The sequence below is a fragment of the Eulemur rufifrons genome, unplaced genomic scaffold, assembly GCF_041146395.1.
Source record: "Eulemur rufifrons isolate Redbay unplaced genomic scaffold, OSU_ERuf_1 scaffold_81, whole genome shotgun sequence".
Classification (NCBI taxonomy): Eukaryota; Metazoa; Chordata; class Mammalia; order Primates; family Lemuridae; genus Eulemur; species Eulemur rufifrons.
In genome coordinates this window covers 823,729-967,907 of record NW_027182863.1, presented here as the reverse complement: position 1 = coordinate 967,907, position 144,179 = coordinate 823,729, and the positions used below count along the sequence as shown (strand labels likewise).

Here is a 144,179-nt window from a genome sequence, read left to right as displayed (position 1 = left end):
CCCGCCCCGGCCCCGCCTCGGGATGGGCGGGCGGTGCCACCCCTACCTTGAAGCCGCGCAGGTTGGGCGGCTGCTGCTGTGGGGAACAGACCGCCCACAGCAGGGGGTGGAGCCTGCGCGGGAGCGCGCGCGCGGAAGATGGCGACCGAGCCTGCGCGGGAGCGCGCGGGAGCCTCTTCCCAGCCCGGCCCGCAGGCGGCTGCGGCTCGCGCCCGCCCGGCCGAGGAGGGGCGGCGTCTGCGCGCGGTGTGGGCCGCGGCCGCGCCCTGAGGAGGAAGCGGGGTGCCGCGCTGGCGGGGGGCGAGGTGTCTGTCGATAGCAGTTGCGACCTCGAGGTCCTGAAACCCTCCGACCACTGTTTTTTTCAATGTAATAGTCAGAATCGTTTGTCATTCACTGGCTTCAGGCCCGGCACATCCAGCTGGCATTTGCAATGCGAAAACTGTTCATGCCCCAGACCTCTGTGACTCCTGCCCCGGATCGCATACGTCCCAGAAGTCGGGACACGTGACAGTGTCCCAGTCTAGCGGCCAGTACTCCACCAAAGGACCCGCCAAACTCTGCCTGTGGTCAAAGGGACAGAGAGAGCCAGGTGCCGGTGTCAGGGCATCCTTCCAGCTGCTCAGGCCACAGACCTTGGCGTCATCCTTGGTCCCTCTCACACTCTCATTTTCACTTCCAATCTGCCAAGAAAGCTCGTTGGTTCCACTTCCAAAATAAATCAGACTAGTTCTCACCTGCGTTACTTCCAGCATCTCAATTATAACTCAGTGGCCTACTAAACTGCAGGGCCTCCCTGCCCATCATCTACTCTGTTTATTGTCAAAACAGCCGGAATATCCTCTCACAAGGAAATGTCACTTAGCGTTGATACTTAGCCTGAGCCGGGTATTTAAAATTGCAACCGCCAGACACCAATTCTCGATCCTTCCTACCTCATTCTTTTTCTTTTCTTCCCATGACACTTCACACCTGGTAGCAATCTCTATGGTCAGCTTTCTGGATCTATGGTTAGGCATTCACAGATTGAACTAACCGCAGATCAAAAATATTCAGGAAAAAAATTTAAATAACACAAAAAATACAGTATAACAACTATTTATATAGCATTTACATTGCATTTGGTATTGTAAGTAATCTAGAGATCATTTAAAGTATACAGGAGGATATATATAAGTTATGCTCAAATATTATGCCATTTTATATAAGGGACTTGAGCATCCACAGATTTTGGTATTGGTGGGGATCCTGGAACCAATCCCCTAAAGATACTGAGGTATGACTGTATTTATTTTACATGTTTATCTTTTAGTGTGTCTCTTGTCTTCACCAGTAGAAGCCGGGATTTTTGTCTGTCTTGTTCAACTGATGTATCCCAAGTGCTAGAATAAATGAAAAATTTTTAAATTCCCTGAGATAATAAAAAGTGCAAAGCAACAAAAAATGACCCATTTTGTATTTTAAATTTCCTCTTGGTTTCAATTTCTATCAGTTAATTTGGTCAATATTATATTCATAACACTCTCTTTACATATTTAATTTAACCTTTAAGATTTGAAACAAAACAATTTAAAGCCACAGATTATACAGTACAGTTTGGATTTTTTTTGTTTGTTTGTTTCTTTCTTTGAGACAGGGTCTTGCTCTGTCACCTGGGCTAGAGTGCAGTGGCGTCATAATAGCTCTCTGCAACCTCCAACTCCTGACCTCAAGCGATCCTCCTGCCTCAGCCTCCTAGAGTGCTAAGATTACAGGCATGAGCCACCATACCATGCCCCGTCCCTGCCCCCACTCCCCTCCCGTGTCCGCCCCGCCCCCAGCTCCAGCCCCGCCCCCACTCCCCTCCCGTGTCCTCCCCAGCCCCGTCCCCTCCCCCTCCCCGTCCGTCCCCCCCAGCCCTGTGCCGCAGCTCCGCTCGTCCCCCCGCGGCCACACAGGGGCGCAGCCGGATAGGGGGTGAGGGCGGGGCGAAGTCGGGCGGGAGGACCGAGATGGGGAGGAGACGAGGAGGGGTGGGGAAGGGGGCGCCGGGGAGGCGGGGGTCTGGCGAGTGAAGGGGCAGATGGGGGATGGGAGGGGTGGGGGTGGGCCGTCAGGTGGAGGATGGGGCGGGAGGCGGGCCCAGGAGATCGGGCCTCGGGCGAAACTTGGGGGGAAGCCCTGAGGAGTCCCGGGGAGCAGAGCCTTCAGCCCGCAGCCTTACTTACTTACCCGCGGCTCGTTACTGCTAATCCTTCCGGGTGGATCTTTCGCCATCACGCCAGATGGTCAGCTCCATAAATACCAAAGAATAAAGATTAGACACCATTTTTCTGATGATCTTAAAGTCAAATTTATTTTTTAAAATGACATTCTATCTAGAGCTTCCTCCTCCATCTGCCCTCTTGAATTTCAGGTATTTTGTCAAAATTCCTGGTCACTAAACAAAGCTGAACATGAGCTATTTAATGACACACGAATCGCCGTGAGGTGGCCTCAGACGGCAGCGTAATGAAATGCCATCAGCGACCAGATGTGGCTCTTGCATCACCTGCATTTTGGGGACACGGAGGCATTTGTGGGACCTGTTACCTCTGCTCCCCAGCACGGGCGAGTGTGTGTGACCCCACACGCAGCGGGAGCAGGAGAGAGACCTGCCCGTGGCGGCAGCCCGGCCACGAGGCGGCCGTGCGCTGGGGGTTCTTTTTCTGACTTTTGATTCTTTGTTTCTTCTTAGCTCCGTGCCTGACCAGGAGGCCAGTCAGCCCGGATGCCCCTCTTAAAAGAAGAAATCACGAGAAAAATTAGCAAATAGCTCAAATATTAGTCAAAATACATAAAATTTGTGGCATCATGTTCAAGGAAGATTTGTCACTTGAAATACAAAGGACACTGCAAAAAGAAAGTATACAAATGGCCGACCAGCTCAGGAACAGCTGTTCAACTCAGTGGTCACTGAGGGAACGCAGACTGAAGCTGACAGGTTCCGGCACCGGCACCGGGTCAGTCGCAGGCGGGCGGGGGCCTCTGTGGGGAGCCAGGGTCTGGATCAGAGGGGCTTCTGCGTATTTCCTGAGCAGCTGCTTCCAGCGCAGCTCCCTGGCGGAAAATAAACACGACTTCTCCAGGGCAGGCTATGATTGTGTCTTGTGTGGGCCACGCTCCCCTGCAAACGCTAAGTAGACCTTAGCAGGAATAAGGAGGCTCTGGCGGCCCTGCGGGATCCCGTGGCCCTGGGCGATCCCGGTGGGTGGAGGAGGAGGGGTCAGATCCGGGGCGGTGTGCGGAGAGGGCCAGCCGAGCTGACGGGGCCACTGGCCCCCGGCCGGGGAGAGCCCAGCGGCGGCTTGCAGCCTCCAGCAGCGGCGTTCCGGGTCCTGGAAGCAGCCCTCCTCCCACCTGCCGTCCGAGGCTGAGACCCGCAGGCCGGCAGAGCAGGGGAGCCGGGAAGCGGCACCTGCTTCCTGCCACGGCAAGGCCTGGAGACACCCGAGCGCCTCAGCTGAGGAACAGCCCACTCAGGATGGTTCTGGGACCGTGTGGGACTGGGCTGCCGGCACCACCCAGCACCCGGGACTCTGTCCCGCAGCTGGTCCCACCTCAGCCCCCAGCCAGAAGGATCCACCTGTGCCTGCTGTGTCCAGCCTGGTCCCCTGCGGCCCGGGCGGGGGCGGGCCCAGGTGCTCTGTCCAGCCCTGTCTCCCGCCTGCCGGGACCCCCATCATAGCGTGGAGGGCGCCCCCCTGTGCTTCGGGAGTGGAAGGGACCCGCAGTGCAGCCGGCCAGGGTGGCCTCTGCGCACCGGGCTGAGGCATCAGCACCCAGGTGGGCTCTGGGGAGGCTGAGGGAGGGTCCTGCCATACCCTGACCTTTGCCCCTATGTCACCCACCGAGGCTGCAAAGGAAAGGAGCAGACACATGACGCCAGAGGTGAACAGGCGAGTCATCCTTCCAATGGCACAGAGCACGTGATGGGGACTCCTGGGACTGCAGGACACGGTCTGCCATAAGTGTCCAGGATGACAGGGTCAGACAATCGGGGGAAGGCATCTTATTTCCAAATGCCTTTTACTTCAGGGACCAGAGACCAGGCTGTCAACAGCCTGACACATTATTAAGAATGTCACCCCCACCGGGAGGCTGCCAGGGCCTTGAGAAGGGGTGGCAGGTCCTCCAGGCATGGGTGCCCATGTTCATGGCCCATTTGCTATTTTAAAAACTACCCGTGAGAGGAGCCCCCACAGCAGAGCAGCACCCCTCCCGCCGCTCTCCTGCAGAGAGACTCGCCCAGGGCCCACGGAGGTCCGCAGGTGAGCCAGGGGCGGGGTCTACCAGTCACCTCGCGCTGTCCTTGCAGGACCTGCTGCAGGACCCTGGTCCCCCTTCCCTGGGTGGGCTCTGGGTCTGGAAATCAGCTTGGGTTACAACTGGGTGTGAAAAAGTCATTTTCCACTTGCCCCCACCAAGGCCACCTCGGGCAGAAGAGCGGTGATGTCCTTTTGCTCTCAGATGTGGGCCCCAGGGTGCCCTCACTCTCCCCAGCACTGCACCACCTTTTCTTCCTTGTCCACGGCCGTACCACCCTGAACGCGCCCGGCCTTGGCTGATCTCGGCCGCTAAGCAGGGTCAGGCCTGGTTAGCGTTGGTGACCCCAGCAACCCCAGCCTGCTGTAAAGGCTGCAGTTGCCCCACCTTGTGGGCGGAAGTCCTGTGCCAACCCCACATCCACAACCCTCGCTGGGCTCCCTGACTGCACCTGGACAGACACAGGGCTGGTCCTGGGGCAGGACCCCAGGCACAGGCTCTCTGAATCACCTCTCGGTGTCTGGAATAGGTTCTCTGCTCTGACCTGCAGGGCATTCACACTCTGCTTCCCGAGGTCCTGGGTGCTCATTGCCCACAGGACTGGCAAATAGTGGCAAAATACTACAATTGTCACCTACAGTTATATCTGTAGTCAAGTGTAGGTGGTCAGTAGCTGCTTCTAAGCGTGTTGCAGAACTTGGGGGATCAGGGGAAAGCCCCCAGTTTAGCACCAAAGGTCCCAGGCAAACTGGGACAGTTGCCATAACAGATGGAGACACTCCTCCAAGACCAAGGAAGCAGGCTGGGGGCGCCCGAGTCCCAGCCCCTCTTGGTCTCCTGCACAGAGGTGCAGAGTCTCCAGGCCCCAAGCAGCCCGGGGAAGGAAATCCCTGCACCTCCGCTGCAGCCAGGCCTCTGGCCCAGGGGGTGTGACCCTCAGTTCTCTTAGGCAAGGGACCTCCAGCCAGCCTGTGGCAGGGATCAGGCCAAAGCTCTGCCCACCCCGCTCCCTGCAAGGACTTCTTTGGCCTCTGCCCCCCTCAGCGAACGCTGCAGATGGAGCAGCCCCTACCAACCAGGGTGGGCTGCACGCTCCCGGGAGGTGGGGGGCACTGTCCCAGGCCAGTGCCTGCCTCCCCACCTGAATGACCGCAGGGCCAGCACGGATTCCATCCCCAGGGTACGGGGGTACCAACCTGGCCCTGACTCCAGCCCTGCAATGGGCACACATGTGGTCATTTAGGGCTGCACTGGCTCTTGTCCCCAGCAGTGACAGAAGCTATGATCGAAGTTCTCGCTAGACCCGTCCAAGGCACCCAAAGCCCGGGCTCTGTCTCAAGCTCTGGGTGGACTTGGCTGACCCTGAGCAGGCTGATCCCCCGTCACTAGGAAATTTACCTAAAATCAGGCACTTGCTCACCACTTTGAGTCCCCTCAACGTTGGCTAAACTAATAGTAATTGCATTTAAAAACATGTCTGCCTTTGCTCTTACCTGAGACTTCAACATTCAAATTGTCCGTTCAGTCCTCAATAGTAGTTATTGCTGCGTCACATTTAGGTGGGTCTAAACTCACGTTCAGGCCAGACAAGGGTCAGGCGAGGGCTGGGTGAGGGCTCAGGCCCAGCTCTGGTTTGTGCTGTCCAGGGTTTGAGTCCCAGGCCTGCTTTGGCCTTTTCACTGGGTCCTGTGCCTCAGTTTCCCCACGAGGACGACCAGAATATCCAGTGCGTGTTAGCGCTGTCCCCTCGGACCACGAGCACGCGCTGCATGATCTGTTTCCGCCAGCGACATTCAGCGACTCATTACAACGACCGTCACGATGCTGCTCGCGGGGAGTGTCAGCCTTCAGCCCAGTCGCCCATTGGGCGGAGAAGCCGCCAGCCCGCCCGAAACCACGGGGTGCCCCGTCCCCGCCCCCACTCCCCTCCCGCGTCTGCCCCGGCCCTGCCCCCACTGCCCTCCCGTGTCCGCCCCCGGCCCCGCCCCCACTCCCCTCCCGTGTCTTCCCCGGCCCCGCCCCTGCCCCGCCCCCCACTCCCCTCCCGTGTCCGCCCCGGCCCCGCCCCCACTCCCCTCCCGTGTCTTTCCCCGGCCCCGCCCCTGCCCCGCCCCCCACTCCCCTCCCGTGTCCGCCCCGGCCCCGCCCCCACTCCCCTCCCGTGTCTTCCCCGGCCCCGCCCCTGCCCCGCCCCCCACTCCCCTCCCGTGTCCGCCCCGGCCCCGCCCCCACTCCCCTCCTGTCTCCGCCCCAGCCCTGCCCCCACTCGCCTCCCGTGTTCCCCCCGCCCCGCCCCCTCCCCAGCCCCGCGCCGCGGCTCCGCTCGTCCCCCCGCTGCCACACGGGGGCGCAGCGGGACAGCGGGCGAGGGCGGGGCGGGGTGGGGCGGGAGGACTGGGATGGGGAGAGGACGGAGAGGGGGCGGGGGCGGGGGTCTGGCGTGTCAAGGGGCAGGTGGGGGATGGGAGGGGTGAGGGGTGGGCGGGTAGGTGGAGGATGGGGCGGGAGGCGGGCCCAGGAGGTCGGGCCTCGCGCGAAACTTGGGGGGAAGCCCTGAGGGGTCCACGGGAGCGGAGGGCCTTACCCTCCCAGGGCTGGGGGTGCGCTGGGCCCCACGGCCCCCTCGAAGGGGTGCGGGGTCTCGGGAGCTCCTGCCAAGGGTGCTCCGCCCTGGGCCGCAGGCAGAGGGTCCCAGAGCCGGACGTGCAACTGGGGGCGCCGGGCCCACCTGGGAAAGCCCAGGCAGCGCTGGGAAGTGGGAGGCGGGGCCTTTCCCTCCTCCGTGTTTAAGGCTTCAGGTGGCGCTGTGGCCTGGCGGGCCATGGAAGGCGGAGGAGGTGGGTGTTGCGGCCCCTGCGGGGCACCAGGTGCTCCTCCCAGGCCCAGCGCACGCCAGGCCCCGCCCCCTGGCGCCTAGCCAGGTGCAGATGGTGCGCTGCTGTCTGCCCAGCCGCATCCCGCTGGGTCCGTGGCTCAGGGCAGATTCCCGAACCTACCCCAGGATGAGGGCAGCTGCTGACACACTGCACTGGCTGGTGAGAGGGCGGGGACATAGGCTCCTTCCTGGGGACCGTCTCCAGCCCGTCTGCCCAGTGCACGCCCGGTGAGGGATGCAAACCGGTGTCTCCCTCAGTGCCCCCGTAAGCAGGGCCGGCCCCGTTGAGCTGGCACGGCGTCTCCATCTGAGCCAGTCCCCTCCCCGCTATGACTCAGCACACACACCTGTGCGGTTCAGGCCAGCCCAACAGGGAGAATCTTCTCTGCTCTCGACAAAGGATGAAGGTTTCCCTCTGCAGAGCGAGGCTTCCCAAGTCCCTCAGCAGACCTCAAGGTCACCCACATCTCGGACCCAGGGTCTGAGCCTTGGAGCCGGCCCTGCCCCAGGAGAGAAGGGACAGGCTGGCAGGCCACGGCTGTGGCTCTGGTCAGGTCCCTGCCTGGCTGGGACAGTATGTTACCCCACAGCTCCCTGCTCCTTGGAGATGGAAACTGGGCTCTTAGATATGTGTCCTCTGCACTGTGTGGCATTTCTGAAACCCAGAGGTCTCTGGGCCCTCCTGTGGCTCCTTCCCCGAAAGCTGGAGGGAGCAGGAAAAGGCTTACCAACCACATCTCGGCTCGGGACGTTAATCATTCCCAGAGCGGGGCAGGTGGCCTGTCCCGGATAACCCCATGGGTCAACACAGAAAGGATGTTAACTTGCACCTGCCAGCCAGAGCGTCCTGTCCCGTCACAGGACATACATGTGACCAGGAATTCAGAACTCCCCAAGGGGAAGCACTCTTGGGGGGGGGAAGAAGTGCTGGGCATGGAGGGCTCCCTGCAAGGACTGAGGGAAGATGCGCCAGAGACGGGGAGGATGAGCCCATGACGCTCCTCCCAGCTCAGGCGGTGGCTGCGGTCCCCTTGGATGGAGAGCTACGCACTTGGTTCTGTTTTGTTTTATTGGGGTTAAACACAGACACAGAAAACCTCTCCGAACACACACGTGCAGCTCAAAGAACAATCACAACAGACACCCACAAAACCACCATAAGGCAAGAAGTGGGAGGAGGGGGCTGGGGCTGGGGCTTGCTGGTGGGGTGGGGGCGCTCAGAGGTGGCTTCACTCAGCAGCACCTGCTGGAGGGCAGAGGGCAGGCACAGCTGGAGGTGTCACATCTGCTGGGGGAAGTTGCCCAGGTTCAGTCTGCACATGCGCAGCAGCCAGAGGATGCAGAGGGTCATGGAAACCCAGATCCACACGTCTTCGTAGGGCTCAGCACGTGGCCTTCGGCAGGCGCGGCCAGAGCGGAGGTCTGCCTCTCTGCGGCTGCCACGGCTGGACTTGCCGAGCCTGGACCTCAGCCGTCCCTTCCCGTAATAGCTGTAGGTGACCAAGCCATTGTTTTGGGGGCCGTGGGCGATGTGGCTGGGACCCTTGCGAATTACATCCAGGACTGAGCAGGGGATGGTGATGGAGCCCTCGCTGACGCGGACGGGGCCGTGGGCACTGACTGGTGGGCGGGACTCGCGGCCCACAGGGCCCTGGCTGCCATCTTCCCTCTCTCTGCCTTTGGTGACGTCAGTGAAAGAGTCTCTGCCTCTGATGTCATCAGGAAAGGACGAGGTGGCCAGGGAGCCCTTATCCTTGGAAGTGAGGCCACTGACGTTAGTCTCTGAACAGGGGGCATGACCAGCAGTGACGAGGTGCCTTGACAACAGCACGGTCTCCATGGCAACCGGTTTGTCTCAGAGAACGGGAAGCAGCAAGGAAAATACAGTCCAGTGAAACCTCCCCTGATCCCACACCCATGTCTGCAGTCATGCGACATGCAGCCCGCGTGCCGACATCCGTGTGTCTCCAAGCACAGAACACGTAAAGAGTCGTGTCTGTCTTCACAAGTAGAGATCATGCTAAACACATCACGCTATAGCCTGCTTTTCTGACTGCACAGCGCATCATGACGCGTGTTCCGTGCTCAGCCCTTCCGGAACGTCTGGAGCTTGTCCGGGTCACGGCTGTGCTGTGATCCACGCGGCTCTGCCCGCGCCCGGCCACGCTCGTTCTCGCCACTGCCCACAAAGCCGTGAAGAGCTTCATGGAACATGTATCACTGCACATGTTCCCGTGGTTTTTCCTTTTAAACTTTTTATTAGTGGGAAATATATAACATTTACATAAAAATGCCTAAACCATGAATGCGCAGCTTCACAAATTATTATAAAAATTGGGTCACCTAGGGCAGTGGTCCCCAACCTTTTTGGCACCAGAGACCAGTTTCATGGAAGACAATTTTTCGACGGACGGTGGTGAGGGCGGCTGGGCGGCAGCGGAGCTCCAGGCCCAGTCCTTGACAGGCATGGCCCAGTGCCAGTCCACAGCCTGGGCACTGGGGACCGCAGACCCAGAGAAGACAGGGAACCTCACCCACCAGAGCTCCACCCGCTCCTCTGGGTTTGGGTGCCGCTGGCAGGCAGGTCAGCCCTCCCTACTGGGCCGCAGCAAGCTGTGTCCGGCCAGTCCCTGCAGGGGCCCGTCCCCCTGAGCCTGTGTGTGGCGAGGCAGCACAGCAAGGAGGGTCGAGGCCAGGGGCACGATGGCAGTTCAGCGTGCACCGAGCCCTTGCTCCGCGAACCTCAGCAGAGGGGTGCAGCTGCAGGAACACCCGGGCCACCTTGCCTGGGCCCAGGCCGGTGGCCCACCGTGGGCAGGTGCATGTTCTTGGTCCAGCGTGCTGTGTGGCTGCTGCCACCGGCTGCCCCAGGCAGGGGGGGTCCCAGAGCCCACAGCTGGGGAGCAGCTTCTGTCCAGCCAGCTCTGCACCCAAGGGCCCTTGCCCTGCATCCAGCCGAGCCGGTGGCCCTGGCAGCTGGGGAGGCCTCCCCAGAAGCAACAGGACAGGGGCCCTTCTGCATGTCCGAGTGGGGACGGTGGCCTTTTGGGGGGCATTCTGCATTCGCAGGGCACGGCTGCATGTCAGAGCTCAGGCGGGGATGCACCTCGGCCACCTGGGTCACCAGCAGGAGCCTGAGTGACGCTCATGCGGTGGGGTGAGAGGGCAGGAAAGTGCCACACACACCACACACACTGTACACGTGACCACAGGTACACACAACATACAAGCACACACACACTACACACAACACACACTGTACACAACACACACTGTACACATGACCACAGATACACAGCTACACGTAACATACAAACACACTGTACACACTATGCACACATACCACACGAAAACACACTACAGACAACACACGCAATACACATGAACACATACACCTGCACACACCTACACACACAAACACGCACACACATTGGGAGATTTAAAATACTCACAGTTAAACTAGTAACCACATTCTAGAAAGTTTACAAAATACCGGGGAGGGTAGCAATCACCTGTGACACCCCACCTTAACACAGCCCATCTAGCTTTATTCTTGTGTATGATAAATTGTGGAACTATCTCATTCGGTTCTTAAACATTTCGTTCTTAAACTGGGCAGATAAATCAAGCGTTCTATTTTGACTTCTGGGAAATGTTTCAAAAACAGGACAGAACAGAAAGTTTTCATTTGCAAACACAATTAACCATTTCCCGCTCAACGTCAGAAGCAGCTGAGAACCGGGCTGCTGCCTGCTGGCCACCAAGCCCTCGCCCAGGGCGGCCGCGGCGGACGTCGCTGGGGCACCGGCGCTGGTGCCCTCCGCCTGTGCTGCGGCAGCGGTTTCCGGATGATCCTTCTGCACAACACACACGCACAGCCCACGACACACACACATACACAACCCCCAACACACACAACCCCCAACACACACAATCCCCAACACACACACACAACCCCCAACACACACGCACAGCCCACAGCACACACACATACACAACCCCCAACACACATAACCCCCAACACACACTGTCCCCAACACACACGCACAGCCCACAACACACACACAAATCCCCAACACACACAACCCCCAACACACACGCACAGCCCACAACACACACACACAATCCCCAACACACACAACCCCCAACACACACACAATCCCCACTACACACACACCTGCAACACACACTCTCTATCCTTCAACAAGCCGGGCCTCAGGTGTCTCCCTCCCATCTTCCCCCCCCAGGAGGAAATGAAGGGGCTGCACAGGGTGGGGGCACCTCGGCCGCGGGGCCTCCCGCCCTGCCCGGCTCCTTCATCACGGGCCATGAGGGGGTGACAGCCGTTTCAGCGGGGCTGCGGGACCCTGCTCTCCCCCTGCCCCTCCTTCCTCCCAGCAGCCGGGCTGGGGCAGGGTCTGCACCGCAGGGAAGGGCTGCTTATGCTGTGATCCAGTGTTGTGCTGTTTGCAGTGAGGTGGCTGTAGATGTACTTGCTGGATATTGCACAGCTCTCTCCTCTTACACACCATCAGTGTCTCCCAGTGACAGCAGTTTGCAACACTGCAGGACAACGTCACAACCAGGCTGAGGACTGTGGTAAGTCCGCCCTGTGCTGCTGACGTGTGTAGAGGTGCGATTTCGGCCCCTCCTGCACAGGCAGTGGCATTGCTGGACCTGGTCCTCAGAGGGCCACAGATGCCACAGCGCCGGCTGCAGGAGGCCTGGGCGGCTGTCAGGAACCTGCGGGTCTGGGGCGTCCCCAGCCCAGCCAGCCGGTGACCCACCTCCAGAGAGCCCAACAAGGAGACGCCTGCCTCTGCCGCCTGACCCGTCTGGCCAGCAGGGGGCACTGCCGCGTTCCCCCCACCCCCCGCTAAGCCCACCTGGCAGGTGGGTCCCCCCAGAGGCCAACCTGCGGGCCCACGCCCCTGTCTCCCTCCCTGTCCACTGGTCTCCCTCCCCTCCCCCAGCCCGCCCCCAACCCTGTGCCCTCCGCCCACCCACGGGGAGCCGGAGGAAGAGGGGGTGGGATGAGGGGCGGGTGCCCTCCCTCCATCACGACCTGGGGACCTGGGACAGTTTCCTTTCCGCGGCCACATCTGCCTGAGCAGCCCAGGAGGTGGGGGCAGCGGCGTGGCGGGCGCAGGCTGGCGCTCTGGGCGTGTGGAACCCACAGGCTCCCTGGCCCGTCATGTGGGCCTTGCTGCAGCTGGGCTGGTGACCAGGATGGCTCCTAGGTACGTGGAGTCGGGAGTCAGGGGTTGGGGTCAGAGCGGGGCTCTGGAGGGACCTCCCGCCTTGGTCCCTGACAGGTGAGGAGGGCTCTGTGGGGCCAGCACCCGGGACAGCCCAGCATAGCCACTTGCCCGGGAGCGCTGTGTGGCTTTGTGAAGGTGAAGTGCCCTCTCTGGGCTCCAAATCCTCACCTGACAAGGGTCTTCTCTTTGCTCTGGGGCAGGCAGGACCTCTGTCCTGTCTCAGCTGGTCCTCAGCGTCCCGTGGGACGGGGCGAGCTGGTGTCCTCCTCTGTGGGACAGGGAGTCGGGCTGGCCAGAGCCCCACACCTTGGGCCCTGGGGCTCCGTGTCACAGTTCTGCCCACTGTCCTCACTTGTGTTTTCCTGTACATGGGACCTGCCCCACATGGGGACTGAGCTTGGCTTTGTGACACCAAAGGTTAGATGAGCTGGGGACATTTTCCTAATGTAGTAAAAGTGTAACCGGGAGTAAAGACTGCTCACCTGCCCCCCAGCCTGCCCTCGTGGGTGGGGAACGTGCCCCTGGGGCTGCTGGCCGGGACGGCGGGGGCCCGGCGCTGCAGCCAGACTCTCCCGCTGCCGCTTGTCCCTGCGGGATGCTCCAACGCAGTATGCCTCGGTTTCCCCACGGGCACCAGTCGGCACACGGTAGTTCAGCAGGGTGCGGCGTGTGTTGCTGGGGCCCTGTCCGTCCGGTCCCAGACTCGGCCCGCCCTGGCCATGGGGATCTTTGTTCTGTGACACGGCCTTTTTCCTTCCGAATTTATTCACTGTGTTTATTCCTTTGTCCTTCCCACGGGCAACCGCCCCTTCGAGTGCGCTTGTCACTGGTGTTTGCGGGGACGTCCCAAACCCCATAGTTTGCCGGGGCCTGTCCTCGTGCGTGAGGGTGAACGAGAGTACGGCCGCCCTGAGCTCAGGCTGCGGCTGCTCCCTCAGCTTGGTGACCTGTGGCCACCTCTGTGCTGTCTCCTCGCCGGCTTTGGGGACAATGACGCCGGCCTGGCAGGGCCTCCAGAGTCAAACCAGATCATTTGTGGACACCGCCCAGCACAGCCCAGCACACGAGTGTTAAAGTCAGACTTTTTTATTGTTTTCAACCTACTGTTTTGAAAACGATCACAGGGAAAAGTTGACACGACCTTGGGCATCCTTCACCTGGAACCTGCTTGGTAACACCGGCATGTGACTCTCAGTGTCAGTGGGCAGAAGCGTGTCCGCGGCCACGGTGTCGGCAGGTCTGTCCTCCCGGGGCTCTGGGGGCCGGGCTGCCCCAGGCCTCTCCCGGTGCTGGGTTTGCCGTCAGCCTTTGGTGTTCATGGTCTTGTGGAAGCGTCACCCCAGTCTCTGCCTTCGTCTTCACACGTGTGACTCTGCACAAACGTCCCCTTTCTACAGGACACCAGTCACACTGGATTAGGGCCCACCTACTCCGTGTGACTGCTCTGAGCCAGCGCCGTCCGCAAGGCCCTGTTCCCAGCGGGGTCGATTCTGAGCCCGGGGCTGGGGGCCTCCCCGGGTGCCCACGGCACGTCCCGTCCGCCGCACGCAGCTGACGCTGGGACCCACGTGCGGGTCCGTCACAGATGCTGGGACACTCCGCTCCTCACACTCAGCCAGGTCTGCTGGGGACAGAGAGCTGCTCACGGCGCTCGCTCCCTCCGACGGCGGGGGGACCAAGGACTGTTGCCAGACCGGCTCCCAACACCCCCCCCAACACCCGTCTACCAGGCCAGGACCGGCCTCTGTCGGGGCCGTGAGTCCGCAGGTTCTTCCAGTCTAGACCGGGCCCTGCCTTCTCTGTCTCGGCCACCCCTGTGTCCGGAACAATCCAGGGATGTGTCCGGCATTTGCCCGAGGGGCGTCAGGCTTGCATCTTGGCCAGGAACACCACAGACGGGTGTCAGTCCCTCTTGGGGTGCCTGTCGGGGAACCCCATGGTGGCGCCCTTCCGTCTGTGGTAGGTAATAGCCTGACAGTCTGCCGGGCGGTGCCTTTGGCTCCTCAAGATGGCTCTGGCCTAAACGAGGTGCTAGGCAGTGCCTGGGGAATGTGCTGTCCGCGAGGCCCACGGCAACCCCTCTGTGGAGCCGGCAACCCCACTTCTAAGCTCGCCTCAAAGGCCGGCCACGCTCACGCCCCGCCTGTGCGGGGTATGGCCCTCTCCCACCGCTACACGATCCCAGTGAGAAGCTTGAGGGAGACTGTGAAACCCCACAAATATGACCGCACCCAGCCTCAGCCAGCGCTCATTTCAAAATATTCACCTTCTTGGCGGGACTCTAACAGCTAAGGAGGCCAGGAAGGCTCCCTGGAGGACGTGGGAGGTGCCTTGGGTGGACACTCCTGGGTGGGCTGGGCAGGGGCCAGATGGTCCCCCTCAGCCTTCCCACGCTGGGCCCCCGGGGGCAGGGGGTGCAGAGCCAGGCTGGGGTGGGGAGGGGGGCGCGTGAGCTCCCGCAAAGTCCTGGCCCTCGCCCTACCTCCCAGTCGGCGGGGGCCCAGCTAGACTCGCTGCCCTGGGTGGGTCCAAAACCGATGCCGGCGGCGGGGAGCCAGGGCCGGGCCAGCGGGATCCCAGCAGAAGGGCCCCCTGGGACTCACACAGCGAGGAAGAGGTGGTCCCTGGACCCGCCGCTGCAGGGAAGCAGACACTGCGAGGGTCCGTTCCACAGACAAGCACCTGACACTCCGTGTGCGGGGAGAGAGAGCAGCCTCCCGCCAAGCTGGGCGCCCAGCAGCGCCGTGGCTTTGACCCCACCGGGCCCTCTGAGCGCGCGGGTGGCGCTTACCCCGCCCCCATCCTGGTGCGCTGGTCCGGACACGCGGCGGAGGGGGGGGTGGGAAGTGCTGGCTGAGTCCACCCCTGCATCCCTGCGGCTGCCCCGGCGTGAGCGATGGGGACCCACAAGTGCTGCCCGAGGTGTCCGCTGCCGCGAGGACCCCGCCCTGCCCCGCATCCCCAGAAACTAATACTGACAATTTAATTCAAAAAATGTGGGTTGAGTTGCACATAACCCATGCACAGAAAACAATAAAAAATAACAAATTAGAATGGATCGTTTAGTTTTAATAAAACACCATGGCCCCAGGGAATTTTTTTTTTTAGTGTGGCAGTCAGGTGTTAAATGTTTCACATGGAACTTACCAGGCAGAGCACAGCATCCAGGAGGTTCCAGGGCGTCCTTACCATCTGGGTTTGATGGTACAAGTGCAAGTTTACGTGCTCAAGCCATGACACAGGTTCTGAGGGGCTGTGGAAGAAATGAGAGCCCGGGAGTTAATCAAGACAGACAAGTGAGGCCCAAGAACCTTTGCAGAAATCCTCCAGGCCCAGGCTGAGCTGCTGGCTGGGCCGGGGCAGCCCAGGGCCACCTCCATCTGCTCCCTGAGCTGCAAATAGGCTTCCGTGGCTGGCCCTCTTCACTATCTAGAGAAAATTATAAACCATCTGTTCTCACGTTCATTGGTTTTTAAGGGAAGAAAAAGGAAAAGTTTGGCTTGTCCAAGGAAGCACATGGCTGCAATAGGCACAGGCCCATTTTTACCAACATTGCTCCTTTATTGATAAACACGTCTCACGCCCTGGGGTTCTTCTGCCCCCGCGGGACGCAGAGACCCAGCTGACGGCACTTTCCAGGGTCCAGACTCACCTCACGGGCCTGCATCTGCTCTGCCACCAAACCCATGGGATCGGCCTGGCCTGTGCTGTCCACACAGAGAGCCGAAGAGTGGGGCCAGGAGCACTGCTGCGGGGGGGGAGGAAGGAAGATTTGATGCGAGTGATATCAGCCGGAGCCGGGAGAGGAGGGGAGGGCGAGGGCATCTGCAGCGGGCCACGTTTCGTGGGGCTGGAAGGCGTGGGGTCTGCGGGCATCCTGTTGGAGAGTGGGCTGCTGGTGACGGTGGCGAGTTGCCGGGGTCCTGTGCAGAAGTTGGTCAAGTCTGCTTTTTAGGCTGCCCCGTCTGAAAGGCTCAGGTACTGGGGAGAGAACAAAAAGTGCCTTAGGGAGGGGTCACTTTGCAAGGCCGAGTACACGAGCACCCGCAGGGGTGTGTGACCCGAGGACCCAGCGGTGTGGCCTCAGGCTGGTGGCAGCACCTGTGCAGCCAGCCCCACCCCACACTCCTCTGTCCGCGCGTCCCCGGTGCACAGCACGTAGTGTCCAGACGTGAGGACCCCCCACCGGCTGCCCGGACCCTCGGACAGAGTGGGCCTTCCGAAGCTGCCCTCCAGTGCTGCCCCCCACACTGGCAATGCCCGTCAGGTGTGGCCCTGCATGGGGTGGCAGGCACAGAAGAGCCCCTGCCCCAGGCCGCCCGTGTGCCCACTTGCCTACTCAGATGGCAGCCAGGCAGGGACCACAAGGCACTTACACCCTGTCCTGGCCTCGAGGGGCCTCACGGGGCCGCATGGCGGGCAGAGCTGAGCTGTCGTGTGGGGGCTGTACACACGGTAGATGACCCTGCCCCGTCCTCCTTCCCCTGTCTCGTGTCCAGGAAGTTGAGCACATTCGACTGTATCACCCAGAACAGCAGAAAAAGCAATTGGAGAGCAGCAGTGCACGTGGAGGAAGGACTTCACCAGGTACTGCTGTCCCTCTGCCTCAAGTCTGTCAAGGGCTGGGGACCCCACAGCCACTGTCCTTTGCTTCCCTCCTGGTATGGCCCTAGGACTCTGTGATGTGTGTGCACCTGTCTCTGTGTGAGGCTGTGTGTGTGTCTGTGTTGTGTGTGTGGTGTGTGAGGTTACATGTGTGGCTACAGCAGTTTGGTGTGTGCTCACAGGGAAGACTGAACGCTTCTCCTGGGACTGGGGACAGCGAGAGTGTGCCCTCCCACCACTTTTGATGTTGCACTAACGTTCCAGCCAGCACAACAGAGCAGGAAAAATGAAGGCATACAGAACACAAAGTAAAACTATGTTTATTTTCAGGCAATAAAATCCTGAAAAATAAATTTGAAAACTACTTGAAATAACAAATTAGCTTAACAAGGTGCAGGGCATAATATCATGATACAACACTTAGTCATTTCTGTACACTGGCAATGAAAAATCTAAGTTCTATTGGAAAGCTATTCTATTCATAATATTACCAAAAGAATAACTTTAACAGAATTGGTGGAAATATATTCCCTGAAAGCTGTAAACTATGGCTAAGAGAAGTTGAAGACAGTCTATTAAATGGAAAGATCTACAGTATTCACAGATTGCAAAAAAATATTATTAAGGAGCAGTTTTCCCCTAAACTGATCTACAGACTAACCAGGATCCTTACTGAACCCTGGCAGTGCCTTTTTTTAGTGGAAATGACAAGCTGATCCTAACATGTGTACGGAAATTCAGAGCATCTAGACAATATACCAGCCGAAACAATTTTGAAAAAAGAACAAAATTGAAGAACTTACACAACCGGACATCCAATTTTACTACAAAGCTATGGCAATAAAGACAGTGTGATACTGACATAAAAATGGACCTACAGCCAAGTGGAACAGAATAGAGGTCCAGACTTAAACCTTTCATTTATGGTCAATCAATTTTAAACAAGGATATCAAGATAATTGGATGGGGAGAAATGACAGCTTCAACACATGGGACTGTCTACAAAGTTCTGTTTGTATATCGTCTATAGTACCAAATTGGCTTATAAATAAATGAGTATTCGTAAATTATGCAAATAAGCCCAGATGCTTTTCAAATGCACAGGACTTAGTAATCTTTTGGCAGATGAGACTGGTCTAATATTGGTTTGATGGGAATAGCTAGGTCTTCAGCTTGATATGCATATATTTAACTTTAAAGTTCTTACTTTTATGATGCTTTCTTGGCATGAAAATTTAGCCTGGGATGATGGCTATATTTGTCTGATGTCTCATGAAATTTTCCAGGCATAATTGTTAAGAATGAATAAATTGGGTAGATGTGGCTAGGAAAAAAGTTTGTAAATAAATTTTTGATAATGGTTATATTTTGTAATATGTTTCCTTGGGGAGGTTTCTGAAATATTGTAAGTAAATATACCCTTAGAGTTTTACTAAGTGAAGTTAAATGATGAATATTCATTGAATATATAGATATTATCTAAATAAGATAATTCTAAAACAGTAATTGAACATTAATTGAATAAGAGTTTAGACTCATATACTTTTGACTTCTTATTTCAAAGAAACAAAAGTTATCTGAGTCTGTTAGTGACCCATGACTGTCTGTTTAGTGAAGTACCTCAAACCTTTTAACATCTTTGGCAGGTTTTCCTGGGATCAAAATCCTAAATTAAATCTTTTTGACCTAAAATTAACTTTGGGATTTTCCAGTTGGACCCCAGGAGAGAATCAAAGAATGTATATCTCTTCTTCTGGAGATATTAAACTATTAGGCTAATTTGGTAAATCGTATAGGAAGCATTGCCAAATAAGAAATGATATTTAACTTGGTCATATTTGTGTAAATGTGTTATTAAAATGTATTCCAAAAATATGTGATTCTGAAAATTCTAATGTGTTGTGTTATGTGCTATCAGTCATCGTGATTACTATGTTAAACTGTTATATGCCACAGAAATACCTAAATTTTCTTGCCAATTGTAAACTGTCATCAGACTTTTGACCATGGCTGTTCTGGGTTTCCACAGTTATTATTTTAAATTCTTTGATGGAAGCATTTTCAATCAGCTATAGTCCAAAATTGTTAATCAAGATTGAGAAAAACAATCTTGATTACATGAAACTAAGTAATTGATAAGAATACTGCTTTTATGCCTTTATTTAAAATGTTGGTTCTTTACCTAAATGTTTTCCAGAGTCAAGGAAATTTTCTTTCATAAGCTCTGTAGAGTTTGCAACAATTTCATAAAGTATCCTTTTGTGAACAAAGATGAAAGCATTTGCTTTTTCTCCCTACTCGATTCCTTCAAAATTCCGGAAGTATTTGTGAATATCCTTATCTTTATTTATATAAGTTCAATAAAAATATGCTGTCTCTTTACAAGCAGGATACAATTGGAAATACTGGCCATATTGCCAAGGATTTGACTGAAGTGTCATATTTAAGAATATGCATAAAATGCCAGTGTCCCCAGCCTTACAGTGAATGAGTAAAAATTTGTCACTTCCTGGCAGTGACAGACCTTAAGACTATATGTAAAGAGAACTATAAGTAAAGAGACTATAAGTCCAGAACCTTAAGACTATAAGTAACACCTAAAGCCTGCCTTGGTTTGGCTTCCTCCTCTCAAGAAGTTCTAAAATCTGAGATTCCTATATGATCAACGTGGACAGAGAAAATCATGCTTCTAAGGAAAACTGAAGCACACCTGCTAGTGGATTGAAGCCCTGTGCACTGTGTTCAAGTCCTTGTTATCTACCTGTAGCCTGGAATGGATCCTAAATCCCCTGATTTCCTCCAATATTTGGCTACAACTAAATCCTGCTAAAGTCCCCGGGACCTCTCCCAGCAGCAAAGCAGGGATACTCCAGGGCCATTCATGGAACACGACCCCTATCCAGATTAACCAACTAAGAGATTTAAATATTAAGATTGGAGAGGAGTTAGATATGAAGATTGGAGGTGTGGGTGACACTGGGGCTACGCTGTCTATCCTTAGCCCCGGCACACTGTCTCTGTGCCCTCCCTGGGGTTCTGAGTTCATCTAGATGGTTGGAGTGGCCAACGAATCTATGACAGTTCCTAAATCTCTACCTATCCTCCAACTAGGACCCCTCATGACAGCCGTGGCCTTTTGCTTGTCCCGTCAGCCCCCATACATCTCCTGGACAGGGACTTCTTAAAAACCTACCAGGCCCATACGTCCTTCTCCCAACTAGGGGAAATAATGCTTGAGTTATTTTCACCAGGAGACTTTGCCACACAACGGCTTTTACCCAAATTCCCATCCATTCAGTTAGCCTCGCCACCACTACCCACCCTGCTCCGTAAGAGCTAAGTGGGAGTCTGGGCACAATCCAACATCAAGGAAAACCCTCAGGTTGTGAAGACGACAGTTGTGTACACTCCCGAGGACGCGATTCACCCCAGGAGTCGACCCCAGTGAAGGAGCGAGATGGGGAAGGTTTCTGTGGTCCTGCGTTGGACGAGGTTCTGCTTGGGATGACCATGTGGTCAGAAACCTTTCCCATGCCGTGAATAGAGCTGCCGCAGCCACCAGGGTGCAGCGGCAGTTCCCAGACGCCCTCCCCGGTCATCGCAGCCCGGCCGCTGCGTGCGTTAGACCAGCCCCGCCGCCAGGTGGCGTCGCTGCCGCTGCCCACACTCCCGCCGCACCTGGGTCGCGTGACAAACCTAAGATCTTGCGGCAGCAATGCTCTGACAGACGCGTCTTCAGAAAGCCTCCCGTCTCCGCCCGACGGACTGGACTCAATTTCCCGTTCTCAGCTGTTTCCAGGTCCCGTCCGCACCCCACCCCTCAGGCCCTAATGAGCCTCCTCGCATCCGGGCTGGGCTGGGCGTCCTCCCCACCCTGCCTCAGCCATTCTCACAGGCCTCTGCGGGAGGCCCCGGACCGCGCCAGCTGACTCTCCGCAGCCGGACCCGCAGCCGACGCGACCCAGAACCCATCCGTATTTCACAGGCGCTTGGGCGCTTCCCAGGCACAGGGCTGGTGGCGCTGCCCGGCCCCTCCGCTGCCCCTGGGGTCCCGCGTGGAATAGGGGGACCGGGCCGGCTGCAGCCGCTGCACCGGACGGGTCCGGCTCAGAGGCAGAATGCGGACAAATGTGTACCTGAAAGCCCATCCTTCAAGACGGACTCGAGCAGCTGCAGGGTCTGATTTTAACATGGAGCCCAGAGGTCATTTGCTGACTGGAGGACACGCCCGCGCCGCGCCCACACCGCACTGGAGTACCTCAGAAACCTGAGCCTCGGATCAGCTTTAGCACGTCTGGAGCTCAGCTGCATTAAGCAATTAGATCTCAGCTGCACTGACCAATCAGACTCAGCCACACTGACCAATCAGACTCAGCTGCATTGACCAATCAGACTCAGCCACGTTGACCAATCAGGACTCAGTTGCAAGACTAATCAGATTCAGCCACACTAACTAATGAGGATTCAGCAACATTGACCAATCAGGATTCAGCCACAATGACGACTCAGACGCAGCCACACTGACAAATCAGACTCAGCCAAAATGTCCAATCAGACTCAGCCACACTGACCAATCAGGACTCAGCCGCACTGACCAATGACATTCAGTCACACTGACCAATCAGGACTCAGCCTCAGCAACCAATCAGACTCAACCGCATTTAGCAATCAGACTCAGCCACGTTTACCAATCAGGACTCAGCCGCACTGACCAATCAGATTCAGCCACACTGACTCGTGAGGACTCAGCCACACTGACCAATCAGATTCAGCCACACTGACTAATCAGGACTCAGCCACATTGACCAATCAGATTGAACCACATTGACCAATCAGGACTCAGTCGCACTGACCAATCAGATTCAGTCAAATTGACCATTCAGGATTCAGCCTCAGTGACCAAACAGACGAAGCCACACTGATGAATCAGACTCAGCCAAATTGACCAATCAGGAATCAGCCAAGGTGTCCAATCAGACGCAGCCACACTGACCAAGGATATTAAGCCACACTGACCAATCAGGACTCAGTCGCATTAAGCAATCAGACTCAGTGACGTTGACCTATCAGAACTCAGCAGAATTGGCCGGGTGTGGTGGCTCACGCCTGTAATCCTAGCACTCTGGGAGGCCGAGGCGGGTGGATCGCTCGAGGTCAGGAGTTCGAGACCAGCCTGAGCAAGAGTGAGACCCCGTCTCTACTAAAAATAGAAAGAAATTATATGGACAACTAAAATATATATATACAAAAAATTAGCCGGGCATGGTGGCGCATGCCTGTAGTCCCAGCTATTCGGGAGGCTGAGGCAGTAGGATCGCTTAAGCCCAGGAGTTTGAGGTTGCTGTGAGCTAGACTGACGCCACGGCACTCACTCTAGCCCGGGCAACAGAGTGAGACTCTGTCTCAAAAAAAAAAAAAAAAAAAAAAAAAAAAGAACTCAGCAGATCTGACCAATCAGATTCAGCCACACTGACTAGTGAGGACTCAGCCACACTGACCAATCAGATTCTGCCAAACTGACTAATCAGGACTCAGCCACACTGACCAATGAGATTGAGCCACATTGACCAATCAAGATTCAGCCGCACTGACCAATAAGACGCAGCCACACTTAGGAAGCAGACTCAGCCAGATTGACCAATCACGACTCAGCCAAATTGTCCAATCAGATCCAGCTACACAGACCAATGTGGAATCAGCCGCACTGACCAATCACATTCAGCCACACTGACCAATCAGGACTCAGCCTCACTGACCAATCAGATTCAACCACATTGAGCAATCAGATTCATCCACGTTGACCAATCAGGACTCAGCAGCACGGACCAATCAGATTCAGCTGCATTGGTGAAGCACGTTCAGCCGCACTGACTAATCAGAATTCAGCCGAACTGACCAATCAGATTCAGCCACATTGACGGTGTAGACTCAGCCAGATTGTCCAATCAAACTCAGCCACGTTGATGAATCATGACTGAGAAACACTGACCAATCAGATTCAGCCGCATTGACCAATCAGATTCAACCACACTGACTAATCACAGGCAGCTGCATTGACCATTCAGACACAGCCACGTTGACCAATCAGGACTCAGCAGCACTGACCAATCCGATTCAGCAACACAGAATAATTGGCGCTGCCTCATTGAGCATGCAGATTTAGCCACGTTGACCAATGACGACTCAGCAGCACTGACCAATCAGATTCAGCCATACTTACTAGTCAGGATTCAGCCATACTGACAAATCAGATTCAGCCACACTGACTAATCACAGGCAGCCATATTGAACATTCAGACACAGCCACGTTGACCAATCAGGACTCAGCAGCACTGACCAATCAGATTCAGCCACACTGACTAGTCAGGACACAGCCACACTGACCAATCAGATTCAGCGACAGTGACTAATCAGTTGCAGCTGCATTCAGCATTCAGACTCAGGCACGTTGACCAATGAGGACTCAGCAGCACTGACCAATCAGATTCAGCCACACTGAGTAGTCAGGACTCAGCCACACTGACCAATCAGATTCAGCCACACTGACTAATCAGACGCAGCAGCATTTAGCATTCAGACTCAGCCACGTTGACCAATGAGGAGTCAGCAGCACTCACCAATCAGATTCAGCCATACTGAGTAGTCAGGACTCAGCCACACTGACCAATCAGATTCAGCCACATTGACTAATCGGACGCAGCCGCATTGATCATTCAGACTCAGCCACTTTGACCAATGAGGAGTCAGCGGCACTGACCAATCAGATTCAGCCACACTAAATAATCAGACGCAGCCGCATTGAGCAATCAGACTCAGCCACGCTGACCAATCAGGACTCACCTGCACTGACCAATCAGATTCAGCCACACTGACTATTCAGGACTCAGCCACACTGACCAATCAGATTCAGCCACACTGGCCAATCAGACGCAGCCGCATTGAGCATTCAAACTCAGCAACATTGACCAATCAGGACTCACCTGCACTGACCAATCAGATTCAGCCACACTGACTATTCAGGACTCAGCCACACTGACCAATCAGATTCAGCCACTCTGACTCATCAGGTTCAGCCGCACTCACCAATCAGATTCAGCCACACTGACTAGTCAGGACTCAGCCACACTGACCAATCAGGTTCAGCCACACTTGCTAATCAGAGGCAGCCGCATTGAGCATTCAGAGTCAGCCACGTTGACCAATCATTACTCAGCAGCACTGACCAATCAGATTCAGCCACACTGATTCTTCAGGACTCAGCCAAACTGACCAATCAGATTCAGCCACACAGACTAATCAGACGCAGCCGCATTAAGCATTCAGACTCAGCCAGGTTGACCTATGAGGACTCAAGCACACTGACCAATCAGATTCAGCCACACTGACTCATCCGGTTGAGCCGCACTCACCAATCAGATTCAGCCACACTCACTAGTCAGGACTCATCTACACTGACCAATAATATTCAGCCACACTGACTAGTCAGACGCAGCCACATTGAGCATTCAGACTCAGCCACGTTGAACAATGACGTCTCAGCAGCACTGACCAATCAGATTCAGCCACACTGACTTGTCCGGATTCAGCCACACTGACCAATCAGATTCAGCCACACTGGCTAATTGGACACAGCCGCATTCAGCAATGAGACTCAGCCACGTTGACCAATCAGGACTCAACAGCCCTGACCAATCAGATTCAGTCACACTGACTACTCGGACTCAGCCGCATTCAGCAATCAGACTCAGCCACGTTGACCAATCAGGACTCAGCAGCACTGACCAATCAGATTCAGCCACACTCACTAGTCAGGACTCAAGCACACTGACCAATCAGATTCAGCCACACTGAATCATCAGGTTGAGCCACACTCACCAATCAGATTCAGCCACACTCACTCGTCAGGACTCATCTACACAGACCAATCAGATTCAGCCACACAGACTAATCAGACGCAGCCGCATTGAGCATTCAGACTCAGCCAGGTTGACCTATGAGGATTCAGCCACACTAACCAATCAGATTCAGCCAAACTGACTAATCAGGATTCAGCTGCATTGAGCAATGAAACACGGCCATGTTGACCAATCAGGACTCAGCTGCACTCACCAATCAGATTCATCCACACTGACTAGTGGGGACTCAGCGACACTGACCTATCAGATTCAGCCACTCTAAATAATCAGGACTCAGCCACACTGAACAATCAGATTCTGCCGCACTGAACAATCAGAATTTAGCCGCACTGACCAATCAGGACTCAGCCAAATTGTCCAATCAGATTCAGCCACACTGACCAATCAGGACTCAGCCAAATTGTCCAATCAGATTCAGCCACACTGACCAATCAGGACTCAGCTCGACCGACCAATCAGCTTCAGCCACATTGATCAATCAGGATTCAGCCACACTGACCAATCAGACTCAAGTGAACTGACCAATCAGAACTCAGCCTCACTGACCAATCAAACTCAGCTGCACTGGCCAATCAGGATTCAGCCTCACTGTCCAATCTGACACAGCTCATTGACTAATCAGGACTCAGCCACACTAACCAATCAGACTCAGCTGCATTGAGCAATTACAAGTAAGCCACCATGACCAATCAGACTCAGCTGCATTGACCAATCAGACTCATCTGTACTGACCAATCAGGACTCAGCTGCACTAGTCTATCAGACCAAGCCAGTGAATCCCTCATTTGTATAATGAACCTGACTGGAGCCTGGGCATTAACTTCCTCTGTGTAACCTGAGCCTTCCCTGTGCTCTCTGGAATGGCGACCCTATGACACGGAAGGCAGGGTCTCTGGAACGAGTCTCTTTCCTCCAGACTCCTTTTTAGAGAATTTATATTCCCAGCACGCAGGGGTCCCACAGACTTTCCCCCAGCTGTCCATACCCTCGGGCCGCCCAGCCCCGCCCTGCACCCTCCCCAGACCTCCCGCTCAGGCTGCAGCTCATCCTTGGCCGGGCCCAACAGGAGCTACTGGAGCCCCGAGGGCACGGACCTCTCTCGCTCTGCAGTGGGCTGCATGGTCGCGGTGCCCGGCAGAGGCTGCCCAGCTCCTGCTCATCAAAGGGCCCATCCTCTGGCCACCTGGGACACTGGGGAGCCACCGCACCCCAGCTGAGAATCCTTGCTCAAGGCCAGAGACCCTGAGTCCCCACTGGGACCCCTGCTGGTGGCCTTTGCGATGCAGCTTGAAAGCTTCCAGCTATGCCAGCTTCCTCTGCCATGTGGCGCCCTGCTTGCAACCCGCACAGCTCCCCACTGCCTCCTGCGGGTGTCCTTGGCTGGACTTTGGAACGGCCCAGGGGCCACTTCTCCTTGTTCCCCAACACCTCTGCTGCTTCCCGCCAGGACCCTGCTTGGCCAGGCCGGCGCTCTAGCATAGGTAGCTTCCTCTCCAGGGGCCTGGGCATATTGAGGCTGGCAGGCATCAGGCCAGCTCACAGCCCCGGCACGTGGGGGACTGTTGGCCTGCTGTGCCTACTGCATGTACTCGGCGCCTTCTGATGTCGAGGGTCAGCCGTCTGCCCTGTGGCCAGCCAATTCCCACTAAGTCCCCACCTGCCAGGGTCAGGGGCCCCCACATGTGTCTCGAGTGTCTCCTGAGTTTGGGTTTTGTGTCCCTGGTGGATTTTGAGGTGCTTCGCAAGGTGCTCACAAGCAGGAGCTTTGATCGCTGCCATATTCCCTCAGCCTCCTGACCCCCAGCAGCTGTCCACTCCAAACAAATTGATGGGGCACGTTGGGGAGGCCCAGGAACAGGCAGGGCTGGGACCAGGCAGGCGAGGCGCTGAGCTGGATGGTTCTGTGCCCCAAACAGGAACCAGGTTGAGAGGCCGCTGTTCTGGCATCCGGCTGCTCGAGACCCACGTGGCTCCAGTGAGAGGGCCCTGGCACTGCCGCTTGAGGACAGAGCCTGCTCTGGGCCAGGTCCTCAGGAGGGGCTCAGCAGGCCCGAGGCTGCGGGCAACCAAACCCCAGGGTCAGGGGCCAGGTGTGCTGTGGGCCGGGTGGTGTCCGATGGGCTGGTCCTGCCTTGGCTCTGCGGAGGGGGAGGGTGTGAATGGTGCTGCCTCTCCAGGGAGAGGCTGAACAGACGTCCAGGCGTTGCTGTGGCTGAGCATGACCGACCGCCCACTGCCAGCAGCCCCAGGCCACCAGGAATGAAACTCCAAACTCCGGAGCCCCCCCCCTCCCGGGCAGGGGATGGGGGGTGAATGCTGAGGGAGGAGTCAGACCATGCAGGAGGGACAGAGAGGGGCCTGCAGGGCCCGGGGGGTGGGCAGAAGCCCCTTAGCCCCTGCTCAGTCCCATACCTGTGGATTGGGCACAGGGAGCTGCCCAGGAGCCATGTGTCCCCGAGACTCCTGCACCCCACAGCCACACCCCACCCCGCTGCCAAGTCAGCGTCCTGACACCCTCCTGGCCCAAAGCAGTAGCCCAGGGCCTGGTCAGCTAGAGAGGCTTCCAGGAGGGAGAGCTGCCCCCCTTCCCCATCCCACTGCTGCAGAGGGCGGAGGGGTAGGACAGGTGTGGACACAGGTCTCCCAGCTCCCCTCTCTGGGCTTCCCTGGGAGGCTTGGTCCCACGAGGGCCTGCCCCACACCTGGCTGTGTAGATCCCGCTGGTTCAGGAAGGCCCTGGGACTTTCTACCAGGTTCACATGGTTGGGGAGGACAGTGGGCCTCTGTGACCATCCTTTAGTAAAACTGAGTCCGTTCTATCCACGGAGCTCCAGGGCAGGTGGCACTCCCAAGATGTCATGTGGTGTCGCTGTGCCACTCAGGTGGCCACACCTCCTACTTGCCCCCTCCCTCCTCTGCGTGTGTGTCCATCTCCGCCTCTTTGTCTCCCCTGCTCTCTGTCTCTCTCCATCTCTGTCTCTCTCAGGAGGGGCAAGGCCAGCCACAGAGTTCAGAACCTGACAGACAGGGAGTGGGCCCGGCCCAGCCAGCTCCGGTGTGAGCAGAGGGCAGGGGAATGGGCACCCTTGAGAGCCGGCCTCCTGCGGGGACCTCTGAGCTCCCAGCTGTGCACAGGGACCCTGGGCAGGGAGCTGAGCAGGGCAATTAGGGACCTGGCCCTCCAGTGAACACCCCTGGCAACTGCTCGTGCCACTGGTAGAGCTGGTGTGATAGCGCCCCCCAAATTCGCGTCCACAGGAACCTCAGGATAGGAACTTATTTTAAAATAGGGTCTTTGTAGAAGTAATTAAGTTAATCATCTTGAGATGGGGGCCCCTAAATCCAGTGACAAATGTCCTTTTAACAGACACCCCAGGAGGAGGCCCCATGAGGACAGAGCAGAGGAGGAGTTGGCGGCCACAAGCCCAGGATGCAGGGAGCCACCAGACGCTGGAGACAAGGAAGGGTCCTTCCCTGGAGCCTCCAGGGGGTACATGGCCCTGGATGTCTGGCCTGCTGTCCTGAAGACAGGAAGCTCCTGTTGTTTAAGCCACCCGGTTTTCCAAACACAACTTCTGTGAAGAAGTTCGTTCACTGATGGCGAATCGGTCCTTAAAAACTGGAAGGTAAATCCGTGGAAGTTGTCCAGGTCTTGTCAATGGACCAAGAGCCCAGAGCAGGGTCAAAGGGCGCACTGGTCAGGTGGCCATGGCTGGTGAAGGGCCACTAATTCCCAAACCAGGGTCTAATTTTCCTAGCTGAGCAAGGCCCTATGCCTCTATTTTAGGTGATTTTCTAAGTGCAGACAGAGCTGACTGCCTGCTAGGAAATGACACACCTGCCATCTAAAATCAATTCCATTCGCAGAGAGTCAGGAATGGTCTTCATGAGCTGGCTGGCTCCTGGTGTGACACCGGGGCCCTGTCTGGGAGCGGTGCCAGGCTTTCTGGTGGCGCTGCATGGCCAGCCTGGTTCTCCTCTGGGCAGGGGACTGCCTTAGCTGCCTGGACGGTGACTGCCTGCCTGCTTGTCCTGGAATAATTCTGCTCCCGAAGCCAAGGCCACCTCTAGCTGTGATTCTATTGATAAAATCACTGAATTTATGTCAAGAGCACTTGTACTCATTTTGAAAAATGGACCACTGAGTCACCTTTTGAATAAAATGGTAAAAGGAACACAACCGGGTTGATCTTTTCACTACCTGGTTTATATTGTCAATACTAACTTCCAGAAGGCAAGTGCCCAGGGCTCCGTGGGCCACAAAGAAAGCCCAGCCAGCCACAATGGATGTAAAAAGAAACTGAGTCACAGGACTGGCCCGGTGTGACCCCACCTGCTCGCGCTCTGCTGCTCTGTGCCTTGCCTGCGCTCTGGAGGGGACTTCTCAGAACAGCAAGAGTTAGGGTCAGTCTGGGCGGCGGCTGCAGAAGCAGACTCCAGAGGGGCTGAGAGGAAGCTGAGGCCCGGCCACTGTGGTGGCCACACTGCCCCCAGGTTCCTGAGGTGTCAGTGCTGGTCCTCGCAGGCGGCATGGCCTGTTGGACACCAGCACCCCTCACCCCTTCTCCGGTTCAGCATCCAATCGTCCTCTGCTGCCTTTGTGGGTCTCGAGCGAGGGCCCGGGGCCACGGTGCCACCTGCAGACAGGTCTTAGCGCTTCTTGCTGCTCCGTCCCATCTCTGTGGCTGCCAATGATGTAACTGGTGCTCCTGGGCGTTCCCGGTGTCCGGGCATCCGTGGGCTGGATAACAGGCCAGTGAGGACAACCTTGGTGGGTGACTCGAGTGCTGGAACGTTCCACCTTCCCATCCTGATGCTCCCACGCAGGGACAAGGCATTGCCATGTGACCTGGCAGGGTCTCCTCTCGGCCCCCACAACCTGAGAAGGAGCAGCTGTCCTCGTTTTCTCACCTTAGGTCTGGGCGCAGGTGGCTCCAGCAGTCACCCCTGGCATGAGCCTGTTCTCAGCCCCAAGTGCGGTTCCTGGGGACTGAGGGCACTAAGCGGCTGGGTGCTGGGAGGCCTCTGTGGGCCAGGGAAGCCCTGCGCATCCATATCTCCTTCCGAGGGGCTGGGGGTGGAAGATGGCCACCAGCCGCCCCTGCCGCAGGCCCTGCCTGCCTGCCTTCCTCAGTTTCCCTTCCTGGAAGGCTCCTTGCCCGGACTCCCCTCTCCCGCCTGTCCTGTCCCGTCCACTGCCCACCCCTGGTCTCCAAGCGGGTCCAAGGCCACACCTGGTTCTGGCGAGCAGTGGGGTCCCGGGGTGTGCTCCCTGGCAAGGGCTGTCCTTGGGCGTGTGCAGATGTCCTGGGGACACCTGCTCGGGACACCAGCTCCGCCCTTCTCCTCTCACTTCCTCGGGAACAGTGAAGGAGACCTGCGGGGCTTCGTCCCTTTCAGCCTCCAGGTTGCCCAAACGAAGGGCCGGCACACCCGGCACCCTCGCGGGGCTGGGGCCTCACTGGGGTCCGAGACCCCGTCCCAGCGACCTTCTGGGCCAGCGAGCAGCCTGAGGCTGGGCCCCTGGGCTGGGCCCCTGAGGCTGGGCCCCTGAGGCTGGGCCCCTGGGCTGGGCTAGAGCTCAGCAGCCCTGCCGTGCCTGGCCCGTGGGTGGCCTGTGCCCGCAGGGGACAGCGCTGTGGCTCCTGCTGGGTGTGCGGGGGAGGCACAGACAGCCAGTGCCACTTTGTGCCACCCTGGAAATCTCTCCCTGTCTGGGGCAGCGGCCGTAGCCACGACAAGTGGCCACTCACATGGAGTGTCCCGAGGAGAGGCGGAGGAGTGCCCTGCTGTGACAGAAACACGAACAATGGCTCCAGGGCCACTGCGCTCAGCTGGACTCGGACAGAAGAGCTGAGAACGCCCGGTGTGGGGAGCTTGGTGCCGCCTGGGGCGCCCACAGCCTCTGAACGGCCTTTGTCCACTGCGCCTGTTCACTGGGGCCCTGGGGACCCGGGAAGCGCTGGGCTCGGGGACGCAGCACGGGGATGCGAGTTCTTCAGGGATGCCGGCCACTTCCTCCCACCAAGGGCAGTAGGGAGCCTCCCTTCCCCGACTCCAGACTGCTGTGGTCTTTCCATTCCACTGTCCCCAGGCCTCACTGTGACCACCAGGGGTCTCAAGAGCCCCGAGCAGCCAGGGCCCAAGCGCAGGTGCCTCTGTGAGCAGAAGGCCCTCCCCTTGCCCCCTGGCCAGGCCTCCCTCTCGGGCGCTGCAGCTGGCTTTGGACTTAGCTGGGGGCTGTTCCCCTCCTGTCCCCGTCTCCTCTCCTCTGCCCCCTGTCAGCTTCCAGGCCCTGTCTTAAGCCGCCATCGCCCCGCAGGGGAAGTCATGCCAGATCATCACCCTCCAGCAGTTCCAGGAGGCGCTGGAGAAGCTCCGCAAGAAGCGGTTCAAAGACAGGAGCCCCCGGGAGGCGGTCTGCGAGGTGCACCGGCTGGTTGAGGGCAAGGCGCAGGTCATCACAGGCGGGAGTGCAGTGGCACGAACACAGATCACTGCCACCTTGAACTTCCAGGCTGGAGTGATCCTCAGCCTCCCAAGTAGCTGGGACTACAGGCATGAGCCACCACTGCCAAATATTTTCATATGTGTGTGTACAGATGGGTCCTTGTTATATTGCCCCAGCTAGCCTTGAAACTCTTGGGCTCCAGGGAGCCTCCTGCCTCGGCCTCCCAAAATGTTGGGATCATAGGCATGAGCCAACATGCCCAGCCCAGCATAAGGATTATTTTGAGCTGATTATTTTGAGACACTGCAGACACAGGAGAAGCTCTGAAAACAGACCAGAAGTTACCTTTTTGTCAGGGAAATTTACGTCTGTGAAGGAGACCTACTTCCATTTGTAAACGTGTCTCCCTCTCATAGCAACAAGAGAAGGATGACTAAATCATGAGGGATTCTTAGCAATGCGGAAGGCACCACTTAAGTCTGAACAACAATGCTTGCTCTTCCTTACCTTGCTTTTCCTGGTTACCTCCCCACTACTGACCCCCATGACACCCATTCTTTCTTTGTTTCACTTGAAGATAGTATGTAAGCCTGAACTCAGAGCCACCTCTTGGAGATTTACTCATTTTTCCTGGCTGTTTCCTCCCATGCATACATAAAGAAAGCATTACTAAATTTTACTAGTGAAAGCATGGTAATGTAAAGTAAAATAAAACCCTAAGCCCCAAGCCAACAGAATGGACCCCTCTTGGCCAAGCAAACCTCAGAGAAACCTTACAACTGAGTTCCAGGAGTTTAGATACAATTCACAAGTATCTCTGTTTAAAAAAACAAACAAACAAAAAAACCCCCAGAGATCATAAGACTAATAAAACAGAATCCTTGTGACAATAAGATACTAAATTATTAACAGGACCCAATTCCAACTGTAACAGCAACCCTAACTCTGAAAACCCTAACCCCTAACCACAGGTTTTGCCACTAAGATCAGGGACAAAGCAAATATGCTCACTTTCACCTCTGCATTCAACATTATACTGAACAACAAATCTGGAGGTATGACATTACCTGACGTCAAATTATACTTCAAGGCTGTAGTAACCAAAACACCAGGGTCCTGGTGTAAAAAACTGTGACTAATCCAAGGGAACAAAATAGAGAACCCAGACATAAAACCATCTACCTAGCACCAACTGATTTTTGACAAAGCAGAAAACATACACTGAGGAAAGGAAGCCCTATTCAATAAATAGTGCTGGAAAAATTGGATATTCATATGAAGAAGAGAGAAACAGGATTGATCTCTCACTAAATACAAAAATCAATTCAAGATGGATTGAAGACTTAAATGAAAAGCATGAAACCATAAAAATTCTAGAAAAAAAGTAGGAAAAACATTTTAGGCATCAGCCAAGTCAAAGAATTTATGACTAACACCCCAAAGACAAACATAGCAACAACAAAAATAAATCAATGGGACTTAATTAAATTAGAAAACTTCTGCACAGCAAGGGAAATAATCAACACAGTGAATCCATAACCTACAGAATATGACAAAATATTTGCAACTATGCACCTGACAAAAGATGATATCCAGAATATGCAAAGACCCAAACAAATCAGCAAGAAAAAAATAACACCCTCATCAAAAAGTGGGCAAAAGACCAGAACAGAAGTTTCTGAGAAGAAGATAGACAAATTGCCAAAAAACATGAAAAACTGCTAAACATCGTTAATCACAGAGAAATGAAAATTAAAACTACAATAAGATACCATCTCACCCTAATCAGAATAGCCATTAATAAAAAGACAAAAAACAACAGATGCTGCCACAGAAGCATAGAGAAAGGAGTGCTGATACTCTGCTGGGTCTGCAAACTAGTAGAACCTCTATGGAAAACATTATGGGCAATCCTCAAAGAAAGAAATGTAGACCTACCATTCAATCCAGCAATCCCACTCCTGGGTAACTACCCAAAGGAAATGAAGTTATTTTATCCAAAAGACACCTGCACTCGAATGTTTAGCACAGCACACTTCACAATTGCAAAGATGTGGAATCAACCTAAGTGCCATTCAATTCATAAGGGGACAAAAATCTGTGTGTGTGTGTGTGTGTGTGTGTAGACACATATATGTATAAATATCATGGTGTACTACTCAGCCATAAAAAGGAATGAAATACCAGCCTGAGCAAGAGCGAGACCCAGTCTCTAAAAAAATAAAAATATTAGCCAGGCATGGTGGCACATACCTGTAGTCCCAGCTACTCAGGAGGCTGAGACAGGAGGATCACTTGAGCCTAGAGTGTGAGGTTGGAGTGAGCTATGATCATGCCACTGAACTCTATCCCGGCCACCAGAGGGAGAGCCTGTCTCTAAAAACAAAAGGGAATGAAATAATGTCATTTGCAGCAATGTGGGGGGAACTGGAGACCATTTCCCTAAGTGAACTATCTCGGGAATGGAAAACCAAACACCATGTGTTCTCACAAATAAGTGGGAGCTACTACATGGATACATAGAGGCACATGGCAATATAAAGGACATGAAAACCTAGAAGGGGGAGGAATGGACAGTGGGTGTAGGATAAAAACTTGCCCACATGAACACTATATTCTGATGACGGACACACCAACACCTCTGACTTCAGCACGACACAAGATAGCCATGTAACAAAAATACTTGTACCACCTTAATTAGTATTTTGAAAGAAAAAAATAAGATTGCACTGAAAGTTCTATACAGAACAATTAGAGAATGACGGGAAATAAAAGGCATCCATATGTGAAAGGAAAGTAAATCTATTCACAGATTCCAAATCACATCACCTTAAATATAGAAAATCCCAAAGAATTCAAAAAAATTATTTGAACCAGCAATCAAAAATGGATAAGTAACAGAACAACATTTCAGTACACAGAAATCCATTTTATTCCTGTACTCTGGTAATCAAGAACGTGCAAATAAAATTAAGACAAAAATTCCATTTGAATTATATCTACAAAAATAACCCACTCAGGAAAAAAATTAACAAAGGTGCAAGACCTGTACGTGAAAAATTCCAAAACATTATTGAAAAAAACTAAAGAAAATCTAAACAAATATCAAGACACTTCACGTTCATCGACTGGAGACTTAATATGTTTCAAGATGGCCATACTACACAGGTGATCCCAGCTGAGGGCCCTTTTACACGAGGCTCCTTTCTGATGAGACCCTTAAAGGTGACCCCCCCAGGTGAGACCCCTCTTAGGTGGGGCCATTTCAGCACAGGCCCCTCCCAGGGACCTCCCCGTTTTTCTGAAGGACACAGGACAGTGAGCCCATCTGACTTTCAATTTCCAGATCCTGGCTGGGAAGACGCTGAACTCGGAGTCTCACTGGCTCTCCTGCAAGGCCAGGAGGGCGAGTTCGCCGCCGTCCCCGCCCCGGTGAGCAGCGAGGGCTGCAGTGCCGGCGCGGGCCACCAGAGGGCGCAGCGCCCTTCATGTCCCGCGGCGGCTGTGCCCGCGGCGTGAGAGGACGCGGTGCCGCCACGTTAGCGTCGCCCCGCAGGCGCCGCCTCCATGGCGCCCGCCGGCCTGGCCTCCGACCCGAAGCGACCTCCTCATCCGCCCTGAGACGCGAGGCCCCGAGGGTGAGTGCGACCTTCCCGTCCGAGCCCCGCGGGCACCGCCTTCCCGTGCGCAGCCGCCTGCTGAGGGGCGGCCGGTCCTCAGAGACCCGGGAGGGGCTCCGTGGGGACATGTGGAAACGGGGCACCCGCACTCCCCACCCCACCGAGGTCCCCCACGCCCAGGACGTGGTGGCCACGGGTGTGACGTCCACGCGGTGGCCTCTCCGCCCCAATGGGGTAGCAGCCTCTGAGCTGGACGTGGGTCTGGCTCAGCCTCTGTGAGGGAGTTCGCTGTCCTCTCTGCGTCACTGGCAGGGCGTTCAGGTGGTTGTTCGTGAACGCAGTTTCCTGACAGTAATTCCATCCTTCCAGGGAACGTGGCGTCGCCGCGCAACGTCCTCTGTCTCCCGCCTTCAGAGTCTCCGGCGTCCTTGCCGTGTGAGGTCTGCTGCTTCACGGTAAGTCCTCCCGTGTGTTTCACCGTGTGTTTTGCAGCAGCCACACGCTCACAGCTCATCACCGTTAACCCCAAATCAGGGGTTCCATTCTTTTTAACAGTAGCCTTTCTGGTGAGTGTGAGTGGGTGTGTCATTGTCGTTGGAATTTGAATTTCGGACGACCTGTGACCTGGGCGTGGACTCTGAGCAGGTGCAGTTGCTGGTGTCAGGACGACCTGCGACCCTGGCCAGGACTCTGAGCAGTCACAGTTGGTGGAGTCTGTGAGGACAACCTGTGACCTGCGACCTTGGTGCAGAGTCCACACAGGCACAGTTGCTGGTGTCTGTCAGGGAGTGACCAGGAGGAGGGGGTCCCCCTCTCAACCATGGGGTGCGTCCCCTTGCACCTCCTGGGCCGCTCCCCTGTCCAGGCCGCCTGTAGCGACACAGGACTGTGTGAGGTTGGCACGGGCCTGGGGCTGGGTGCAGGTTGCTCTTGTGAATTCAAGTGCAGTTTGCGGAAGACCCTTCCATACAAAACAGGAAAGGAGCCCTTCTACCTCCAGTTTTGGAGGTTTTGAACGCAACTCACCTCCCTCAGTACAGAACATAGGGTAGATGTAGCCACATTCCCGACGCACGAGCTCAGGGGAGCTCAGAGGAGTGAGACTTTAGGGTGGAAGACAGGAGCCTCTATGTGTCCAGAAATGACTGAGGTACCCTGTGTGGGCAGGGAGAGCCAACCCCGGTGTCCTGCCGCCTTCCTCCTGCCTCCCACAGCTCCCGCTGGAAAAGCCTCCTGGCCCACAGCAGCAGCAGGGGCTCCGGCCATCACACACAGGCTCCACACCTGATAAGAAGGAAGAGACGGGTAACGGCTGCTCCACCCTTCCAGGTCAGCCCAGGAATTCCAGTGGCCCTCTGCTCATCACTTAGTCCTGTCCCCACCCTGGGATGTGCAGGAGCCAGGGAGAAAAAGCCTTCTTAGATGCCCTGCCCAGTGAGATCCTGATCTCTGACAGAAAAGGAAGAAAGACATGCATTAAGGGAACCTAAGTGGCTGTCACAGTCTCCCACAAATTGGGACTCCTGGGAGAGTCCCCAGAAGATCTGTGGTCTGTAGCCCAGGCCCCCCAGGTATTTAGGCAACCTGGGACATCCCACACATGAGCCCCGGTCCGTGGGCCAGTTCTGCCAAGGTGATTTAGGAAACCTGATACATCCCACAGATGAGCTCTGGTCTGTAGTCCAGTCCCCCCAGGGATTTAGGGAACCTGGGACAGCCCACAGATGAACCCTGTTCTTTAATCTGGCCCCCCCCACGGATTTAGGGAACCTCGGACAGACTAGAGATGAGCCCTGGTCTGTACACAGGTACCCCCAGGGATTTAGGGAAACTGGGACAGCCTACAGATGAACCCTGGGGTGTAGACCAGTCCCCTAAGGGATTTAGGGAGCCTGGGACATCCCACAGATGAGCTCTGGTGTGTAGGCTAGTACCCCCAGGGATTTAGGGAACCTGGGACAGCCCACAGAGGAGCCCAGGTCTGTAGACAGTCCCACAGTGATTTCAGCAACCTGGGCCACCCGACAGAGAAGCTTTGGTGTGTAGACAAGTCACCCCCAGGGATTTAGGGAACCTGGGACATCCCAGAGAGGTGCCCTGGTTGTAGGCCAGACCCCCAGGGATTTTGGGGACCTGGAATAGCTGTAGTCTGTAGGGTAGTCCCCCAAGAGATTTAGGGAACCTGGGACGTCCCTCAGGTGAGTCCTGGTATGTAGGCTAGTCTTCCCCAGGGAGTTTGGGGACTGGGCCAGCCCACAGGTGAGCCCTGGTCTGTAAATTAGTCCCCAAGGTATTTGGGCAACTTGGGACATCCCACAGTTGAGCCTTTGTCTGTATGTCAGTTGCCCCCTCCCCCTCCCCACCCCCCGCCGTGATTTAGGGAACCTGGGACGTCCCACACATACAGGCCGGACCTCCCCAGATGTTTAGGGAATCTGGGACGTCCCACAGATGAGCCCTGGGCTGTAGGCCAGTCCTCTCAGCGATTTGTGGGACTTGGGACAGCCCACAGAGGAGCCCTGGTTTTTAGGCCACTCCCCAACAGGGATTTAGGGACCCTGGGACAGGCCACAGATGATCCCTGGTCTTTAGATCAGTCCTCCCAGGTATTTAATGACCTGGGACATCCCAAGGATGAGCCCTGGTCTGTACACGAGTCCCCCCAGGGATTTAGGGAACCTGGGACATCCCAGAGGTAAGCCCTGGTGTGTATGCCAGTACCCAAGGGATTCAGGGAACCTGGGACATCCCACAGATGAGTCCTGGTCTGTTGGCCTGTGCCCTCAGTGATTTAGGGAACCTGGGACAGCTCTGGTCTGTGGGCCAGTCGCCCCAGGGATTTAGGGAACCTTGGACATCCCACAGATGAGCCCTGGTCTTTAGGCCAGTCTGCCCCAGGGATTTAGGGAGCTGGGCCAGCCCACAGGTGAACCCTGGTGTGTAAATCAGTCCTCAAGGGGTTTGTGCAAGCTGGGGCAGGCCACACCTGAGCCCTGGCCTGTAGGCCTGTCCCCCCCTTGAATTTAGACAACCTGGGACAGCGCAGAAATAACCCTGGTCTGTAGGCCTGTCCTCCCCAGTCATTTAGGGAACCTGGGACAGCCCACAGAGGATCCCTGCTTGTAGGCCAGGCCCCCAGGGATTTTAGGAACCTGAGGCTGCCCAGAGATGAGCTCTGGTCTGTAGACCAGTCCCTTCCAGGGACTTAGGGAACCTGGGGCAGCGCTCAGATGAGCCCTGCTTTGTTGCCCAGTCCCCCCTGCCGGAATTTAGGAAACGTGGGACAGCCATCAGATGAGACCTGGTCTGTAGGCCAGTCCCCCAAAGGATTTAGGGAACCTGGGACAGCATACAGATGAGCCCTACTCCGTTGGCCAGGCCCTCTGGCATTTAGGGAACCTGGGACATCCCACAGATGAACCCTGTTCTGGAGGCCTGTGCCCCGCCTCTAGGGATTTAGGGAATCTGGGACATCCCAACAGTTGAGCCCTGGTCTGTAGGCCAGACCCCAAGGGATTTAGGGAACCTGATGTTGCCCAGAGATGAGCCCTGCCCTGTAGGCCAGTCCCTTCCAGGGACTTAGGGAACTTACACAGCCCACAGATGAGCCCTGCTCTGTAGACCAGTCCCCAACCCTGGGATTTAGAGAATGTTGGACAACGAACAGATGAGCCTTGGTGGGGCTGCCATGTCCTGCGTGAGAAGTGGGGACCCGTTCTCTGCAAGAGGGGAGATGGGGCCAATGCATCCCACCCACTGTTAGAAGAGGCGGGGCCACAACGCGCTGCTTGAGAGGAGACAGGGACTCTTGCCCTGAGTGAGAGGAGGTTTAGCCAATGCACTCTCAACACCGTTAGAGCAGGCGGGGCTGCCGCGTCCTGCCTGGGGGTGGTGTGATGTCCTCGCCCTATGGGGCAGGAGGCGGGGCTCCTGAGCCATGCCTGGGAGGAACTGGGGCCCCCATGCCCTACGGGAGAGGAGGTGGTTCTCCGTACCCTGCCTGAGGATGTGGGGACCCGAATCATGTGTGAGAGGAGGGGGAGCCATGTGCCTGCATCAGAGGAGGCACGGCACCTGCGAACTGGTTAATATGAGGCGACCCTCCCTGCCCTGCGTGAGAGAAGGAGGGGTTGCTGTGTCCTGCGTGAGGACAGGAGGGGCCAATGCACCTCCCCCCACAGAAGAGGGGGGCCCTGTGCCCTGAATCGGAGGAGGCGGTGCCGCCATGCCCTGCGTGACAAGAGGCTGGACACCTGCTCCGTGCTTGACAGGAGGCGGCCCTCCATGCCCTGTGTGAGAGGAGGTTGGGTGGTTGTGTCCTGCGTGAGGGGAGGAGGGGCCAATGCGCCCCCGCCCCACAGAAGAGGAGGGGCCCCATGCCCCGCATCGGAGAAGGCGGTGCTGCCATGCCTTGCCTGAGAGGACGCGACCCACCTGCGCCCTGCTTAACAGGAGGCGGCCGTCTGTGCCCTGGGTGAGAGGAGCAGGGGCCAACGCGTCCCACCCACTGTTAGAAGGGGCAGGGTCACAACGCCTTGCTTGAGAGGACGCGGGGCCCCTTGCCCAGAGTGAGAGGAGGTTAAACCAAGGCACCCCCCGCCCCCGCCATTAGAGCAGGCAGGGCTGCCTTGACCTGCATGAGGGGAGGTGGGATGGCCACGCCCAATGGGGGAGGAGCCAGGACTCCTCAGCCAATCGTGGGAGGAAGTGGGCCCCATGCCCCACAGAAGAGGAGGTGGAGTCCCCTACCATACATGAGAGGAAGTGGGGTCCCGAATCCCAAGTGACAGGAGGTGGGGCTGCCGTGCCCTGCGTGAGAGGAGGGGCCAAGCCGTCCCACCCACTGTTAGAGGAGGTGGAGCCACAACGCCCTGTTACAGAGGAGGCCGGGCCCCTTGTCCAGAGTGACAGGAGGTTTAGCCACTGCAGCCCCCCACCGTTAGAGCAGGCGGGGCTTTTGCACCCTTCATGAATGGAGGTGGGATGGCCACGCCCTATGGGGGAGGAGTCAGGATTCCTGAGACAATCCTGCGAGGAAGTGGGGCCCCCTTGCGCCACGGAAGAGGAGGTGGGGCTACGTACCCCAGATAAGAGGAGGTGGGGGCCCGAATCCAGCGTGAGAGGGGTGTGCCTGCCATGCCCTGCATGAGAGAAGGACGGGCCAATGCGTCGCCCACGCTGGTAGAGCAAGTGGGGTCACAGCGCCCTGTTTGAGAGGAGGCAGGGCCGCTTGGCCAGAGTGACAGGAGGTTTAGCAATGCAATCCCACACCGTTAGACCAGGCGGGGCTGCCGTGCCCTGCGCGGGGGGAGGTGGGATGGCCACGCCCTATGGGGGAGGCGCAGGGACTCCTGAGCCAATCCTGGGAGAAAGTGGGGTACCCATGCCCCGTGGAAGAAGAGGTGGGGGCCAGAATCCAGCGTGAGAGGAGCAGTGGCTCCCGTGCCCTCCGTGAGAGGAGGAGGGGCCGTTGCGTCCCATACACTGTGAGAGGAGTTGGGGCCACAACGCTGTGTTTGAGAGGAGGCGGGGCCGCTTGCCCAGAGGGAGGGCGGTTTAGCCAATGCACCACCTCCACCGTTAGAGCAGGCGGGGCTGCCAGGCCCTGCATGAAGGGAGCTGGGATGGCCACGTCCTATGGGGGAGAAGCCGGGAATCCTGAGCCAATCCTGGGAGGAGGTGGAGCCTCCATGCCCAGCGAAAGAGGAGGTGGGGTCCCGTAGTGTCTTTCCCATGATTCTCAGGTAGGCCCCCTGTGGACGCCTGAAACCAGGATACTATCAAACCTTACTTATACTATGATTTTTTTCCCTACACATACATGTTTATGATGAAGTTTAATTCATAGATTAGGCATAATAAGAGATTTACAACAGTAATAAAATGGAAGAATTATAACAAAATACTATAACAAAAGTTATGTGAATGTGGTCTCTCTCTCTCAAAACAACTTACTGTACTGTACTTGCGTATTTTCAGACCTCACTTGACTGCTGGTAACTGAAACTAAGTATAAGTACATATGCCCACTGATAACGAGAGCAAGACATTTTAGCTGAAAGGTCTTCCTTCCAAACTCCTAGGAGAAAGGACAAGAGGGAAAATATGTGAGCATTATAAAAGTATGCTTATCGCTGATACTTCCTTAAACCACAGGTGTACGGGATCTCCTCCCGTTAGATGTCAGATACAGACTGGCTGACTTTGATAGACAACCTACTTGGAACGCAGATTTGGGGTGACCTTGCCAAATTGGTAACGGCTGATCCTGTTCTTGTTGCAGTGCTGTTTGCATATGCACGGATGGGAATGTAGCACCTGTCTGCAATTCCTCTTGACCACGGATTAAAAAGATATTAAAACCAGGTGGCCGGTTTTGTTGCCTGCAGAACCAGCGGCGCTAGGACCGCGGAGGCCGGCTGCCGCCTTGGCGCGTGTGGGGACAGAGGGCGCCTGCGGCTGCGCAGGAACGTGCTGAAGCGGCTGCGGCAGCGTCGCGGGAGCCGGGAGGGAGCGGAGGTAGGAGCCGCGTGCAGGGCTCCGGGGGTCACAGCCTATCCGGGCGGCCGGGCGGCAGGGAGGAGCGGCCCGCGGGGACGCCAACTGTCCCGGCGACGGCGCTTAACTTCCCGCCTGGCCGCGGCCGCCGCTGGCGAGGACACACAGTAAGTGCGGGCGGCGGGTCCCCGCGGCGTCCTCTGAGGCGGCGCCGCCAACATGGCGCCCCCCGGCCCCCCCCCCGCCCGTCCCGGCTGAGGCCCCAGAGGCGACGGAGCCGGAGAACAATGGCGGGGAAAGCCCGGGGGCGCGGGGCGGAGGCCCGGGAGGACGGCGCGGGGCCTGCTCGGGCCGGGAAGCCGCGGAGTCGCGTGAGCACGCCCGCCCGGCCAGGCCTCGGGCCCTGCGCGGTGGGGCCGGCGGCAGTGCGGGCCCGGCGTGCGGAGCGCGGAGAGGAGCGGACGCTTGGCGGGCTCCGGGCGCCGTGGGCGGTGGGAGCCGCGGCGCAGGGTCGGGCCGAGGCCAGGCGGGGTCCGTGCGTGTCCCGGGGGCTGCGGGCAACCCCGGGAGCGAGGCCGCCGCTGCCTCAACGGGTCCTCGCGGGCCTCCGGGACTGTCCTGCGGGGTCCGCCGCCGCCTCCCGCCGGAGCTCTGGGGAGAAGCTGCCGGGCCGCGCCGGGACGAGGGGGCTCCTTGGGGGCGGCCGGCCGCGAACTTTCCTTTGCTCTGTCCTGCCTCGCGCTTTTCTCCAGAGCCAGGTTGTGGAGGCGCTTGCGGGGTGTGTGTGTGTGTGTGTGTGTGCGCTTTGCGGGGTGTGCACAGCACCTGGTGTTTCACACGGCGCCCTGTGCGGGGTCATATGTGGTATGTACTCAGAGTCATGCTGTGTGTACACGGCATCCTTGTCACTTAAGCTGTGTATGCAGGACCGAGTGTCATATGCAGTATTGCACAGTACCCTATGCTATATACAGTGTGTACATAGTACCTAGTGTCATGTACTGTGTGTACACACTGTCCTTGTCACGCTGTGTATGCAAGCGCTACCTGTTGTCTTATACAGTGTATACGAAATACTTGGTGTCATAGACAACGGTGTATACGTAGTACCGCATGTCATACATGGTGTGTAGGGAGTATTCTTGTCCTTAATCCCTTACCAACATTTTTACTAGGAATTTTCACAAGAAGTAAAAAGTAACTGATTTGAGTTCAATGTCTACTTGTATCTCTCATATATTAACTTTGAGTTACTTACTTGCAGTGCCACTGTCACATTTCAAAACAAGTATGAATCTGCTTTGGCGCGGAGACTCTGTGCAGAGGTTGCACTGCAGGTTGTCAGTGTTTTGCCCCCCAGTAGTCTTGGTTTTTGAAATGTTTTGGTGTCTACGATTTTATAACACAGATGAGTTACAATAATATGTATTAATATCATGTATTGTCCGTCTACTGTGTATCAGCCACTGTGCAATTATTTACAAACATTATCTCACTTAAAACCCTTACGTATTATCTTAAAAGCTTAGCAGTCCTCCTTTAAGTTATAGAAGGTTCCCCTCCTTGTAGCACACCCCTCATCCCATCTCGTTGCATGACAAACAGAAAAACACACACACAAGAGAAGGGGGTGAATCAGATGTTTTCAGAGAGAATGTGATCCGTGTCACATGAAAGTTTGAGAATCCCTGGAATAAGAGGTAAATGATAGAAATGAAAATAATGGGAGAGAGATAAGACTCTAAATCTAAATACTCAATAAAATAGTCTTTTTGAGTAATCATGGCTTAACTTTAATTTTTAAAACATATACAGAAATGAAGTATTGCTTTAAAGAAAGAGCTTATGTGTGTGTAGGTACCTGCTGTTATGTTTTTTTCTGTAGGAAATTCATAAAAAGTTACTTAGTTTGTATTGTGAAAATGCTATACGAGCTTTAATATCAAAATTAGTTACAAATGGAAAGAAATAGTCTATAACATAAAAATTATTTGGAGTTTTCTTAGTATTTGTATAATCCATTACATACTTTAGGAGGGAAACTTAGGAAATTAGATATTTAACTCAATTCAACAAATAATCTAATTAGATATTTAATCTTTCTTTTTTGTATACTTTCTATTTCAGAGTAGTATTCTGATTTTTAACTCAGGTTTCTTTTAAGGGAAATTTAGCATCTTGGAATATATTTTCACAATTAAGGTGCAAGGTAAGATCTTTTAAATGTGTTTGATCAGATAGCAATAGAAATACCCTTATGTGAAAACACTGAAGCAATTTATTCACACTATTAAATCATTGTAAAGTTGCATTTGCACTGGGTATGTGGCAGATTTCACTTAAAGTTGGTAACATCAGCAATTGTCCAGACTGTTTGCTCCATAAATGGCTAAAAGTTTGTCTACTTTTATGTAAAGTTAAAAAGAGAAATGATGAAGGTAATAGAATACTGTTGCATCAGAGTTTTGAAGGAGTCATATAGACTGTTATCTATATGTTCTTCAGAAATGAGAGTGATACATTTCCAGATCACATTATCTTATATGTTAGTTGGAAAATGTGTGTTGCTGAAAACTTGTACACAAAGTTTTATTTTTTAAACTGAATAATAAGTATAGTAGGTAAGCTAGTTTTATTTTAAATAAATGCTTTTATAGTTCAAGTTACTTCATAATTAAATCTGTTTCATAAAATCACATTAAAATTGCATTTTTTGTACAAGTAGAATATATGCAATTTTAATGTCTTAACTTCATTTATTAATACATTGTTATTTATTGAAACTCTGCTATGTGCCATACACTTGCTAGGTGCTGAGGTGAACAAGATAAGAGAGTTCTTGGCATTGCAGAGTTTATAGTTCAGAGTAACACAATTACTGAAGGAAGCACAATAAAGTGTAACAGAAGAGAGTAAGTCCAGGGTACTGTGGAACAGAAGCTGAATTAAGATACATTGTATTTGAGTTAAAATTACTTGTGAGGTGTTAGCACTGATGATTTAAAATTTATTCTAATTTGTAACTTTTTTACTGTATTAACCACCTGAGGGTTTTTAAAATCAACTTACTTTTTTTTTTTTTTTTTGGCTACAGTGCCCTGGCATCAGCCTAGCTCACAGCAACCTCAAATTCCTGGCCTCAAGCAAACCTGCTGCTTTAGCCTCCTGAGTAGCTGGGACTACAGGTATGTGCCACCATGCCCGGCTAATTTTTTCTATATATTTTTAGTTGTCCAGCTAATTTCTTTCTATTTTTGGTAGAGCTGGGGTCTCGCTCTTGCTCAGGCTGGTCTCGAACTCCTGACCTCTAGCAATCTGCCCATCTCAGCCTCCCAGAGTGCTAGGATTAAGGCATGAGCCACCACTCCTGGTCTACAAGCAACTTTCTTATGTTAATTTTTTACAGTACTCTGTTAAAAAGTAGACCTGTATTAAATATCAAACATATATTATGTTCTCCAGATATTATCTGGGCATTTAAGTGAAAGGTAGACCCATTTAAAAGTTTTCAGTGTTGGGTTTTTTGTTTTTTGTTTTTGTTTTTTTCCTGGTTTGGTCAGCTTGTATGTTAAGTAAATTTAAAATATAATTTAAAGAATGTAGGATCTTCTTTCTTAGTTTAAGCATTTATCATATGGACATAAAAGCAAGATATACAAATATTTTTCAATGATTTCTGTTGAGAGTTTGTCACATTAATTCTCATAAGTGGGATTAAAAATACTACTTAAAAAATTTAGTTAGATACTATGGTTTATAGCAAGAGAATCTGACTTACATACATTTTAATTTGACTATGCACATTAGATCACTTTGCAAGTCCACTTTGCAAGCAGTTTCTAGCAAGCTAGGTTTTATCACAAACAGTGCCTGTGGCACTACCATTTTTTTTAAAGATGTCCATCATTGAGCATCTTCCATACTAGGCAGTGTACATTTTCCATTTAGTCTTCACAACAGCATCATGAGGGGAATGTTGTTATAATGATTTTATAATAAGGGAAGAAACACAGTTAAATGGCTGGTACCCAAGTTCACACAGACATAATCAAATTGGTTTCAATCCATAGGTAAGACTACCAAACCTGTGGTATGTTATGCTATTCTGTCTCCCTAAGACCCATCAACCTCTTGGGTCTTTGTACTGATATGCCTTCATGTTCCCAATGTACCTTTATAAGTCTCCAAAAGTATGTAATATTAACAGAATATAAAAACTATGCTCATTCTACCTACAAAAGCAGGAGGTGGAAAGGCAGGGATATTAGGAAACTCCTGGTAATCAAAACATTCCATATATAAAGTTCTGGTTAATTCCAATTTCACTGGTGATGATAGCTGGCAATCAAAGAACAAATGTGGATAATTGGCTCATTTTTGTGCTGTCACTATGGTAGCTCATGTTATAAAGATAACTTGAGGCAGGAGCAGTGGAGGTGGGGAGACCTATGATCTTTATTTTAATACTTATGTAATGGAGAAAAATGTTTGAAAACACTTGGAATTAACTCCAACATTAAAGCATTCTTGTCTTCAAAGGGGAAGTCATTGTCTTGAGGAATCTTTTAACATACTTTCTCCTGGATAAGTTCAATTTACATTGAAATAGCTAATTTCTTAAAAGCTGCAGTAAATTTTAAGGCTTCAGAATTCCATTAGGTGTGCACTGTCATCTAAAATAAAATACCATTTCATGAGAAGCATGTGGTGAAGAGAGTAACAGATCGAGTGAGTTATAGCATCCACAGATCCAGATCATCCTGATAGCCATCCACAGTAATGTTCCAGTGGGTTATTAAATATGATTTTCTCATATTTGATAGCTATGGAAAGATTTTAGAAAAAAAATTTTTTTAAGGAAGGCTAAGTATAGAGAGGCTCTCTCAACTTGAAAGCTATTATGAATTTTTTAGTTTTCTCTTTTTGTAGATTCTTGATTTATCTGCTTATTGTTTGTTTTTCTATCTCAAAAGTGCATCTGAAAAATTCTGTTTGAGAGAGCAAGTCCTTAATTTTCAATTGAATTTTGACATGGGGCCCTTCCCCAATTAATATAAAATATGCTTATTTTAACTGCCTGGTCAAAAAATAAGAATAATTTATTTGGGATTTCCATTGATGTCAAATTTAATAGGTTTTGGGATGAGGTGTATTTACCATTAGAGATGTTATCTTTTTAAATTATAGACAATATAAAGTCTGAAGTAATTTTTTTCTACTGTACTTATAATTTATCATTTCTCTTATATGTTTGGAAATATCAAGTTTAATATCATTTAATATCAACATACCTGAAACGTTTCTTTTGAAATACCTACTTATTTACCACTCTTCACATATATGTTCTACACAATCTTAAGAAGCCTCTTACTTGTGATTAATATTCATGTTGGTTTGTTTCAGGCAAGAAACTGCCATTTGAATCATTTGAAAGTTTTTACTGTTTTTAAGGACTATTCAAATAAAACTAGTTTTAGTCCCAGTTACTTTCAAGTGACTTAAAAGCCAAACGACAAGCATTCTAATATAAAGTTGGACTTTCTCTTGGTTCACCTGCATTTTTAGACAAATGCTGATGAAAAATGTACTATTGTAAGCCTTAGTTACAGCAGTATTTGTATCATATTGTTTTAAATGAATTATTTGGGATTTTAGGTGACGGTGCTACACAAGTCACATGAGGAAGAAACAATATTTAGCATGCTGGTTCTCAATCATGAGTGAGCATCTAAATTGCTTTTTAAATTTTTTTTTTTTTTTTTTTTTTTTTTTTTTTTTTTGTTGAGACAGAGTCTCACTTTGTTGCCCAGGCTAGAGTGAGTGCCGTGGCGTCAGCTTAGCTCACAGCAACCTCAGACTCCTCGGCTTAAGCGATCCTACTGCCTCAGCCTCCCGAGTAGCTGGGACTACAGGCATGCGCCACTATGCCCGGCTAATTTTTTTCTATATAGATTTTTAGTTGTCCATATAATGTCTTTCTATTTTTAGTAGAGACGGGGTCTCGCTCAGGCTGGTCTCGAACTCCTGACCTTGAGCAATCCACCCGCCTCGGCCTCCCAGAGTGCTAGGATTACAGGCGTGAGCCACCGCGCCCGGCCTGCTTTTTAAATTTTTAAAAAAACATTAAACCAGAATCTCTGGGGATGGATCTAAGCTCTAAGTTTTAAAAGTTACACTTTTTTAAATGTTTCACATTTCAAATTTTTTATTTTTCTAAGTGGTATTCATGCTTTCTTTTTAAATATTTCTTTTTGGAATAGATTATAGAAAATGGTGTACCCTGGGCCCTTTAGCTCTAAATCTCAGAAATTCTCTTTCAAGAATCAGATCAATTAAGTTTCCTGGGGAAAAAAAGACGATAATCAAAACAATCTGGGGGACAAAAACACAACCTGAAAAATAAATGCGTCCTGGAAGAAAGCCTTAAGTCTTTTCAGGTTCCTCAGAAATGCTACCGTGTTGCTAGGTAAGATGGATATCAAAGGTATCATTGGCTGATGTTCCCCGGTGGGCTCAGATATAGCTGTAATCACAGGTAAATATGTACCATATCTTGAGGTAGGTAATATTCAGGAGATAGGCTGACGTCCAGTTTGAATGTCTGGGCGTTCCAGTAACTGGACTGAAAAGCAGCAGCATGGTGTTCCTGCCCCTTCTGCCCTCAGTGCTCTGGATTTCTCATAATCCTGTAGGAAAATCAGAAAAGCTTGGAAGCCTTTCCCTAGGGCAGTCGGACCAACCGTCTTGGGGTCACATCTGCAGTCCATGGTGAGACAACCTGAGAGAGTTTTCCGGGCTGTGCCCTGCTCTCTGGCCAGCCCCCTCTTTTCCCTGGCCTCTGTCTGGGTTTCAGATGATTCTTCCTGTTCCTTCAGGTTGGGGGTGGCATTTCCACCTACAGGTTGTTCAGTGGGTATGGCCATCCAGAGGAGGAGATTCAGAGTCTTTCAGCTGAGTTCTAGAAGATTATGACTTACTTCCTTTGTCCTGGGAAGAAGTCCTTGAGCTGCAAGACCCATCCACAGCAATAGATTCAAAGCCTTTGGGCTGAGTATGAGGAGAGTAGGACTTAATTCCTTTGTTCTGGGAAGAAGTCCTTGAGCTGTAAGACTTACTGTGGCTTCAGCCACTACCGGACAATATCTGTGTTCACTCCTTGCTAACTGTATTTCTCACACAAGCATTTTGAGGCTTCATAGTGATCCTAGGACCTAGGCAGTTGTGATAATTTCCACAGGTTTCTTTAATTCCTCTGTAATATAGGTTCATAATTCTCCACCAGTTTCACAAAAGTCAAGGTGCATGGCAGATTGGTTTTAAAGGAAGAGGGACATCTAGGAAGTGACAGGAAAGCCTCCCTGGGCCTGGTACTGTTGACAGGGTGTTAAGCAGAGTCTGGTCCGTGTTCTTTTTTTTTTTTTTTTTTTTTTTTGAGACAGAGTCTCACTCTGTTGCCCGGGCTAGAGTGAGTGCCGTGGCATCAGTCTAGCTCACAGCAACCTCAAACTCCTGGGCTTAAGTGATCCTACTGCCTCAGCCTCCCGAGTAGCTGGGACTACAGGCATGCACCACCATGCCCGGCTAATTTTTTGTATATATATATTTTTTAGTTGTCCATATAATTTCTTTCTATTTTTAGTAGAGACGGGGTCTCACTCTTGCTCAGGCTGGTCTCGAACTCCTGACCTCAAGTGATCCACCCGCCTCGGCCTCCCAGAGTGCTAGGATTACAGGCATGAGCCACGGCGCCCGGCCTGGTCCGTGTTCTTTATTTGCTTCTCCCACTGTGTGACACGGTCCTTCCCCAGGTGGCTGGATTCCCAGTGGTGTCAGTGTTCTGTCTTCTCAGTTTACCTCGGGGGAGAACACACAAAGTTCTGTGTTTTTAAAGTGTGTTCAGTCAAATTTTCTAAATACGCATAATTTTCTCAGTTTCAGATTATCCGATACAGTCAAGAATTATATTCTTAATTGCTGCTGTTAGAATTGCATTTTAAAGAGAATATTTTTATAAAATTTGATCTTGAACAGAGTAGAAAATGTTAGGTGGTTATACTATTGTGAGTCAGTATTCTTAAGTAGGTACCATTTCATACAATTATCCTAAATATTGTAAATAGTAGGAAAAGAAAAGAATCTGAAGTATGAATCACAGAAAATAATTGCCTTTGAAAAATACGAATTCTCTGAAAAAAGGCTAAACCGAAAATTGGCCACTTCAGTCTCTGGTCTCTGTCTCCGCACCTCAGTCCTCAGGCTCCTTTTGGAGTCTCCGTCCCTGCACTGTGGCCTGAGAACTGCTTCCAGGCAGTGAACTGGTGATATCTTAAACATAGAGTTTACATTTGGAAGAGCAACACACCAGTAAAGTATAACTAAGTATGTTCAGTTACCTTACATTTTAAATATCTGTACTCTACATTCTGGGTATGTTTTGGTGTATATGGGGATGGATTTTATACTTTCTCAAGCCTTACACTTTAAGTAGACATTATATCACTTAGGAGAATGGCACTTTATTGTGAGAAAGGACAAAGGCTGAAACAGTCTAATGAAGTGCATTGTGTTCACTCTTGTTTCTCTTCCTTTTTTATGGAACCCTGCTCCTTAGATGATGTAATGGTCACTAGTTACCTTGCTCATCCTATCTTCAAAGATAGTGAAGGGGAAAGTTCGAGAAATGTCATTGTGAGTGAAGGAAATAGTTTGCCAGAATTCACCTAAAGTTAGCCTGAAAGCGTTACATGCCTGGCCCAGCACCATCCTGGCAGGTTTGAGTGATTAGCCCTGCCTCAGGCTGTGGCCTGGGTCTTGGCAATTTCAGGAAAATAATTTAGATTTAAAATACATGGCACATGTTAATAAACTATTGTAGCACAAAAGGCTTATATAATTCTCTCTACTTTTGTATGCTTGAAAAATGTCCATAACAGATACTTTTAAAAGTTAATAGTAACAGTAATGATGGAAATTTTCCTAGAGGGTGGGGGAAAGTCTCAAAGGAAGAGGAGACACATGGAAAAAACAGGAATCATTGAAAATTCTTTGTAAATTGATAATTTTACATAGAAGCTACAAAAATAATCATCTGCTGCCTCCCCACTTGAACAAAGTGACATGTAAATTGGCTCCAGTGACTTTTTTCCATAAATATGATTCTGTGGTTTCTAGTCTATTTACAAGGTTTTGCAGCTGTTACTGGTATCTGATTTTAGGACATTTTCACTGCCCCCGAAAGAAACCGCAGATGCAATATCAGTCGTCTCCCATTCTCTTTTCATCCGAGCCCCTGGCATTCACTATTCTACTTTCTGTCTCTGGATTTGTCTATTCTGGACAGTTCATATGTGTGAAATCATATAATATGTGGCCTTTTGTGTCTGGCTTCTTTTACTTAGAACGTTTTCCAGGTTCATCCATGTTGTAGCATGTGTCACTACTTCATTCCTTTTTATGGCTGAATAATGTTTCATTGTGTCAATAATATTCCATTGGGTGTGACACATTTTGTTTATCCATTGATCAGTTGATGGACATTTGCATTTTTCCCACTTTTTGGCTATTATGAATAATAATGCTGTGAATATACATGTACCTGTTTCTGTGTGGACATATATTTTCAGTCTTTTGGGCATATATGTAGAAGTGGAATTGCTGTGGTCATGTGGCAACTCTGTTTTCTTTTTGAGGAACTGCTGAACTGCTTTTGAAAGCAGCTGTACCATTTTACATTCCTACCAGCAATGTATGAAAATACCAGTTTCTCTGCATCTTTGTCAGCACTTGTTATTGTCCGGATTTCCTGACTATAGCTATCCTGGTGGTTGTAAAGTGGCATCTCATTGTGATTTTCATTTGCATTTCTCTAATGACTAGTGATGTTGAGCATCCTAGTGCTTATTGGCCGTTTGTTTATCTTCTTTGAATAAATGTCTGTTCACATCCTTTGTCCATGTTTTAGTTGGGTTGTCTTTATATGGAATTGTAAAAACCTTTTATGTGTTTTGAGTAGAAGTCTTTTATCAGATGTAGGATTTGCAGGTCTTTATGACCATTCTGTGGCTGTCACTTTCTTGATGGTGTCCTTTGAAGCATAAAAGTTTTTAATTTTGATGTTGTCCACTTTATCCATTAATATTTTTTCTTTGATTGCCTTTTGACATGATATGATCCCTTTTTTCCAGTTTGCATTCCACTGTGTAGATGCCCTGCACTGTATTCCACCAGTTCCTTGCGGATTTACTGTTACAAAGACTGCTATAAGACATGAATGCGTAGGTACATCATTTTTGATTTTGCCAGTGGGATTGCTGGGTCAAAGAGAAAATGCAGATGTAATTTTGGTGGTTATTGCCACATTCCCCTCCATAAAGATTGAGACATTTTCTGTTCCCACCACTGCTGTATGAGAATCCCTGTTTCTGTACAGTTGTACGACAGAGTACATTGCCAGGCTTCTATAGTTTTGCGAGTCTGATAGGTATTAAATAGAAATGCTTTATTAGATGTAGTTTAGAAATTGGTCTTCTCTAAGAGAAATTGTCTTTCCATAACTTGACCTTTTGTGTTGTGTTTTCTGTTTGTCCATATCTTTTGCTCATTTTTTCCATTGGGTTTTTGGGGCTTTTTCTGAAATTTTAGAGGTTTCTTTCTTTTTTTTTTTTTTTTTTTTTAACATATCAAGGATATTAACCCTTAATTCATAATTTAATTTGTAAAAATTTCTTTTACTTTTACCTATCCCATTTGTCATTTATATTTTTACCTTGTTTATGGTGTACTTTGGACATGTAAAAGGTTTTAATTTTGCTTGTTTGTTTTAGGTTTTGTGGGATCTTTTTGTGTTTTTGTGTGTATGTGGTGGTAGTCCCATTTTCCAGCCTTTCACTTGCTTTGCTTCTGGATTTTGAGTCATAGGAAAGGCTCAGGCAGGAGGATCTCTTGAGGTCAGGAGTTTAAGACCAGCATGAGCAACATAGCAAGACCCTGTCTCTATAAAAAGTAAAAAAATTAACTGGGTGGGGTGGCATGTGCCTGTAGTCTAAGCTACTTGAGAGGCTAAGGCAGGAGGATGGCTTGAGCCCAGGAGTTTGAGGTTGCAGTGAGCTATGATGATGTCCCTGCACTCTAGCTCAGGCAAGAGTGCAAGACCTCGTCTCCAAAAACAAAAAAACAAAAACCTGGAGTCTGTCTTCTCAAACCCTGCCACTGCTTTATCAATTAAATTTATTAAATCCTTTGTTGTCATTTAAATGATGTTCAATGTATCTTCACCAGGAGTAGATTCTATTTCAAGAAACCACTTTCTTTGGTCATTCATAAGAAGCAGCATCTCATGTGTTAAAGTTTTATCCTGTTATTGTAGCAATTGAGTCACATCTTCATCTTCCACTTCTTTTTTTTTGTTCAATGTAGAAGGCATTCACCCATGATTTTCTAGCCTCCACAGTTGCTACTGAGAAATCTGATACCAGTTTGTTTTATGACCTCTCCTGTCACCCACCCTGGGGAGCCTTTCATCTCCTCTTCTTACCACCAGTGTTTGACTTTCCAGGTGGATGTGCTTTGCGCTTCCTTCCATTCATATGCTGGGCATTTCATGGTCTTTGTCCATTTGCAGATGCCAATTTTCATTGGTAGGTACTTTTCTTGAATAATTTTTTCCCTCTGTTTTCATTCTGTAACTCTTATTATTTAGATATTGTATCACAAAGTTTTTTTCTCTTATCTCCTATTTGTGCATTTCTTGTCTTTTGTTTCTACTTTGTGCAAAATTGCCTCAACTTTATTTTCTAACCCTTTAACTGAATTTGTTTATCATATTTTAAAGTTTTTTGAATATTTCTATTTAGAGTATCCTATTTGTGGTTTATAGGTGCGATTCCATTTCTTACTCTTCTATGATATCAATTATATGTATTTTCTGTTTGCTCCATGTGACCTCTTTCTCTCTTTTGTGGAGAAGCCAGTCTCAAATGTCTGGTGATTCCTGGCTGTCTGTTTGTATTTATGAGTGAGACATTGGGAAGCTAATTGGACATTGTTTGTGTGGGTTTTACTGTTGGGATGTCAGGTGGTCAGATGGCTGTTTCTTTAGGTTCCTTCAAATGTCAGTGTCTGAAGATTCTTTCTCTGGGATCATTTAATTTCTCCAGAAAGGTACTGTTTGGTCTCTTGTCTGAGCCTGAGATCACTCATCTGGAATTTGGTGGTAGGAAGGGACTTTACCTGTTCATGATTCATTAGGTAGCTTTTCCCTTAAAAGCCCTCCCATGCCCATCCCACCCACTCCAGCTTAAAATCCCCACCTTGCTCACCTATCGAAATGGTATCGAGCCCAAGCTGCCCACAGTCTGCTTTCAATCCTGCGTGGCCTGATCTGAGTACAGCTCTCCACCTCCTTCATACGATTCTCCTTATTCACCACACTCCCGCCACTGTCCTCTCTCAGTTATGTCTTTACATGTGTTTTCCCCTTGGTGTGCCTAGCTGTTTTACTTCATTTATGATCTCCTTAACTTTCTATGATAGGCAGGATTGGTTAGGTTTTGCTGTGAAACAAGCAACCTCAAACCTCAGTGGTTCAAAACAACGGGTCTTGCTCATGCTGCCCATCCATCATGGGTTAGTGGGAGCTCTGCCTCGAATGGTCCTCCTTCTGGTAGCAGGCTGACAGCAGCCACCATCGGGGCATTGCCATTGCCTGTGGTATATAGAGAAAGCGTAGCAAATCAGAGTAAGATTCTTGAATCTTCAAATGCCAAGTGTCATAAATCACTTTTTTAGGGCTATGGGGAAGTGTAACAACCCCAATAGGTGGCCAGGCAAAGATCTCAATCAGTGGAGGGTTACGAAGCCAAAGTTCAAGGACAAACCACAGAAGCATCTGTGCCCTGTGCTATCTGAAGAGGGATTTGGAAACTCAGTATTTAAAGAGTGAGGGCATATAGAAAGAGAAAAGGGGAGAGGGTGGGCCATGATGCAAATGGTTACATTCTTGTGAGATTTTAGTTAGTGCCAGGAAATCTGCATTTTACACAAGATTAGGTAAATGTTTGAAGAGAAAAGGGAGTAAAGGAAGAATCCGTTATACAGATGTCGCTGGGGAGCTGGAAGAAAGAATGGTCTTGTCTCTGTTCTGCACTTGGGAAGATAAACTTGTAATCCACATTATCAGTGTGGAATCAAAGTGGACTGTAGTTTTAGGAGCTAGACTTAGCCTGCAGACCCGGAAGTTACAATTTGCATGTCCTCATTGATGGGAGGCCAGCAAACAGTGTTCTTATGAATGATCTGTGGGAACTGTCCGTGTAGATGCCTGAAGCCATTTACCTTTCTGTGGCAATCTGGCCGGTAGTGTTAGTAACAGCTGTTCATTTGCAAGAGGTGTTGCATGACTCAGCATCTGGGCTTGACCTTCCCTTTGGCATAGGGAGTTGGAGGGTCCTGAGATTTTTATTTTCCTTTACAAGTGCAATACTGCTGGTGCTTAGGACAACTAGAAGTATTTAGTGAACAACACTGATGACCACCATAGCAACCTTGACCACCCAATCTAAAGTGGCCCTCCCCATTGCCTGCTGTTTTTTTTTTCCTTTTCTTTTCTTTTTTTCACAGGACTTGTCACTATCTGAAATCATCTTTTTGTTTTCACATTTATTGTCTGTTTCCCCAATACCCTCAAATATTAACAGTAAGCCATATAAGTATAGGAACGTTTCTGAATCATTCACCACTATATCCTGAGTACCTAGAGCAGTGCTTAGCAAATAGTAGGTGCTCAAAAACATTGGATGAATGATTCTAGGTTAATTTTTGAAATAAGCAAAATTTTACAACACTTCTCACTAAAGGGAATATGCACTTTTAATAGAACTGGGCACTTTTCCTATTTTCTTTAATGTCCATTAAACAAAATTAGGTGTGCTTTTGATATGAATTGCTATAGACAACTGAGAGTAATTTTCTTTGATAGTAATAGAATTAATTTTTAAGCATTCAAAAATATTTTAGGAAAAGTCATTAGAAATGACCATAATTAGGCCGGGCGCGGTGGCTCACGCCTGTAATCCTAGCACTCTGGGAGGCCGAGGCGGGTGGATTGCTCAAGGTCAGGAGTTCGAGACCAGCCTGAGCGAGACCCCGTCTCTACTAAAAAAATAGAAAGACATTATATGGACACCTAAAAATCTATATAGAAAAAATTAGCCGGGCATAGTGGCGCATGCCTGTAGTCCCAGCTACTCGGGAGGCTGAGGCAGTAGGATCGCTTAAGCCCAGGACTTTGAGGTTGCTGTGAGCTAAGCTGACGCCACGGCACTCACTCTAGCCTGGGCAACAAAGTGAGACTCTGTCTCAACAAAAAAAAAAAAAAAAAAAAAGAAATGACCATAATTAATCAATACAAACTGGAAAGTTATCACAAAAATACAATGTATTATGTTTATAATTGCATAAACTTCCAATTGCAGTATTGATTTAGATCACTGGTAAAAAACTTTGTTGGCCCAACAACGTGGAGTGCAAAATTATGCAAAATTAGTAGTGTTGTCTAATAGCAAATATTTTCAACTCTTACTATATTTTTATGAGAATACTTGTTTATCTTTGCTGAATTGGGAGACACTTATGTTATATTTAATCATAATTTTACATGACAAGATGTAAAAAAAACCTTTTAACCTCTTTCTAGTTCTTTCTGTCCCTGCAGAAATGAATAATCACTAATAATTATTACTCCCTTTTGCTTGCAAATGACATTTTTCCTTATGAAAGAGTTTTTCCTTTCTGTGAATAAAGAACTTTTTACATTTTGAAATTTTAGCTTTACATATTTATAGGCTGCCTTCTATTAGAAGTGTAAAATATTAGGGTTATTAATGGAGGAAATTTGTAATTTAATATTTGTTAGGTTTGGACACATAACCCACTTTGGATAAAACCAAAATCATTTATAGCAAGTACAGAAACTAACAGCCTAGGTTTCATAATGTAGTTCTAAAATTTTTAGATTAAGGTGATATACTCATTTTTTTATGTAGTAAATTGTTGATAAGCTATTACAACTCAAATCTCTTCCATAATTTATGATTTTTTGCAGACTTCCATTTTTATGGAGAAATGAGTAGACAGCAAAACTGTGCTTTAGGTCATTTTTGTATGTAATAGTGTTTTTGATGTGTTCAGAATGCAAAAATTTGGCTCACACCTGTAATCTTTGCACTCTGGGAGGCTGAGGTGGGAGAATTGTTTGAGGCCAGGAGTTCAAGACCATCCTGAGAAAGAGCGAGATCCTGTCTCTACAAAAAATAGAAAAATTAGCCAGGTGTAGTAGCACACGCTTGTAGTCCCAGCGACTCGGGAGGCTGAGGCAGGAGAATCGCTGGAGCCCAGTAGTCTGAGGTTGCAGTGGGCTGTGATGACACCACTGTACAGTGGCCCAGGCCACAGAGTGAGACTCTATTTCAAAAAGAAAAAGAAAGAAAGCAAAAATTTGAATTATGCAATCAGCACCCAAAATTTCTGTTTATATAGATTTATTTACTTCCCCAGGATACAGTGTTGTACAGTGTTTTGGAATTATTAAATTCAGACTTTTCCACGTTAAGCTATGGATCCCATGCTGAACAGCATACAGTCTCTGTCCCACAGAATGTAAAGAAAGTGTCAAAACAAACTAACTCTTACGGGAACTGTGCTGTGCTCTGGCAGGTGCAGTGCAGGTTGTATAGGTACATAGGACATTTTTATGCGTCAAATACTTGAGGCTAACAGAGAAGCCCTTTATAGTGCCCCACTCTTTATGATTAAGCAGGAGAAAATTGAATACTTTCTTTTCACTATTCTTTTATATTGATTTCAATAATTTTATGGCATATTGCTGAATTTCTATTTAGGAGAAGATAATTATTTTCCTTAGGATTCTTTAGATTTATAAATATTAATAAATCTTTTCAAATGTGGCCAAAGTTGTTAATTTACACGTGATATACTTTTTGTGTTCTTATTAAAAAGTATGTTTTCTCTGGCTTGAATTTGATCTTCTGGCTTTAAAAAAAGTTTAGGTATGTCTTTTCTCTCTTATATAGTCAACCTCATCCTCTCAAGTGAATCTTTTTATAGGATCTCAAACATTTTGAAGTCTTTCGTATTTGAAACAAACAGTTCAAACCTGACCTTTGTTGAAACATGATTAACTGAATGTGCGTTCTTTCCTGAAACCCTATTGAAATGAACGTTGTTATGTGTGTGTGCGCGCGTGTGTGCGTGTGTGTGTGTGTGTGTGTGTGTGTGTGCATGTATTTGTATCCATATATATAGACAAAAACAATGAGATAGACTAGAGTGTAGAAAAGATGACATTTTGGAAACTGGAAAGAAAGTGGTGGAAGTGTCTTTTGATTTAGCAGGAAAGGTAAGTGCCTGAGAGGGAAGGTCAAGGAACATGCCAGTTTAACCCTCAAAACCATGGAAATCTCAAGAATTAGAGGCACCAGGTCCCTCTGGGGGTGGGGAAGTGAAGGGGGCTGAGAATAGGGTGATCGCTCCCAGCCTGTGGTAGTTACGTGCACACAGCCCTTCCCCAGCACCTGCAGCCAGCTCACTACCCTTTTCTATACTGCAAAAGCCTTGAGGTGTATTTTCTGAAAAGGGCAAATGAGAACAGTTCTCATTTAGACTGTCTTGAAAGTGGGTGATGCCCTTCTAGAAACAGGGGTACTAGGAGACAGTCTAGACTTCTTCTGGCCATGGCAGAGCAACTACTAATGGACTTACATTCCCACCATCCATGATGAAACTGGGTAAAATACAAGAGGCTATTGCTTTCCAGCACTGGGCAATAGGCAGTATAAGACTGCAGTCCCGAGAGGAAGTAAATAGAGGAGATGAGCCCACAGTTGCCCTGCTCTGTGTCTGGGGAAATGTCTGGACTGATCTTGGGGAGCTGGAGATGTGATAAGAGGTCAGAGCAGTTGTGAGTGTCAGCACGTTGTCCTGGTAATTAAGACAGTGAATGCTGGTTTAACTAGAAAGTGGGGTATGACTTTATTGAGAAGATAAGAGGAAGGATAGTGTATGTGCGTTTGTGTTGGGGGTGGGTGTATGTGGAAGAGATTAATTGACTTGAGGTAGGACGTCAGTAGGTAAGGGTGGGGCTTATAAATACAGAGGTAAGTACCAAAAAACAAAACTAAAATAGAGGGCAGGGATTGCCGTAGGGTAGCAGCAATCGGGGTACGGGGTTTGGGATTGTTTGATTTTTGAAAAATCATATGTACGTATTTTAATTAAAATGAGGATAAAATTTGCATAACCGTAGACCTTCCTGTGCCTTCTCATCTCTTTCCAGGTCCTTTCCCATCTGCCTCCTCCCTTTGTTCAGTCTGTCTTCTAGGAAGGGCTCTATTTCTGTTTCAGTTTCTCCACCTGTCACTCCTTAACCCACCCTCATCTGGTTTGGAACAATATTATTTCAATAAAATAATATTACTCTTGCTAAAGTCACCAGTGACCAACAGTTTGCTAAATCTAGTGGACTTTTCAGTTCCTTTTGCTTTTTGACTTTTCAGTGATACTCTGCACTTTCTGAAATCCTATCTTCACTGGATTTCTATAGGATAGCTCTCCTGGATTTGCTCTTAGTTCTTGGTGCCTAGGTGTCTTTCTGCCATATTCTGTCCTGGGGAAGTCAAATCTGCATTTATGGTTTTGGTTACTATTACGTGTCTCACAGATCTTTAGCATGTGCTCTCCTGAAGTCCTCAGCTGTATCTCCACATAGCTGCTTGGCATCTTCCCTTGGATTTCTAAAAGGCATCTGAACTTAGTCTGCCCCAAACCAAACTCAGCACACACATGCACACACCACTGCCTTCTGCAAACTTAGTCTTCTTCCCACAGTCCTTACTTCAGGACCCTGTGTAAGCCAGAAATGGAAGCTTTGTCCTTGAGACTTGCCTCTCCCTCATTCCCCGTACAAAATTAAATCCTGGTGATATTTTCTCTTCATTTTGCACCCTGTAGCTGGAAGCAACTTAAAGAAAACTATCACTTTCCAAAACTGCAGTTAGTCTTCCATTCCTTGTCCTGCTTTTTCTCAACAACTCTCCTCTTCTTCCTCCTCCTCTCCCCTTCTTCCTCTTCCTCCTCCTCTTCTTCTTCCTCCTCCTCAATTCAAAATTTACTACAAAGCTACAGGAATCAAAACAGTGTGGCACTAGAATAAGGATAGACATATAGACTGATGAATTAGAATTTATTGTTCAGAAATAAACCCATAGATCTATATGGCCAGTAGATTTTTGACAAGGACACTGAATCCATTCAATTGGGAAAGAATAGTCTCATCAACAGATTGTGCTGGGACAACTTGATTTCCACATTGTAGAGAATGAAGTTGGACCTCCTACCTCACATCATATATAAAAATTAATTCAAAAGGGATCAATGACCTAAATATAAAATCCAGAACCCTAAAACTTTTAGAGGAAAAAACAGAAGTTAATCTTCAGACTTTTTATTTTGCAATGGATTCATAGGTATGACACCAAAAGCATGAGCAACAAGAGAAAAAATAGATGTTATAATTTATCAAAATTTAAAACTGCTGTGCGTCAAAGAACATTATCAAGGAAGTATAAGGACAACCTAATGTTTACCAAGCTTATGTCTGACATGGGACTAATATCCAGAACCTATGAAGAACACTTACAACTCAACGACAACAAAACAGGCAACCCAATTCGAAAATGGGCAAAGGACTTGAATAGACATTTCTCTAGAGAAGATAACAGATATCCAATAAGTACATGAAAAGATGCTCAACACCATTAGTCGTTAGGAAAATTCAGATCAAAACCACCATGTGATACTGCTTTACACCTACTAAGATGGCTGTTTTATTTTTTTTTTGAGGAAAAAAAAGAAAAAATGGAAAATGGCAAGTGTTGGTAATGTGGAGAAATTGGAGCACTTGTACAGCGCTGGTAGGATTGTGAAATGGTACAGCTGCTGTAGAAAAGTGTTTGCTGATTCCTTAAAAGGTTAATCATAGAATTACTATGTGAGCTAGCAACTCCACTTCTGGGTACATACCCAGAGGAATTAAAAGCAGACTTCAGCAGATGCCTGTGTGCCAGTGTGTCCTGCAGCGCTATTCACAGTACCCGAAAGGTAGAAGCCACCCATGTGTCCAACAGGGGAATGGGTAAGCAGAGTATGATATTCCATACAGTGGAATATTATCCATCCATGAAAATAAATGAAGTTCTGACACAGGCTACAACATGGATGAACCTTAAATCATTATGCTAAGTGAAATAAGCCAGACACAAAGGACAAATAGTGTATGTTTCCACTCATGAAGTATCTAGAATAGGCGTATGCATAGAAACAGGAAGTAGCTTTGAGGATACCAGGGGCTGAGAAGAGGGGAGAATGAGAAATTATTGTTTAATGGTTATAGAATTTCTGTTTGGGGTGACAAAAAGGTTTTGGAAAATAGTGATGGTTGCAAAACACTGTGAATGCACAGTAATTAATGCCACCAAACTGTATACTCAAAAATGGTTAAGGTGGCAAATTTTATGATAACATATTTACCACAATTTAAAAAAATTAAAACTGAATCCCCGTCCCCATCAGCCTCTGCGGTGGACGCAGGCGGCCCGCTTAGCTGTCCCCGCAGCGCCACCTGGGGGCCGCCACTGGCACAGCGGGTCCCAGTGTTCCGTAAGTGCCATGACCGGGGCTTAAAAAAACGTACAAGTTGTGATTCAACAAAGCTCACAATCCCTCCGCCTTAGGGATTTCTTTTTTTCCTTTTTGGGACACAGTCTCGCTCTGTCCCTCGGGCTAGAGTAGTGTCCTGGCGTCCTCACAGCTCGCTGCAGCCTCAGACTCCCGGGCTCCAGCGAGGCCCTGGCCTCCTGCGTCGGCCTCCGTGAGTGGCCGGGGCTGCAGGCGCCGCCGCGCCCGGCCGGCCTCGCTGACTCCAGGTAGAGACGGGGCCTTGCCCGGCTCGGGGGTCTCGAACTGCTGGCCTCGGGCGATCCTCCCGCCTCCACCCAGAGCGCCAGGGTTTCTTAATTTAGGACTGTGACGTACGCGTTTCCTCAAAGTTTGTGTATGAATCAACATTTTTCTGATAAGAAAGCCAAAGTCTCGGCCCGGCGAGGTGGCCCGCTCCTGTGATCCAGCACTCTGGGAGGCCGAGGCGGTGAGATTGTTTGAGCTCAGCAGTTTGAGACCGGCCTGAGCGGGAGTGAGACCCTATCTCTACTAAAAAATAGAAGGAAACTTGGCCAGGCAACTAAAAATATTTTTTTTTTTTTTTTTTTTTTTTTTTTTTTTTTTTTTTTTTTTGAGACAGAGTCTCACTCTGTTGCCCGGGCTAGAGTGAGTGCTGTGGCGTCAGTCTAGCTCACAGCAACCTCAAACTCCTGGGCTGAAGCGATCCTACTGCCTCAGCCTTCCGAGTAGCTGGGACTACAGGCATGCGCCACCATGCCCGGCTAATTTTTTTCTCTATATATATTTTAGTTGTCCATATAATTTCTTTCTATTTTTAGTAGAGACGGGGTCTCACTCTTGCTCAGGCTGGTCTCGAACTCCTGACCTCGAGCGATCCACCCGCCTCGGCCTCCCAGAGTGCTAGGATTACAGGCGTGAGCCACCGCGCCCGGCCTAAAAATATTTTTAAAAAATCAGCAGGGCATGGTGGCGCATGCCTGTAGTCCCAGGTACTCAGGAGGCTGAGGCAGGAGGATCGCTTGAGCCCAGGAGTTTGAGGTTGCTGTGAGCGAGGCTGATGCCACGGCACTCTAGCCCGGGCAAAAAACAAACCAAGAAAAAAAGCCAAAGTCTTAAAAGTGCTCGTGACCCCCAGAGAAATAACTGTGTTTCAATATGTAGAGAATCTATTGCAAATAGTGGGCCAGCCTTTTCTTTTGAACAACTCTCTGGATGGACTTTGCAGAGGAGAAACTTGTATTTGGCCAAAGTTTCCCTTCTCCACAAATTACCTCAGGGCAAGTTTCTAGGAGTGACCGTGGGCATCTTTATGGCCTTCTCTCCCACCCTGACAACTGAACCTAAACATTTCTGAAGGAAGGATTCTCTTTGCCAGCAGGGAGCCTGGGGCCCTCTATCAAAAGAATGCCTTTGTGGTTTTCCCTTTGGGGGCTGGAAAACTGATAGTGATCGCTAGACAAAGGCCTTGGAATTGAAGTGCCTGGGGACAGAACACAGGAGAAGGAAGGGGATTTGGTTAAGTGTTGCTATACACTATGTTTTATCCCTTTTTGAAAAGAAAAGAGTAGAATTTCTTTAAATTCTGGCTGTGAAACTGTGCTGCTTATCCAGGCACATCTTTAAACAAGGCCAGGGAGGACCAGGCCTTGTAAGAGTTATTTTTGTGTTGCTAAAAATTTAGAAATGTGAGCTCCTGTGTCAGTCTTAGTTTGAATCCCAACTCTGCCACTTACTAATTGTGGGACTTCGGGTCGGTCACTTGGCCTCTCTGTACCTCAGTTTTCTTATCTGTAAAATAGGAATAGTAGTATCTATATCATAAGGTTGTTGGGAAGATTATGTGTGTTAATATGTGAAAAGTATCTTGAACAGTGAATGCTATATAGTATCACTCAATAAATGTTAACTCTTATTATTCAAAGAAATTTTAGAATGGAGATTTGGGGATGAAAATGGGACTTTGAGCAGTATAAGTTATAATTATTAATAGTTTACAGTACTCTACTTAATTTGAATACAAAGAGCCTTGGAAACATGAAAGAATGAGGCATCACAGTCTCTACGTGCTAAAGCTTTATAATCTCTTGTGGAAAATATTTAACAATTTGAGAGCAAGGCCCAGTTGGCAGTATTACACATTAAAAGCACAAATGCTAAAATTTCCCAAATAAGGTGTGATAACCAGAAAAGACTCACTGGTAGACAGAACTCAACCTGAAACTTGGATAAGGTTTTTGATATGAGAGAAAGGCATCAAGGAAAGAAAGGCGTCCTCTGTATGGAACACAGAGTGGGAGGAGGGTGTGACCATTAACAGCTAAAGATGCATATGCTCCCGTTTGAGGCAAATAAAAACAAAGGTACAGTATTCCATTGGCTGTACTGGGGTTTTAAACTCAGGATTTTCATAGTATTATGTTTATTTATGAAATTTGTATAAAAATATCCATGTCTTTTGCTTGCATCTGGTGATAATCATTGACTCAGAATGGGGTGGGCCAGGTAAGGCTCAGCAGAGTGACGTTCTTGCTTCACTTTCTCCAGCTGACTTTTTTGTAGCAATTTTTTTTGGTAACAATTTCTTTGTAGAATTGCTGTTTCCTAAATGGAATGGTAGTGGTAACAACTTACTGTTGTGGTTTTTAAAAAATATTTATTTATTTTTTACTTTGAGTTTTTGTTTTATAACCATTGTGTTTTTCCAGAGTTAGTTTCATCCTCTGGAACTCAGAGAACTAGGTAAAATTACATGGATAAATTGAGGTGAACTTTTGTCCTAAGTGGAGCTTGAATTCAGTTAACATTTCTGATTTGGTTAAAATGACAACTTTTTTCTTTTAGGCCAACATAAGTAAGTACATTTCCTACAATTGTTTTTTGTAATAGAAGGAAAAGTGCCTCTATTTTCTTTTTTCCTACTCACTTCTTAACCCATTCCAGCCTTGCTTCTGTACTTGTCACTGCTCTGAAGCAGCTTTTCCATGGATGTAGTAGTTCTCACTCATCCTCAGGGGATATGTTCTAAGACCCCCAGTGGAGGCCTGAAACTTCAGATAGTACCAAACCCTATGTTATGTTTTTCCTATACGTACATACCGATGATAAAGTTTAATTTATAAATTAAGTACAGTAAAAAGATTAATAATAAAATAGAACAATTATAGCAATAAACTGTGCACAATTTCACGGATGAAAGATTTGTTCTTACCGTAGATCTCATCAACCTCAGCCTACTTTTTTTTTTCTTTCTTTATTAAGTTGAGAACTTTCACTTTTTGACTTAAAGGAAGCACTTTGTGGCTTTGGCATAGCTGAGTTGCCAGCATCACCACTCTTGAGCTTGGGGGCCATTATTAAGTAAAATAAGATTTACTTGAACATAAGCACTGCGACACTGTGACAGTCGATCTGATAACTGACGTGGCTACTTAGTCACTAATGGGCTGGTAGCATATGCAGTGCAGAGGTGCTGGACAGGATGATTTCAATCTGCTACTCAGAATGGGAAAAGATGCATAGTTGATAACCTCAAGAGCTAGATAAGAGTAAAATGTAAAAATAATTAAGAAGTGATGAGTTTTGAGTATTTATGATCTGTTTTTAATATAATTTAATTATAAGTTTACATAATTTAATGTTTAATAATGGCTATATAAAACCTGTCTCAAAATTTCTGAAAATTAAACTATTGGCTCTCATGAGGCAGTGTCATCTGGCTCCAGCTTACATCACAGCATCCCATACTTCCTAACCAGCTCAGTAGTCACTTTCACAGGGAGACTTTCTAAAACCATCAGTGTACATCAATATCCTTATTATATGTTCTCAAGATACTATGTACCTCTTTTTTATCACAGGATAATTTTTTATTTGACTGATTGATTAATTGATTAAGCGCCATGAGGGTAGGGACAGAGATTGTTTTACTTTTTCCTCTATCTCTTCTATTATGTAGCCCAGTGCTGGAAATAGCAGATGCAATATTTGTTGAATGACTGAGTAAATGATGAAAACAGGGGATATGTATATATTTATGTATTCCAGAATATCCGTTCCTTTGAAAAAGTGTCTTTTTCCCTATTATAAACAAACTATGTACAATGGAGTCTCCTCATATACAAATTTACCTTATGCAAATTCAACTGTATGAGCTTAGCCCCACAAAAATAAGAGAGGGAGAAAGCAACAGTCTAAATGGTGCATTATACTGCCTAACATTCCACTCAATGAACCGTAGGGTGAGCATGAGATGAAATGTGTAAACCTGCTTTTTCTTCATTGATCCCAGTTTCTGGGTGTCTCTGATATTATCATCTCACTAGATTAAGTGTGATTCTAAGAAGAGATACAATGTAGATTTTTCTTATGTTACCCAGTTGCTTTTCTGTTGCTCCATCTGGTACTCAACTGAAGAAACAGCAATAATTCCAATGGTAGACAGAAAATGGGTTGTATTGCAAAATTACCCTGAACATTTCTTCAATCACTATTGGACTTTCTGAGAGACAGCCCAATTTAAGGGATGTTCAGGGTAATATTTTTTTTTTTTTTTTTTTTTTTTTGAGACAGAGTCTCACTTTGTTGCCCAGGCTAGAGCGAGTGCTGTGGCGTCAGCCTAGCTCACAGCAACCTCAAACTCCTGGGCTCAAGCGATCCTACTGCCTCAGCCTCCTGAGTAGCTGGGACTACAGGCATGCACCACTATGCCCGGCTAATTTTTTTCTATATATATATTTTTAGTTGTCCATATAATTTCTTTCTATTTTTAGTAGAGACGGAGTCTCGCTCTTGCTCAGGCTGGTCTCGAACTCCTGACCTTGAGCGATCCACCCGCCTCAGCCTCCCAGAGTGCTAGGATTACAGGCGTGAGCCACCGCGCCCGGCCCAGGGTAATATTACATACATGACTTTTGTTTTATGTGTTAGCTTGGCACTGAATCTCCATGGAATATGAAACTACATTATTTTAATTTAAAAATTTGAAAATATAGAAAATTGGAAGAAAGAGTACATACTTAAAGCCATAAAAAAAAACCTATCTGTAAACTTGAACATACAGTGATAGAATATTTCCTTTTAGTTTCTTTTCTAAGTATGGTGTTTTGGGGTGTTAGTTTATATATTGTGGTACATATGTAATTTTGTATTCTTATTTTACCTATTATAACTGAGAAAGAAAAAAAAAACAACCCTTTTTATCTGAGAAATTCCAGCACTTTTAAACTATCAGGCCAGGAGAGGCATTTAAAATATAACAGCAGTCACTCTCACTCCCCCTTGAGCAAAATAATTACCTCTTGAAGCCACTTGCTATGAGGCTCTAGACTAACCTGATGCCAAGTAGCCATAAAAATGCCATACACCCTATAGTTCGGCAGTGTATAGCCAATCACTAACCACTGTTGTATCTGTAAACCAATGAGAATTCCTGCTGAACAACTTTTGTAATTGTCCCCTCTCCTGATTTGTTCTTTTTTCTTTAAAATCTTGAACATTTCCTTGCTCCCTGGAAGACTCCTCAAGGCAACTTGAAAGTGTTTCCCAGGCTACTGTCCTCAACCTTGGCCCAAATAAACTCTCTATATTAATTTTTCATCAGCTTCTTACTTTTAGGTTGATATAACACAGAAATTTTTATATTATAATAAATTGAGTGTAAATATATATGTTGAATTTCCCAAAAATGTATTATAGGTGCATTGTCCTCACATCATGTTCTAAAGACGACAGTTTAGTAACTATTACTCTATATAAGAGTTAAACAAGGTTTATGGGAGGCCACTGTTTTGGACTAGCCGCCTGCACTAGGCCCCAGTAGACCAGGCCAAACCAGAATGGGTTTGCTTGTGCTAAGTGCCACAATTAAATAGAACTTTGAAACAGACCAGTTTCCCAAAAAGCAGGTGAATACCAGTCAACCAACCTGAGTCGCATAGTAAGGAAGTCCCCTCTTTTTTAACCCTATAAGGAAAGTAACTTTGAAATGGCCAATCCATTTTTTTGTGTTGTTTCTGCTTTCTGCAGCATTTTTTCTGCCTATAAAGCCAGACTTCTCTGGACAGTTCATTGGAACACTCATTTTATTTTCACAGAGTGAGGTGTTGCCCACTTCAAGAAGTGCAAATAAAAGCTAATTGGATCTTTAAATTTGTTGTAATTTTGTCTTTTGACATAAGTTAAACACCCTAATAACAAACAAAGGAATGAACAGATAATGCAGACAAGAGAAAACGGAGCCTGAATGGCTACAGACATATAAAAAGATGCCCAACCATATTGTTGTTGTTGTTGTTGTTTTTGGGGGGGTACAGAATCTCGCTCTGTTGCCTGGGCTAGAGTGCCATGGCATCAGCCTAGCTCACAGCAACCTCAAACTCCTGGGCTCAAGCAATCCTCCTGCCTCAGCCTCCCGAGTACTTCTATATATATTTTTGGTTGTCCCTATAATTTCTTTCCATTTTTAGTGGAGATGGGGTCTTGCTCTTGCTCAGGCTGGTCTCGAACTCCTGAGCTCAAATGATACGCCCGCCTCGGCTTCCCAGAGTGCTAGGATTACAGGCGTGAGCCACCGTGCCCGGCCATAATTCCATATTCTTTGGATTGGTAAAACCTTAAAAGTGTTGTGACATCAAGTGTGGTGTGGATTTGAGAAAGACAACTTGCCTGTTGTGGGAGAGCATATCATTAAAATTCCTTTGCAGAGCAATTTGGCACAATTTGGTAAAGCTGAAGATGCACAATTATTTGACCCAGCAATTTTACTCCAGGATGTACATCCTAGGGCAGTGGATCTGAAAGTGTGGTCTTCAGGCCAGCAGCATCAACATCACTTAAAAACCTCCTTTAGAAAATGAATCAGAACCTCTGGGGGTGGGATTCAACAATCTATGTTTTAACAAAACCCTCAGGGGATTCTGATGCATTCCAAAGTTTGAGAACCACCGGCCAAGATAAATGCTTGCAAATCAGTGTAAGGCATAGATTTGGTGTTCATTTTAGCATTGTTTGTAATAGGGTAGATGGGATAACAATTTAAATGCTCATCAATATGATACAGAATAAAAAATAATATATTTAAACCATGGAACACTACACAGCAGTTAAAACGAATGAATTAAAATTATGTGTATCAAGCTAACTAAATCTAAAAAACTTGAGTGAGAAAAATAAGCTTGGAAGGATGTATATGGTATTATACAATTTCTGTAAAGTCAAATATCATGCCAAACAAGATTATATTTTGTTAAGAAATATATACTTGTGAAGCAAAAGTATAAATACTTAAAAGGGAATGACAGATCCTATTAAGATAAATTAAGACAGATAAATTAAGAATATTGTCCTGGGAACACGTAGGGAGAAGAAGAGAGTCTGTTGTGTTTAGAAATGTTTTATTTTAGGCTGGGTAGGTGTTCATTATATTACATAATGTATTTCCTAGGCTTTACTGTTTTTTTGTAAGGCAAGCATGGAAATGACGTTTATTGAGGAGAGAAAGATGGGATTATAGGGCAAGAGCAAGATACGGGTTTACAGAGTGTGATGCATATGCCACAGATGACGACCAGACCCATTGTCACAGCAGGAAAAGAGAGCTAGGCTTTTTTTTTGCTTGACTTGTTTTATGATGAAATAAAATAAAAACCTTATATGAGTTAACTCCAGAAGAACTCTCTGATACATAATCCTCCTGGGATCATTGTAGTTTATTCTTGATCCTAATGTAAAAATATATGAAGAAAAGACCTCTTAGAACTTTTCCGGCCCCCCATGGCTCTTTAACAGTAAAATTTAGTATGTAATTAAAAAATAGAATCCAAGATTCATAGGTCTTAATATATTTAGTAACTCTTATTTATTTATCTTTATAAATTCTTACTTTGTGCATGACTTATTTCTTATTAGCTTCATGCTCTTATTTTATACTGATCTTGAATTAAATTGCTGAAGGGGATGTTACAATAGGGTTATTAAAAATATTTCAAAGCTATTAAAGTGGAAATAATTAAACTCTTCAAAACAGTTTCAAGAATAGTACAAAGATATCCTGTGTTCCCTCAGCCTGATTTCCCAGTTGTTAGAAATTTACCACATCTGCCTTATCATTCTCTCTTTCTCTCTGTGTAGATACAAGTCATTTTTTTCTGAACCATTTGGCAGTAAGTCGCAGACATGATGTCACAGGACCCCTCAATACTTCAATGTCTGTTTCCTAAAAAATAGACACTTTTCTACATGAATCACATTATGTCCATCAAAATCAGGAAATTAATACCATAGCACATTCTAATCCACAAACTTCATTCAAATTTTACTGGTTTTCTCCAATAAAGTCTTTTACAGATCCAGGATCCAATGTAGGATCACACGTTGCATTTCACTGTCATGTCTCATTAGTTTCCTTCTATCTGGAGCAGTTCCGAGTCTCTCCTTCCTTTCATGACCTTGATATTTTGGAGAGGACAGGCCAATTACTTTGCAGAATGTCCATCAGTTTGTGTTTGTCTGATGTTTCCTCATGACTGGATTTAGGACATGCATTTTGAAAGGCAGCTGTGCTCACCACTATGCCACCAATGTACTCAGGACAGGCGTTTTTGGCAGGAATACCACAGAGGTGATGCTGTGTTCTTCTCGATGCATCTATCAGAAGGCACATGATGTTGATTTGTCCCATTGCTGATGAAATTTACTTTCATCATTTGGTAAGATGATGTCTGCCAGACTTTGCAATGGAAAGTTACTGAATAAATATTGTCTGGAGATATTTTGACACTATGTAAAAATCCTGCTCCTGATCACACTTTCACCCATTTATATTAGTATCCAGTTTTGCTCCTTGACCAAAACAATTATTATAAGGGTTACCAAATGGTAACCATCCCTTCCATCATCCTTCTACATTTATTAGTTGACCTTCTATTGTAAGGGAAAGCTTTCCTGCCTCTGTATCCACCCCCCATTTGTTTATCTATTAATTGATATCAGTATGGGCTCCTAGGTTCCTGTTTTATTCAATGATTTATAAACGATTGCTCTCATATCATTTCTTTGATGTTCAAATTGTCCCAGATTTAGCCAGTGGGAGCCCCTTGGTTGGCTCCAGTGTCATTTTGATATATCTCCATGATCTTTTGGGAATTTCCATACTTTATGGTACATGATGTTCTAGGCTTATTAAATACTTTCCCTGCCTGAGCCCTGAAATTAGCCATTTCTCTGGTTCCTTTTGAGGAGAATAGTATTTAGAAACCAAAGTCTGGATGTCTGGCATGCTCATTGCTGCTGGTATACTCATCTTTGTGTTTATGTGTGTATGTATGTATGTGTGTGCATGTATGCATACATACATACATACATATACAGTTGTCCCTTGTTCCTTAGTGGGGGATTGGGTCCAGGACCTCCTACAGGTACCAAAATCCATGGATGCTCAAGTCCCTGATATAAAATGATGTAGTATTTGCATATAACGTATGCACATCGTCTTATATACTTTAAATCATATCTAGATTACTTATAAGACCTATAATACCTAATGTAATGTAAACGCTATGCAAATAGTTGTTACATGGTTTAGGGAATAATGACAAGAGAAGAAAGTCTGTACATGTCCAGTACAGATACAATTTTTTTCTCAAATATTTTTGATCTACAATTGGTTGAATCCATGGATGCAGAGCCCACAGATAGAGGCTTGAGTGTATATGTATCTATGTCTATATACAGATAGATGTTTTTCTATCTATCATCTGTCAATCAGAAACCAGGAGTTTTTACTGATAGTTCCAATTACAATCCAATCTTAGATGTTTCTAATTCTAGTCTTTCCCCCTTTTACATTTGTACCTGCCTTCCCTGAGAGTGAGGGTAGGCACTCAATGTATTGACATATTTGCTTAGTCCTTTTTTTTTCTGTCTTTTTTTTTTTTTTTTTTTTTTTGAGTCAGAGTATTGCTCTGTTGCCCAGGCTAGAGTGCCATGGTGTCAGCCTAGCTCACAGCAACCTCAAACTCCTGGGCTCAATCTATCCTCCTGTGTCAGCCTCCTGAGTAGCTGGAACTACAGGCATGCACCACCATGCCTGGCTAATTTTTCTCTATATATTTTTAACTGTCCATATAATTTCTTTCTATTTTTAGTAGAGGCGGGGTCTCGCTCTTGCTCAGCCTGGTCTCGAAATGCTGAGCTCAAACAATCCATCCGCCTTGGCCTCCCAGAGTGCTAGGATTACAGGTGTGAGCCACTGCACCGGGCCTGCTTAGTCCTTTTACATGTAACCAATTGCCTGAGCATATGGCCATCTCCTCCTCTTTGGCACTGCCAACTCAACTGTGCTGGCTGAGACTTCTTCTCCAGTCCAGCTATTGTTTTTTTTGTTTTCCAATCTAGGTTTGACTTAATTGCACATAGTGACAAATATGGCAATGAAACATTATTCTCTCAATTTAACTTGCAGGCAGCTGGAAACAGAACTAACTTTTTGGAGAGGCTACAGGAATTCTCTTACTTCATTTAATTTTTTAGAAGACCCTTTTAAATTTGGTATTACTTGAGTTTACCCCAAAACAGTTAAAGATATTGTCCAAGATAACTGGTTAGGCAAGACAATCCACTAGATGGACAAACTGCACTTCAGTGTTAGCTTTTTGGCTACTTTCTTTCTGATTGCGTGAATGACAACTCCTTCCAGTGATGTAATAGGCCAGATGGGGAGGGCCTGTTTCATAAGCCACCTCCAGGAATCTGGATCAGAGAATCTGGTGGACATTGTCATGAGTGGCAACTCAGCATCTCCTTCCTTCCTTCCAATGAATACTTTTTGGGTGCTTATTCTTAATAAATAATGGTATATTAATTCTATGGAATACTATGCAGTTAAATGAGGCAGATATATTTGTAGTCAATAAAAAATATGCTGTTTTACACTTCTAAAAAAATTAAAAATGTTATATATAACAAGTACTAAATTGTGTACTTCAAATAGTTAAATTGCATGGAGTATGCATTATGCCTCAATGTAACTGTTTAAGAAATGAAAGATCAACAATTTCCCCACCCATCATTTTGTTTTATAAACTGCTATTCTGTCAAATCCAAAAGCCTGGAAACATACTTTTGCTTTACTAGTTTAGCTAAAAAAATAATGAAAACATTTTATAAAACTGAATAAAGTATTCAAAATGACCTGTTTTGCTATCAGGAACCTTGATCAATAAGTTGCATAGTGTTATTTCCTGTTCTTAATTTAAGTACTTTGATGCCAAAATAAATAAATAAACAAAAACCTACCAGGAAGTCGAATTTAAGTACTCTGCTTTGCTAACTGTCCACATTCAGTGCTTGCCACACTGACTGCTTGGAGGTTCTTGGGGAAATGTTATTGACAGTTATTCTTCTTAAAAAATGGCTGGTTACTGGATCTTATTGTTACGGACTAACTTTATTTCTCCTCCCCTTATTTTTTCTTCCAGTTAGTTTTATTGTGGTAAAATACATGTAACAAAATTTATTATTTTAATTATTTGAAGTGTACAGTTGAGTGTATTTACATCATCTATAATGCACAGTTCTCACCACCATCCACCTCAGTGGCGCTGCCGTTTGGTAACCCTGGAGCTCTGCACCCACTAAGCAGGAGCTTGCCCTCCCCTCCCCCGGCCGCCGGCAGCCACCCACTCATTACTATCTCAGGGTTGGTTGGGGAGAGTATTCAATTGGTGAGTGTTTATTTAGTGTCTATTTAATGGTAAAAATTATTAGCGACATAAAGAATGTTGAAAGCATGGCATGCTTTAAAACACTGACAATATTGCTGGGCAGATAATACATATACGATAATTATATAGGAATGAATGAAAACATGGAATTATAATTGTAGCTTTTAAATATGTAGCTTGTATATGCAAGTTGTAATAAATTATGGGGCACTAATAAGAGACCCAACAGATCAAAGAAAGTAATGCCAGCATTGATAAGAATTTAATTACGATGCCGGGCAGTGGTGCACACCTGTAGTCCCCGTTGCTCCGAAGGATGAGGTGGGAGGACGACTTGAGCCTAGGAGTTCGAGTCCAGCTTGGGCAACATAGTGAGACCCTGTCTCTAAATAAAAAAGAGTTTAATATACGATTAGGAATGTATCACATTTTGTTGGAGAAGAAGGAAATCTTTCAGTAAATCATGCTACTTCAGTTATTGCCTCTTTGGGAAAACACTGCATATTGTCATTTAATGTCATATAAAAAAGTAATTTCGTGGTTTCCAGCCTGGCATTTCAGGAGCTCCTAAGTCTCCACTCTATCCTAACAACAACTGGAAAGCTGAACAGTCAAGAAAACCCAACTCTTAGCTCTTTTAGAGGAGTCAGACCACAGGACAAACTGCTGCACCAAAAATGAAGAGACAGACAGATACAAAGAACCCCAGCTCCTCACAGCAGAGGCCTGCAAGCAGAAACCTCTGCGAGAACCAGTGCTGGGGCCGGAAAACCTGAGCTGTAACTGGTGAGTTGCTGGACATTCTATGTGGACAACTCAGAGTTACAGACTCCAGAGGGACCGAGTCACAGGGGAGGGCCTCCGTGCATTGCTGAGTTTTACCTCCAGGAGCTCAGCCAGGACCTCACAGTGAATACTGGAGAAAAACCCCTTTGTGCTTCTCACATGAGAAAGGAGAGACGAACCGTTCTGATAGATGCTGGAGCACTCTGTTCTTCACGAGGCCTCCCCTCTGGAGAGGTGATTCTAGCAGAGCCTAACCTACCTGGGGGAAGGGAAGTACCCAACTCCAGCCCCCTCTATCATTCTACTGGGGGAAAGGGAAATAAACAACTTCAGCTTACTCCAGCCATCCTGCCCCACCCAAGGGGGGACTGTGAAGCACCGGTGAAGTTCGCAGTGCAGGGCACAGGCTCACCAAAGACTACAGTCTGATGACAGGGCTGGGAATGCCTCCCTCCCCCACCTCACACTGCATTACTGAAGGCCTGTGTACCCTGGTTCCTTGTACCCAATACATCACGTTTGCCTTTCAACAAAGAAGTGCAAGGCCTACTGAAAGGTAAAAAATAGTTTGAAGGGACTAAACAACCACAAGAATTAGAGTCAGATATGGCAGAAATGTTGGAATAATCAGATCAGGAATTATTAAAGGCCATGATTAAAATGGTAAGGACTTTAAGGCAAAAAATAAGCAACATGCAAGGTTAGATTTGTGATCTAAGCATAGAGGTAGAAATTCTAAGAAGAAACCAAAAAGAAGTGCTAGAGATAAAAAACACTATAGCAAAATGTACACTGCCTTTCATGGGCTCACAGGACAGGGCTGAGGATAGACTCTCACAGCTTGGCAGTTGGAAACTTTCAAAACTGAAAAGCAAAGAGAAAAAAGTTGGGCGTGGGGGAACCCAAACCCAGAATAGAATATTCTAGAACTGTGGGGCAGCTACAAAGGGTGTAACGTATGTGTAATGGGAATGCTGGGAGTGAAGAAAGAAAGGAACAGAAGCAATATTTGAAGCACTAGTGCCTGAGAATTTCACCAAATTAATGTCGACGCCACACCAATGATCCAGGAAGCTCAGAGAACATCAAGCAGAATAAATGCCAAAAATACCTAAGCATATGATATTCAAATGTCAGAAAATTAAAAAACCTTTCCTATAAAGGAGCAAAGTTAAGAACTATGTCTTTTTCCTCAGAAACTAAGCAAGAAGAGTGGAGTGAAAATATTGAACGTATTGAAAGAAAAAAAATCCACCCACCTAGAATTCTGTATCCAGCAAAGCTATGTTTTCCATAAAACGTAAAAATACAGACTTTATAAGACAGACAAAATTGAGGGAATTTCTTGCCAGTTACCTGCCTTATTAGAAATTTTAAAAGAAGTTCTTCAGAGGAAAATTATATAGATTAGAAACCTGGATCTTCCTGAAGAATGAAAGACCATTCAAGAAGGAATAAGTGGATGCAAAAAAAAAAAAAATGATTCTAAAGTTTATATGCAGAGGCCGAAGACCCAGACTAGTCCACATAATTTTGAAGAATAAGGAAGTTGGAGGACTGACAGTACCCGACTGCAAGACTCACAGTGATAAAGGGATACATAGCTAGATTTCAGTATAATTTTATTTAATGTTTCTTAAGAGGCAAAGAGAGAAAAGTATGAGTAATGTTACTATATGAAAAATTAACACATAAATGGGAAAGTGGTATGAATTGACGAGGAATGAAAAATAATTTAAAATTGCTAGTAGACTTTTGGGGAAAGTTCAGACTTACCGAAGTAACAATGAAATGTACATCCAAAACAAATGGGATTAATTTTTTAATTTTATGTAACATTTGATGCAAATGTTTGAAAATATTTTTATATTCATTTTATGCAACATAATAAAAAAGCAAAAACTTGAACCCATTGCAAATAAAACTCAGAACCTGTTTGATGTGAATTCGCATGTGGCTTCCCCATCTCCTCCCTGTCCCCTCCCTGCCCCTCGCTGCTCTCCTGCCTGTTGTGTTTATCATTCTTTGCATTAAAGCAATTTTCACATACACGTACATCCCCAAGCAGATTGTTCAATTTTGCCCATTTTAAAGGTTTTCCTGACTTGCTTTCTCCTTTTCTCTCCTCTTTTCCCTGCTGTTTGTGTAAAACTGGTGTGGGCGCAAAATACGACGCTGCTGTGACCGAGGGGCTGCAGTGAGCCTGAGTTTGTAGGGTGGAGAGTGTCAGTGTCGCCTGGGGCCTCATTAAAGTTACTCACAAGTTTTCTGTTTTTTATTTTTGAGGGTCACGAGCTACTTTTACTGAAAGGAGTCTGTTGTATTCCTCAAATGCATTTGAGCAGAAAAAAGATTGAGGACTATGGCAATGATCTCTGCAAGTCTTCCCATCTTGGTCTTCCTTTTTGATGTCTCAGTCTTTGATAAAACAGAAATGAAGGCTTACTCTAGGATCTTGTTGTTTACATAACAGCTGAAAAAGCTGAGCTTAAAAATTTTGTATTGCAGATTTAACATGTTGAAACCTGTGCTAGGCACCTTGAAAGACATTAGATGTAAAAATAAATGACATGTCTTGTCTTAGTTGAATTAAAGGAATTCTTTTGAGCAATATGTAGTTATGTGTACAGGCAATAAATTTGTGAGTGAGATATAAACAAATTACTGTTAGAATACAAAAGACAATTGAGTTTGATTTAGTTTGGCCAGGGAAGATTGGATTAGAGTAAGTCCTAGAAAGGACAGTTTTTACTAATTAGTAATGGGGCAGGGGAGAACATTCCAGAAGAGAGAACTGCATAAACAAAGGGCTAAAGGTGTGAGGTTTGGGGGCATATTTGGGAATGTGAATAGTACAGTTTAATAGTGATAGAATACACATCCAGGTAAGGAGGGGCTGAAAAGTTGGTTTGGCCGCATCAACAAGGACCTTAAATGATCAACTGTCTACACATAGGATCTAATTTTCTTTTTATTGGTGAACACCCAAATTACAATTCTTTTCTTGTATCTAGTCCTGTCATTAATCATATTTATTAGATTAGAGAAGGATTTTTGTCTCTTTGCTTATTGCTGTATCCTTAGAGCGTAGAAGAGCTCCTGGTGTTGTCACAGGCGAATGTGAATTATATGTTAAATCAAGGAATAAATTTAGATTTTGTAAGAAGAATGTCAGTGGTTATACTTTAAAGAGATCTTGTCTTAATAGGTCAAGCTGTTTTAGATACTTTTATAGTATGCCCCAAACTTCATTGGATTCACCTCACTTGGATTTGTCTTTCTCTTGCGTTCTTTGTAATGTTCTACTTGGGCTTTTTTTTTTTTTTTTTTTTTTTACCTCTCATGAATTTAATGTAAATCACAATTAGGAGCCTGTCACAATCTCAAGCCTTAAAATACTGAATACGTGTACAGTGTGACAACAGTAGGTAACTTGGGGCCCCCATTCGCTGGAGCCAGTCCCACGTGGAAAGCTGTGGCAGGAGTGAAGAACAGAGTGGCACCTGCTTAGTCCCGCTGGACCTTCGGCTCGTCTTCAGGAAGGACACTCCGGGTTGGGGAGGCCACATCCCGGCCCAGCCAGTGAAATCGTCAGCGTCGTTCCAGTGATTTCTGCTCCTGTCTAAACCAGAGCCCTCGAGGTCTCTGTCCATCCCCGGGTGGGTCCAGGTGGAAGGGGCGAACTGGGTCCCACTGCGGCCCCCGCGATGGCCCTGCTGACCACCTGCAGGAAGACGCGGGTGTCCCCGTGCTGTGACGCGGAGCTGTCGCGGGCCACGGCCAGCACGGTCGCTGCGGTCCTCCAGGGACACGGAGGCGACCCGGGCCGCAGAGCAGCCGGCAGCCGCGGGCCTTGGTCGGCCACAGGATGCTGGGGTCGCCCCGGCTCCACCGCGCATTGCTCGGGTGGGTCAGACGGGCTCTCGCGGGTGGCTCCTCGGCCTCGTCCCCGGGACTCGGGACTCCGGGTGGGAGAAGCCGCAGCCCCGGCTGGAGCCGCAGCCTCCCTCCTCCTCCGAGGGCCGCCGGGGCGGGAGCCGCGTCCACTGCGCGGGGGAAGCTCCGTCCGGCTCCGGTTCCGGGAAGCGAAACGCGCCTCGGGCTGCAGCTCCCGCCGCTCGGCCAGGGCCGCCCGCACCGCGCCAGGTCCCCTGTCCCCGCCAGGTCGCAGGCGGCCGGGACCAAACCGCGTCCTTGAGAAGTTTCTGCAGCCTCCGGAGCCGAGAGGCCGCCTCCCCCAGCCGGGCCGACTCCCCGCCCTCCAGAAGCTTCCACGGCCGCTCGCTCCCGCGAAGGCAGCAGTGAAAAGTCGCTCTTCTCCTCCGCCACCTCCTGGCCCTGTCGCTTTTGCTCCCTACTTGGGCTTCTAGTGCGAATGACCCTCCCCACAGGGCACCTGCATTGCGAGGTGAACCTGCTGTCTGTGTCTTGGTTCAGGCAGAGCTCACAAATCTTTGATTTTAACATTACATCTCTTTTCCTGAGGTGTGTAGCATCGCATCGTTCTTTAATCTCGATTTTAATCATTTCTAGAAATATGTGACATCACTTTTAGAGTTTTTGCCACTTGGTTCCCACTGTGTTCTTCTGCTTGTTATATTCTATAAATAGTTGTGTTTCCTATTTTAATATTATTTAGAAATGTTAGCTTTGCTGCTTCATATTTGATAGTTCTGAATAAATTATTTATAATTTTATATATGTGTATTTTGAAAAAACTTACAAGTTTCATTATATATTAGCTATACCTATTTGTATTATTCCTTAGTGTTCTAGAAATTACAATATGCATGCTTAATGTACCATAGTCTCCCATGAATTAATATAATTCATTTACAATATATAATATATAACATTGTAACTTAATACCACTTCACAAAAAATGTAAGAGATTTGCAATAGTATCATTCTGTTTATTCCCCCTTTCCCATCTGTTTGCTGTGGTTCTCATGTATTTCACTTCTACATGCATTATAAACCTAATGACACCTACCAATTATTTTCATCTTTGCTTTAAGCAGCCAATTATCTTTTAAAGAAATTAACAAAGGAAAAGATTGGCTCTTATATTTTTCCATATATTTACCATTTTGCAGAAGACATCTCTTTCTTTCTGCTTAATTTTTACTGAAGCTAGAATTAATGTCTCACCATCCGAATTTTCATATTGTGGACAATTTATATGTCATATATTACCGTACAATTCATAGTTCCATGCATATGCCAAATTTTCTCTACTGGTTTTAGGTTATTTTTTGGCAAGCATCAATATTTTTTACTTTTTTTTTTTTTTTTTTTTTTTTTAACAGGATCTCATTCAGTCACCTATTCTAAAGTGCAGTGGTGTCATTACAACTCAAAGCAACCTCAAATTTCTGGGCTCAAGTGATCTTCCTGCCTCAGCCTCCTGAGTACCTGGGACTATAAGCATGTGCCACCATGCTTGGCTATAATTTTTTTTTTTCCTAATTTTTATAGAGATGAGGTCTTGCTTTTGCTCGGGCTGGTCTTGAACTGCTGGCCTCAAGCAATCTTCCTGCCTTGGCCTCCCAAAGTGCTAGGTTTACAGGCATGCCATGCCTGGCCATTATTTATACATTTTTAAATACTTCCTTATGTTTAGCACAGTGCTTTTACACAAAGTGGGCAACTGTGTATTTTTTCAAGTATGTAAGAATGACTGAAATTTTGTTGTTTTGTCTGAGTCTTTGTATAATCTCACAGGGTTAAGTTGTATTATTACAGTTCACCATTAGATGTCACTTTCTAACATATGTTCTTACCACTGAATTCCTACTGTACAGCTTATCAGATCCTGAAAGTTGGCACTCCTCTATGAGTGCACTTAAACTGAGAAGTTTCTGTCTTCTTTCATCTTAAAGTTTCTTTCATCTTAAAGTGATTACTCTAAAACAGAAGTGTTTCTTAATTGTAATTTTCATTATCTTTTAGTTTTACATCTAAGTTTGTACAGAACCAACTGATTTTCCTTAAGTTTTCTTAAATTTGAATACATTTTTTATTTATTTTTTATTTTTTTTATTTTTTATTTATTTTTTTATTTATTTTCTTGGAGCAAAGTCTGGAACTATTATAAGTAAAAGTGTGAAGAAGTAGGATATTCAAGAATACCTTTTAAAACATGTTCAGAATGTATTCTGTCGGTAGTGTAATTCTGAAAACCATCTCATTCTAGGAGCCCCACTGACCCCAGACTGACTGGAAGTGAGTCTTCTCAGGATAAGCTTTGATAGCAGCTGTGGGGTTTACTTGGGTTTGTCAAGGAAAGGGAGAACTAAGGGGGCTGTGAAAAGAAGTGTGGAGGTGGAGAAAGAGGAGATTCACAGGGCTCAGTTGGCAATCACGCAGCACAGTGAAGTGCCGAGAATGAGCTTCCCTCGCTCATTCTCCTCCCTTACAGGACAGGAAAGGTCCGGGCAAGGAGATTTTAGGAATCCCAGAAGCTTTAACGTGTACTGTATTTTTAAGGCCTAGATTTTAAACTTAGCATTATAATCTGTAAGATTTAGAGATATGTTTCAGTTGTTGCCAAATGCTGGGATTCATGATCTGACACAAAGTTCATGGTGAAGGTTTCATAGGCTCACTCTGTTCCTAACAGATGAGTCCCTCCAAGCTGAGTCAGGAGAGGCCTCTTTTGTAAAATCCTCCGTCACCAAGCTGTGGCCCCAGGGTTTTCCCCAGTCTTGCCAGGCACAGGTGGAAAATCATCTGGAGGTCGGGTGGTTATTTTCTTCAGTTACTCCAGAATACTGAAATTTGAATAAAATAGCAATGTTGTTTCTTAATAATGTAATGAATACCCCTGAAATTAACATCTATTCAAGAATATGATTGTTCCTAATAATTTGTGGCCCTCTGGTATCCTGTTTGCCAGCTTTTCCCATCTTACCCCAGAAGTAACTATTAATACTTTTTGCATTTTCTGTTCATGGTTTTATTTTATTGAAATGCTTCCATTTATCAATATATGCATACAGAATTGGACTTTTTAAGCCATGATTATAATAAACCAAAGTACAAACAATTAGGGCATTTAAATTCCATTTTATATTGATCAAATTACAAACAATGCATTATTGATAAATGAGATTTTGTCTTGTAATATTTCTGTGTATTAGAATAAAACTTAAATTTATTTACTAAAACATGTTGGCATAAGGTAGCCACTTGTCCTCTTTGGGAAAACCTTAACCCTTTCGGTTTTAGACTCTCACTTTTTATGAAGTAATGAAGCAAATGGTAACCTGTATGAAGAAGGTGGTGAGGTGGATGGTAGGGAATGAGGCAGAAAGTTGGCAGTGCTACCTGCTACCTTGGTATGATCAGTAGTCAGGAGGCACTGATGATGGTACTCACTTGTGTTGATAATAATTCAATTTGTAATGTTTTTTTCCCTTATGTTTTTATGTCTTACTACAGCTAAAGAAGTAAACAGGTCATGGCACGTTTAACAAAAAGATGACAGGCAGATACAAAAGCTGTCCAGCATCTTTGGGCAGCCATTGAGATTATACGGAACCAGAAGCAAATTGCCAACATTGACCGTATTACAAAGTAAGTAAATTTAAACAAACAAACAAAAAAATCCCTGTAAAATTTCATGTGAGACCTTGAGGAGAAAGTCCAAAAATACTTTATTATGCTAATCAACATACATTACAAAGGACTGAAGTCACTTACCTTGCAGGAGTATATAGTTGTTAGAAAAAAAAATACAGAAACATACACAAGCAGCTTGTGTTTATAAAATAAATATTAGATAAGTAAAATATCAGTATGTACTATTTATAATAGTTTTGCAGTTATCAGAATTTTTAACTCTTTAGGTCTTTTATTAAAATGGCTTTTAGTTAATCATTTGCTTTTATGTAGTGAAGCTGTCTAAAAATAGTATACTGTTCATTACTCATTGTAATACAGGACAAGCATGGTATGTGCAGTAAGTAAATAACGTCTTGCCTGTGTGCTCACACTTGTAATCCTAGCACTTTGGGAGGCTGAGGCAGGAGGATATCACCTTAGCCCAGGAGTTGGAGGCTGCAGTGAGCTATGATGATGGCATTGTACTCTAAGTGGGGCCACAGAGCCCGTCAAAGACCCTCTTAACAAAACAAAGCAAAATTGCATTAGGTCATAGCCTACTGACAGAATTTTTAATAATTTCATTCTATATTTTAGAAATTATTAAACAAACCACTCAGTTTTTAAAAAGAAAGTTCCTCCCCACCCTGGTTTCTAATGCTATTTATATTGCTAGACAAAGATTCAGGATACAAAATAAAATCAAACTAATTTATGACTCTTTTATTTACTTGTTATATACCAATTATAAGGATGTCTTAAAATAAGAACTTGGTTTTATTTTGTTTCTCTGGATATTTTTAAAGGAATAAAGCCAAATTTATCCTAGCACTCTGGGAGGCCAAGGCGGGCAGATTGTTTGAACTTAGGAGTTTGAGATCAGCCCGAGCAAGAGTGAGACCCGTCTCTACTAAAAATAGAAAGAAATTATATCGACACCTAAAAATATATACAGAAAAAATTAGCCGGGCATGGTGGCGCATGCCTGTAGTCCCAGCTACTTTGGAGGCTGAGGCAGGAGGACTGCTTGAGCCCAGGAGTTTGTGGTTGCTGTGAGCTAGGCTGACACCATGGCACTCTAGCCCAGGCGACAGAGTGTGAGACTCTGTGTCAAAACAAAACAATACAAAGCAAAAGCCAAATTTATCCTTTTAAATGTTTGGAGGTTGGTTTTGTTGTTGTTGTTGTTAATTTAGATAAAATTTCTTTATACCTATATCTCCATATTCTTTAAATGCTATGTGTAAAAATGGAAAACAGATAATTTACAAAAGCTCACTTAAAAGCTTTTTTTTTGGCCTTTGTTAATAAGTAACAAAATTGAATTACATACATTTTTGTCCCTTCCCTGTATTCTGGTGAAGGAGATCGTAAAATTACCTGCAAGGGAAGGAACAGAAGATAGAGAAAGGGTTCAGGCTCTGTGTGGCTCTGACTCTACACTCACCCTCAGAATACTTTAAAGCTGACCATGCACAACTCTTAGCTCCTGTAGGTTAGTGGAAGGAACAAAATAATACTGTATGAAAAATAAGAATAAAAAGTATGTTGTTTTAATTATATTTTTAATTAAAGCAAATAATTTGAGGTGTGGTAGCTAAATGCAAATTACAGAGAGGTGATGTTGACAATACAAACATTTCAAAAATCTCGAAGACTTAAAACTAGTATTTTCTTATGGTTGAGACTTTTAACAAAACAGTTTTTGTATATCAAAATTGCTCACAGAAGGCTGCTGAAATGCAATACTGTTCTTTGGATTTGTTTTTAAAAATTAAAATCATGTAAGCTTGACTGAACCATTTCAGTTTTTCAGACTACTCCTTTTTCTCACGTGTGGCATCTTTCTAGATCTCACGTGTAGCATCCTTCTAGAAGCTCTAGGGATGTTCCCTAGGAAGCTGTGAGACTCTCCTAGTGAATGTTGCTGTTAGGTTGTGACCACCTGCCGTGTGGGAGTCAGAGAATTAACCCCGCAGTGCCGGGTGCAGAGGTCTGTTGGATTATCACAGCACCTGTGTGTGCACAAGTTAAACTGTGGCAAAAGATGCAAAGGTGTTAAACAGGATTGCACACACCTTCTCCTTTTGTATCACGGCTTGTGGGTAAGTGTTCCTTTCTCTCCTTGCTTCATCAGTGTAGCCTTAAATGATGCCAAGGGTTATCTTCCTTCATGTTGTGAGGTCCATAGCTCCTAAATTAAATATCAATAAATTTATTTTACCTAGTAAATAGTCTTAGTTTTATTAGTGTCATATAAAGATGGACGAAAAGAAAGGAAGAAAATCCGAGGGTAAGTGCTCAGGAGGGGTTCCCCGTGTGTCCTCTGCCTCGTGTCCTCTGAGAGCTGTGCAGCATTTCCTCTCATCACAGTGGCTCATGTCCAAGCGTTCTGTGCTTCTTTCCCAACATCAGTCACAGTCGTGACTATCTCCCTGCTGGACAGTTGGCTCCAGGCGGGACTGTGCAGAGAACTGCCTGACCCAGTGCCTTTGCTTCTTGGTTAACGTCAACTTTCTTGCCTGCTGCGCTTGCCTGAGGTCAGTTAGGAAGTGGCAAGGGATGAGGACAGGAAGTCCAATCTTTTGCTGTAAAGCCCGATATTCCTATTCTGTACTTTCAAGCCTTGGATTCATTTTAAGTCAAGTTGTTCTGCTTATTTACAGTTAAGTCTGAACATAGAGGTGACTTTTAAACTTTAGAAATGGCTGAAGTTACGGAAGGCTGCACAAGAATTATTGTTAGGATTGCATATGTAGTCATTAAGTTTCACTCTTTATTTTGACTGGTGACTCCATTATAAAAAAAATTGAAAGCTACATAGTTTGAGTCGTGCATTCAAAGTTATGGGGTTTGCTGTGACCGCCTCTTAGGCAGTCCTGCATCCTGTGTCCTAAACATTATCGTTTACTTTGGTATAATGGCTTCGTTCTGCTTGTTTCTGTTCTTTTGATCCGTGGATTTCTCATCCATCTTTTTTGTTGTGGCTTTCATTTGGGATTTATTGATTGGGGAAACTGGGTCATTTGGTTTCTCGCAGTCTGGCTTTCGAGGATCGCAGCACTGTGGTCCAGTTTGACCTGCTGCTCAGTCCTCTGTATTTCATGGAAACTGAAGGTTGGTCCAGGGGCTGTGGGTGGGTCGAGGCTGCTGCACAGGCTATGGAGAGTTGTGTGTTCAGGAGGCACATGTGTCAGTCATCTCATTTTGTGATATATGTAGCTATTGATGCTAGATCCAGTAATTCATTAAGAATTGCAAAATGGTGGTAATCTAATTTTATCTTTCCTTTGCTAACTGGAATGCTTCTGTAAGGACATAGGCTTCCCATTATCTGCTATTTGGTCACACTGTGGTATGGTTCACATGGGAAAAATAGGAGAAGTGTTTAATTCCTTCTCTTTATGCATTTATCAGTTTTCAAAATAGCCTCTTCCAGTGGTAACCAGCTAGGTTTTTTCTTTTAGTTGTCATTTGCAATCCATGGACTTAAATACCCTTGAGATACTTGAGTCCGTTTTTGACAAAACCCTTACTGAGGCTGAGGTTTTCCCAGCTTTGACCAGCGGGAGCCTCTGTGTTGGCTCCCGAAGTTCGTTGCTGCTTTCTCGGGTGACAAGGTTTAAGGCCCATTTTGTACACATCCTAAACCACTAGTTTCTTCCAGGGGCTCTGGTTTCCTTTAGTTTGAAATTGTATTTCAACAGTACTTTCTGGCCACTCCGTGTTGCTACTGTGTTGTCTCTGTAGGCCTTGGAATGGACAGAGTTAGGAAATCAATAGACTTTTAAAAGATAAAAACACCTCATTAATTCATACTGATATTTTCCATTCAAATTTATGGCTACTGGGTTTTATGTATCTCTTCTATCTAAAATCTTACCTTTCCTCTGACATGGTGAGAATCGTGGATATCATGAACAATAAAATTTTAGAATATCATATAATTAGTATTTTATTCAACATTATATACACAGCTATCTGAGAATAAGAAACTTAAAATTATATATAGTTATGATTATATTACTATTATATATATTTAGTTTTTATTATTTGAGGCCTGTCTTAGTGTGTTTAGTCTTCTTTTCCTGTCTTCTGTGTTTGTAATTTTCAATTGAATTCTTTTCATCTTTTTTCTTTTTGATTTTTAATTTTTTCATTCTTTGCAACTTCTGTTTATCTGATATTATCTGCTGTATAATCACTCTTGTGTAGCTTCTAGTTTAGACTTCACTTCTGAAGTGATTTCTTTTCCATTTACTTCAAATGTTTAACTCATTCCTGAGTTTTTCTAATTCTGATTTACAGCTTTCCTATTATATCATTTTCTTAATGTCTTTTCTCATTTCTTGAAACAGTGGACCCTGGTTTTCTTCTGTTTTGCAGGCGTATCTTTCTGACATGTTTTCATCATAAGGGTGTCACTCTGTCCTGTGAGCCACAGTCCTTCCTGTTGTCATTCTGGTGTGAAAATCTGTTTTCCGAAACTTGTAGCAGGGAGAAGTGGGTCTGAATCCTTTTACTAGATTCATGGCTCTAATGCTCTTCTTACGCCAGTTTTATGAAGTGCTAAAAATATGGCCTCATATTTCTTGAGTTTCCTAGGTTTTTCTCTATCTTTCCCCCATTTTTCCTTGAACCACCCTTTCTTATACTAAAGGTCTTTTTAACTGACTCCAGAAGTATTTGATACTTTAATTCCTCACACTTCTCTATGATATGTCGCTTTGTCGTGGAAGGAAGTTTTGCCTAATTTTGAATGTTCAGAGGGCTGTCGTGCTCCAGCTCCTCGGGACTTTGCCGTGGATCCGTGCGTTACTGTGGATCGTCTCACGTGAGGGTGTCTCACCCTGTCCATTGCAGCTATGAGTTTGGTCCTCCTGTGCTCAGCTCCCCTAGATTCCCCGCCGTGTCCCTCCTTGTCCTATATAGCTGTCAGTACCGATTGCAACTGTAGCTCTTGCAGATTTGTCCTGACTGCTCAAATTTTGGGATCCACAGGACTCCTTATCGCTTAATTTTTTTGGTACTGTATATGTTATCCCAGGACCTTTTGCTTTGTTTTGTTTGCTACTCTTCCAGTAACTCTGTCTAGGAGGTTTGGGGGTGAGTTTAAAACTGTTACCTTCACCATCTTCCCAGCTGACAAAAATCTTGCGATTTTTCTTTAAAAAAAAAAAAAAAAAAGTTGTTTAGCACTCTGGGAGGCCGAGGTGGGTGGATCCCTCGAGACCAGCCTGAGCAAGAGCAAGACCCCGTCTCTACTAAAAAATAGAAAGAAATGATCTGGGCAACTAAAAATATGTATAGAAAAAAAAATTAGCCAGGCATGGTGGTGCATGCATGTAGTCCCAGCTACTGGGGAGGCTGAGGCAGTAGGATTGCTTAAGCCCAGGAGTTTGAGGTTGCTGTGAGCTAGACTGATGCCATGGCACTCACTCTAGCCCAGGCAACAAAGCAAGACTCTGTCTCAAAAAAAAAAAAAAAAAAGTTGTTGCTAAAGGCACTGGATAATTTCTGAAGTTCAAAAGCAGAGTTAAAAGCAATAAAAAAAAAAATCCCTTTTAGCAGAAACAAACCCAAGGCATGTTCTTCATGTTTGTATATAACACTGGACACCACAGAATCCACAGCAATATCACCATCAAATACAGGATCCTTAATGTAGTAAGACTGACGTTGCAATTTTAAAAGGAAATTCCACGAGTAGAATTTGTGGCCTTTTAAAGCAGTTAAGCCTCAGATCCTCATAATTGATTGAACTCTTAGCAACTAATAATAATCTTCTTATCTCAATAACAAAATAGGAGCATGTATCTGTGTTCATTCTAGATGTTTACTCCACCTAAGTGTGATGATATCCAACATTCAGAGTTCATAGCAGTACCTGTCCATGATGCCTCCCTAGGAAAGAGTGTTCTGAGTCCTTTTTATCACTTTCTTTTAATTTTCCTTTTTCAAAAGAGCTGCTAGTGTATCCAAGAAAGTAGGAAAGGTGCTGTAAGTTACAGAATCACTGCTGAGATTTATTCAATAATTCAAATCTTTTTTTTTTTTTTTTTTGAGACAGAGTCTCACTCTGTTGCCCAGGCTAGAGTGAGTGTCGTGGCGTTAGCCTAGCTCACAGCAACCTCAAACTCCTGAGCTCAAGCGATCCTCCTGTCTCAGCCTCCCGAGTAGCTGGGACTACAGGCATGCACCACCATGCCCGGCTAATTTTTTCTGTATATATTTTTAGCTGTCCATATAATTTCTTTCTATTTTTAGTAGAGATGGGGTCTCGCTCTTGCTCAGGCTGGTCTCGAACTCCTGAGCTCAAACGATCCACCCACCTCGGCCTCCCAGAGTGCTAGGATTACAGGCGTGAGCCACCACGCCCGGCCCAATAATTCAAATCTTAAAAAAAATACCTAAGGGAAACTTCTTTCACAAGATTTATTATTTTGCTATGGAAAGTATTTTTACTGAAAAGATCAATCTGAGCTCAAAATACATATCTGGCATTAAGTCTGATGTTTTGATTAATGGTGAAGCTGTCCCTCTGATTTAAAGCTCATGTTTATAAATTAATGATAACATAAATTCTATAGATGACTTCATTTGGGAACTAAATAAGCACGAATTTTGGCCTCTCGGTAAAAACGTTTTACATTTCTAGAAATGGAAGGATGTCTTCTAATGTTTAATCATCATAAAATTGAAACAGTTGAGTCATTTTATCATTAAAAAAGGAAATACGGTAGTCAGTTGAGGGTTGTATGAAGATACGCCTAGGTAATAGTAGTCCTCTTTTCAGTTTAAATGTCTGTAACACTATAGTTGTCACATGAATTCATCATTTTTATGTAATTTGGATAGGTGTCATTAAAGCTTTGAAATACTCAGTTACTTAACATTTCTATTAAATATTTATAAAATATTTTTATGCTTAAGATGATGTTAGCCCTTGTTTTATAGATTTCTAATCAAGATATAAAGGGTGAAGAATCATATAACAAAAAATCAGTAACAAGTGAAATTTAATCCTTCAATCATGCAGATTCCTAATGATTCATAACTCATTGTCATGTTATTTCCCTAAATACCATGTATAGTTTAATGTCCAATAAAATCAAGTTACATATATCACTTTCTTTTCTTCTTTAATCCAAACAAATTATGCACATCTAATTTGGGCAATTATAACATGACATTAGAAGTTTATAATTATTTTAAGTAATAGTTATAGTTTAAAGACATGCTTTTGAAACAGATATGGATTTTTTACTAGTCTCTACTGGCACTATTACCTAGGCAGTGTGATTGGGGAGGTTAACTTATTTTTTATTGACTACTTGGAAAAAGCAATCAAAATAGTCAACCTATGTTTCCTTTCTGTCTTGAGTAACTTTGACTTTGTGTTTCTAGAGGTAAACACATTGTGACTAGCATGATTAGACTAACAGTGGATTGGTAGACTAATCCCATTCAAGTTAATGTTTCAGAATAAGGCATCAATTAATTACATGTATTGCTTACTTTAGGGTCAAACCCCAGTTAGAAAAATGTGACCTCTGACCTCTTGGGACATGTTTGGCATTGAAATTTCTGAGTTCTCCTGGAGTTCTTCCTGTCACTACAGATATACATAAGCCCAAACTGTAAGTCCTCTTCGTGTGTATGTTGACTTTGAAGTTGCAACTAGGTACATATTATTTCTTTTTTTATGTATTATAATTTAACTCGTTGAAGCCCGATTTCCAGGAACAGTTTATTTAAGTTAAAGTTTGCTATGTCTCTCTGTCTTAGAATTATTAGAGAGGAGGAGAATGGCCATTCCTAAGTTACTTCTTTGTAAATAAGTTGGTTTGAAAAACTACCAGTTATTATGCTGCTTATGTAATTCCAAGGATTCTTCTTGGAATTACTTATTGTATTCTCCTTTCGATCCGTGGGGAGTTAGCTACACTCCCTGCAAAGAGGTTTTTTTTTTTTTTCTCTTTGTTCCCATCGGGTCTCTCAGGCAGGGGTCATCGCAAAGGATGAAAAATATAGTAGGAAACAGAAATAAAAGCTAAAGTAATGGCAATAATAATACACAGAGCCAAAGATATAGTTTATAAAGTAAAAGTTTATGAAAATAAATAAATAAAGGAATGTATCCGGATGGATATATTTTTACCCGCATCAAATATATCCCTGACTGAAACTCCACACAGGTATTTTATAGGGTACATACAGGCTCCCGTTGCCAAGGGCAACGGGATTTGCATACTAACAGGCAGTTTGCTTTAGGGTCAAAGTCTCCTAAAAGGCTACTACAGATCCTTAAACTAACTCCAACTAGGGGAACAATGAGTTATAAAATCATCTTGGGGCAAACTTGTAAGTTTTATGGTAAGGCTATTACTTTAGCAAAAAACAAAGACATCTTTGCCCCAGTCATTGTGTTCTTGGGGACAGAGATGATCCCAGAAGTCAACAATGAGCTGTGTTTTGTGTTAATTACTTGAACTGCATGGTACCATCTGGGCCTGGCTTGGGCATTAGCATACCTATATGATCAGCTGTCATCTCTGGGGGTCTACCTGTCAGCTCCTGCAACCTTTGGTTCTAAGGAAAAGGCATGCCTTGTCTTTCAAAACAGGTGAGAACCAAAGGCCCAGTTTACAGCTGTCTCTTTGAAGTGCAGCTTCTACTGACCAGCGAGATGCCCTCCTGAGACGAGGCAGCTTTTCAACTAACACATTTATTTTTTCTTTAAGGCAAAGCCTTATTTGACTTCTGAAATCAAATCTTGTCTCCAGAAATACAGGCAGCATTTCTATAACTCAGTATTCTTAGGCTCAACATCAATCTATATTAATTTATTCTTCTTACATATCTTATTGTGAAAGTGGATTGGCAGGTATACTTTACCACTGTTACCATTACTATTTTATTTTACAAGATAGTCTTATACAAGAAGTAGCTAATTCTGAATAACCAAAGTCCATGGTGAGTTTTTTCCAGGATGCCAAAATCTTCTGACATTCATCTTGCCTTGGATTGTTGTCTAGGTGTTTTCATGTGCTTGACATTTCTTTGCAGTTCTGTGAAGGAAACATACAGACAAGGCACATAGAAATGTAAACAGCTGTTAAAGAATGAGACAGTAGTACCTAGTAATAGGAGAGGGTCATTACCACATGATGAGGGTTTATTAATTTACAACACTGGAGGCTTTGTTTGAGGGGAGAGACACCAGGAGAGCTCGGAAGGCTCTGTGGGTGGCATGGAATTAGTCAGGCCTCAGTCATTGTATAGGGTTTGACGCGGCAGAGAGGAGAGTCCAAGTAGAGGGACTGTGGGGTTTAAGGAAAAGTGGATAAAAAGGCAGGGAGGGTCAGACTAGGAAGGCCTTGAGAATGCTAGCATTGACATTTTAATCCATAGGTAGAGGGGAATAGTGAGTGCTTTTTGAATAGGGAAATGGTAAAAAGTAGAACATACTCATTTTTTTCCCTCCCAGGCTAGACTGAATGGTCCCCTCAAATGTCTCTTGAGTCTATCTGCTCTTCCCTCTTCTGGGCTGGGTTTTCACTCTTGTGATTTCCTGCCTGTTCCTCCAGCCCCTGTTTTTCCACAATGTCATCTCAGATCGCTCTACCATCGCAGGCCTTTCTCTCTTGCCCTCGAAGCCCCCATTCCTGTGCAAATGTGTCGCTGTCTCAGCCCGTGTCTTCCACATCACCTCTGCTACCCCCCACTATGCTACATTCCAGAATTCGGAGATACGCTTGGCAGGTCCTCAGGTCTGTGTCTCCCACATGCCACCTGGGATGACCTTCCCAGACTCCTCTTTCAAGTGTCATCTCCTGGGAAGTCTTTCCTGACACCGTTAAGTCAATTTTACCAGTTATTTTTCTAAATTTTAGGTCTGATTGTGTTCTTAAATCCTCTTTTGATTTCCCTATTGTGCATAAAGTCCAAATAATGGAGCAGGACATTTGTATAAAGCTCTTCACAATTAGATCATGATATTTCTTTCTTCTTTTTACAGCTAGCCTTTCCCCTCTCAGTGTTCCATCTGATGAGACAAGTGTCAATGGCCTGAGCACTCTATGGCTTTTTTTTTTTTTTTTTTTTTTTTTTTTTTTTTTTTAAGAGATGGCATCTCGCTAGGTTGCCCAGCCTGGACTCAAACTCTTGGATTCAAATGATCCTCCCACTTCACCCTCCTGAGTAGCTGGGATTACAAGCGTGAGCCATCATGCCTGGCTTAGATTTTTAATTTTGTATTTTTCCTTCATTAATGGACAAAATCATACCCAGGCTTTCAAGATCCAACTCAAATATGATCTCCTTTGAGATTTTGATACATTCCTCATTGTAGCCAATCCTGTTCCTCTTTCTCTTTGTTCCCCTAGTAATAGATATAAAATTTGATTTTATTAGTTATTGAGGTCTCCTGTGATCTTTGAAGTATATTTCTATTTCTTTTATTGACTGTGAGAACCTTAAGAGTAGGGAATATGTCTTTTCTCTTTTTGTATATTAATGTGAAACAGTGATTGGGACATTAATAATAATATTCAGTTTCATTAACTGCAGAAGTGGTTTTAAGGAGGATTATAATTGGTAACATTAAATGAGCCATTATTTTCTGACAAGCACTGTGCTTTATATAAGTAAGTTATTTAATTTTCACAGCAACACAGGCATGTTGTCGTTACCCCCACACTGCTGAGAAGACGCTGTAGTGAGAAAGGGAAGTAGATTGCCCAAAGTCATCCAGGTTGTTGGTGGCAAGGCTAAAATTTGAATATAGGTCTATCTGATGTTGGAGTTCAAGCTACTAAACATTTAAATATTTTCTTCTGGTATTTAATGGGTTTATATTTATATCTTTGCAAACTCTGAAGTTTTCAAAACATGATCATCTCCATGGTACTTACATATTATCTCATTTCATCCTCACAACTGTGAGTTAAAGTTAGCCCTACTTTACAGGTGAAGAATGCGCCTCTCAGAGTAAATTATTTGTCCCAGGTTAAGTGTTAGAATTAAGAAGAACCTAGTGCTTCAGAATATATTCTAGAATTTTAAAATTAACTCCACTGATGGAGGATCTATAAAGATGCTGGTTAGGATTTGAAGTTTAACACTTTTTGGTCAATGCAATTTTAAAGTAAAATATTTGTTTGCCATGAAATATTCCATTTCTAAAAGTAACGTAACCATATTATAGGATACTCGGAAAATAGAAAAACAGAAAAATAACCACCTTTAATTTCTCTACCAAAATTCATGTAAGGTACTCACTTTGATTTTCTTCTTTCTAGTCATTTTCTGTATAGGTGTGTGTTGTCTCAGCATGGCTGAGTCTTCTTCCATGTTGTTGCGTGGCCACCGCAACATGTGACGGTGGCACGGGGCTCCCCCTGGTGAGACGACACCTTCACATACCTGGGAGGGAGGAGAAGCGAGGGGAACGAACGCTCGTTACGAGGTTTACATTGTCTCATTTACCCTCAAATCAGCCACATGGCATTGGCTTTAACAATTCCACTCTATAGATGCGCACATGGAGATGCGGGTGGAGTGAGGGCTTGTCCCGCCTGCAGCAGCCGGGGAGCAGCCGCTGTGCACACGGGACCCGCGAGACTCCGGAGGCCTCGCCTCCCCCAGGCTCTCACGGTGCCGCCGCGTCTTCTATTGAGTTCTCGTAACAAAGCTCCGTGCTCCAGCTGCACAAATAAATAAACAGTGGGGTGGAAGCTTAGGGGGTGACCTATGCCAAGTAGCAGGAATTACTTTCGTAGGACTAAGGGCAAGGGACTGGGCACTTCCCGTGCATGACCTCGTCTGGCTCTGTCTACAACCCTAAGGGGAGTGTCCTCTGCCTTTTTCATCACCATGCCGTCACCGTCGCATGCTAGGATAACCTGGGTGTTTTCGCCATGCTCCGTGTCTCCTCGCATCATACCCTTTCCCCGTGCTTTGGATTATTTCCCTACCGCGGACACGCAGGTGAGTGTCTCCAGCTTCCCTCCGGCACGGATGACTGTGCATTGCCCCAGCTCTTCACGGCCACTCACTGGGATGTAAGTCCAGAAAGAATTCCTCCTTGGTGATGCCGTATGCATGTGGGTAATTAATTTGACTACGCTCTTATGAAAGATGCCTCAGTCTACAAGTTCGGTAGCGCTGTGCACATTGGGTTTTGTTTTCCTGTACATCTGCATGTACTTGATGTTCACTTGCCCAAATTTTGTCATTCAGAGGGATGTTTTAATTAGCATTTCTGTATTTGGTTTAGGCAGCTCATGGTGTTCTTATATGGTTCTGGGGTTCCTTTGCTGCGGGTGCCTGTTACTGCCTTCTGCCCATTTCCCACGGGGATTGTGTCTTTTCCTGTTGACTTGCAGAAGCGCTTGTGACACTGGACGTTAGTTCCTTTACAGGTTTTATGCTTTGTAAATATCTTTTCTCTTTCTGTCATCTGTTTATTAATTTTTTCTGTAGTTTTCTTTATGAACAGAAAATTCTAATTTGGATGTGATCAAATTCAGTCTAGTTTGCCTACTGTTTTATGCTTTTGAAATTTTATTTAAGAAGTCCTTAAGGCAACAATATTCCCTACATTTTCATTTATTAACTTTATGGTTTTACCTTTTATAGTTAGGTCTTTAAACCATCTGTAGTTATCTTTTTATGTGTTAGGTAAGGATCTACCTTACCTTATTGTTTGTTGGACTCTATCTTCTTCTTTAGACTTTAAACTTAAAGGTCTTAAAAACTCTTGTGGGAGGTACTTTAGGGGCCCCTGTAGCAGACCGTGTGGTTGAATTGCTTGTTGGCGGTGCCATAGCGTTCTTTGCCCTCTGCCGTGAAACCTGTTCCCACCACTGTGATCTCTGTGAGGTCGGGGTCTCTATTGCATGTGGCTGGCATGTGGCCCTCACCCAGCAGTATTTGTTAAATGCTGGGTGAACGTGAGCTCTTTTCCTGCAGCCAGTTTGTCCTTCTGAGAGAAAGTTTGAAAATGCTAATAGACTGAGACTAATGCTAATATTGCTCTACTATTAACTGGCTGTGTTTTCTCGAGGAAGTCGTTTTTCTTACTTCATCTGTAAATGGGTACCTCTGTGTCACCATCGTTTCAGTCAAGATACAGGAAGTTCCCTGTGCTCCTGTGTGATCAGCCCACCCTGCCCTCCCGCCCCACTCCATAACCGATTTGCTTTCTGTCATAGTGATGAGCTTTGCCTGCTTTGGAATTTTATATAAGTGGAATCATACAGTGTATTATTTTCCACAATTGGCTTTTTTGGTCAGCATGTTTTGAGATTCATCTGCTTACAGATGTTGGTGGTTCATTCTTTTTCATTGCTGAGTAGTAGGCCATTGTGTGCATATATACCATGATTTTTTAAATCCATTTATGTGCTGGAGGGACTTTTGGGTGTTATCATGACATAAGATAGAGTGTGGTTATCATGACATAAGATAGAGTGTGCTTTTATGTACAGGTGTAAGTGTGTATTTGGATAAATACCTAAGAGTGGAATTGCTAGGCCATATGATAAATGTATGTTTAACTTTATTAGAAACAACACAACTGTTATCCAAAGTGAAGAGTTTACATTTCCACCAGCAGTATATGAGAATTCCAAGTTCTCTGAACCTGGTATTGTCGGTCTTGTAAAATTTGTGTCATTCCAGTGGGTTTGTTAGTGGCATCTCACGAAATTTAAGTTTGCATTTTCCTGAAGTTAGCATCTTTAATGTGCCTATCGATCAATGATATCTTCCTTCACAAAGTGTCCGTTCAGTTCCTTTGCCCATTTCTTACTGAATTGGTTTATTTCAGTATTCTTACTGAAGTGTCACAGAGTTCTTTATATATGCTGGATTCGAGTTCACTGACAGATCTATATAGCTATGGTTCTAGAAGGAGATAATAGAGGAAATGAGGAAGAATCACTATTTATAGAGATACTGGGTAAAAGATACTAGATACTCAATCCAGCAAGCCCAGTGAAGAACAAATCAAAAAAGGTATCCACATTTAGCCATATTATAGTGAGAACTGCAGAATTTACTAGAGGGAAAGAGAAAACCTTAAATACAGTCAATAGATTTTTGAAAAGACATCATTTATAAAGGTGTGGTAGTTAGACTCACAACTGACTTCTTAACTGCAGCACCGGAATTCAAATGACTGGAACAATAGCTTCAATATGTCTTGAGAGATAATAACTCTTGGCCTAGAATTACTTACCTTTCAAGGAAGAAATTGAAATAAAGGCTTTTTTAGACAAAGTCTGAGACAAAAGAAATTCTTAATGGTTTACATTAGGAAGAAAAAAAAGATCCCAAATGAAAGTTCTGAAATGTAAGAAAGAATAAGGAACAAAGTTGATAAGTGCAGTTAAAATTAAAGCATGAACTATAAAATATAAAAATAACGTTCAATTTGTGAAACATAATCAGGCCAGAGCAACTGTAACACCAGCAGCAGAATATAGAAACATTACAAAGGATCATTAGCAGCAGAACGGATAGTCATATGTTTATGTGACAGGCTATTGCACTACAATAAAAATAAACTGTCGCCTCACACATCAGTCTGGATTAATTGCAAAAATGTAATATCAAAGAAAGGAATCAAATTACAAAAGAATACTTGCAGACTGATTGCATTTCTGTAAAGTTCAAAACCCGGCAGCACAGAGCAACGTGCTTTAAGGGATGCACATACACAGGACTGAACAGTATGAAGACAAAAGCGGGGGAATGGTTAACACAGAGTTAGGGACATTGGTGATAGTGGCGGGAGCCGGCAAGAGGGGCCTATCCAAGGAGCTTCTGCTCTTTCTGAGCCGAGGTGGTGGTTTCTCTGGTGTTTCTAATTCTTCAAACTGCAAATATTTTAAAATACTTCCTTGTATGAGTAATTTCTAAATGAAAAATTTTAAAGAAGGAGTAAGTGGATGGCACTGAAGCCTGGTGGGGAACGTGGATTATAAACAGGGGTCGGGAGGTGGGATAGATATGTAATGAAAAAATGGATTATCCTCCCTGGTCGGATCACTGTTGTGTTGCCAGCAGAGCTTTCCTTCTGTTCCCAGATGTGCACGTCTCGGTGACTTTCAGGCATTGACAGCCCATTCCACTACGTTTTAGGGAACCGGTTCATTCAGTAGTAATCATCATCCTTTAAGTCAACTGTTTCTTTTTAGCTATTTCTCTTTTCTTCCACAGGAAGACTTTTCTATGCCAGATTATCAAACTGAAAATGATATCCTAATTACATGGAAACTACATTATTTGAATGCTGTGTGTTTCTGAACACTTAGTACTATAGAAAGAAGTGTATTTGGCTGAGTGTTGTTGTGAATAGAATTCTATCAAGTGTTATCAAGAGGAATTTCATACAGAATTGAAAAAGAAGGCCTAGTATTTACCGTTAATTATTTTTCTCTGACAAATGGACAAAGCATATAATTTTATTGTGACCATTTTTTTTAGGTTTTTTTTTTATTTCAATAGATTTAGGGGGTGCAAGTATTTTGGGTTACATGGATGAATTATATCATGCTGAGGTTAGGGCTTTTGGGTACAATGTACATTATTGTGATAATTTTTTATAATTGAGTTTAAAATGAAAATAGAAGTTTTAAAAATGTGTATGATTTAGAAAGATGTAATTTTCTAATTTTTAATTACATAATTTATTTTGAAAGAAAACCCATTCAATAAAATTAGTAAGTTATACATCATAAAGTTTGCTAATCGTTGAAAGTTTGTCTTAGAGTTCTGTTAAAATAGAATGTGTACTAAATGTTGTATAAAATACAGTTAGATTTGGTTTAGGGCAAGTAAATGTATATAATGAGAAAAACATAACAAATGTTTTCAGTGGTGGAATTGAGCTTTAATGTAACATTTTGAAACATCCCATTTCATTATAAGACGTTGATTAACTCCTACTCTCAACTGCTGAGGAATGGAGAAACAAGAGATGGGAATATTTGCTGCTGGCCAAGAGTGAGACGGGCGCTGTCACCAGTGCTGTCGGTGCAACACGTGAGCCACACAGCGCAGGAAGCAGGGTCTCCCATCATCCTGGAGAAAGAATAAAATTCGGTTGGCTTTTAATCTATGTGTGTGCTTGTGTGCACATTGTCCTCATGTGTATCGATAAGTATACACGGTATATTTTATTAGAACTTCTTTTGTTCCAAAAATATTTTGAGGACAATTAGAAAAGAAGAAACAGAGTAAGGCTATATATATTAGAAGGGGATGAGAAGGATGATGAAAAGAGAAATGAAGTTTAGGATCTAAAACAGAGCCAGGAGGAAACCTAATACAAGAAAGTCTTCCGTGAATTCCTACAGCTTGTTAAGGATGTGTCACAAATTTGGCTTTTGGTATAAAAGGGCAGGCTCAACATTTTAGTGATGGCCATAAAGCAAATCGGTTGCCCAGGTGATCCGTAGCTATTGTTCACAGTACTAAGACCAGAAGGAAATTTATCCTGAGGGTTTTCAGAAAGGTAACCGTTTTCTAATTGATGGCAGAGTGTAGCCCTGTGTCTTGAGTAGTCAAGGTTGGGCTTTCGGGTATGATTTTGACTAAACTGTGACTGCTGTGTGATGAAGAGTGTCCCAGGACAGTCCTCTGCTGCTGCCTGTGCTCTTTTTCCCAACAACCAAGGAAATGGACTGTACAACTTACAGCATATTTTAGGCCTGGTGCAGTGGCTCGTGCCTATAATCCTAACACTTTGGGAGGCCAAGGAGGGAGGATTGGTTGAGGCCAGGAGTTCGAGACCAGTCTGAGCAAGAGCGAGACCCCATCTCTACTAAAATAGAGGGGAGAGCCAGGCGTGGTGGCATGTGCCTGTAGTCCCAGCTACTGAGGCAGAAGGATCACTTGAGCCTAGGAGTTTGAAGTTGCAGTGAGCTGTGGTAGTAACACTGTACTGTATTCCAGGTAACAGAGCGAGACCTTGTCTCCAAAAAAAGAAAAAAAAAAGACACCTCCCCCCCAAATTTACAATATATTTAATCTTCAGATATGAAACAAGTACATTATTCTTGAACCTATGGTGAGCTTTGCATCGTTACACAGATATGTCATTTTCATCAGTTATGTCATTGTTATAGACTGGCAAGTTTTTAAGAAGTTGGTAAAACTTGGGGATAGGTCCAATTTAATTGTGTTAAAAGATTAGAGCAAGCTATAAAATGTACAATTCATCATTATTGAAATCACAACTTTGAATTAAAAAAAACTCTCTTTTTATAAAATGGAACCAATATTAATAATGTAAGTAGTGTATGTGTCACAGTAAAAACGGTTTATTTCCCCCAAATGAAAACTTTGCCTGTTATGGAGGGGATAGTTAAGTCTCTAGTAGCTTTAAAATAAATAAATGTTTTACTTTTCTAATGTTAATTACTGTCACTGCATAAATAAGAGGTCAAAATCTAAGGTAATTATTTACAGTGTGACCTTTGGGACAGATTAATAGAGAAACTTTTTAAAGAGAAAGTATTTGTTTTTTTTTTTTTTTTTTTTGAGACAGAGTCTCGCTTTGTTGCCCGGGCTAGAGTGAGTGCCGTGGCGTCAGCCTAGCTCACAGCAACCTCAAACTCCTGGGCTTAAGCAATCCTACTACCTCAGCCTCCCGAGTAGCTGGGACTACAGGCATGCGCCACCATGCCCGGCTAATTTTTTTTTCTATATATATTTTAGTTGGCCAGATAATTTCTTTCTATTTTTAGTAGAGACGAGGTCTCGCTCATTGCTCAGGCTGGTCTCGAACTCCTGACCTTGAGCAATCCACCCACCTCGGCCTCCCAGAGTGCTAGGATTACAGGCGTGAGCCACCGCGCCCGGCCTAAAGAGAAAGTATTTGTAATGCCTTCGCTATTCATGAAAGATATAATGGAAAGAAAAGGGGTTTTATTGGTTAGTTAATCCCCATAAAATCTATATAATCTTTCACATACATTTTTATTTCTCTTGGGTATACACCTAAGCGTGGGAATGCTGGATCCTATGGGAGGTAAACGCTTAACTTTTTAAGAACATGCCCAACTGTTTTCCAAAGTGGTGGTTCCATTTAACATTGCTACCAGCGGTGTGTGAGAGCCCCACTTTCCCCCATCCTTGCTAACGTGTGGAGTCGAGACTGGCTATATAATTTGCTGGGTCTGGGGCAAAATGAAAATGCCGGGCTCCGTGTTCTAAGATCATTAAGGATTTCAAGATGAAAACGGGAGGGCATGAAACAAGGCGCAGGGCCCTCCGTGCAGGGGCTCTGTGTCGCCACACAGGTCACAGGCCCATGAAGCCAGCCCTGCGTGGCCCGCCAGTCTCTTTCTTTCAGCCACTCGGGTAGATGCGCAGCAATTCTCACTGTGGTGTAAGTCGCGTTTCCCCCACGACTAATGACATTGAGCATACTGACCTGTCTTCTGAGCATCTTCTTTGGTGAAGTATCTGGCCAAATTTTTTGCTCATTTTGTTACTGGGTTATTTATTTTTTATTACTGAGTTTGAGACCTATTTACATATTCTGGATACAAGTCCTTTATCAGGTACAGGCTTTGCAAATATTTCCTGCCAGTCTATGGTTGGTATTTTCATGCTAACAGTGTCTTTGGAAGAATATAAGTTTAAAATCTTGATAAAATTCTGTGTGTTTTTTCAGAAAATCATGCTTCAGGTGTTATATTTAAGACATCTTTGCCTAGCCCAAGATCACAAACATTTTCTATTTTCTTCTGGAAGTTTATAGTTTTACATTTATGTTTATGGCCCATTTTAAGTTAATTTTCATATATGTATGAGGTGTGGAATGAGTTAAATTTTTTTTCATACATAAGTAGCCACACTTTCCAGCACAATTTATTGAAAAGACAATCCTTTTTCCACTACATGGCCTTTGCTGATCTGTAACACATTTGTTTTCCATGCATGAGTGAGTCTATTTCTTTTCCTTTTATTTTTATTTATGTATTTTTTTTTTGAGACAGAGTCTTGTTCCGTCACCTGGGCTAGAGTGACACGGTGTCTGCCTAGCTCACTGCAGCCTCTAGCTCCTGGGCTTGAGTGATCCTCCTGCCTCCGCCTCCTGAGTAGCTGGGACTGCAGGTGCCACCACCACACCTGGCTAATTTTTTTTTTTTTTCCTATTTTTAGTAGAGACGGGGTCTTGCTCTTGCTCAGGCTGGTCTTGAACTCCTGACCTCTAGTGATCCTCCCTCCTCGGCCTCCCAGAGTGCTGGGATTGCAGGAGTGAGCCACCGCACCCAGCCATGAATCTATTTCTGAACTCTCTATTTCATTCTATTGATCTATTTGTCTGTCTTTTACCACTGTCTTGATTACCATAACTTTATAAAAAATCTTGAAATTGAGTGGTATTAGTCCTCCAACTTTGTTCTTTTTTTTTCCCGGAAGACTTATTCTACATCATTTGCATGTCCACATGAATATTAGCATCAGCTTGACAATTTCTACAACAGAGAACACTTAGATTTTGACTGGGCTTGTGCTGAATCTGCAGATCAATTTGGTCAGAATTGATGTCTGAGTGTTTTTCTGAGCTGCGAAGATGTATCTTTCCCTTTGCTGAGGTCTCCTTTATTTTTACTCTGCAATATTTACAGTTTTTATAGTACAGGTCTTTTGTAGTTTTGTCAGATTTAACTGTAAATATTTCTTTTTAAATGCTATTGTAAATGGTATCATTCGTAATTTCAATTTCCAATCATTCATTGCTAGTATATTCAAATAGAATTTATTTTTGTATGTTTGTCTTATATCCCAGCAGTCCCCAACCTTTTTGGCACCAGGGATCGGTTTCACAGAAGAAAATTTTTCCACAGATCAGGGGAGGGGGGAAAGGTTTTGGGATGATTCAAGTGCATCAGTCTGGGCGCGGTGGCTCACGCCTATAATCCTAGCACTCTGGGAGGCCGAGGCGGGTGGATCGCTCAAGGACAGGAGTTCGAGACCAGCCTGAACAAGAGTGAGACCCCGTCTCTACTAAAAAAAACAGAAAGAAATTATCTGGCCAACTAAAAATATATATAGAAAAATATTAGCCGGGCATGGTGGCACATGCCTGTAGTCCCAGCTACTCGGGAGGCTGAGGCAGGAGGATCACTTAAGCCCAGCAGTTTGAGGTTGCTGTGAGCTAGGCTGATGCCACGGCACTCACTCTAGCCAGGGCAACAAAGCGACACTCTGTCTAAAAAAAAAGCGCATCACATTCATTGTTCAGTCAAACCTCTCTGCTAACGGTAATCTGCATTTGCAGCCGCTCCCCAGCGCTAGCATCACGGCCTCCGCTCCACCTCAGGCCATCCGGCATTAGATTCTCATAAGGAGCCACAACCTAGGTCCCTCCCACGCGCAGTTTACACTCAGGTTTGAGATTCTATGAGAATCTAATGCCGCCACTGGTCTGACAAGAGGTGGAGCCCAGGTGCGATGTGAGCGACGGCTTCCTCCAGAGCAAATGTTCCGAGAGACAGACAGTGGAAGCTGCAGGTTTCACGAGTCCTGGGCCTGGAAGCTGGCACCATGTCATTTCCACCATGTTCCATTCACCAAACCCTGCTGTATGTTTTCCCTTCATCTCATCAGCTCTTTGCTCTGTTTTCTTTTATGACTTCTTTTCCATTGAGTATTTTTTCATTCTCATTGCCTTTGTGGCCCATTAGCTATAACTTTTTGTTTTACTGTTTTAGTTATTTAGCTTTAGGGCATGGTTTCTCAACCTGACATTTTGGGTTGGATAGTTCTTTGTGTGGGCAGCTGTCCTGTGCAGCGTAGGATACGTCACAATACCGTTGGTTTCTGCCTTCTAGTGATACGACACCACTTTCTGTGCAGCGTAAGGGCCGTACAGCATGCTCCATCCTTCCGTCGCTTCCCCTCGGGTCTCTGTGCTATTGTCATACGTGTTACTTACACATGTGTTATACGCCCCAATTTTATTATTGTTATTTTTGTTTAAACAGTCAATTATCTTTTAAAGACGTTTTAAAAAGAAAAAAAGTCACATACTACCCATTTGGTTACCATGGCCAGATCGCTAAACATAATCTCATCTGGTATCATTTTTCTCCTGCCTAAAGTACGTCTAACATTTCTTGCAGTTTAAGAGTCTGTTGCTGATTGATTCTTTCAGCTTTTGTGTATCTTAAAAAGTATTTTACTTTAAACCTATTTTTCTTGTGATACACACAATTTGCCACTGTAACCATTTGTAAGTGTAGTTCAGTGGCGTTAAGTACATTCACAATGTTGTGCAATCATTATCATTATATATTTCCAATTTTCTCATTATACCAACCAGAAGCTCTGTAACCATTAGGTAATAACTCCCATTTCCCCCGCCCTCAGCCCTGGGTAACCTCTAACATACTTTGTCTCTGTGAATCTGCCTTATTCTAGATATTTCACAGAAGTGGAGTCATATGGTATTTGTCCTTTTGTGCCTGGCTTATTTTGTTTATCATAATGTTTCCAAGATTCACCCATGCTGTAGCAGGTGTCATAACTCCGTTCCTTTCCATGGCTGAGTAATATTCCTGTGTGTGTACTCGCCACATTTTCTTTATCCATTTATCTATTGATGGACATTTGGGTTGTTTCTGCCTTTTGGTTAGCGTGAATACAGTTGCTATGAACATTAGTGTGCAAGTGTTGGTTTGAGTCTCTGTTCTGAATTCTTGTGGTTACACACCTGTAAGTGGACTTGCTGGGTCATACGGTAATTCTATGCTTAACCTTTTGAGGAACCACCAGAGTGTTTCAACAATAGCTGCACCATTTTTCACTCTCGTCAGCCATGTATGAGGGTTCCAGTTTCTCACAGGCGAGGGGGATGGAGGATGGGATGCCTGGGCTGGGAGTCGGTACCCAGTGTTCCCTCTGGTCTTAGATCAGGCTCCTCAGCTTCTTGGCCATCAGAGCAGGGCTGCTCCCCATGCCCACTGTGGCAGTCCCCTGGAGTCCCCTAGGCTTCACCAAGCAGCGCCCAGGTGACAGTCCCCAACAACCCCCTTGGAAAAGCTCAGACACTGCGGGGCTCTGAACACTTAGAAGCCTGCCCTCTGCTGGCTGCTCAGTGACATAGACACCCCCCACCAGGACCCAGCAACGGAAACAGGAACAGGAACGCGCAGGCGCGGCTCTCTGGGGCGGGGCCTCGCAGGGCGGAGCTGCCGCTCCAGGGCGGGCCGTGGCTGCGGCACTTCCGGCTTCTGAATTAAAGAGGCCGAGGCTGGGGCCGAGCCCGGAGCCCCAGCGCCGGCTCAGCCTGGGGGCTCCGGTCCGGCCACCGCGGCACCCGGGGCAGAGGCTGCGCCCGAGATTCGGGCCGGCTCAGCCACGGTGAGGGAGCGAGGCCGGCCAAGCCGCTGCCCCCGCGTCCCCGCGTCCCCGCCGCTCCCTCGCTCCGGCGTCCCCCTCAGGCTCCTGCCTGCGCCCACAGCCCCTTATTGCCACCCGCTCGGTTTCCAGTTCCCCCTTCCCCGTGCAGCCCATTCGCCTGCTGGGGTGAAGCCCTTTAGGTAGCACCCCCTAATCTCCCTTCCTCCCAGTGACAGCCTTTTCCGCGTTCTCTGTGCCACCGTCTCTGCGTCCTTTAACCCCGACCCTTCCTTCTTTTTCTCTTCCATTTTATCTTTTTCTGTCTTGTGTGATCCTCACTCCTTTCTCCTTGTTTTTTTTTTTTGCTCTTTCTTCTCACCCCCCTCACCATTTTATCTCCACTGACCCCTCCTCTCCATGTCCCTTCTCCCGTCTGTCCCCTCAGCCAAATTTCCTCCCCCTTATTGGACATCGTCCTCGCCCTCTGGCACAGCTGTCCCCATCTCCTTCTCCAGGCTTCAGGGGTCTAAGCAGGAACAATTTGAGGACCGTCTCTTCCCAGGAACTGTAGGGCGGGCAGATGGGGGTTTGCAGTTTTCTTCTTCCTTTTGTGTTTGGAGAAAGGGGAGCTTGGAGGTGTTGAAGAGAGTCTGGAAGCCTTGTTAGGTACTGTGACGGCAAAACCTGAGAGATGGTGTGTTACAGCGTGATAAACTGAGGGCCAACACGCATACTGACACCTTATGAAATATTTACCTTTCTGACAAAAGTAGCTAAAAAATATTTTGATTTTTTTTTTTTAATTTTGAGCATCTTTTAGTGGGGAGGAACAGCTTCAGAAATTTAAAAATATTTATTTACAGGCTTGACTATTATAACTTAGATAAAATGATTTGGTTTTTTTTGGAGGCAGAGACCAACGGCATTTGAGGACTGACAATCACCTTGCTTGGCACTCAGATTGTGACAGCTTCTTTAATACCTTCCAAAGGGTTCATTTGTTTTGCCCTCTCTTTTTCAGTTGGGAAAAACTTCTATTTGCAAATTTTCCCCTTCCTGTTTCAAAATAGCTTGAGATTTCAGTTGGTTTTTTTCATTGAGTTGAATTACACCTGGTTTGCAGTACATTTATTAAAAAACATTGCTCCCAAATATGCAACAGGCTAAATTTTGGTCTCCGAGATGGACAGAAATTCTAGTCCAAACAAAATCCCAATAATCATATTCTCCTAGGATGTTAGTCATTTTGTATTTATGGAGATGGCTTCTTTACTTAAGCCTCATGCACCAACTGCTAGCTTCATCCTTGTCTTCTTCAGCTTCCTCACCTCTCTCAGTCTTCATGGAATTGAAGAGAGGAGCCTGCTCTAAATTAGATTTTGGCTTAAGGGAATGTTGTAGCTGGGGTGATCTATCCAGAGCACACAAACTTTCTCTGTATCAGCAATAAAGCTGTTTTGCTTTTTTGTCATTCATGTGTTCACTGGAGTGGCACTTTGCATTTCCTTGAAGAACTTGTCCTTTGCAGCCACAGCTGGGCTAACTGGTGTGGGGGCCTAGCTTTTCCTGAGCTTTTGAAATGTCTTCCTCATTTGTTGTAGAGATGGAGTCTGTCTACATTGCCCATGCTGGTCTCAAAACTCCTGGTCTCTAGTGATCCTTCTGCCTCAGCTTCCTGAAGCTCTGGGATTACAGGTGTGAGCCACGGTGCCGACTGGCCATGATTTTGACTGTATGTTCTTATTTATAAAATAAGCTAACAAGTACAAAATTGTTTGCATAAATAATTTGAGGCCTAAAATCATATTATTTTCTTCCAGAGAAGTTTTACTTTCATTTCTTCCAGGTGCCTGGCAGAACTCATAACCCAAGATCATCTCAATCTGATTTAGGGACTAAATTCTGAAGCTGAGTTACAGCCCTTCTGGGGAACATGTATTTCTAGTTCAAACTTGTTCTCCTCAAGTACAGCCCATTGGGACCCGAACTCCCATGCTGAGAATTTACCAAGACCCCATCTGCGGGGAGTTAGCTACACTCCCCGCAAAGAGGTTTTTTTTTCTCTTTATTTCAATCATGGTCTCTAAGTTGACTACGCCAGTTTGCAGGGAGTTAGCTAGGCTCCCTGCAAAGAGGTTTTTTTCTTCAGAACAGGTCTCTCAGGCAGGGGTCATCGCAAAGGATGAAAAATATAGTAGTAAACAGAAATAAAAGATAAAGTAATGGCAATAATAATACACAGAGCCAAAGACATAGTTTATAAAGTAAAGGTTTATCAAAATAAATAAATAAAGGGATGGATATATTTTTACCCGCATCAAATATCTCCCTGACTGAAACTCCACACAGGTATTTTATAGGGTACAAACAGGCTCCCCGTTGCCAAGGGCAACAGGATTTGCATACTAACAGGCAGTTTGCTTTAGGATCAAAGTCTCCTAAAAGGCTACTACAGATCCTTAAACTAACTCCAACTAGGGGAACAATGAGTTATAAAATCGTCTTGGGGCAAACTTGTAACTTTTATGATAAGGCTACAACAAACAGGGACATCTTTGCTCTGGTGATTGTGTTCTTGGGGACAGAGATGATCCCAGAAGTCAACATGGGCTGTGCTTTGTGTTAATTACTTGGACCACATGGTTCCGTCTGGGCCAGGCTTGGGCATTAGCATATCTATATGATCAGCTCTCATCTCCGGGGGGTCTACCTGTCAGCTCCAGCAACCTTTGGTTCTAAGGAAAAGGCATGCCTTGTCTTTCAAAACAGGTGAGAACCAAAGGCCCAGTTTACAGCTGTCTCTTTGAAGTGCAGCTTCTACTGACCAGCAAGACGCCCTCCTGAGAGGAGGCAGCTTTTCAAATAACACATTTATCTTTTCTTTAAGGCAAAGCCTTATTTGACTTCTGAAATCAAATCTTGTCTCCAGAAATACAGGGGGCATTTCTATAACTCAATATTCTTAGGCTCAACATCTCCCCCTTTTTTACTTTTTGAAGAAAGTTGATGGAGTTGGACAGCCATCACAGCGAGGCGTTGGTCTCCGGATTCTTGTCTTCTTTGGCGTTTTCTCCAGACTATAAATAAACACAAGCAAAGGATTAAAATAATGCCAAAAGTTACAACAGTGGAACTCCCATAGATCTTAAGATGATAAAGTGGATCAGCTGACTCTAAACCAGAAGAGATGTCATTAATAATGTCAGCTTCAAAGAGCAATTTAAGTTTGTGACTGAAGGTACTTAATATTTCTTGTTGTAAGTTTCCAATCTCTTCAGTCAGATTTGCTTGGTTAAGTAGATGTTTTCCCAAGGAAACCGAGTTTGATTATATATATGAGGTGTAACACAAAATTGAGTGATATTCCAATCGCAATGAAGTCTAAGTTGCTTTTGTAGACTTATAACCTGGTCTCCCAACAAGGTGACTGCTTGTGGTAAGTCAGCCACTTGAATAGCTAACTTAGAATCAATTGGATTTTGGGTAGACCATAATTGATTTAAATCGTGGTGCCAATTTTGAACAAATTCAGTGGTCTGAATGGTCTGATGCAGAGCCACACCTGCGGTGGCCACAGAAGCAGTGGCAGCAATTATTCCCAAAATAGCTGCTATTAAGAGACCAATAAATCTTTTTGTACGTTTAAGAATGTGGTTAAGTAGTTTGTCCAAAAGGAACATTGCTGGTGTTTCTTGCCAGACTCTATTCATTTTAACAGGTAACCACAGTCCTGTTCTGGCTTTGAGAATATAAAGTGTTTCTTTATAAGGATTGAACTTCATAGAATTGTTAACACAGGTATAATGAGAACAGTTGTCACAGGTCACTAGGAAAGAAGGTTCATTATAAACAGCATGTCCAATCATAAATAAGGTAGTCTAACACAAACTTGAATATAATGAGTAGAATTTAAATTCAAAGTCCATTCTCGGCTATTGTTTGTATCCAAAGTGTGTGTGCTAATCCAGGCCTGCAAAGGGTGCAAAGCAACTGATATTTTCCACAATTGATCATGAATAGGGCCATCTAAAATATGAGGAGCTGGAGAGCTCATACCATCATTGAGCCGTGTAATAATGACTTTTAAGGTCAGTGTCTTTTACAGACATCGAAGTGGCAGTTTTATTCCAATGAAGCTTTTTAAAATTGTGAGAGAAGGCAGGATGGCCATAGGGACTCCAGTCTAGGACAACACCATAAGATGTGGACCCAGCAAGAATGCGCCCCGTGTGAGCTCTACAGTTGTCCCGTTGTACCCAAGTTTTAGGGTCAGAAATTATTACTTTCTTACAAAGGGGTATATCTGTGGGTGCAATTTTAGAATGCTCAATAGTGATGTGTCTGGTTGCCAGACACTTACCACCATGCTCACCATGCAGATCACAGCAAGAAAAAGATTTACAGATGTTTTAGGTAGAGATGTCCGGTTCAATATCCTGTCTGCTTCTTCGTATGTTCTCTTCAGCTGTCCCCACGTCACGGTCTGTGCCTGACGTGTCTTCCGCTTTTTCCCCTCAAGTTTCCACTCCGGGTTTGATTCTTCTGTTTGGAATCCAGACTGTTGGTCTGTCATCTGTCAAAACACAAGAAAAACTCTCCCCTACACCTTTGCACATCCTTTTTTCCATTTATTTTCTACATCATCTTTCCACCAGATAGGCTGGTGAGGGAAAGAGTCTGATTGTGGACTCCTATTCCAATGCTTTTCTACTGCCGTTAATTTATCTTCCTTACGAATGTTCAAAAAATTTTAGGTAAATAAGGCTTGATTTATTCTATCTTTGGGAGACTGTGTACCTCCCCCTTTTTGTTTTAAAAACATGTTTTTTTTAAGTTTGATGTGTATATTCCATAATGCCTTGTCCTTGAGGATTTTAAGGAATGCCAGTAATGTGTTTGATGTCCCATTTAATACAAAAAGCTGTAAAGGAATGACTAGTATAAGCACGGCCATTGTCAGTTTTAATGGTGGCTGGGACTCCCATGTATATAAAACAGGAGTGTAAGTGTGAGAACATATGTCTAACAGTTTCTCCAGAGGATGGAGTAGCCATAATAAGACCGGAATAAGTATCTACAGTAACATGTACAACACCTAACTTGCCAAATTCAGGAATATGTGTAACATCCGTTTGTCATAATTTATTTGGTGAGAGACCTCGAGGATTAACTCTTGCAGAAAATTTAGGCTGATTAATTAATTGACAAGTGGGACAATGAGAAACAAAAGTTTGGCTTGATTATTGATTGTATAATTGCATTGACTTTTCTTAAATCAGTTAACATTTGTCATTTGCCAGATTTCTTTTTTAATAACAAATATAAGAGAATTTCACGGACTGGTGGACTCCTCTATATGTCCTGCTTGTAATTGTTCTTTTACTAATATTTGAAGAGCACCCAATTTTTTTTGTTTTTGTTTTTTTTTTTTGTTTTAGTGGCCACTGCTGTCCACATAGGCTTTTGTGACATCCAATTTAAAGCCAGAGCAGAATGGTGCTTTTCAGTAGCAGTGGCCGCTATCCAAAATTTGGATAGCCTAAACCATGCCGAGAAGTATGTGCCTTTGGTACCTCGAAAGTCTTAGCCCCTTGGCTCCTTTTACCCAAACCAAAGCAAGGGTTATAATTCATATTTAGCATAACCCGTTTAGCAGATGTATTAGGTATATTGACGTATGCTCCCCACTGCTGTAACAAATCTCCTCCCCACAAATTAATAGTGATGTTAGCCACGTAAGGTTTTAAAGTGGCTGTCTGTCCAGGGCCTGAACAATTTAAAATCTGTCAACTTTGAAATATGTCAGTCATTGTTCCTATTCCGGTAAGAACAGTAGGAACTTGTTGTAAAGGCCAAGCTTTTGGCCAAAAACTTTTAGAAATAATTGTAACATCAGCTCCAGTATCTATAAGTCTAACAAAAGATTTGCCATTTAACTTAATTTCTAATTGAGGTCTTTGGTCATTAATAAAAGTTTGCCAATATTGAGTGGCGGATGTAAAAGCCGCTAACACTTTGAATTAGCATTATTAAAAGCCAATATATGTAACATTAAATTTTTCAAGTCAGGCGGACTAACCGTTTTTTGCACAACATCTTGTAGTTCATAAGTTTCATAATAAAACTTATGAAATCTGCATAAATTTTATTAACATTTTCTTTAACATTTTACACAAGAAAACACAGACTGTTTAGGAGAAGCTATTTTCTCTTATGCTCTAATATAGCACTGTTGAATTTGAGCAATAACTTGATCATCTTTTTTAAGATCTTAGTTTGGTTTTTTTTTAAGTTTTTTTTTTTTTTTTTATCAGCCTCTCTCAAGGGTGGATCATGCTTCTGGGAATCGTTTACATTAGAAAGCAGCGGTTCCCAAGCTTAAAGCTGCTGGCTTGAGCCACGCAGAGAGCTCTTGCTTAAAGTGAAAGTTTACCGCCCCCTTTTTTTTTTCTTTTTTCTCTTTTTTAATTTTTGAACTAACACATTTATCTTTTCTTTAAGGCAAAGCCTTATTTGACTTATGAAATCAAATCTTGTCTCCAGAAATACAGGGGGCATTTCTGTAACTCAGTATTCTTAGGCTCAACACCCATCCCCCTGGCTGCAATGCTATGAAAATGGCCCATGCCCTCCTAGCTTCCCCTCTGCAAATAATACTGGGGGGAAAATACCCCTAAACACTGGGCATACTTTGAGACTCCTCTTTGTACCCTGATCCAGTAATACATCATTATCTAGATAGCTCATCAGTGCCTTCAAGCATTTTTTTTTTTTTTTTAATATTTATTCAGGTTTTCTAGTTGTTCTCAGTGGACGGTTGGCTTGAGTCATCTACACACCTATAACTGGAAACAGAAGTCTCACCTATATTGTAAAAAGGTATTGTATATGTTCACTGGTGGTCATTTTAAAATATATAAACAAATTCTTTGGGCCGGGCGCAGTGGCTCACGCCTGTAATCCTAGCACTCTGGGAGGCCGAGGCGGGTGGATTGCTCAAGGTCAGGAGTTGGAGACCAGCCTGAGCGAGACCCCGTCTCTACTAAAAATAGAAAGACATTATATGGACAACTAAAAATCTATATAGAAAAAATTAGCCGGGCATAGTGGCGCATGCCTGTAGTCCCAGCTACTCGGGAGGCTGAGGCAGTAGGATCGCTTAAGCCGAGGAGTCTGAGGTTGCTGTGAGCTAAGCTGACACCACGGCACTCACTCTAGCCTGGGCAACAAAGTGAGACTCTGTCTCAACAACAACAAAAAAAAAAAAAAATTCTTTGATATGCCTTTCTTTAAGAGGTGGGGTTAAATTTCCCTCCCCTTGAGTATGAGTTGCATGTAGTGACCTTCATCTAATAGAATGTGGCAAAATGATGGACCGTGACTCCTGAGGGTGGGTCAGAGCAGCTTCCCCCTTGCTCTCTTGCTCAGGGGAAGCCAGATGCCACAATGTAAAGGGATTCAAAGAGTCCTGTGGAGAGGCCCATGCAGTAAGGCATTGAGGCCTCTTGCCAACAGCCATGTGAATGAGCCATCTTAGGAGACCCTCCAGGCTCAGTGTGGCCTCTGGATGACTACGGTCCAGGCCAACTTCTTTACTGCAACATGAAAGACTCTGAACGCAAACTACCCAGCTAAGCCAGCCTTGAATCTTAATCTGCAAACTGTGAGATGACGAATGTTAAACCAAGCAGTTTTGGGGTAAATGGTTTTATATTAATAGTAATATGTTTGTTTTTAAATTTTATATTTTATTATTTTTAATATTCATTTTATGTGAAAAATGAAACCAATAGCTTAAAATTTTAAAGTAATATTTAAATAAAAAAGAATATGTTGTATGATCTCTGCTTCCAGTTAGGAATAAAAACAAGAGTTTTTCAGAACAGATGAAGTCATTTCCACAATACTATTAACAGATAAGCCATTCAGAAACCCTTTAGGATTTATTCTTACTTCCTGAAGAGTTTCTATAATATGGTCTCTAGGCAAAGTGAAAACATACGCGAGCATTTGTCTTTTCCAAAGTAACACAATCTGACTATAGCTAAGTTATTGAATGGAACTATGCTTTTACATAAAAAGCTTAAAACCAATTAAAATATAATTTTAGTTCTTACCTGCTGACTTCTGGATGTAGCTCAGCCAGTCACTTCATGATCTTGGTGAACGCAAGTTCAGAGTATTTGGAGGTATGAATCTAACAGGTGCATCAGGTAATAATTTAGCAGATTCAATTTGTTTACAATTCTTGACACCCTAAATAAGCATTTTAAAAGTTTTCTTAACACCATTACATAGTGATAATCCAGCTTATTCAATTAAAATAAATTTTAAAATTATAAATAAAATAAACTGCTCTGAAAATTTTACTTTAAGATCATTTATACCAAGTAAATTTACTTCAGCGGTGTTCAGGGCTATGTATTAAGAAAACATGCCCAACATAATTTTTTATAGTAATGATAAAGTCTATGAGACTATGTCTAAATCAGCCTTTCTCAACTGGGATTCTTCCTCTGAACCCCAGAACACAGCAAATGGTGTAACTATTTTCTCAACCCTCCCAAACACAGGACATAATCAGACCCATTCTAGATGCCAAGGAGAGGGGTTAACCCATTAAATAAAATGAATGTTTTAGGGTTAGGGTATTAAACCTTAATTCTTTTAATCAACCCACCTGATAAAGGCTGGTCTGAAGAGTAATTATAAATATTCTATATTTTATTTACTAAATACCGTATGTAATGAACACAAACTACATGCCCAGAATTGTATCACAGGTTATGGGGGGGGGGGGGGACTAGTAATATAAAGTGCAGCCTCCTTCACTTGTGAAAGATAAAATTAAAATGATAAATTAGTTACCAATAACCATGCAAGTAGACTATAAATGGTGTGAAACCACTGTAAATCCTGTAAAAATTCAACAAAGGAAGGGCTCAGACTTTAAATCCTAGATGAAAAGTCATAGCAAAATACATAAAATATTAGCTCTGTCACACCAGAATATTACATTTTACTTATTGCCATTATCTCTCCCACTAGATTTAAGCTTCACATAAAAGCACAGATTTTTGTCTATTTTGTTCACTGTTGCTTTCTCAGTTCCTAGAATAATGTACACAGTTGGTATGTAATAACTCTTTGTTCAATAAATAAGTGAAAAGATTGGAATGTGATAGTTTAAAGTGATAGTTGAAACCACAGAAAAAATGAGCTCTTAAGAAGAAGCCAAATTACTGGTATGTAACAGCAACGATAATAGCTGTACTTACTGAGTACATCCTCAGTACATTGTACTGAGAATTTTTCCATATTAAGCTCCTTTAAACTTCTAAATATTTGAGGTAAGAACTATTATCCTCATTTTAAGACAAAAAGCTCAGAGAGTGAGGTAGCTCTCGCAGAGTCACAGGATGAGCAGGAGGCAGAGCAAACCTCCATCATTTTCCACATCGTGTTTAAAACCTCAGTGAGGTACAGATGAGGGCATGAAAAAATAAAATGACTACCTTTCATGGTTTTAATAATTATGAGATAACATTAGCTATAAAAAGTGATGAAAGTATAATAATTAGTTACTTATAGAGTAGCACTATTCAAGAATAAAGAAGAAAAAAAAGACTGGAAAGCAGCAGGCCCCCACCTTTTTGGCAGCATTCATTTCCTTCACAGCCATCTTTATATCACTGTTTCTTGTTTCGTTTTTTTGGAAAGCAAGAGATGTATATCTGAAATAGAAAAGCAGAAAACCAAAAGGTTTTTCATTGACTTTAAATTACTTCAAACTTAATTTTGTAATCACTGGCTCAAATATAGTTTTCACAAATTAAGCCCGGCGAGGTAGCTCACGTCTGTAATCCTAGCACCCTGGGAGGCCAAGGCGGGTGGATCGCTCAAGGTTAGGAGTTTGAGACCAGCCTGAACGAGATCCCGTCTCTACTAAAAATAGAAAGAAATTATATGGACAGCTAAAAATGTATATATAGAAAAAATTAGCCGGGCATGGTGGCACATGCCTGTAGTCCCAGCTACTCGGGAGGCTGAGGCAGGAGGATTGCTTGAGCCCAGGAGTTGGAGGTTGCTGTGAGCTAGGCTGACCCCATGGCACTCTAGCCCGGGCAACAGAGTGAGACTCTGTCAAAAAACAAACAAACAAACAAACAAACAAACAAAAAGGTTGATATACTTAGCTTGAAATCAGGAAGAATGTTTATTTAGGATAACTAAATAAAAACCAAATTAAAGATGAGAAATAAAAGATACTAAGCATTTCTCATGAATTATCTCCTATTAATTTTATATTAAAATTTAATGTAAAACATTTGCAAAGCTGATATATGATAAAGTTGCAGAGATTAGCAATCTGGGGACTATTTATACTAAAAAAATTAAAATTAATTCCTATGTTCAAACATAACCTCCAGATGACTCAAAGGCTTGCAATGTGAAAGTCAAAATTTAAAACATTCACCAGAATATTTAAGAGAATATCTTTATGGCCTTGTTGTGGGGAAATATTTAGACCAAAAAAACAAAAAAAGTTGAAACACAGAATCAGAACTTTAACCATATAATTGAGAAAGTCAGGCAAGAGCTATTCCTATAAAAGCACCAGACCTAGAGAGTGTCAGTGGAAGGATACATACCAAATCTGAAAAGTGGTTGTTTTTTCAAATGATGGGACTATGGATAATTTTTTATAGCCTCCTTGTATTTTTGCATTTAATTGTATTTTCTAAATTTCCACACAGTATGTAGAATACTTAAGAAAAGAAAACCCCACAGTTTGTTTTAAGGATTCAACAAGATGCTAAAAGAATCTTTCACATCAGGTAATACTACTAGGATTATAATACTACCTTAATGAACTGTAGTTCGTTAATGAGTAAAATTTAGAAAGCATATACTCTTAGGTGACTCCATTAAATAAAATTAAACACCTATTTTTTTAACAAATTTCAACCCCAACTACAAACAGGATTCTCTCTTAATTGATAAAGATTTTCATATCTGAAATGAACAGCCATCATTTTTTATCAGCAGAGAGTAAAGGTATTTCCGTCACCATTGTGATTTGAATGATCTGACAATGTCACAAAATAGAAAGTAGCAACAGACAGATTGGAAGAGATTATATACAGATGATGTAGCTATCTACCTAAAAAGTATAAAAGTGTCATCTAAAAAGTAATTAAACTCAGAAATAATAGAATACAATTTTCTGAGCATCTACTATGTGCCAGGCTTTACTCCTAGTGCTTTACATACTTAACTCATAGTACTGTCATAGCGATGTTGTGAAACTACTATCAACCTCACTTTATAGACAAAGAGGAGGCTGAGGTACAAAAAGGTTAAGTAAATTGCCCAAATTTATTCATCAAGTTGCTGACAGACCTGGGAATTGAGCCAAAGTTATCTCTTTCTGGAGCCCGTTCTCCTTAACTAAGGCACTCTACATTCCCTGTGAAACAGTGCGTAACAAGATAAAGCACACGGAAGTCAGTCTGCTACATACCACTGATAACAAGCTACAAAGTATAATCCAAGAAAGATCTGATTAAGAACAGCACGAACCAATGACTGCAGCTATTTGTCTATAATGACTGCAACTATTTGTCTACATGGCCCCCTATACTAGCCTGGGACCCTCCTGTGGGAATGGCCTTTGACTTTGTCCCCACTGTGGCTGACGTCTGGTACAGAACCTCTAGTGAGCAGCAGGCACACAGTAATGCACATCGGACTGAATTTGGGAAACACACCTGTAATTAGTAGAAGAATCATAAATTGAAATTTCAGAAACTAGGTATTTCTGGAAATGAGACCTTCAATCAGCCTAAAAAAGGAGAAATAATATGAAGTTCAAAAAGAAATCTTGGCATACCTCAGATACTGAAGGGCAGAGACCACCAACATGTACCAAATAACCTTTATCTCTTCGTAAGGGTTCAGCATACATTTCTGCTTGTAGAAAAACAGAATATACCACAGAAATGATCATCATTGTATTGAGATGTTTAAGAGAAAATGAAAACTTGCTAAATATTTCATGGTTTCTTTTTACTATCACAAAGCTTATCAAAAAGTTATCAACAAATATCAGCATGACCAGACCGAAGACCAAAAGCCTGGAGTACAGTGTTAAGATTTCTGGGCCTTAATCATATCATCTTGAAAAATAAATGGGTATGGATTAGTTGATATTAAGTCTCTCATAGCTCAAATGAATAAATTACATCTAAACGGAGTAATCAGTTACAGCTGTCCTTTGGTATCCCTGGGGGACTGATTCTAGGACTCCTTGTGGATACCAAGATCTGAGGATACTCAAATCCCTTATATAAAATGGCATAGTATTTGCATATAATCCACACACATCCTCCTATATACCTTAAATTATCTCTAGATTATTTATAATACCTAATACAATGTAAATTCTATGTAAATAGTTGTTATGCTGCATTGTTTAGGAAATAATGACAAGAAAGTTGGTTGAATCCATGAATACAGAACCCATGGGCTGACTGTACATCATGACTAAAAAAGTCTGTCATTTGTCCCTGGTTCAGAGAAGTGCTATGAGAACACTGGATGTACACAGGATCTTAACTCCTTAGTGTTAGTGCTGGCTAGAGCTAGTGGTTTCAGAGACCTCTTTACACACATTCCTTTGTTGGGGAAATAACGTACCAAGGAAACCTTTAATCAGACAAATATCAACAGCAGGTATTATACAGCTTGTGATAATGTTAAGAGCACATAAGAAAAAAACAGACAAATTACTTGAGTTAGACAGCATGATTTTGGAAACCACAAATACTAGGATTATAGATAGTTTTTTTCTTGCTTGACAAAATTTCAAAATTCTTAGGCTGTCATCTCATAGTCAATATTGTGAAGGGAACCTGGTCTGAAATCAAAGATTCACTAAATTGAGATTTGAATTACTAGCAAATCCTATACCTGGCACAGAGGGAGTACACAAATATTGTTGAATGAATCCATGAGTACTTTTACTTATGTTTTAATAATTTTTAAATAATAATGGGAGATTTGTAAATTTTATTGTGTTCATTAAGTAGTAATAGTAACAAGAGTAGCCTAGCACTTATTGAATGCTCTGCTCCAGGCAACATGCTAAGCACTTTATATACACATCACCTCACATGATTCTCCCAACCACCCCGTGAGGGAGCTATTATTATTATTATTATTTCCATTTTACAGATGATGATACTGAGGTCATGGAGTTTAGGTCACAAATCTGTTAAGTATTGGTGCTAGAATTCAGGCAGAGTCTTTCATCTTTAGGTAATTAATACCTAACCTTCTTCATTAACTTCATTTAATTTGTTAATCTCTTTAGATTATAAATGTATTCTACAGAGAAATAGTGAAACTACCTAACTTTACATTTTTATATTGCAGTGAAAAAGAAGTAAAGAGCTATAGTACAGCAAAGGAGTCAGAATGTATACATTACACCCATCACCTAACCCTTCACTAATTCGATACAAAATATCTACTGGATACCCTATGGACTGCACGCTGTACTTGGCAGTGAACAAAATCCCTGATCTTGCTGAGCTAGTATGTAAGGGTGGGAAGGCAGTGAACCCAGTAATCAATCAAGCATCAAGTAAGCAAAACACACAGTATTGTGACAAGTGATATGGTGGAAAATAATGCAAGGAAAGAAAAAAAGTTACAATTAAATCAGATGATATAATATTTTAAGTTGTGTATATGTATTAATATATGCATAAAGAAATGCATTGAAATGCTCACTAAAATATTCATAGTGGTTAGTGAAGGTTGGAGAAACTTCAGGTAATTTTAATTTTCTTATATTTTCATATTTTATTTAAAAATCTTACTAAGCCATTATTTATACAAGCAGAAAAAAATAAAACCATTGCTAATATGGAAAATTAAAAAACCCACAGAAACATACAGATAAAAATAAAGAGAGGTAGCATAACTATCACAAGAAATGATAGAATTTTCTCTAGTGCCTGTGATTATTCTAACTATTATAAGCATTTAAGGACTATCTAAAGATGAAAATATTCCTGAAATAGATGAAATTATTAAAGTGAGGGAAAGCAAATAGTTTCCATCACTAATACTGATTTGATAGATTAGTACTGGTTACCTGAGGAAAGCTGAGAAGTTGGTTTTGTTCCCCAGGTAACCGCACCTGGAAAGTGTCCAGTGAGGGCTCAGTGGAAAAGAATGCAGCTTATCTACTTGCTAACTAAATCTTGGGTTTAAGCTTTTAGCAATTTTCTGTTCTTTAAAAAGTTGACCTCCAACTGGCCAATTTCTCGTTTTGCATAAAGAAAAGCCACAAACAGGAATAAAATATTAAAACAGCTCAGGCACCCAACACAACCCAGAAGCAGGTAAGTATTATTTTACAAATAGGTTAGGATTCCTCAGTAAATTGTTAAACCAACCTAGTGCAAACTTCAGATTCCATCTATCTTGTTCTATTTGATTTTCTTTCCTTCCTGAGAAGTCAAATCCTGTCAGGTTTTCTTTAGCATCAAACCAGTCTTCACTTATTTCTTGGTAATTTCTACAGTCTCATAAATTGAAAACAATGAGCTATGAATTACCTACAATATTTAACCCTCTGAAAAGTTATCTAAAAAGCATGATGAATCACTATGATAATTACTTGTTTTATATACAAATCTAAAGATGAATATTAAGCAAAATAAGAGAACCAAGCATAAAGCTTCTGTGAGAAGGGATTTCAGCAGTCCCGAAATAATAAATTCTTTTCAGTTTGAGTGATCAGCTTCCTAGTTTCCCTTTAATTAATATTGATTCCCAGTTTATTAAAACTGTTACTATTCTGATTTTTCAATTGTTATTTATTGGAAAAAAGACATTATCTTTATATACAGAATAAGAGAAACTTCTTTAAAAGGACTAAGTAGTGCTGCAGCTCTTTATATCATTAAAATTAGTGATCTTTTGGAATGACCATAATCTCTTTTCATAGAGGAGAAAACTAAAAAAATGTACACAATTTACAGAGATACAATTAGACACAAGAAAGAAAGTTTTCAAATTGGAAACATGAAGCAGAATAAAAGTCCATATTATTATTCAGCATTATCGGATATATTAGGTGGCTTTAAAGACAAGTCAAGCAAAAATAAGAACATACTTAACATTCACAATCAGAATGATGCCATTGTAGCCAATTAAAAATATTTATTTTGACTTAATGAATAAACACTGGAGATATTTTAAACCTTGACTGTTTTCTGGCAACTATGAAAGATAATATATTTTTATACTAACTTTTATCATCAACTTTCAGTTGATCAAAGTCTACATTTATATCACCATTTTTTAAACCGTCTTTCTTGGGTGATGTATTTTGTTTAGGATGACTACTGTCAGATAACAAAGATATCTGAGGATTAAGATAATAAAAACAGTAATAAGGACTAGCAATTATTGCGCTCTTACTATGTGACAGGCACTCTTCACTGGCATTATTTAGCCCGTACAATAATGAAGGCTATGAGAGTAAAACCATCAACTTGACTTCACAGATGAGAAAACTGAATCTAAGAAACTCATTGCGCCAAGTCACAGTTAACAAGAATTAGGATTTGAATCCAGTCTGTGTATAGTCACTCTGTGCTAACACTAGTATTTTGGAAAGTGTGGCAGATACACACTAGAAGTACTTGAGATAACTTTGGGAGGTATATATAAATATTAATAACATTAACCTTTAACAGTTATGTATTTAATTTAGTGTATGCTTATGTATATTTTTTATTTATGGGAAGTAATATTTCTTTCTTATATGTAAGAGTGAATTATTCTTCACACTTAAATTTTTGTGAAAAGGAGAATCATTTAAAGAAAAATACAGAATAACATTACAGGTAACATAGGGCTATGGTAAATTGTGAAGATGGTACATGAATAGCTGAAATTTAGAAATACTATGCTACACTATACTGGCTTTCATGCATAACTAGTTAATTTAATGAGACAGGGACTAAAATGTGTAATCCCAACTTAAAATAGATATTGTTTTATAGCCAAAAGTATGATTATAAAAATTGTTACATCTATATCTTGTACTTTTAAAAATAATTTATTCTTCCTAAATAAGCAGGTTATACCATTGGTATCATCGCAATGAAAATAAAGCCCTTAAGAATTATCATATAGTACTAAATGTATAAATTGTTTAAGCAAAGTATTAATACGTAAGAAATTTAAGTACATGAAAATCTAGTTATGAATCTGTTAATTCTTTGTGGATAACTAAGTTTTTTAAAAAATGAATTTAACAATAGAACAATTTGTTAAAACAATTTACTTTTTATCATTCATGTTAGTAGAAAGGAACATATATTAATCAAGTATTTCACTTTGGACTTGGGAATCCATCTTGGGGGATTACCTAAGACCACTCAAAGAATGAAACTTTAAAGTTAAGACCAAAGTCAGAAAAGCAGAAATAAACTTCAGCTTTCCTATTCCATTGCCTCCTGGCTTGATAATGGAATGTAACTTATGTTACTAGAACACTTTATAATTTGCAGGGTGTTCTTATATAGATTAAACCATCTTTTCTGATTGTCATCTGACCAAGATTCCCTTGGTGGAACAAGACAGAATGAGAAAACTTATGAGAGGCATTTAAAAACTATTTTCCTCATTTCAACAAAGGAGAAATTAAAACTTTGCTCTACCTAAAATAAATGGAACATTACTTTATTCTATCCCATGACATCAAGGTGCAAGATATTAGTTTTAACTATACTCATGCAACATGATGGTGGCCATATATCATGAATTTGCCCGGGACAGTCCAGATTTATACCTATTGCTGCGGTGAATGATTAACATTACTATTACTCTCTTTCATCCTCAAAAGTCTAGTGATTTGGTGATAAACTATATGCTTACCCTACTCAACATATATTGCTGATATCTGTTTCATTAGGCTTAAATACAGCATTATGTTCCTCCTAATTAAAGTAAGCTATAAAGTAAGCTAGTTGAGTTGAAAAGAAGGATGTCAGAGTCTCTAAAAATTATAATTTACTTATGCCATAAAATTAAAGATTTGGGGCTGGGCGCTCTAAACTTCTGACTTCTGTCATCGATGGTTTGCAATGTGGGATATGCTCACCTGAGGGAGGATCAAGATGATCTACTGGGAAGTTAGAGGAAAATACTAGAACTTCCTTTTTCCTTTTTTTTTTTTTTTAGACAGAGTCTCACTCTGTTGCCCGGGCTAGAGTCCCCTGGCATCAGCCTAGCTCACAGCAACCTCAAACTCCTGGGCTCGAGCGATCCTCCTGCCTGAGCCTCCTGAGTAGCTGGGACTACAGGCATGTGCCACTATGCCTGGCTAATTTTTTCTATATATATATATATATTTTTTTTTTCTAGCTGTCCATATAATTTCTTTCTATTTTTAGTAGAGATGGGGTCTCGCTCTTGCTCAGGCTGGTCTCCAACTCCTGAGCTCAAACAATCTGCCCACCTCGGCCTCCCAGAGTGCTAGGATTATAGGCGTGAGCCATTGAGAACTTCCATTTTTATTTTTCATCTTTTAAAAAATTAAGCTGTAATAATGATTATAGAGTGACAAAGATGCCTGGTGGCTACTATGTTATTTCTATAAGAGTTACTAGGAACAGAATAAGGAGAAAGTGCCAAATTAGATTCATGCCTAACCATACTGGAAAATAAACATAAAAACAAAAGATGTTATAGTATATAATGTCTTAAATTAATCTGCTTCAATTTATCTAAATGAGCCTTTTTCTATACCTTGAAAGAACTGATTTTATGTTATAATATAAATGGAATTTGAACAAAAGTGTGGAAGACTTCAACTGGAGAATTTTAGTTTAAGAAATCTCTAATTTATGTGTATAATCTTGAGGTTCACAAGGTATAAGTCAAAAAAGTCAGGCTTACTGTTCACTCTCTCTTTTGGTTTTTCTTTTCTTTTTCTTTTTTTTTTTTTTAAGACAAGTGCAGTAGTGAGAAGAGGGGAAAGAGCAGAACAAGGCGTTCAGTCTATAACTGATGGTGAACAATCAATCGAGATAACTGACTACCTTCAGACCAGCCTGTTTACTCTCATATTAAAATGTAAGACAATACAAGGCTAAACTTAAAGAACCACTACTACATTCTTCCCCAATTGCTAAAGATTTTAAAGTCTGAAGATACGAAATAATGGAACACTCAAACTGCTGGTGAGAATGTCAAAGAATAACATCAACTTTGAAACAATTTGCTCTTGCATGGTCAAGGTGAACTCTCTAGACTTTAGAGCCAACAATTTCACTCCTAGGTATATACCCTAGAGCAGGGGTCCGCAACCCTTTTTGGCACCAGAGACCGGGTTCATGGAAGATAATTTTTCAGAGGGGGGGTGTGGGGAGCCATGAGGAATGGCTGTAAACACAGATGATGAAGTTGCTCATCTCCTGCCATGCAGCCCCCCAGTTCCTAAGTTTAATGGAAGACAATTTTTCCCACAGACTGGGTGGTGGGGGGCGCTATTCTGCCACCTGGTCGTGGGGACCACAGCCCTAGGGAAACTCATGCACATGTTCACCAGGCTACACACACACAAATGCATAAAAGAGCAATGTTCTTTTTTTTTTTTTTTTTTTTTTTGAGACAGAGTCTCACTCTGTTGCCCAGGCTAGAGTGAGTGCCGTGGCGTCAGCCTAGCTCACAGCAACCTCAAACTCCTGAGCTCAAGGGATCCTCCTGTCTCAGCCTCCCGAGTAGCTGGGACTACAGGCATGCACCACCATGCCCGGCTAATTTTTTTATATATATATATTTTTAGCTGTCCATATCATTTCTTTCTATTTTTAGTAGAGATGGGGTCTCGATCTTGCTCAGGCTGGTCTCGAACTCCTGAGCTCAAACGATCCGCCCACCTCGGCCTCCCAGAGTGCTAGGATTACAGGCGTGAGCCACCGCGCCCGGCCAGCAATGTTCTTAATGGTCGCATCGGGTATCAACCCAGATTATAAAAAAACTATAATGGATAAATCTATTATGGTACAGCCATACAACAAGACAATAAAGAAAAATGAACATGAAATTTAGCTGCCTACATGAATATGGATCAACCTTATAAATAAATATATTGAATTAAAGAAGAAAACACGAAGGATCGCCTCCAGTTATGACTCCATTTAAAGTCAAAATAGGCAAGCTAAACTGTATTCTTTAGGGATACATATATAGATGGTAAAAATCATGGAAGGAAGTCATTACCATAAAAATCAGGATAGCAATTCCACCAGATGTTGGAACAGGAACGTATGTAATTGGAAAGGACACAGGAGGCTTCTGGGGTGCTGACAATGTCCTATTTCTTACCTTGAGTAATATTTGCTTCACCATACATTTGTTTCATAATTATATGTACATTTATGTGTAAATAAACCCTTTTAAATTATCAATTTTTTATATCATAATGGTATTGTGGTTAAGTCTTTTTTAGGGATACATATTGAAATAATTATGGATAAACTGATATGCCTCAGATTTGCCTTCAAAACAATAGAGGAAAGGAAGAGAGTGGATAGAATAAAGTAAAGATAAGAATTGAAATTGTTGAAGCTGAGAGATGGATACGTGGGGCTCATTATACTACTGTCTACTTTTGAATATGTTTAAAAGTTTTCATTAGTACAAAGTTTTTTAAAAGCCTTTATGGAAATAACTAAAAAATGAAGACATACACTAGCTTCATAAATAGGAATACTCATATCTATAGATTTAGTGCAAGTCTAATCCAAAGTCCAACAGGGCTTTTGGAAAACTTAACAAACTAATTTGAAAATTTATATGGCCATTCCGTGTAAATATAATATATAAATATAAATAATAGATATATTCTGTATAAATATTTATACAGAGTGGCCATATAAATTTTAAGAATGGCCAAAACATTACAAAAGAAGAACAAAAAGAAAGGGACCTGCCTTCCCAGGTATCAGGACACTATAAAGCAAACTGCAGAAGACACTGTGGAGTTGGCACGATGATGAACCAGTGGGCTAATACAATCTATAATCGAACGCATCATGTATGGGAGCCTGATACACTATTCTATACTGCACACCAGTGGTGAAAGGAAAGGCTACTCAGTAAGTAGTTGTGGAACAGAGGGTTCTCCGTATAGAAAATAAATGCAATTAAATCCCTTCTTCAAAAACCAATTCCAGGCTTCTATGTAAAAGGCAAGATTTTTCAACTTTTACAAGTAAATCTGGATGAAATCTTTACTACCGAGTGTAAGAAACCATTCTTAAACACAAAAACATACGCCGAGAAGATGTTAGGTAAGTATGTTTTAACACATATAACCAACAAAGAATTTGTTTTCAGAACATAAAGGGAGGCTTATGAAAAAACAGAAAAATGTGCAAAAGACATGAACAAGCATGTCTTTCACAGAAGAAACCATACCAAGCAATTAAGCACATAAAGAAATGCCTAACCTCTTAGCAATCAGAAAAGAACAAGTCCATGAAATCCCATTTTACCCATCAGATTAGCAAAAATTTTAATGTCGCAAAAAATCAAGCATTGATGAAGATGTGAAAGTGGAACTTACAGTGACGTGGGAGCAATTATCACTTTGGAAAATAATGTGGCCCTATCTTGTACAATTGGTCATGCCCACACCTCACAACTGAGAATTCTACTTCTAGATGTATGTTAGAGAAACAAGGATACTAAAAGTCAGGGGGGTACTAAGATATAGGTACAAGAATTTACAGCATAGTTTGTAACAGAAAAAACTAAAAACTAAACTGTCCACCACTAGGACATCTGTGTTGGGTGGTGGCTTATACCTGTTTATTGGTGTGCATCATTACATAAGTTTTATTTTTTTTGTACAAAAGTTTCAAAAGGAATTAAATCTTTTCTTTTAAATATTATTGATTACTTTATCTGATGTCACATTTTAAGTAACTAAAAATTGCAACAACCTCATGTTTGCTAAGAAATGACTCACTTTGGCCGGGTGCAGTGGCTCACTCCTATAATCCTAGCACTCTGGGAGGCCGAGGCGGGAGGACTGCTTGAGCTCAGGAGTTTGAGACCAGCCTGAGCAAGAGCGAGACCCCATCTCTACTAAAAATAGAAATAAATTAGCCAAACAACTAAAAATAGAAAAAATTAGCCGGGCATGGTGGCCCATGTCTGTAGTCCCAGCTACCCGGGAGACTGAGGCAGGAGGATCGCTTGAGCCCAGGAGTTGGAGGTTGCTGTGAGCTATTATGACACCACTGCACTCTAGCCCAGGCAGCAGAGTGAGACTGTCTCAAAACAAAACAAACAAAAAAAAGACTTGCTTCATTTTGAGGTATGTAGTTTAAAAACTCCAATCTGAACTGAATAAAGATCAATTTAAGAAAAGCATTAAAGCAAAATTTCCCCTGACACTTACAAACCTACAAAGACATTATGATTTCAAAAAATAAAAGGCTTTCTACTAACTTCTTACCCCCTTCCCCATATTGAACTCACACTGAATGCTGTGGACATTAGATCACCAACGGACAGCTCCGAGCTGGTTAAGGACACAAACAACAGGGTGGGCACACCAAAACCTGTCTGCTCCACTGCTTTGCCAAGAGACTTTCTAGTTTGTTTTCAAGTACATATGGCCAAATTTGAACTTTCTTCACAGTTATGTTAAAGGAGCTGCAGAGGTGTAATCCACAAGGAATACCACCTGCTACACCCCAAAGGGACTGTCTGCAACAAAACACGGTGGCCACTCCTAAGGCAGCAGAGACAGTTCCAGTATATTAAATGGCCTTTGGAACTTCTAGGTTTAACAGTACAGGTAAAACATTTCAATCGGTCCTCTAAGATGCCTTTCTAGAGCGTATGGTTCTTTTTCATTTCCCAACTGATAATTTTCTATTTTTATTAAGTGAACTCATTTATTTGTTTTGAGATGACTGGTTATAGAATGTGGTTTTGTGTGAAATTAAACAAATCAAGAACGCGCGCATTTGTGTTTTCAGAAAAAGAAAAAAAGACACTTCTATTACAGTCTTGCCTCATTTAGGGTGTGGAACGTGGTTCCCGAAAGTGGAGGTGCTGAGCGAGCCTGCGCCGTCCGGGGCGCCTTCAGCACAGTGCTATGGAGACACAGCGCACCTGACCAGCCGCTCCTCTGCTTTACACAAATCCCTGAAATCAGGGAACGCCCCAGTTAGAGTGTCTCTGGCCACCTGTCATAGAATTGTTGGTTAATCCCCTTGGGCTGCACGAATGGCTCTGATGTTTCCAGAATGTCTAATGGTCTTACAGCAACCCCAGCTCTCTACCGATCCGTCCCCCTCCGTTTCCTCAGTCGCTTCCCCTGAAGAAAACTCGAGCTGTCCACACAGTAAGCACAGTGCTCTTCCTTTGCTTCACCAGGGCAGGTCCTCCACCGTCACCAGCACACATTTGCACACCCCATTATTACAGGTTAAAACTGTACAGCAGAACAATAAATGGCAGAAAGAAAAGCCGCCACCAAGAATAAACAACCTTATTGCAGAACGTGCTCTACACTCCATTCCAGACAGCTGAGGGGTCCCGGGGGAGTGTGCGGAAGGAGCAAGGTGGCTCGCGTGGTCAGAGGGGACAGCGTGGCCAGTCAGTGCTGGTTCTCAGTCGGACGCATGGTGAGCCAACCCCTAGAAAAAGTGCATGTCCTTCCTCTTCATTTTTAGTCAAAACCATTCAATGATAAAAAGAATAAAAACCAAAGACTTTCCATGACCTGGAAGGCCAAACATGAACTGCCTTTGGTCACCTCTCTGGCCTCCCTCCCACCCCTGGCCCTGTGGCTCCCGGCCACTCTGCCTTCTTCAGTGTTCCTCTCCCACACACAGCTTGGCACTTCCTAATCCCTGATGAAAATGCTCCGCCCTCCGGAGCTTTGTGGCTGACGCCCTTAAACCCTTGCCTGTGTTTCACCTCACTGATGCCTTCCCTGAACACCCTATTTAAATTAACATCTCCATGTCTCCCACATCATTCTCTATCTTCCTTGTTTTTATTTCAGAATATTACAGGGGTACACATGTTTTGGTTACATGGATTGCTTTTGTCATTCTCTATCTTCCTTTTCTGCTTTCTTTTTCCACAGAGCAGTTATCATCCCCTGATATCACATACACATTTGTACAGTAAATATCTTCTCCACTAGAGTGAGAGCCACGAGGGGAGAAATGATGTCTGTTTTATTATTTCATCAGTACCTGGCTCATTATAGAAATATCAGAGTGTTATTAATTGTACAAATGTATGGTAACTGCATGTATGTCTAAAATGATACATTTCAGAGACAAACAGTAGCACAAAATATCAGTGCCATGTGGGGAAACATTAGATGGGAAGGCAGATAATATAAACAGAAAAGTGGCGTTTTTTTCCCCTGTAAATCAGTGTTCACTGTTTTTAAGCTCACCTTAGAAGTTCACCAGCACTGTGATGCACAACAGTAAGTAGGTAAAGAATCCACTACAGTTCTGTAAACAGCTAACAGATCTTTCTCTTTTGTTTTAAACTAAATTGCAAGGCAGCAACCACCCAATTTAAAATCCATAACCTTTGCTGTATCTGGCAACAGCAACTCCAGCACTTACCGTCAGTTAAAAAGTTTCAGATTACCATGGCTCAAAACATTGGGACCTTATTGTACTCTGTATTGTACTGTATTAAAATGAAGGAGTAGGAAGAGAAAAATGATTCTTATGCTACTACTAAGAAAAATGCATCCTATTTTCTTCCCAATATCGGGTTGTTCCTTTTTCACACATGGAATGTGCAAGAGCAGGGGTGATAAAAGAACAAGTGGGAGAACTGGCACGCAGCACTTTATTTCAATAAATACTTTAGAAAAGATAATTTCAGAGATGACCAAGCAGCTTTCAGATAAGGCAGTCTTGCTACTGTCCAGTAGAACATTAAGGATATTTTTGCAGAATGTAAAGAGACATAAAATTATTAATGCTTTCTTTAAATCTGTTTCCTGATGCCAACAAGCAAGCTATTATTCCACTATGATGACCACAGGCCCTGCAGGCCAAAAGGTTAAGAAATCAGATGACCATGGAATTTCTGTAGAATATTTCACATAAACATGTATTTATTAAACAACACAATGCTGACATGTTAAATATTGTATGCAAAAAAAAAAAGTTGCAAATCCTCAGCAGAAAATGTATTTCTGATGTTTCATTCTTGCAACTCTAAGGCTTCATGTTCCTGTTACTTAAATTTCTAATCTGTGCCTTTCTACTTTAGCTATTGATAAGTATACCTTTATAACATGCCTGAACAGAAGTCACTTTATTATAATGTGAATACTGGCAAGCAATCAATCAATCTTGAAAAAATATGGCAATCTGACTTCTGGTTTCTGATCTGTAAGGAGCTTAGAAGTCATCATTCCCATCCACAGAACAAGAAAAAGGCTGAACAAATGGAAAACCCAACATCTCAGATCCACTGGAGAAATGAGAGTACACAGAAAACTGCTGCTCCCCAAACGAGAGAGACAGGCAGGCAGACAGAGAACCACAACTCAGCCAGAACACAAACCCACAAGCAGAAACTCTGCAGGACCCAGTACCAGGGCAGGAAAATCTAAACTGTAATTTACGACTAGCTGGAGGCTAAGCGTAGACAAGTTTAAGAGTTAAAGACTCCAGGGGTGCCTGGTCTTAGGCAAGCCCCCACACGTCTGTGGGTTTTACATCCAGGAACCGGCCTACCAGGTTCCCACAGTGAAGGCCAGAGAAAGTCTCCTGTGCCTCAGCAAAGGGAGGGGAAGGCAGCCATGGTGCAACACACCAGCGCATTCTGTTCTCCTAGTAAGGCTGGCCCTCGAGAGGAACTTTCACTGGAGCCTAACCAACCGGGTTTCACCAAAAACTAACCAAATTGGGGGAGGGGAAATAAATATCCCACTCCAGTCTGCTCCAGCCTTTGTCTCACTTGAGGGTAGAAACAAAACAAAACTGAGAAGCACTTTTGTGTAGGTCACAGCCAGGGGCACAGACTCACTGAAAACCTGAGAACTAACCATAGCACTGTCTAATGTCTCCCCTCCCCCCACACCTTGCCACACACCTACAGGGCTCCCACATAACAGGATGACAAAAGAAACAAGCGCCTTCTTAGTCTCAAACTCAAAGACAAGAGAGGACAAACATAAGGGCACAAGAGGAAACTTTATCCTCCAACACCTAAAGCTAGTAAATAGTAAATAGTAAAAGTAAATAGTAAAACGGCCTAAACCCCAATCAGATAAACATAAAACCTCACAACAAATGCCTATTTACGATGGCGCCTTTTACCCAGTATATCATCATGTTCAACAAAAAATTACAAGGCATACTTAATATGGCAATAGGACTCAAGTGTTCCACAATCTTTTAAAACACTGTTGAAAATGTAATCTTTGATAACCTGGTCGATTATAAAAAGTCAGGATAAGCAGGGATATTCAGCCAACACTAGCACTATTCAACATTATACTAGAGGTCTTAGTTAATTCAGTTAAGATTCCAAAAGGATAAACAGTTTAAATATCAGAAAACAACTAAAAAATGCCACTATTTGGAGATATTTGGAAGACAATAAGAATTTCAACTATCAAACTAACTGAAAACCAGGCCCAGCAGTGCACGCCTGTAGTCCCAGCTACTAGGGAGGCTGAGGATGGAGGATCACCTGCATCCAGGGGTTTGAAGACCACCCTGGGCAACATAGCAAAATCCCATCACAAAAAAGAAAATGATAATAACAAAAATAAAATTTAAAAAACTAATTCAAGTGTTCAGTATGGTGTTTGGATTAAAAAGTAGCATATAAAAATTATTAGGTTCCTATATATTAGATAGGAAAATATAAAAGTAGGACTTCAAATAGAAAAAAAAAATCCATAAAATACCTAGAACAAATCTAACAAGAAATATGCAAACTTACATAATAAAATTTTACAACCTTACTAAAAGAATATGAGGCTGGGCGCTGTGGCTCATGCCTATAAACCTAGCACTTTGGAAGGCTAAGGCAAGAGGATTGCTTGCACTCAGAAGTTCAAGACCAGCCTGAGAATGAGTGGGACCCTAGAAAAAAATGGAAAAATTAGCCGGGCATGGTGGAGCATGCCTGTAGTCCCGGCTACTCGGGAGGCTGAGGCAGGAGGATCGCTTCAGCCCAGGAGTTTGAGGTTGCTGTGAGCTAGGCTGACACCACAGCACTCTAGCCCAGGTGACAGAGTGAGACTCTGTCTCAAAAATAAATAAATAAATAAAAGAAGAAGTGCCAATACCTGCCCAAATTCCTGACTTTCAAAAATGAGAGGTGGCCGGGCGTGGTGGCTCACGCCTGTAATCCTAGCACTCTGGGAGGCCGAGGTGGGCGGATCGTTTGAGCTCAGGAGTTCGAGACCAGCCTGAGCAAGAGCGAGACCCCATCTCTACTAAAAATAGAAAGAAATTATATGGACAGCTAAATATATATAGAAAAAATTAGCCGGGCATGGTGGCGCATGCCTGTAGTCCCAGCTACTTGGGAGGCTGAGACAGGAGGATTGCTTGAACTCAGGAGTTTGAGGTTGCTGTGAGCTAGGCTGACGCCACGGCACTCACTCTAGCCTGGGCAACAGAGTGAGACTCTGTCTCAAAAAAAAAAAAAAAAAAAAAAAAAAGAGAGGTAAATTATTAATAAAAGAATTGCTCATTAAAACCACTAAGTTCTAAGATAGTTTGTTATATGGCAATAGATAACAGGAACCCGTACATGATTATTTTTATTTAGTTTGTATATATTTTGTTTGCACACACTTTTAAACTAAAGATTTGTTTTTTGAGGAAATCTTTGTGTAACTATCCTTATTGGCAGAAATAAGGTCATCCAATTCCTATCAAGATTGCAAACTGTCACAGGCTTCTGATCCCAACAGAATCAACCCTGGGAAGGAAAAAACATAGAAGTAAATCCAGATTCCAGGAACAGTAATAGCAGCAGCAACAAAAAGAAACACAAACTGCTGGAGATACCAGAAGCTGTACTGAACTTATCTGAGAGGAAACTGGTTACCAGAAGCAAAGGGTAGCAGAGGTCGGAGTGAAAAGACAGATTAGCTAAAAGTTTTTTTGAATTCTGTCCTTGCTTCTCCTTTGATTGTCTCTTTACCACAGAAATTAGCAGCAACAGCCTAGATGTCTTTGGCAGCAAGATAAAATGCAGACAACACAAAAGCCCTGTGGGGGAAAGCTGTGGAAACAGGTGCAGTGCCGCTCGGCGCTCACCCTTCCTGCCCCCACTCGGGCTCCCACAGCAAGGGCCAGGGGTATGGAGCCGAGAGGGAGTTATGATCTAAGGACACTGCCTCTTCCCGATATTGCTCATTCTGAGAGTGTACGAAGCAAACCCTCATCAGAAGTTGCCTGATGCAGCATCAGCCAAGAGGAGACTCAACAGCACTTCAGCGGTGCCAGGCGGCTGGCTGACCTAGATTCAAGCCCTTCCTCTCCTTAAACTCACCTGGACTGACACAAATTCCAATGCACATTAGAGTAAGTAACTAAACCCCCCCCCCATGGGGCATAGACAAACAGATACATCTGGAGCATAAAACTACTGTAAAAGAAAGACAACACACTAAACAATTTATGCCATCTGAAGTAGAATTATTGGAATGGAGGATCCAAGAATACACCCCTAAGAAGTCAATGAGAGATGTAAGCACTATGAAACCAAAACAAGAAACAATGAAAAAGAATCAAGTAGAAATATTGAGCATGAAAAAGAGACAATATCCAGATAATCAGAGTTTCAGAAGGAGGGAAGAAATAAAACATTTCAAGAAATAATGAGGGTAACTTTCCCAGAATTAAAGATAAAAGAAGTCAATATTATAAGGGCTCAAAGAGCCAAATAACAGAGGAAACTATTCCTAGAAAATTTAAGTTCACCAAAGAAAAAATTTGAAAGCACTGAAAGAAAAGAATAGACCAACGCCAAAGCAAAAGAATAAGATTAATATATATCGCAGTAGGTAACACTGGATACAAGACGGAGTAACCCAAATTCACAATCCGTACTTCTTGAGGCAAGGGTTTTTTCAGAATTTAAAATTGCTATAGCTTGAATGTATCCTCCAAAAAGCATGTGTTGGAAACTCAATATCCAATGCAACAGTATTGGGACTAAGGATCAGCCCTCACAGACGGATTCATGCTGGCCCTGCACTGAGAGTGCATCCATCAGGAAGGGTCCATTGCAAAGGGGTGAGTTCCCCCACTGCCTCGCTTTCTCTCTCCCTGCTGCCCCAGCGAGATACCAGCCTCTCGCTCTTGGACTTCCTATCCTCCAGAACTGTGAGCCAATAAACTTCTGATTCATTATAAACTACCCAGTCTGTGGTATTCTGTTACAGACAGACAAAACAGACTAAGACAAGAATTTTTCAGATTTTACAACAGTAATATGGTATATATCATATATTATGTAACATCCAGAGCAGTGTCTAAGGCACTAACCCATAATTGAACTCATTAATATTTTGAAGCAAAAATCTGTAAATACTCACACTAAATGAGATGAATAAAAGCCATAAATACCCTCATGACAGTTCAGGTTGGGTTCTGCCAAATGAGCCATAAATTAGCCTCCTGTCAGCTTGTTGGGTTTTGTTGCCATGAGTTACAAAAAGTCCTTTGGTTTTCAGATCTTTTTTTGATTTTGGAATTCCAGGTAAAGGATTGTTACCTCTATTTTAAAAGTCTTGAATTAAAAGAACTTTACATTTAGAATTTTCCATCCAGACAAAATATCATTCCAATATGTTAGGCAAAAATATTCCCAAGAACACAAAGCCTCAGAATGTCATATAAAGCCCACTAAGCACAATCTTGGAGGAATATTGAAAAGAAAAAGAAAAAGGGAGAGACAAAGTAAAAGTAGTCAAATGCCTTGATATCGAAAAAAACTCTGACCTAAAATACTATAGCAATACATTCATTGGGGACAGGAAGTCAGGACACACACCCCGAGAACATAAGAGTGCACTAGAGTATTTGTCATATGTGGGGGAAGAAAAAGCTACTTTAAGTGTAATCAATATGCAGAAATAAACAGGAATGGGTCTAAAGGACAACAAGCATAAGAACAATAATAGAAAAAAAAAAAAAAACCCAACCTATGCAATGAAAGGCAGGAAAGGGGGAAAAGGACCAAAAGTAAGCCCAATTAGAGTAATTACAACAGGGGCCGAGGCAGGAGGATCATTTCAGGCCAGGAGTTCACGACTAGCTTGAGCTAGAACGAGACCCCGTCTCTACAAAAAATAGAAAAACTAGCTGGGCATGGTGGCATGAATCTATAGTTCCAGCTACTCCAGAGGCTGAGGCAGGAGGATCACTTGAGCCCAGGAGTGTGAGGTTGCTGTGAGCTATGATGATGCCATGGCACTCTAGCCTGGGAGACAGAGCAAGACCCTGTCTCCAAAAAAAAAAAAAAAAAAAAGAATTACAATAATGTAAATGAGTTGAACTTACCAATTTAAAAACAAATAAGGCCAAAGATTTTATGCTGGGTTAAAAAATGATAAAGCAATATAGTCCCTACAAGAGACATATTTAAGAAAGGATACATCAGATGAATATGAATCAAAATAAAGCTACAGTGGCAATCATAATAAAATTTAAGGCAAAAAATATCATAAAGGACAAATTCAGATACTATATACTGATATAACAAAAATGTATTATCATCATGAACACATCCACAGCAAACAAGAAAGCTTCAATATATATCAGGAATAAATACCACAAATACAGGTGTAAAAATTCAAGTGTAGTTGAGAATTTTAACATCAATTCATCAAGAAGAGAACAATATAAGTAGAGATATTGAAGATCCCAGCAAAAAAACTAGAGAATATCTATTATATTCAGGAGCATACAGCATATACACACACTGGTCATATAATAGAAAAGGCGTGCCTCAAAACACTTGAGAGGATCAATACCAGACAGACTGTATTCTCTTACAAAAATAGGATGAAATTAATGACAAAAAGATGGTTTTTAAAATCTCATGTTTGGAAACTACATAACTAGATAATTCAAATTAAAAGGTAAAAACATAAACATTTTTAAAATACTTATTAGCACTTAATGGTAATGAAAATTCAAGGCTACCCTCTAACTGGATCAACTTGGCTGGCTTGTCATTCCCAAACCAATCACTGCAGCCAAAGGAATGGTAAAAACCAATGGGTTCTTTAAACCACAAGACTAGGATTAGGCTGATTTGCTTAGGCCACAGGAATCCACAAGGATAGCAGAAACGGCAGGGGCAGTGGGAAGAAATCTGGTATCATATCTGGAAGAGCAAAGAGGAGATACATGGAAGAGTATGGAGGCAACGATGCCTACAGAGCTTTAATTCCAGTTCGGCCACAATTCCCTAAGGTTAATTACTGATCATGTAATTTGGGACGGGATCTCAGTTTTCTTAGGTGAAAAATGAAAACACTATGTAAGAGTCCTTTTAGCTCGAGAAGTTTGCAATTACATTATGATGTTTTGTTCAAGCTATAACAGGGTCTGGCACATATTGGTATGTACATACAGAATGAATGAGAAGTTTACCACATTCAATTTGAGAGATTCTTAGGGCTAGGAGCTAAAACAACTAATGGATTTCCAATAGATAAATGGGAAAAGGACGTAAAATTTACAATCCACAGAGGAGAAGCTAGTAGGCTTCTTTTAAAATGTTCAAAGTTCGTAATTAAAGAAATTAAAATTAAAAACAAAAACTGCAACTACCATTTCACATCTATTCAATGAATTTTAAAACGTGGTAATCAATAAAGGGAAAGAAGTAGAAAAACTACTAACTGCATACACACTGTCAGAAATTATTGAAAATGTTTACATTTAATGCATTAGTAACGATTCTGGAAATACAGAAATAATCCTGAGTAATCCAAAAGAAAGCAAAATACTTATATGGACAAAAATGTTTTATTGTAGTATTTCCTATTATAATAGGAGGGAAAACCCAGATGCAACATAATTGTATAAAAACCAGGTAATAATGAAATTATGGTTTAATGATAGATTAGTCACTGTCATAGTATTAGGAGAATATATTTAATAAATTGTATTATTTAGGGGAATCTATGGAGTCCAATAACCATGCAACATTCACATTAAAATTGCTATGACCATTTAATTTTTAAAGTTATTAAAACCTCAAAGCTTGTGTTTAAAAATCTGACAAATTTGGTGCCCTGTGTTTTGAAAACGTCTAGACTTCACCAAGAATGGGCCAGTAATCATGACATTTTAGATATAATTCACAGAAATATTAACTTCCAAGAGTATTTTATTTTTATACTAAAAGAGAATATGATATAGCTACTCTTATTGAGTGTGCAACTTATGACAGCTTTGGACTTTTTAAATAAAACGTGTGGAAATTTTTCAACTCCACTATGCCAAAGAAAGTATTGGTCTTAATTCTACTAAATGCTTTATATTTTATCTGTTTCATTGGCTCAGCTCCACATGAGACCAGAGCCTGCCTTGATTTCTGGAATGCTGCCCCCATGCTTTTCTCCTAGGCTTTGTTGCCAGGGTTGCAGCTGCACAACCAATTCTCATTAAAATGTGAGTCTATGAAATGCAGGTCTATGGAAACTGATATAAAGGATTTCATCATCTTCTCACAATTCACCATGAGGACTGAACTCCCACTCTTCCCAAGCCACACAACTACCTGAACCCTCCTCTACCAACTCACACACCAGATAGAATAAATGCAGCAGTTCAGTCCTAAATATCCAAATAAAAACAGTCATAAAGGAGAAAATAGCACAGTAACGAACCTTAAAGTCTGGTAAAAGTTATTTCAAAATGACTTCTAATACTCATGATGTAGGCATAGGTTATAGCTGGATACTCATACAGTGATGTGATTTTAGAAATAATACTTCTCAAGAATAAATACCTGCCAGAAAGAACAGGCACTCTGCAATAACAGTTCCAGAATAACAATTTCAGGAACTTCAAGTCAGGAAAACAAAAACCACAAGGAATTTACTCAAAATGCAAAATACTGCATAAGCTATTAACTTTGTTGTAGAACACTCACACCCTAAAATTTTCTTGGAAATGGAGGAAAAAAATTTAAGGACAATTTATACTTCTTTTCTCTTTTTTACTAGGATCTTAGCATTTTCAATTAAAACTAAACAGCTCAAATTCTCTCATGCCAAGTAAAAAGGACAGTCAGTTTTTTTATTCAAACATAATATTTTGAATGTTGGTATACCATTGGAATTCTTATAACATGTAGAACCTTAGAATTTTAACTATATTGGAGAAAAGAATTAAGGTGAGCAAAACATCTTGGGGTTAAGCACACACAGCTGAGTCTGTTCCCCGGGCAATTCCTTTACAGCTAACTAAATAAAAGAAAAAACTGGGGGAGGGGGGAGAGTGAAGGGTATTATCCCTAGACAATCTGATTATACAACATGTACTTTAAATTACAGAAACAAAGCACACAGATAACAGTTCTAAAAAGTGACTATTAGTTGAATTTTTTAGGTAATCAAACTATAAAATCTTTAAGTGTACTTCATAACTTCATAAAGCTTTTTTAAAGTATAAGAGAAATACATGATACTTCTTTTAAGAGACGTGGTCTTCCTCTGGCACCCAGGCTGGAGTGCAACGGCACCATCATAGCTCACTGAGAAATACATCAAAATGCTTGTTAAAAATATAGATTAGGATCCCCTCATACCCCTTAGGATGGCTATTACCAAAAAAACAAAAAATAAGTGTTGGTGAGGATGTGAAGAAATCGGAAACCCTGTGCACTGTTGGTGAGACTGTAAAATGGCGCAGGTGCCACGGAAAACATGATTACAGGTCCTCGAAAAATTAAAAATAGAAATACCACATGATCCAGCAATCCCATTTCTGGGATAGAGTCAAAAGAATTGAAGGCAGGGTCTTGAAGAGATATCTGTACACCCATGTTAATAGCAGCACTATTCACAATAGCCAACCCAAACATCTATCAAGGGATAAAGAGATAAACCAAATATGGTACATACACAATGGAGTATAATTCAGCCTTAAAAAGGAATGGAATCCTGCCATATGCTATAACATGAATGAGCCTTGTGGACATCATGTCAAGTGAAATAAGCCAGTCACGAATACTGCATAATTCCACTTATATGAGGTATCTAAAGTAGTCAAGTTCATAGAAACATAAAGTAGGTGGGTAGCAGGGGATGGTGGTAGGGGGAAAAGGAAAGTTACTGTTTAATGGGTATAGAGTTTTAGTTTTACGAGATAAAAAAGTTTTGGAGATCTGTTTCACAGCAATGTAAATATGCTTAACGCTACTAAACCATACACTTAGAAATGATTACCATGATAAAGCTCATGTTATGTGGAGTCTTTAAAAATTTATTCTTCAACTACACCAATGTTATGTGGTTTTTACCAGTACTATGGAAAAAATTTTTCCAAAGGAGATTCAGGGTGATTTCACCCTTGGAGATTCTGATAAGTTGATAAAGACGAAAATTTGGTGGAATTTTTTTTTTGCTTTTACCAACTATCAACTTTTTTCCCCCAGATAGGTCTTATATCACCATGGCACAAAACTCAAGATTCAAGATATTAATTATGAAAACTAAATCTCCTTCCCACTTTACTCCTAGCCACCCAGTTCTCCTCTAACAGCCACTAACACTAGCTTCTTCTGTAGCCTTTCACAGGTAGTCAATATATGTAAAAATATTTTTACATAGTATCATATATCATTGGCACCCTACCTTTTCACTTCATACTACGTCTTGAAAATCAGGCAATAGCAATAACTTTTTAAAAACTACCTCCCTCAATTTTTCATTTATTTATTTATTTATCTTTTGAGACAGAGTCTCACTCTGCTACCCGGGCTAGAGTGCCATGGCGTCAGCCTCACTCACATCAACCTCAAACTCCTGGGCTCAAGCGATCCTCCTGCCTCAGCCTCCCAAGTAGCTGGGACTACAGGCATGCGCCACCATGCCCAGCTAATTTTTTCTATATATATTTTTAGTTGTGTGGCTAATTTCTTTCTATTTTTTAGTAGAGACAGGGTCTCGTTCTTGCTCAGGCTGGTCTCGAACTCCTGAGCTCAAACGATCCGCCCACCTTAGCCTCCCAGAGTGCTAGGATTACAGGCATGAGGCACCGCACCCAGCCCTCCCTCAGTTTTTAAAGGCTGCATTTGGCCGGGCGCGGTGGCTCACGCCTGTAATCCTAGCACTCTGGGAGGCCGAGGTGGGCGGATCATTTGAGCTCAGGAGTTTGAGACCAGCCTGAGCAAGAGCGAGACCCCACCTCTACCAAAAATAGAAAGAAATTATATGGACAGCTAAAAATATATATAGAAAAAATTAGCTGGGCATGGTGGCGCATGCCTGTAGTCCCAGCTACTCGGGAGGCTGAGACAGGAGGATCGCTTGAGCTCAGGAGTTTGAGGTTGCTGTGAGCTAGGCTGACGCCACGGCACTCACTCTACCCTGGGCAACAGAGTGAGACTCTGTCTCAAAAAAAAAAAAATAAATAAATAAATAAAATAAAGGCTGCATTTTTATATCAGTAGAAATAGTCTCTGAGAGATGGAAAAGTAAGTTGTTTCTAATATTTTACTATTGTAAGAAATGCTGCGAAGAATAACCTGTATATTCACACATGTGGAAATATGATGAAGTAAATCCAAACCTAAAGGATTTATCTGCAGGATAAATACCAAGAAGTGAAAATGATTAATCAAAGGACACATACATTTAAACTTTGGTAGGCATTTTTAAATTTTGGCAGACATTTCCCAAATCTCCTAACAGAATGTACCAACCTATACTTCCTCTAACAATGCATCAGAATACCTGTATTTTCTATCTTTCAAAAAATATTTTCTTTAAAGGCTTCCCTAATTTCCCTAAATATAAAAAGGGAAAAAAATCTGTATTCCTTCTCTCAAGGATCTGATTTTTTCCTGATGACTACCCAACTATATATACTGCCAAAAAAAAAAAAAAAAAAAAAAAATCCTTATCTCCTTTTCACACTGAAATGTGTCTTCATTATATTCTAAATTTCCATATGAATTTGGGACTACTTTTATTCTGTACCACTAATCTATCTAATCATATACCTGAATCATGGTGTTTTGACTACTGTAACTTTAGAATATACTTTTAATATCTGGGAGAACTAGTTCCTTTTTAAAAGTTCCTTTTTTAAAGAATTTCTCTGGATAATCTTATTTTTTCCTTACAAAATTTCAGATTCAGCTGGTCTAATCCTTAAAAATCCTGCTGGTATTTTTATTGGGATCATGCTATATTATTGATTAAAGAAGAATAACATTTTTCACATATTGAATCATGATGGTGACTCTCTATATCATCTTTTAGGTTTTAGATGGTTCTGCTATAGGTGACCTGCATTTTGAGAAACAGCCCTGCGCGTCCAACTGCAGAACAGTGGTGCCAGACAAGGGGCGAGCGAAGCCACTGCACACAGTGCAGGCCGCGTCTAGCAGCGGGCTGCAGCCTAACAGTGCTATGTATCAGTGCAGTTATCCTTGTTAGGGAGATCAGTAGTTCTTCCCAGTAGCAGAAACTGCACTCCAGGTGTAGTTGAAGAATAAATTTTTAGAGACTCCACATAACATGAGATTTATCATGGTAATCATTTCTAAGTGTATGGTTTAGTAGCGTCAAGCATATTTACATTGCTGTGAAACTTTCTATGTCCCTAGGGTAGAGGACAACTGCAGCTGAAGTGGTTCAGAATTCCATTCTATACAGGAACTTAAAAATCAGTGGTTTATTATAGGTTTAAGAGAACCAGAATGACATGACATGGGGAGTAAAAATTAACACTGTGACTTGAAAAGATCATTCTCCCACCTTCCACTCCTAATTCACTTAAAAGATCAGCATTTCAGGTAAATATACTAAGTTGCACAAAATTAAAACCTATATGACTAAGTAAGTCCAGGCTGAAAGCAATGGGCTCAAAAAGGCTTTTGTAGGCCGGGTGCGGTGGCTCACAGCTATAATCCTAGCACTCTGGGAGGCCGAGGCGGGTGGATCACTCGAGGTCAGGAGTTCGAGACCAGCCTGAGCAAGAGCAAGAACCCCCGTCTCTACTAAAAATAGAGAGAAATTATCTGGTCAACTAAAAACATATAGAAAAAAATTAGCTGAGCATGGTGGCGCATGCCTGTAGTCCCAGCAACTCGGGAGGCTGAGGCAGAAGGATTGCTTGAGCCCAGGAGTCTGGGGTTGCTGTGAGCGAGGCTGACGCCACAGCACTCTAGCCCGGGTAACAGAGTGAGACATTGTCTCACAAGGAAAAAAAAAAAAAAAAAAAAAGCGTTTTCTTTTTTTTTTAAGAGACAGGGTCTTGCTCTGTTGCCCAGGCTGGACTGCAGTGGCACAATCATAGCTCACTGCAGTCTCAAACTCCTGGGTTCAAGCAATCCTCTTAACTCAGCTGGGACTATAGGCATGCGCCACGATCCCAGCTAATTTTTTTTTTTTTAAAGAAACAGGGTCTTGCTGTTGTCCAGGCTGTTCTCAAACTCCTGGGCTCAAGGGATCTTCCCTCCTCCACCTCCCAAAGTGCTAAGATTACAGGTGTGAGCTACCATGTCTTGCCCCAAAAAGGCTTGTTGAAGTGACAGGCAGAGCCTTGGTGTACGAAAAGCACTCACCCTAACAATGGCCAGCTAATTAATTAAGATCACCAACACTATTTACATAAGCATATCCCCTTAGATGGCAATTATTTCCAGATACTTCTAAACTGGACCATTAACTAAAAAACTGGAAATTTAATATCAGTTGCCATTCCCTACACTTTAAACTAGTATCAGACTTTAAAATATTTTCTATCTATAGGCAGGACATAGTGGCTCATGCCTATAATCCCAGCACTTTGGGAAGCCAAGGCAGGAAGATTGCTTCGAGACCAGCCTGGGCTAAATAGTGAGACCTCATGTCCACAAAAAAATTTAAAAATTAGTTGGGAATGGTGGTGCATGCCTGTAGTCCTAGCTACTTGGAAGGCTGAGGTTGGAGGATAGCTTGAACCCAGGAGTTCAAAGTTATAGTGCATTATGATTGTACCACTATACTCCAGCCTGGATGACAGAGCAAGACCTTGTCTCTTAAAAATATATATATATTTATATACATTTTTTCTAGCTATAGATGAAGATTTTCACATTGGATCAAATTCCCAAAACTGAAGAACTAATACCAATTATTCTATTCCCTGAAAGTTTCCCAAACTCCTTCTTTATAGATATTAACATTTAAAAAGGGAGAAACTCAGAGCCATTAAGGCTGATGTGTGAAAAAATATCCCATTGTATTTCTGGGTTTTAAAAAATTTCAGTTTCTACAATGTGTACATTCTCTCACATTTGGTGAACAGATTATTCCTTTTGTCTCTGTGGGGGGTGGGGGCTCAATACCTAAACCCAACAGATTGCTTCTAGTAGACTGGTACGCATAGCAAGATGCTATGAAGTCAGAAGGGGAAATCAGGATCAGAAGTCAGCCATATGATCATGAAACCAGGAAGTTTCTGAGTTTTTTCCATCTCTAAAATTGCTATATTCTTTTCCTATCACCAGTGAAAAAATAAGCTATCAAGATAACTCACTAATCAGATAATTACAAAAATTAACTTATTCAACAAATATTCACTGAGCTCCTACATATTAGGACCACATAGATATTTTAATAAGACATATATAAATTAAATAAGTGAACATATTATAAAACTATATTTTTAAAAGCACAAAAATAAAATAAGCACTATATTCTTGAAACTACCATAGAAGCAAAATATTTGTAGACTACCAGAGATTAACTACAGTGCAGTTTAACTTGATAAAAGTAACTTTATTTTTAGTTTGTAGCAACTGCAACACAGTGACAAACACTTTTTAAGATCATTTTAAACACATTTTAAAATCTGGCCTATACAGATGTCAAAACTGAATTGACAATATTCAACATATACTTCTTTTTTTTTTTTTTTTTTTTTTTTTTTTTTTGAGACAGAGTCTCGCTCTGTTGCCCAGGCTAGAGTGAGTGCCGTGGCGTCAGCCTAGCTCACAGCAACCTCAAACTCCTGAGCTCAAGGGATCCTCCTGTCTCAGCCTCCCGAGTAGCTGGGACTACAGGCATGCGCCACCATGCCCGGCTAATTTTTTCTATATATATTTTTAGCTGTCCATATAATTTCTTTCTATTTTTAGTAGAGGTGGGGTCTCGCTCTTGCTCAGGCTGGTCTCGAACTCCTGAGCTCAAATGATCCGCCCACCTCGGCCTCCCAGAGTGCTAGGATTACAGGCGTGAGCCACCGCGCCCGGCCAACATATACTTCTGATTTTAAAAAGTCTTAACCAGCAAACTGATCTCTTTCACATTTATAAAGCACACTCAAAGGCAGACATAATGCTTAATCGTTCCTAGGACATAGGTGCATCTTAAAAAGGCTATGTCAAAATATTATAAACATTCCAAAAAATGTAAGCATTTAATGGAACATTAGAAGCATTAATTATAGAACAAGACAAGATGCTCATCACAATGTTCTAGAAGTTCTAGCCAATGCAATAAGCAATCTGGCTCCAGAGTCCATTCCTTTTAATTTTCTACATCTCTCTTCGAAAAGAATAATAGATTTGTGAAGACGACTTAAAATCTTTTAAAATCCTGAAGGAAAAATGAAAACCGGTAAAAAAAAAAAAATACATAAAAAATGTTAAATCTCAATACCAATTAAAGAAATAAAAATGAAGAAAATAAGAAATATTTTCTGCTCAAATGGACAGACTTAAAAAATATTATAATTCTAAAGATTTCATGAGTTCAGTGAATAGTCCTAGGATTACAGACCAGAACTTCATAATTAAAGTTTAAAAGACTAAATAACGTGCCGTTATCCTTACCCCTAGAATCCCAATCCCAGGAATCAAGTTTCAGAAAATACGGATGTGGCCGGGCGCGGTGGCTCACGCCTGTAATCCTAGCACTCTGGGAGGCCGAGGTGGGCGGATCGTTTGAGCTCAGGAGTTTGAGACCAGCCTGAGCAAGAGCGAGACCCCATCTCTACTAAAAATAGAAAGAAACTATATGGACAGCTAAAAATATATATAGAAAAAATTAGCCGGGCATGGTGGTGCATGCCTGTAGTCCCAGCTACTCGGGAGGCTGAGGCAGGAGGATCCCTTGAGCTCAGGAGTTTGAGGTTGCTGTGAGCTAGGCTGACGCCACGGCACTCACTCTAGCCTGGGCAACAGAGTGAGACTCTGTCTCAAAAAAAAAAAGAAAATACGGATGTGCCCAGACTGAACCTGGGAGTGGAAACTGGGCTGCGATTACCCTTCCCGTGTTTCTGACAGACAACACTGATAGAATTTTATTTTAGAAAATGTGGCATCAGAGATATGTTTCAATTTTCTTAACCCATCATGTAGCTGTGATATGTGATGGGTTAAAAGTGCATTTTAAAAATTTTCTTTCTTTTTCCCTGTACAGTAGCATTTCAAGACAGTCCCTTCTTCCCCCTTCCCTTCCTCTCTCACCATGTACTCAAGAAAGTCCCTGCTGAAAAGAACAGTAACCCAGTGGGCAAGACATGACGCCTTCCGCACTGGCCCTGAGCAGCACAGCACAATCCACAGTCTGAACAGCGGTTAAGGGCACAGACCTCAGAGCCAAAAGCTCTAGGTTACAATCTCAATTCTCTTATCTCCTAGCTGAAGGAACCTTGATAAAGTCACTTAACCTCTCTAAATTTTCTCAAGTATATAAATGAATACAATTTATTAAACAGGTAAGTTAAGATAATACAGAAAAGTACTTTACACAGAGCCTGGCATTTATTTAGTAGTTCAACTAATGTTAAGATATTATTATCTGTATTAGAAAAAAAAAGAAAAAAGCCACCTGTCCATTCCTTAAAAAAAAAAGATTGTCTTACCTGTTCGTGTTGTTCTAACAGAATACTTGAGGCTGGGTAATTTATAAATCAATGAAGTTTATTTGGCCCATAATTCCGGTGGCTATAAAGACCAAAAGCATGGCACCAGCACCAGCTCGGCTGCCGGTAAAGGCCTCAGCTGCACTAGCACATGGAGAAACGGAAAGGCAAGCAGGCATGTGTGAAGGGGGACCAAACAGGAGAGGACCCTCACTTTATAGCACCCACTCTCGGGGAACTGACCCATTCCTTCCCACAAGGGAGAGAAC

General features: G+C 44.0%; 2 long non-coding RNA genes across 4 annotated transcripts; one reads left to right on the top strand and one right to left on the bottom strand.

Moving 5' to 3' along the window:
* Window positions 1-41,318: 41,318 nt before the first annotated feature.
* LOC138379561 (uncharacterized) lies at window positions 41,319-122,410 on the top strand. 2 transcript variants are annotated; one of them, XR_011232255.1, is made up of 5 exons: window positions 41,319-41,531; window positions 44,605-44,695; window positions 81,212-81,346; window positions 110,533-110,620; window positions 121,780-122,410. It is a non-coding gene; the product is annotated as an uncharacterized lncRNA (long non-coding RNA). The 2 variants fall into 2 exon arrangements; XR_011232254.1 differs by having other exon boundaries at window positions 41,319-41,677.
* LOC138379560 (uncharacterized) lies at window positions 106,287-115,711 on the bottom strand. Of its 2 annotated transcripts, none has more exons than XR_011232253.1 (5): window positions 115,635-115,711; window positions 113,391-113,475; window positions 111,859-111,997; window positions 108,102-108,314; window positions 106,287-106,818 (listed from the first exon to the last, which is right to left on the bottom strand). It is a non-coding gene; the product is annotated as an uncharacterized lncRNA (long non-coding RNA). The 2 variants fall into 2 exon arrangements; XR_011232252.1 differs by having other exon boundaries at window positions 108,114-108,314.
* Window positions 122,411-144,179: the final 21,769 nt, after the last annotated feature.